This window comes from Ovis aries, chromosome 21, assembly GCF_016772045.2.
Source record: "Ovis aries strain OAR_USU_Benz2616 breed Rambouillet chromosome 21, ARS-UI_Ramb_v3.0, whole genome shotgun sequence".
NCBI lineage: Eukaryota > Metazoa > Chordata > Mammalia > Artiodactyla > Bovidae > Ovis > Ovis aries.
In genome coordinates this window covers 36,895,919-37,018,706 of record NC_056074.1, presented here as the reverse complement: position 1 = coordinate 37,018,706, position 122,788 = coordinate 36,895,919, and the positions used below count along the sequence as shown (strand labels likewise).

The window sequence follows — 122,788 nt, the reverse complement described above, 5'->3', positions numbered from 1 at the left end:
ATCTCATGATGTTCATGTGTAGAGTCTTCTCTTGTGTTGTTGGAAGAGGGTGTTTGCTATGACCAGTGCATTCTCTTTGCAGAACTCTGTTAGCCTTTGCCCTGCTTCATTCCGTACTCCAAGGCCAAATTTGCCTGTTACTCCAGGTATCTCTTGACTTCCTACTTTTGCATTCCAGTCCCCTATAATGAAAAGGACATCTCTTTTGGATGTTAGTTCTAGAAGGTCTTGTAGGTCTTCATAGAACCATTCAAATTCAGCTTCTTCAGCATTACTGATCGGGGCATAGACTTGGATTACTGTGATATTGAATGGTTTGCCTTGGAAATGAACAGAGATCATTCTGTCGTTTTGAGATTGCATCCAAGTACTGCATTTTGGGCTCTTTGGTTGACTTTGATGGCTACTCCGTTTCTTCTAAGGGATTCTTGCCCACAGTAGTAGACATAATGGTCATCTGAGTTAAATTCACCCATTCTGGTCCATTTTAGTTCACTTATTCCTAAAATGTCGATGTTCACTCTTGCCATCTGCTGTTTGACCACTTCCAATTTGCCTTTATTCATGGATCTAACATTCCAGGTTCCTATGCAATATTGCTGTTTACAGCATCAGACTTTGTTTCCATCACCAGTCACATCCACAGCTGGGTGTTGTTTTTGCTTTGGCTCCATCTCTTCAGTCTTTTTGGAGTTATTTCTCCACTGATCTCCAGTAGCATATTGGGCACTTACCGACCTGGGGAAGTCTGCTGCTGCTGCTAAGTTGCTTCAGTCGTGTCCAACTCTGTGTGACCCCATAGACAGCAGCCCACCAGGCTCCCCCTTCCCTGGGATTCTCCAGGCAAGAACACTGGAGTGGGTTGCCATTTCCTTCTCCAATGCATGAAAGTGAAAAGTGAAAGTGAAGTCGCTCAGTCATGTCCGGCTAGTAGCGACCCCATGGACTGCAGCCTACCAGGCTCCTCTGTCCATGGGATTTTCCAGGCAAGAGTACTGGAGTGGGGTGCCATTGCCTTCTCCATGGGGAAGTCTAGTTTACCTATTTTTTCTTTTGTTGCTTGTGTGTTTGGTGTCGTGTCTAAGAAACCATGGCTAAATCCAAGATTATAAAAATTTACCCTTAGGGACTTTCCTGGCAGTCCAGTAGTTAAGACTTCGTGCATCCACTGCGGAGGGTGAGGGTTCAACCCCTGGCTGGGGAAAAAAGCTGCAATCCCGCATCCCGCATACCTCATGGTTTGGCCAAAAACGAATTCAAAGGACTTCCCTGGTGTCCCAGTGCTGCAGCTACCGAGCCCAGGCACTGCGGAACTCCTGCACCACAACTAGAGACAAGCCCAGGCACTGCAGACGAAAGAGCCTGCGTACTGCAGTGAAGATGCAGTGCAACCAAAAATAAGTAAATTTTTTTCAAAAATGAAAAATATGATTTAAAAAAATAAGAAAAAGAAAGACCCCCTGTACCACAAGTAAGCCCTGACACAGCCGAATTAATTTCTTCATCTTATTAATATGGTATATTACATTGATTAATTTTCATATACTGAACCACACTTGTTTTCCTGGGATTAGTATCAGTTGGTTATTTGGGACAATGTGGGGCTAGGGGAAAAAAGGAGGTACTGTGGAATTATAAGAAACCATTAGTGTGAAAGTTTTGAAAACTGTAACACACTTTAGTATTTAAGGAATCTTTTGTTTAATTTTAAAAAAAAGAGGGAAAAATTTTTTTCTAGTATTTTGTTGAGGAGTTTTAAATCTATATTCATAAGGGATATTGGCTTATAAATTTCTTTCCTTATGAGGTCTTTGGCTTTAGTATCAAAGTAATACTGGCATAACCCAAGAAACACACTCCTTTATTTTTTTGGAAGAGTTTGAGAAGGATCGGTATTAATTCTTTTTTAAATGTTTGAGAGAATTCACCAATAAAGGAGTCTGGTCTTGTCCTTTTCTTTATTGGACTTTCTTTTTTTGGTTACTGATTTAATCTCTTGTTATAGGCTTCTTCTGATTTTTTATTTCTTCTTTATTGGACTTTCTTTTTTTGGTTACTGATTTAATCTCTTGTTATAGGCTTCTTCCAATTTTTTATTTCTTCTTGAGTCAGTATTAGTAGTTCATTTGTACCTAGGAATTTGTCCTTTTCATTTAGGTAATCTGATTTGTTGATAAACAATTATTCATAGTATTCTGTTATAATCCTTTTTATATCCATAAGGGTGATAGTAATGTACCTCCATGTATTTCTGATCTTAGTGATTTGAGCTTTTTTTTCCCCTTGCTCTAACAAAAGTTTCATCCATTTCGTTGCTCTTTTCAAAGAAGTGCTTCTGTTTTCACTGGTTCTCTCTGCTGCTTTTCTATTCTGTATTTCCTTTATTTCCACTCTAATCTTTATTATTTTCTTCCCTGGTAGTTCAGCTGGTAAAGAACCCGCCTGCAATGCAGGAGACCCCAGTTCGATTCCTGGGTCAGGAAGATCTGCTGGAGAAGGGATAGGCTACCCACTCCAGTATTCTTGGGCTTCCCTTGTGACTCAGCTGGGAAAGAATCCACCTGCAGTGCAGGAGACCTGGGTTTGATTCCCGGGTTGGGAAGATCCCCTGGAGAAGGGAAAGGCTACCCACTCCAGTATTCCAGCTTAGAGAATTCAGTGCATGGGGGTCGCAAAGAGTCGGACACGACTGAGTGACTTTCACTTTCCTTTTGCTTACTTTGGTGTTGTTTTGTTCTTCCCTTTCTAGTCCCTTAACTTGGAAATTTAGGGCTGGACTTGAGTAAGAGATATGAAGTTGGAGACTCCATAGCCATCTTGCTGCCAAGAAGGAGCACCAATCTGAGAATATAGTTAAGCCAGGATGCGGACAAGAAAGACACTAGATCTTAAGGACAGCGCTTAGCCCCTGAATCATCCACGTCTGAAGCAAGTTCTGTTGCCAGACACTCAGTTACATGATTCAGTAAATTTCCCTTGTGCTCATAAAAAAAATGTTGGAAGTTCAGATCACTGATCTGAAATCTTCTTTTTATTATAGATGTTTATTTAGAGCTATAACTTTTCCTCTGAGAACTGCTTTTACTGCAGTTCTTGTAAGTTTCGGTATGCTGAGTTTTCACTTATCCCATATAATTTCCCTTGTGATTTCATTTTTATCCATTGGGCTTTTAAGAAAGGTTTTTTAGTTTGTTTTGTGTTTTTGTTTTTTTTCTGTGCCGTGCAGCATATGAGATGTTTGATCAGGGATTGAACCCATACCCCCTGCAGTGAAAGTGTGAAGTCTTAACCGCTGGACTGCCAGGGTTGCAAAAGATATTAACAATAATTTCCACATATATTCCACAAAATTTTCAGTTTTCCTTCTCATTAATTTCTAGTTTAATTTCATTCTGGTCAAAGAAAATACTTCATAATTAGTTCAGTATTTTTAAATTTACTGAGACTTGTTTTGTTTTATAAATATGGTCTCTTTGAGGGAATGTTTCTTGTACTCTTGAAAAGAACGTGTATTCTGCTTTCTTGGGGTAGAGTTAGGTCTATTTGGTTTGTAGCATTGTTCAGATCTTCTATTTTCTTGTTTATCTTTTGTATAGTACAGTTGACCCTTGGACAATGCTAGGGTTGGGGCACCAATTCTCCATGCAGTTTGTAAATATATAGTTGGGCCTCTGTAAAAGCAGAAACATCACTTTGCCAACGAAGGTCCATATAGACAAAGCTGTAGTTTTGCCGGTAGTCATGTATAGGTGTAAGAGCTGGACCATAAAGAAGATCAGCGCTGGCTCTGAGAACTGAGGCTTTCGAACTGTGGTGCTGGAGAAGACTCTTGAGCGTCCCTGGGACTGCAAGATCAACCCTGAATATTCACTGGAAGGACTGATACCGAAGCTGAAACTCCAATATTTGGCCACCTGATGCTGAGAGCAGACTCATTAGAAAAGCCCCTGTGTTGGGAAAGATTGAAGGCAGGAGGAGAAGGTGGCGACAGAAGATGAGATGGTTGGATGGCATCAAAGACTCCATGGACATGAGTTTGAGCAAACTCTGGGAGATAGTGAAGGATAGGGAAGCCTGGTGTGCTGCAGTCCATGGAGTTGCAAAGAGCTGGAATGACTTCCAATTGAACCACAACAATTGTATCCACAGATAAAACCAACATATGCTGTGTAGTACCATAGTATGCATTTATTTAAAACAGTCCACACACAGTGGACCCATGCACTACAAACCCATATTGTTTATGGATCAACTGTAGTTCTACCCATTACTGAAAGTGAAATACTGAAGTCTTTATTATCGTTGAACTATTTCTCCCTTTAATTCTGTCAAGTTTTGCCTCAGATATTTTGGGGCTCTGAAGTTAAATGAATATATGTTTATAATTATTATATTTTTTGGTGGATTGAGCCTTCTTTTTTTATATGATGTCTCTCCTAATAATTTTGGCCTTAGAGTCTGTTTTTTTCTATTACAGTCACTTCATCTCTTTTTTTGTTGTTGTTGTTAGTCTCTGGAATATATTTTCTTTCCTTTCACTTTCAACCTACTTGAGCTAAAGAAAGTCTTATAGACAGCATATTGTTAGATTATATGTGTTTTTATTTAATTAATTAATTTATTTGGCCATACCACACAGCTTGTGGGATTTCAGTTCCCTGACCAGGGATTGAACGTGGACCCTCAGTAGTGAAAGCACAAAGTCCTATCCACTGGACCAGCAGAAAGCTGTGTGGCCTTTCTCTAGTTATGATGAACAGGGCTACTCTTCTTTGCTATGCATGGGCTTCTCATTTCGGTGGTTTCTCTCATTGTGGAACACAGGCTAGGGTGCACAGGCTTTAGTATTTGTGGAGCACGGGCTCGGTAGTTAAGGCACACAGGCTTAGTTGCCCCAAGGTATTTGTGATCTTCCTGGAGTAAGGATCGAACTCATGTCCTTTGCATTGATAGGTGGATTCTTAACCATTGAACCACTAGGGAAGTCTTGGGAATGTGTTCTTAATTCCTGAAGGATAGTTTCACAAGATACAGAATTCCTCATTAACCTTTTCACCCATCCTTCCAAAACTTATCCCACTACCTTCTGACCTCCAAGGTTCCTGATGAAAAATATGAGTCTTATTGAGATTCCCTTGCATGTGATCAGCCACTTTCTATTGCTGCTTTAAGGATTCTCTTTTTGGTTTGGGCCTTTTACCATAAATATTGCCTAATCTGTGAAACATCACCAAGAATACTAACATATGCATAATGGAAATCCCGGAAAGAGAGGTAGAAGAGAAACTGGGGAAAAGAATATTTGAAGGGAAAAATGGATGAAAATCTCAGTTCAATGCAAGATAAAATCTACACATCCAAGAAGCTCAATTAACCCCTATTATGATAAACTCCAAACAGTGTTCAGATAAAACTGATTCTGACAGTTTTGCCAGTGTATTAGCTGTTTTTGTGAAGGAATGGATTCTTGGAATTCCCTACTTCATTTTCACTGACATCCTCAGATTTTTATTTTTTTAAACACAGAATTTTTTTAACATAATAATTATTTCATATATAAACTTTGCATTTTTTCACTTAATATTATACAACAAGCATTTCTATTTGCCTCCATATTCTTCATAATTATCCATTTTAATAGTTCATTTAGCAAATATTTATTGGATACCATTTACCTGGTGGTCACTCTACAGAGACTGAGTATATAGCAATGAATAAAACAAGACTCTGGCCTTAAGGAGTTTACATTCTAGAAGGTAGAGAAATGAGAGTCACATAAATATCCATTCCTTTTTACTATTGTATAATATTCCAGCATAAGAATATAACTTTGATAGGATGAAAAATATCCCTCCTGAGATACTGAGTCCTAATTCCAGAATGTTATCTTATATGGAAATAGGGTCTTTGCAGATATGATTAAGGTAAGGATTTTGGTGTGTGGAGGTTATCAGGATTATCAGAGTGGGCCTTAAATGCAATCAAATGTGTCCTTCTAAGAGGGAGGAAGAGGGACTTCCCTGGCGGTCCAGTGGTTAAGAATCCACCTTGCAATGCAGGGGATGTGGGTTTGATCTCTGGTCGGGAGTCTAAGATCCCATCTGCCTTGGGGCAACTAAAGAAACCTCATATGATGCAACTAACACCCGACCCAGCCAAATAAATAAAGAGGGAGTAAGGGGGAATTTGACTTGTGCAGAAGAGGGAAAGGCAATGCGATAATGGAGGCAGAAATTGGAGTGAAGCCAACAAGTGCCTGCAGCCACTTCCAGAAGCTGCAAGAAGTAAGGAACAGATTCTCCTCTAGACCCTCCAGAGAAACACAGACCTAGCAACATTTTGATTTTGGCCCACTCATGCTAATTTTGGAATTTTGGCCTCCAAAATGGTGAAAAATAAATTTCTGTTGCTTAAAGCCACCTAGTTTGTGGTAATTTGTTACAGTTACCATAGAAACTAATACAGATTTCTGGAACTGAGAGTGGGGTGCTGCCTGCTGTAACAGACAACTAAACATGTGGAGATGGCCTTGGAACTGGATAATGGGTAGAGACCGGGAGAATTTTGAGAAGCATGATAGAAAAGAGCCTAGATCGCCTTGAGCAAACTGTTGGTAGAAGGATGAATGTTTGAGGCTCTGCCAGTGCGTGCTGTCACTTCGCTCATGTCCAGCTCTTTGCCACCCCAAGGACTGTAGCCCACCAGGCTCCTCTGTCCATGGGGATTCTCCAGGCAAAAATACTGGAATAGGTTTCCATGCTCTCTTCCAGGGGATCTTCCCGACCCAGGGATTGAACCCATGTCTCTTATGTCTCCTGAATTGGCAGGCGGATTCTCTACACAATGAGGGAAATGTAACTGGCAGCTGAAGGAGAGGTGATCTCTGCTATACAGTAGCAAAAGTCTAGATGAATTGTGTCTGGCAGTGGTGGAAAGCAGCACTTTTAAGTGATGAACTTGAATTTGAGCTGAGGCCATCTTGAAGCAAAACTTTAAAGATGTGGCCTGGTTTCTTTTTTCTGGTTATAGTAAAATGTGACAAGAAAAAGATATTGAGAAGAGAACTGTTATGCAAAAAGGAACCAGTACATCATGATTTTTGGAAACTTGGAGCCTATCCAGGTTACAAAAAATGCTAAAATTAGGTGATTTACTGTTAGAAAACTGCTCTAGAGAGCAGGCCATAGATATGGTTGGTCAGCTTTCTGCTAGTGTTGAGAATATTAGGTTTATGACCCATGGATCCTCTCAATAATCTCAGCAGAAGTCAGAAATAAGAGATGATATTTTCCAGGAAAGATCTGTGGGGGACCCTTATTTAATGATGTGAGTCTCTGTGACATACGAAGGAGACACAGAAGTCCTTGAAGAATGTTATACCAGCAGAAATGCTGCCAGCTTGAACTGGAAGGAACAATGAAATAAAGGAAGGCTGTTGTACTCCCTAGATTCTACTGGCAGGAAATAGGTTTACAGGGCAACTCAGTTTCAGGCATGCACTTACCATTAAGAAAAAGGAAAATGACTCAAAAAGAAGAGCCTCAGGCTGAGAAATCTGAACCAAGGATGTCCTAAGCCTTGGGAAAAACGAATGAAATTTGCCCTTTGTCTCTTCCATTTCCTCTCTTTGGGACTAGGAATGCCTATAGCTGTTATACTGTACCTGGCCCACTACTGTACTTTGGGAACAGACAACTTATTTCTAGTTTCATATTTTCAGAGATGGAGAGGAATTTTCTCCCCACAATAGATCATACCCAGAGACTCACCGGTGCCTGGTTTAGATGATGAGATTAGGGATTTTGAACTGATTATATATCTAGAATTTGGACTTGAGTTGATATTTTGATGGGTTAAGACTTTTGAAGATGTTGAGATGGGGTAAATGTAATTTGCTTGTGTAAAACAAGAATCTTTTGGGGCCAGAGGGCAGATTCTGCAAGGGTCATAAATGCCTCCCTTTCCCCAAAGATTCCAATTCCTGAAACTTATTAGTGTTACATTATGTGAAGTAACATATAATGAGTCTTTACAAATGTGATTCAGTTAAGGATCTTGAGAGGTGAAGATTATCTTGGGTTATCAAGGTGAGCTCTAAATGCAATCATGTGTGTCATAAGAGGGAGGAAGAAGGAGGCTTGACACAGACAAGAGAAGGCAATGAGAAGATGATGGAGAAATGGTGAGGTCACAAGAGAAGAAATGCCAGCCACGCCCATAAACTTTCAAATTGTGGAGCTAGAGAAAACTCTTGTGAGCCCCTTGGACAGCAAGGAGATCAAACCAGTCGATCCTAAAGGAAATCAACACTGAATATTCATTGCAAGGACTAAAACTCCAATACTTTGGCCACCTCATGCAAAGAGCAGACTCATTGGAAAAGACCTTGATGCTGGGAAAGATGGAGGGCAGGAGGAGAAGAGGGCAACAGAGGATGAGATGGTTGGATGGCATCACCGGCTCAATGGACATGAGTCTGAGCAAATTCCAGGAGATGGTGAAGGACAGAGGAGCCTGGGGTGCTGCAGTCCATGGGGTTGCAGAGTTGGACACGACTGAGCAACTCAACAACAACAGCCAGAAGCCAGAGAAAGCAAGGAGCAAGTTCTCCCCTACAACCTCCAGAGGAAGCATAGACCTACTGCCACCTTGATTTTGGTCCAGATCTACTAATTTTGGGCTTCCTGCATCCAGAATGGTGGAAGAACAAATTTCTGTTATTTTAAGCCTCTGGAGCCTGTTATAGTTGCTATAGGATGCTAATATGATAACACAATGCGTTTATCCAGCCTCTGCTCATTGGGCATTTGGATTGCTATCATGAACAATCTTGTATTGATACATGTTTCCTGGTGCAAATGTGTTTAAGTGGTACCAGTGTACACTCCTATAAACACTATAGTTTCTGTGGATTCACATTTTGTTCATCATTTGGTAGGATTAGATTTCTTCATTGTTACCAATCCTATTGAGTATAAGGTAGTGCTTCATCGTGATTTTATTTGAATTTCCCTGATTACTGATGATTTGGCTTGAGTATCTTTTCAAAGTCTTATTGGTCATTTGTACCTCTTCCTTGAAAGGCACGTTCATGTCTTTCTTATTTTTCTAAGAAATGATTTTATGTATTGTCTTTTTACTAGCCGTTACTTCTGGAATTTACATATTTTCATACTGCTAAATAACATGCGTATCCTGACAGCTTTTTCTTAATTGTTTAATCTTTTGACTTCTTATTTAATAGTGCTTGGTGTGTGCCTGCTCAGCCGTGTCTGACTCTTTGCAGCCCCATGGACTGTAGACCGCCAGGCTGCTCTGTCCATGGGATTCTCCAGGAAAGAACACTGAAGTATGTTGACATTTCCTCTTACAGGGGATCTTCCCGACCCAGGATGGAAACCACGTCTCCCGCATCTTCTATATTGGCTGGCGGATTCTTTACCACTAAGCCACCTGAGAAGCCCCCTTATTTAATACAGAAGAATTTAATTCTTTGATATCACCATGGGTTAAAAAAATAGTATTTAGATGAAGATTTGGCATTAATATTTTTATGCCTACTCAAATATTATTCATAGCTGAGCACTAAAACAATTATATTTAGTGCTGTTAGTTTTCCCTAAAGTTAGTAGTTGTCATTTAAAAACTTTTTTCAGATTTCTGTGTAGCTATTGCTAATTCTTCCTACACCTTTCAGTATTTTCAATCACATCAGTTTATCCATTCCAATGATTTTTCCCTGGAGACGTTATTCCTAGTGACCGTTTTTCAGCTCTTCCTAGGCTGGTTACTCTCCATATTGCCCCATAGCCGTTGTCCTGGGACCTTGCTGTTGTCCTTGGAATAGTCTTACGCATTCTCCTGGTTGGAGTCCTTGTTTTCCTGTATCCTCTGTATTTCCTTCTTATGGTTTTACTCTTCTGTTTTAATGGCACATACCCCGTAAGAGTTCTTGAGTTCAAAGTGGTGAGACAGTGGCAGAAGGCATGTAATGACTACTTTTAACATACCAGTTTGGGATCTTCTTTCTTCCAGTTTGGTCTGATTGCCATCTTTGCTTTCACAAGATCCCCGCATCTGTCCTCAAGATCACCTGAAGATTCTCTTCCCTTCAGCCCTGTGCTGGCTTTCCGGTCTCCTGACCTATAGGGCTTTTTTCTTGGTTTCCCCTTCATTTTATTGGAGTGCATCCTTCAGTGGTCTTTTCTTTTTTTAAAAAATATTTGTTTGGCTGTGCCGGGTCTTCAGCACACAAGATGTTCAACCTTTCTTGCAGTATGTGGGCTCAGTTCCCTGATCAGGGATTGAACCTGGGCCCCCTGCATTGGGAGTGTGGAGTGTTAGCCACTGGACCACCAGGGAAGTCCCCTTCAGTGGTTCTTGAGAAAGAGTAAGTGAACGTTAAATTTTTTGAGACCTTGTATATGCGGAATGATAATTTAGTTGGCATAGAATTCTAAGTTGGAAGTAATATTCCTTCAGACTTTTGAGGGCTTCCCTGGTGGCTCAGATGATAAAGAATCGGCCTGCAATGTGGAGACCTGGGTTCAATTCCTGGGTTGGGAAGATCTCCTGGAGGAGGGAATGGCAACCCATTCCAATATTCGTGCCTGGAGAGTCCCCAAGGACAGAGGAACCTGGCAGGCTACAGTCCGTAGGGTCGCAAACAGCCAGACACGACTGAGCGACTAAGCACGCATAGACTTTTGAAGGCATTTTTCTCCCTTGTTTCCTTGCTTCTGGTATTGCCATTGAGAAGTCAAAATCCATTCTGAGTCTAGGTTCTTTGTTGGGATTATTTTTGTGTTTCTGGAAATTTGTAAGGTTTTCTTTTTGTCCTCAGTTTCCTGAAAATGTACACTGATGTATCTTAGTGTTTTCATTGACTCTACTAAGCACAATGTGGGCCTTTTTGAAAAATCATATACTTCAGTTTGGGAAATGATTTTAAATTATTCATTTCATTCTTTATCTCCATTTTCTTCTATTCTTTCTTTTTGGAATCCTCATAATGCAGACGCTGAGCTTCCTAAACGTCTCCCTGAATTTTCTAATATTTTTAACTTCTTTATTATTCAACTATTCTTCAGAATTTTTAATTTCTGCCATCGTATTTTTAAAACACTATTAATTTCCAAGATTTCTTTTTGTTCTCTCAATGCTCATTTCTATAAATTTGTGTTCTTGTCTCACGAATGCAATACCTTTTTCTTTCTCTGAGGGATATTAATAAGGGGGTTTGTTTTCCTTCTCAGAATCTCTGTTTCTTGCAAGTGCTTTTTTTTTTTTGCTTATCAGGTTTGATTTCCTTCATGTTGGAGGTTCTCCTTCATTGTCTAAGAGTTTTTGGCTGTCTGCTCACTGTTAAGAATGAGAGCTTAAACATTGATGGGAAGCTCTAAGCATGTTGACTTTGACCTTTCCAGTATGGTGTTCTGATGCGGCAGTTCATGGATAACAACTAATCTTAGGGTCTTTAGTCCTCTTTTAGGTTGGCCTGAGTTCCCAGGGGAGGCTTATCCAACCTGCTGCCTGGAGGGTAAAAATCTGACTGCCAGGTTCTGCCAGGTAAGGGAAGAGGATTGGGGAGGTGTGGGGGGTGGAGTGTCAGTTTTCAACTTCTATGCAGTCACTTAATCCCATCAGTCAGTTACTCACACAGTGTCTCTGTTTTATCCTCTCTAGAAAACAAATCTCCAGTCTTAGCTAGACGTAGTAAGGAGAATTTGCCCAGTGGCATGACGTAAGGGAGGGGATACAGCCACCTAATTGCTTCTCAATCAGCTTTGTTCTAGAGCTTCATGTTTTAGCCTTTACTACCAACGCTAGGGGGCTTCCCAGGCGGTGCTAGTGGTAAAGAAACCTGCCTGCCAACGCAGGAAACTAAGAGAAGTGGGTTTGATTCCTGTGTGGGGAATATTCCCTGGAGGAAGGCATGGCAACCCACTCCAGTATTCTTGCCTGGAGAATCCCATGGACAGAGGAGCCTGGTGGGCTATAGTTCATAGGGTTGCAAACAAGTCAGACATGATCCAAGCGACTTAGTATGCCCGCATATATATCTAGACTTCCTCTCGTCATTCAAAAATCTGTTTAGTTCTCTGATGATCTCTTGCGGGGGGGCCCTCCGCAGAAAGAGAGAGGCAGTGGAGCTTCCCTCAGCAAAGCCCAGGAGTCCCGAGGAGAGGTGAGCCTGCAGTCCGCAAACCCATCCCCTCGGCGAGCAAGAGACAATCAAACCCAACACGGTTCCGCCGAAGCAGTTCCGCTTTACCGCCACAAACTCTTGGTTTATATAGGCAAGCAAGGGGTTTTTTTTCAAGGGTTGGACCAATCACATTAAAGGTCAAATTGTAATATGCCATAGTTGCACCAATCATGTTAAAGGTCAAATCTTAATATACCATAGTTGCGCCAATCACATTAAAGGTCAAGTCTTCATGCACTTCATTGTAACAAGAGTCTATGGTGATCACGCGCTGTCCACGTGCACTGAAATCAAGAGAGCCAATCAAAAGTTTTGACAAACAACTTACACCACGCCCTCATCTCGTCTGCCAGGCGCCATCTTAGCTCTAAACAGCAAAGCTAGCCCTTCAGTTTTCAAGGTTTCCAATTTAGGGCCCCACAATCTCTTGTTTATCTGAGGTTCATACACAGCCTTTCTATACTGTATGTAAGACCTCAATATCTGGAGTTCCATAGTATCTGACTCTGTTGCGTTGTTTCTTCTGATTCTCACTCTTAGCACTAGCCTCCTTCTGTGCTGGTGATCGCTGATCCTGAGCTCATTGCTTGATATTAACCAATGGATCCTTCATACTTAAAACTGGACACTTTCCTCCGAAGGGGATTTGCGTCTGCTTCTGCCAGGAGCCAGAGGGTGCCACCAACTTCAGTCCTCTTTGTCTGGGATCCAGCTCCCCTGACTCTCCCAGGCCTCCTTACTTTAACTTTCTTTTGGGGTCAGGGAGTGGATTTTGGAGATCGTGGAAGAGAACTGGGCCTCAAGGAATCATGGCCTCTCTTTGCGGAATATTCTCCTGTAGCAAGAAAGTTCCTCGCTGCTCTAAGTCCACCGTATGAGAAGAAGCAGAAATCCTCCAATCCATTCCACACAAATCCATAGGAGCCATCTTTTGGACTTGTAGATCTGATCACATCACACTCTTGCTTAAATCCTTTGATGACTCCCTTCTTTCCTGAAGTATAAAGCTTGAACTCCTTAGGAATTCCTTGGTGGTCTAGTGATTAGGACTTGGTGCTTTCACTGCCAGGGCCTGGGTTCAGTCCTTGGTCAGGGAACTAAAATAACACAAGCTCCTTGGTGAGGTCAAAAAAACCCCACAGAGTTTGAACTCCTTGCCCAGCTTACAAGGCCCTGTGTGATCTGGCCTCTGACTGCCTTACCAGATTCATCTCTTTTAATAGCCCTCACTCCCATTTGTAAACTCTTTCCCAAGCTCGAAGTCTAGGAGTTCTTCAATGTACTTCCCGTCCTTGTACCTGTCACATAGTGTCTAAAAAACTGAGATATATGAATCACCCTACACACCCTCCCCAAACTGTACACTCTGCATGAGTGCAGAAACTTTATACATCCACTAGTATCTCCCCAGTATCCAGCAGAAGTGCTCATTAAATATTTGTTGAAGTGGATGAACACATTTACCGGGTTCCCAGTGATTTTCTTTACTTTTTTTTCGGATGTAGACAGTTTTTAAACTTAAAAAGTTTATTTATTTTTTTTGGCTGCGCTGGGTCTTCGTTGCTTTGTGCGAGCTTTCTCAGTTGAAGCGAGTAGGGGCTACTCTTTGCTGCTGTGCTGGGGCTTCTCATTGCGGTGGCTTCTCTTGCCACGGAGCACAGCCTCTAGAGTGCGTGGGTTTCAGGAGTTGTGTCATGCAGACTCAGCAGTTGCGACCCATGCACTTAGTTGCTGTACAGTGTGGACAGTTTTTACAGTCTTTATGGAATTTGCTACAATATTGCTTCTGTTTTATGTTTTGGTTTGGTTTGGTTTTTTGGTTGCAAGGCATATGGGATCTTAGATCCCCGACAAGCGACCCTGTGCCCAATACGTGGGGAGCTCAGAGTCTTAACCATTGGACCACCAGGGAAGTCTCAGATCATGAGCTTTTGGAATCAGACAAATTTGGATGAAAACCCTAGCTCCTTCCCTTGTTCACTATGGCCAAACCCTTTCACCTTTCCAGATCTTGGGTCCTCATCTTTAAAATGTGAAAGTTGCTCAGTCACATGCAACTCTTTGCAACCCCATGGACTGTAGCCCACCAGGCTCCTCTGTTCATGGGATCTCCAGGCAAGAATACTGGAGTGGGTTGCCATTTCCTTCTCCAGGATCTTCTTCTTCCCCACCCAGGGCTCAAACCTGGCTCTCCAGCATTGCAGGAAGATTCTTTACCGTCTGAGCCACCAGGGAGTGCTCTTTAAAATGCAGAGAGAATGCAATGAAAGGACTGCAAGGGTGGCTGCCAGGATGAGCTAAGTCTGATATCATGAAGTCAAAGACCCAAGCATAGCCCCCATCTTCAGTTCAGTTCAGTCGCTCAGTCATGTCCGACTCTTTGCGACCCCATGAATCGCAGCACGCCAGGCCTCCCTGTCCATCACCAACTCCCAGAGTTCACTCAGACCCGCTTCCATTGAGTCAGTGATGCCATCCAGCCATCTCATCCTCTGTTGTCCCCTTCTTCTCCTGCCCCTAATCCCTCCCAGCATCAAACTCTTTTCCAATGAGTCAACTCTTCGCATGAGGTGGCCAAAGTTTTGGAGTTTCAGTTTTAGCATCATTCCTTCCAAAGAAATCCCAGGGTTGATCTCCTTTAGAATGGACTGGTTGGATCTCCTTGCAGTCCAAGGGACTCTCAAGAGTCTTCTCCAACACCACAGTTCAAAAGCATCAATTCTTCAATGCTCAGCCTTCTTCACAGTCCAACTCTCACATCCATACATGACCACAGGAAAAACCATAGCCTTGACTAGACGGACCTTTGTTGGCAAAGTAATGTCTCTGCTTTTGAATATGCTGTCTAGGTTGGTCATAACTTTTCTTCCAAGGAGTAAGCGTCTTTTAATTTCATGGCTGCAATCACCATCTGCAGTGATTTTGGAGCCCCCCAAAATAAAGTCTGACACTGTTTCCACTGTTTCCCATCTATTTCCCATGGAGTGATGGGACCGGATGCCATAATCTTCGTTTTCTGAATGTTGAGGTTTCAGCCAACTTTTTCACTCTCCTCTTTTACTTTCATCAAGAGGCTTTTTAGTTCCTCTTCACTTTCTGCCATAAGGGTGGTGTCATCTGCATATCTGAGATTATTGATATTTCTCCTGGCAATCTTGATTCCAGCTTGTGCTTCTTCCAGTTCAGCATGTCTCATGATGTACTCTGCATAGAAGTTAAACAAGCAGGGTGACAATATACAGCCTTGATGTACTCCTTTCCTGATTTGGAACCAGTCTGTTGTTCCATGTCCAGCTCCTACTGTTGCTTCCTGACCTGCATACAGGTTTCTCAAGAGGCAGGTCAGGCGGTCTGGTATTCCCATCTCTTTCAGAATTTTCCACAGTTCATTGTGATCCACACAGTCAAAGGCTTTGGCATAGTCAATAAAGCAGAAATAGATGTTTTTCTGGAACTCTCTTGCTTTTTCCATGATCCAGCAGATGTTGGCAATTTGGTCTCTGGTTCCTCTGCCTTTTCTAAAACCAGCTTGTCCCCATCTTACATGCAGCCATTTCAGAAGGGAGTCACCAGCTGCCCTGGGGTGATACTCTCTCCCGATCATATTTGTCCATCAAGTTTGGTAGTAGTGGTGGTGATTTAGTTGCTGAGTTGTGTCTGACCCTTGCAACCCCTGGACTGTAGCCCGCCAGGCACCTCTGTCCAAGGGATTTCCCAGCAAGAATACCGGAATGGGTTGCCATTCCCTTCTCCAGGGGATCTTCCCAACCCAAGGATCAAACCAGCATCTCCTGCATCGATTGCACCTGGATTCTTTACCGCTGAGCCAGCGGGGAAGCCCTCAAGGTTTGGCTGGTTTTAATTCCATTAGGTAGCCTGAGCTTTCCTGCTCTGGAGCATGGAGTGGGCAAACAGGTTCCACCTCAAGTAATCCAGCTCAGGCCTCCAGGCACTTTGGTAGGACTTGTGAATTTCAGTGGCTTTATCCCTGGGAAATGTTTAAGTCTCCAAAGAGACCCTCCCAGTGCACGCTGCCCCTCACCATCAGCACCTGAGATGATGCTGGGTCAAGCAGAGCAAGGGCAATCCTCCTAATTTTAAGGTGGGTAAACTGGCTCAGACGGTAAAGCGTCTGTCTACAATTTGAGAGACCTGGGTTTGATCCCTGGGTTGGGAAGATTCCCTGGAGGAGGAAATGGCAACCCACTCCAGTACTCTTGCCTTGAAAATCCCATGGACGGAGGAGCTTGGTGCAGGCTATTATCCATGGGGTCACAAAGAGCCGGGCTCGACTGAGCGACTGAGCGACTTCACTTTCACTTTCAAACTGAGGCTCAGACTATCTTCCAGACAGTTGGGTCTAGAACTTGTGTGTCTTCTCAAGGGGCTCTGGGAGACTGGGCAGCTGCGGTGGGAGACCTGGGAGGAGCTCTAGCCCCAGAGCAGGAGGCGGCCCAGGAACCCTGGCTCTCAAGGCCTCCACCCCTTGTTCACAATGGGTTAGTGCCACTCTCGGCTGATGGGGAGCTCTGTGTATTCTTCGTGAACGTACAGGACTGTGCTCTAGTAGGTAATTTTGCCTGTGGTGTTTGGGGAGAGCAAGGACGACAATTCACTGGCTGGGGGGTGTGTGTGTGCTGGGGGCTGGGGGTGAGGTTGGGGATAATCTGGACAGTGAGAAGAGCAAGCTCAGGGTCAGGAGCCCTGGGTTCCAGCCCAGTTCTGTACCCAGCATGTTGAGTCCCTTGGGACGAGCGCCTCCCGCTTTGGGCCCCAACTGTTCTGTTAAGTGAGAGTGTTGGTAGACGGACTGATCGCAGTCGTGGGGCCAAAACGCTGTCCTGGCCCGGCCACTCCCTAAGCCCAGACTGTCCCCTGGGCCTGACTTCACCCAACTGGCCCCAGCAAACCTCTGACACCATTCTGCTCCCTCCACCCTCTGTCCTGTCCTTCCCCCAGGGGCCTGACTCTAGCTCACCACCACACAGGGGGCTGGGCGGGCGGCGGTATTGGTCAGGCCTGGGCGGGGGGCCTCCAAGCCCACAAATGGCCTCTTGAGCCTCTTTCTGAAGCCAGCATCCTCTCTTTCCCCTCCTCTTGAAATCTGAGCTCAGAGATCCAGGGAGGACTCTCCCTGCCAAATATTCCATCCAGTTGTCCAAACACTCTGCACAGCTGGCGGAGGGAGGGGCCAGAGCCCGGCTCTCAGGGAGCCCTTGGGCGGTTGTTTTCATGGAAATGGCTGCATTCTCACTTGGAGGGCCAGCCTGTGGGTTGTTTTAAGGGGGTTCACCAGGACCAAGAGGATCAAGAGCCCCCAACATGCTCTCCTGCTACACTGGAAGGAAGAAGTCAGGCAACGGTCTTCCTCTGGTGGGGAGGGTCCAGGTGCGTGTGGCCACCTCACCCCGGGAGGTGGCAGCGGGTGCTGGCAGCCTCGTGAGCGTCCCCTCGTGACTGGGCTTGGCGAGGCCGCTGGGGGAAGGGCAGGCGGTAATGACACCGAGAGCTGACTTTGGACAACAGCTTTTCCGGGCAAGCAGCCGCAGACCTGGCTGCCTTGTGTGTCTGACCCACCAGTGACCCGGGACGAGTCTCCGAGCCTCAGTTTCCTCACTTCCAACAGGAGAGGCTTCGGGGCTTCTTCTGCCTCTGATTTTCCTAAGTCACAGCCAAGGACAAAGTCCTCATAGCTCCTCCCTGCAGTGCCAGCTGTGCCTACAAGTCCAGAAAGTGGCAAGACTTTTCTCGACAATCCCCAGAACAACTCTGACTCAGTTTCCCCTCAGAGAGGATGGCAGAGCGGGACCATCGCCTGTACACTCTGTCACCAGCCAGGCTCAGCCCCTTCGTCCCCTGCCAGGTCAGGGTGATGGAGAGGCAACCCCCTCCCCTTCCTTCACACATCCTGTTTTTCATTAATTGTTTCCAGGTGGGCCCAGAGGTTGCCCTGCAGAGGAAGGTGGAGGCACAGGAGAATTTAGCAGGGGGATCAGTGAGGAGCGAAAACAGGAAGGGGTTGGGAGCAGGCCATGGAAAATTCATTGCCAGGAAAGAAAGGCCAGCATCTGGTTTGCATTAAGCTGAGAGAGCTTCGAAGCCCAGAGCCTGAGTGGGAGATATTGTTATCCATCCACAGGGCAGGCGGGGTGTGACTGCTAGTCAGGAACTGGCAGCTTCTCCCCGCAGGAACTCAGGGGCTAACAGGAAAGAAGAGGGAAAGCAAGGAAGAAGGCAACAGGAAACTCAGTCTCCACTGTGGCTGCCATCTCATGAATGTTATCTTCTTCTTTTTCTTGGCTGCACCATACAGCATGCAGTATCTTAGTTCCCCCACCAGGGATTGAACCCCCACCCCCACCCCCGTAGTGGAAGCTTGATGTCTTAGCCACTGGACCACCAGGGAAGTTATCTGAATGTTATCTTATTTGATACTCACAACTTCACAGGGGAGAATTGTCCTCATTTTATAGCTATGAGAACTGAGTCCCAGAGAGGTTAAGTGACTTGCCCAAGGTCACACAGCCAGGGAATGGCAGAACTCCAGATTAGAATTCAGGCCAAATGAGATAAGATGGAACATTCACACCATCACACGGGTGGATTGAGGCTGACTGTGTGCCAGGCAAGAGGCCACTGAGGATTTAGTGATGAGTGCAGCCCAGCCTCTGCCCATGGGGTCACTCAGCTCGTGTGGGGGCGTCTGATGGTGCTTTGGGACACTCGTTAGGACACCAGGCGGACCATGTAACTGAGGGCTCCAGTCCAGTGCCTGCAGAGGAAAAAGCAATCCAGAGGGGAAGGCTTCCTGGAGGAGGGGATATGAGCAAAAGAAAGAAGTTTATCAGAGAGCAGTGTGATGGCGTGGAGGCTGCAGAGAAGGGGATACTGTGAGGATAGTGGGAAGGAGGGGCATACGGGCCATGTCTAGGCAATAGCAGCTGGCCTGGTGTGCCTTAGAGGGCGATGGTTCATTTCATAGTTGGGGAAACAGAGGCACCGTGAGGCTACAGTGCCCAAACGTCTGGCAGTGGTTGAATCCCACCTGTCTGACTCTAGGTCTGTCTTCCTCCTAACTGCTACATTGACTGGTCCCTTTTGTTGGTGGTTAAATCTGCCCACAATGCAGATGACACCACATTTATGGTAGAAAGCGAAGCAGAACTAAAGAGCCTCTTGATGAAAGTGGAAGAGGAGAGTGAAAAAGTTGGCTTAAAACTCAGCATTCAACAAACGAAGAACATGGCATCATCCGGTCCCATCACTTCATGGCAAATAGACAGGGAAACAATGAAAACACTGGCAGACTTTATCTTGGGGGGTCCAAAATCACTGCAGATGGTGACTGCAGCCATGAAATGAAAAGACGCTTGCTCCTTGGAAGAAAAGCTATGACCAACCCAGACAGCATATTGAAAAACAGAGACATTACTTTGCTGACAAAGGTCCGTCTAGTCAAAGCTATGGTTTTTCCAATAGTCATGTATGGATGTGAGAGTTGGACTATAAAGAAAGCTGAGCATCAAACAACTGATGCTTTTGAACTGTGGTGTTGGAGAAGACTCTTGAGAGTGCCTTGGACTGCAAGGAGATCCAACCAGTCCATCCTAAAGGAGATCAGTCCTGTATATTCACTGGAAGGACCGATGCTGAAGCTGAAACTCCAATACTTTCGCCACCTGATGCGAAGAACTGACTCACTGGAAAAGACCCTGATGCTGGGAAAGATTGAAGGCGGGAGGAGAAGGGGATGACACAGGATAAGATGGTTGGATGGCATCACTGACTTGATGGACATGAGTTTGAACAAGCTTCAGGAGACAGTGAAGGACAGGGAGGTCTGGCATGCTGCAGTCCATGGGGTCACAAAAAGTTGGACACGACTGAGAGAATGAACTGAACTGAACTGAACTGAATGCAGTAATCCTAGGTTTGATCTCTGGGTTGGGAAGATCCCCTGGAGAAGGGAATGGCAACCCACTCCAGTATTCTCACCTGGAGTATCCCAGGGACTGAGGAGCCTGGTGGGCAACAGTCCACGTGGTCACAACTGAGTGACTAACACACAAAAGTTTTAAGGGGATATTGAGGGCAGGGACCACAGGGAGGCCGGGGTGGCAGTGGTGTTACATGAGGCCACAGAGCCAGCCAGTGACAGGGCCAGGGCTGGACAAGCTCTTTCCAACTTGCCAACCTGGGCAGGGAGGGGACAGACTGCCCTAACTATGGGCCTTGGAAAAGCCTGAGGCCTTGGGCACGCTAGAGCGAGGCTCCCGCCTCCCTTTGAGGTATCTCACCTTCCCTGGGAGGAGAGCCCGGCATCATCTGCTGCCCGCTGAGCCATGGGAGTTAATAATTACTGGGTTTAAGGAGATAGAGGCCTGTCGGAGAGGCGCCTCCCTCACAGGCCGCTGCTCCTCAGAGATAGCAAAGGTTAGTGTGAGCCTCAGCCTGGGGGTGGGGAGAAGGCTCTTGCCACCTCCCTGCCTGGCTGACTCCAGAGGGACCCTGGGTCTGGCCCTCCAGCCATGGACCCCGCAGAGAAGCCTGCTGAGTGCCCAGCCCGAGGAAAATGTCCTGTGTTCCTGGCAGTGAGCTCAGGGACTGTCCGCTATGCTCCATCAGGTCTGGGCCCTGCACTCGAGGGGAACTTAGGAGAGCAGCCTTTGGACACAGACAGGTGAGCTAGAGACCTGGGGAAGGGGGAGTCTCACCACTCAGCAGGGGCCTTGGGGGAGGGGGAGAGGCGGGGCTCCAGACCGGGGCTGCTGCTAAGCCGCTTCAGTTGTGTCTGACTCTTTGCGACACTATAGACTGTAGCCCGCCAGGCTCCTCTGTCCATGGGATTTTCCAGGCAAGAATACTGGAGTGGGTTGCCACGCCCTCCTCCAGGGGATCTTCCCGACCTGACCGGGGAATGAACCCCCGTCTCTTACACTGGCAGCCGGGCTCTTTACCACTAGTGCCACCTGGGAAGCACAGAACTAGGAGGAATTTCAGGAGCCTTCTACAAGGTCAGCCACCAGGGAGGGCCCTGATTTGTCTCCTCCGACTTGGTGGTTGTACAGATGTAGCATCTGAGGCTCAGAGAGGGCAAGACACTCATCTTTGGTCACACAGTGAACGGAAGTCTAGATCCAGGGCCTAGGTCATCCGGGCTGGCAAGTCTCTCCCAGATGGGGTCTGTGGCCAGGGCTGCCAAGCTGGGGATGGCAGGGGTGAGAGGGGGCGTTTGGGGAAGGCGGTGACTTGGGGGTCAGAGGACATACCTTTTATTTTCCTTCTCCACTAGCTGCCAGGCATCTAATGGGCTCCCCTCATTGCCCGACAGCATGGAGCTGCTGCTTCCAGAGAGCCCTCTGGTTTTCGGGCTGTCTTTTCAGGAAATTGGCCTAAGAGGCCACAGCCCTTCCTTCCCTGGCTATGTGACATCCAGAAGGTTCCTTAACTTCTCTGAGCCCATGGTTTGCAACCGAGGAGCATTTGTGGGAGGAGCTAGTGAGGACTTGGGAGTCCTAAGCAGCTGCGTAGATCATGGGATATTTTTGGTTAGTAATTAGGGTGGTGACAGTGACTCCTCACTTGTCCTTCAAAACCTCGCTCAAGGGTCTCCCCGGCTGAAGACTCTTCCCCTGGGGCTGTAGCCCTGGGCTGACACCCCTTCCACCCGTTATCTCCCACCAGTCTGGGTTACCAGGACTCGGACCAGGTCTTATCTCCTGCTGGGGCTTGTGAAGACTTGGAGGGTAAGCTCCCTGTCCTGAGCTCCTTTTGTGTCATTCTTCCCGCTCCCCCAAAGAGTGAGCAGAGCAAGGTCCAGGAAGACAGCAGTTGCTCGACTTATTTGGTGAAGGATTTGTCAACAAACATAATGACAACTGCTTTGGGCGAGACCCTGGGCTGGACTGCAGTGGGTGGAGAAACACAGACCCAAGGAGGTCGCTGCCCTTGGGAAACCACAGTTGTGGAAACAAATGCCTTACAGAGTGAAGGAGAGAGATCTGGGCAGGATGAAAAGAAAGTCATGGAGGACTGCACAAGTCAGGTTCACTGCACGAGGTGCCAGGGGGCATGAGAGCAAGGCATCAAGTCTGGTTTGCCCTCCACTCACCAAGTCCTGTTCCTGTTCCTTCCTAGTCCTGCCCACCTAGGAAAGGAAGACAGCTCTCTCTCTCTCTCTCTCTCTCTCTCTCTCTCTCTCTCTCTCTCTCTCTCTTTTTTTTTTTTTTTTCATTTTGGCCCAGCCAGACAACATGCAGGATCCTAGTTCCCTGACCAGGGATGGAACCCATGACCCCTGCAGTGGAAGTACAGCATCTTAACCACTGGTCCATCGTTCTCTATTTTGAAGTAAGACACTATCCACTTTGCAAGGTGTGCCCTGGGAGTGGAGGTCCCCCCTATCTATCTTGCCACAATCCTGGAGCCCCGGGAGAACAGAGCCTGTGTCTATGCAGCTTCCTTTTGGATCCCCGGCCCATGGTTTGTGTTCAGAAGGGGTGGCTGAACGCATTGTCGTCGTTCAGTCGCAAAGTAGTGTCCAACTCTGTGACTCTGTGAACTGCCGCACACCATTCTTCCCTGTCCCTCACTGTCTCCCGGCGTTTACTCAAACTCATGTCCGTGGAGTCAGTGATGCCATCCATCTCATCCTCTGTTGTGCCCTTCTCCTCTTGCCCTCAATCTATCTCAGCATCAGGGTCTTTTCCACTGAGTCCAATGAGTTGAATGCATGCATGAACAACATGTGTCCCCAGATGAAGACCCAACAAAACTCAAGCCTGCGGCCCCGGGTCTAAGGGTAGTGCCCCCAAGTTCTAGCAATAGGAAAGAGAAATAGGTCCTCCCAGTCTCCCAGGCCTCCTCTAGACAAGGAGGGTGGGAGCCACAGTCCCTGGCAGGAGAAGTGGGGTTATGCTCTCACTGAATCAGCCCCAGGCTGGAGTCGAGGCCGACGATCAGGGCTCCAGATAAGCGACAGACGGACAGAGGGGTTGAGGGACAGGACAGACCAGTGTTTAGGGAATTTGCAGCTGTGGGTCCTGACAGGTGTGTGTGTTGGGGGAGGGGTGGGTGGGTGCAAGTCCCCCAGAAAGTAGGTGGTGGGCAAAGGCAGGGGTGGGTAGAATCTGTTCAGAACAAGAAGGGAGGGCCCCTAGTTTGTGGGGGGGGTCGTGCAGAGGTGGTTGGGGACTTGGACCAAAGGTGAAGCCCCCCTCAGAAGAAGCACTCAATAGGAGGGAGAAAACTGGTTTTGGGGTGAGCCCCCTTTCTCACCAGGAAGGATGTTGCTGCAGAGCAGTAGCCCAGGGAAGGAGAGATGGCCAGAGCGCCAGGTGAGAGGGAGGGGGTGGGAGGGCGTCCTCTAAGAAACCAGGAGCTGAAAGCTTGGAGCCATGGTAGGTGCTTGAGCAAGGGTGGTCTTGCGAGGGTGCTGCGGGGCGCTGGACGGAGCGGAGTCAGTTGGGAGCATCCGAGAGCCGCGCGGGCCGCGGGGTGCTGTCAGTCCGGGGCGGGCGGCCCGAGCCGGGCTGGGCCGGGAGCGCGCGCGAGTTCTCCGCATCGGCCGCCAGAGGGGCGGGGCCGGGCACGTGTCCTCGGGCCACCCCTCGGCCACGTGACCGCCGAGGGCAGGGTCGCGGCGGGACCCGGGGCCGGGGCCGCGCAGACCCACAGGCAGCGGGCAGGACTGACAGGCGGCGGGGCAGCCCGGCGGGCCCCGGGCGGAGTCGGCGGCGGGCGGGGACTGCGCGCGGAGCTAGCGGGGAGATCGCCGCAGCGGCGCAGGGAACCGACGCCCGGCGGGCCCCCAGGCGCCGGGATGTGGAGCGGGTAGGTCCCCGCTGGGTTGGGCCGCGGCTGCCTCCGGGGATGGGACAGTGCGGGGGGGAGGCGTCCCTGCCTTGTGTGCACCCTGACCGGGAGGTGCTCTGCGCCCCATCCCTGCCCGCGACTGGGGATGGAAGGACACCCGGCCCAGAGCGATCAGGGGGTTTCTCTGCGGGGCAGGGAGTGTGAAGGGTGGGCTGCAGACCGTCCTGAAGTGACAGCATCAACTCCTCAGAGCTTGTCGGGAGCGCAAGTGAGATTGGGGGAAGGGTGTGGGCGGCGGAATGCACGCCGGAGGAAGCCTGGGAAAAGACCTAGGAAGGACGCCCCCCTCAGGCTGGGTGAACCCTTGAAACAGTGCATTTGGGAAGCGGGGGACTGAGTCTGTGTTAAGTTGGCTTGCAAGCTGGTGAACCTCCGTCTGGGGCTCCCAGAGCGTGCTGGGCTCAGAGGTGTGGGGTGGGACCTGCCTGCAGGCTGGCAGCCCGCAGCACGGACTCTGGGCCCTAGGCAGTGGCTCTGGTACCCATATCTGTTCACTGATGCTTAAGGGTCCCTGGGTGACCTGATGTGGGATCCCTTCCCTGTATGTGCAGAAAGGCTGCTGTCTTCTCACCATGTGGGGTAAACACTTCTTCTTCCTCATGAGCCTGGAGAGACCGGGTCCTGGCCGAGATGTGGCCAGAGAGGGGTGGGGGTGGGTGGGCGGTATTCCTGGGTGGAACCAGCCAGATGGGTGGTCCCAGGACAGGGCTTCTCCTAGCTGCAGCTGGGGAGTGAGGGAAGCCCCAGAGGAGAGGCTGGCGGGCTGGGAGTTTGATGCAGGCCGGATCCACTTTACTCCATGGCACCTAGCAAAGCTGAAGCTGAGATGCTAGGGGAGGAATGGGGGACGGGGGTAGTCATTTCCAGCAAGGGGCTCCGAGAGAATGGGCTCCGAGTAGGGGTGAGGTGTCGAGAGGCGTGAGAACCCTTAAAGGGAGAGAATTAGGCAGAGCGTGGATTCTTTTGGAATTGTGCCTGGGGGAAGGAGACTGAGTTTAGGGAGAAGGAGGCTGAGGTGGGCTGGTGACAGCTGGAGAGGTTAGAGTGATCCTGCCGGGGTTTAACCGTGTTTGAAGAGCTTGGGTGGAGCTCATGACCCCTTGCGTTGGGTACACCCAGGCACACACACAGCCACCAAGTCGTTGTGTGATCCTGAGCATATGGCCTCACTTCTCTGAGCCTCTAGGTTGTGTGGTGGGACTAATCCAGGTGTGTGTCCTTTCCCGCAGGCATCCAGGCTGGGCCTGCCAAACAAGTCTGGGACCTCTCAGTAGATGGATGCCCATTTTAAAGACAGAATCAGAGTCCCAGGACCCTCTGGATGGACCAGGCTTTTCCAGCTGATCCTCACTTGATGCTCAGTGTGGCTCACTTGGATTCCCCAGGGCTTAGCTGGGAGCAGAGCACATACTGGATGATTCATAAATGAAGACGGAAAGCATGAGACAGAATGAGGCATTTGGGGATCAGGAGGCAGAGTTTGGGTGTCACCGTGAGCACTGCCTTCTCATGGACCCTTCACTCGGGCATTGGAGGCAAGGACTAAAGGATCAGGAGCCAAGCTACCAGCACCCACTGGGGGCCTGCTGTCCTGGGAGATCACAGACCCCGGCAGCAGTGGGGAGGGGTACTGCTCGGGCCATGCTTGCCTGGGTAACTGATAGGGATGCTGTGACAATTCTGGGCAAGTACCTGGGATCCTTCCTCCTAGACTAGGGGGGTGGTGAGGAGTTGATGACACTGACTAAGCCACTGATGTCTCTGGGGCTTGGTTCCCCCAATCTTGAAGATAACTGAGATGCATGTCTTGGGTGACTGCTCTGTTAATGGCCAGGTCATGGTGCCAGTTCACCGTCTTGGCCCTGGACCCAGGACTGCTCCCTCAGGGTGGGTGGCAGTGACAGGACTTTACAGGAGCTCGAGTGGACCCTCTTCCTGAGGACTCCTTGAGTGTGGGCCCTGAACTCAGAACTCAGAGGTGGCTCCCCTGAAACAGCTGCTGTCCCCCTCCCCCACAGAGTCCCATGCCCATAGTCTTGGATGCCTAGCCAGCTCCGAGGTGGTGGGGTGAGGATGGTGACTGGGGCACTTCTGCTGCTAACACAGCGCTAGGCACTTGAGACTTGGTCATCAGAGGCCAGAGTTCAGGTTCTGGGCTAGTTTCCTGCCACTAAGTGGCCACATGGGTGTAGCCCCTCAGTTTCCCCATCTGCCAGATGAGGGTAATCATACCCATCCCTGGGGGAGGACAGGCTCTGATGCACTGCCCAGGGATGAGAGAGACCACCCCAGCCTCCCAGGGATGGAGGACCGTGTCTTTGCTGCAGGCCTACAGATGGGCTGTGTGATCTTGGGAAAGTCACCTAACTGCTCTGGGGCTTGGCTGCCCTAAGGGGATTGGATCTGTGAGGTTCTGCTTTAAGGTGTCACAGGGAGCTCCGGGCTCTGAAGTGGCATCAGGGGATCCAGGAGTAAGCCTGGATGGCCTAGGGGATCCAGGGTCGAGAGCAGGTGGAAAGGGTACAACCGTCTCTGTCACCTCCTTCTGGAAGCCCTCCATGATTTACCTACCTCCACCTTCAACAGGTGGAGATAGCTTTCCTGCCATTAATCAGCCCACACTGGTCCGTGGGGCTCAGACGCTCAAGAGAGTCCTGCTTGTCCTAGACTGTCCTCACATCTGCAAGGGATTTGTGCCCAACAGGGTGGGGGAAGGGAAGCAAAATGAATTCAGCTGTGATGAGACGGGGGTGTGGTGATGTTGTTGCCAGAATCTGTGCCGATTGCATGAGGGCAGGCTGGTGGCGTGCCCAGCACACAATAGGCTCTCTTATATATGCGTCGCGTCTTTGAGGTCTTGGGGTATCCGTTTCTTCTAGGACCAGACAGGCAAGTGTGCGGCACGTGCTGTGTGCCCTGCTCTGCCCCAGTCGTTGAGGGAGCCCTCCATCCTCTCAGTCCTTTGCCGGCTCCCAGTGGAGACATCCAGGCTGGGCTGGGCGGGCAGTCCTAGAGCTGTGGCTGGGAGAGGCTTGGCCTGGCCCACCTGCCTCAGGTGTTCTGAGCTCCCTGCTGACCATCCCGAAGCTGTCCCTGCCCTCCTCCTCCTCCTCCCTGCTCCCTGCCAAGTACACACCTGCCTCCCCCTTCCCAGAGTGGTGCTGGCCCACCCCCTCCTACCCCAGGGTCCCTCTTGCCTCAGCTCTCTGCCTTCCTCTGTCCCATCTATGACACTTCTCACTTCTTTTGCAGCCCTCCCGTCCTGGCCCTCAGCTCCTCTGCCACTCATCCCCTCACCCAGGCTCAGGGCTGCAGCTGCTTCCTCTGCGCTGGTGCCGCCCCTCAGCCACCACTTCCCAAATGCCTCAGCTCCCCCCTTTCCTTCCCTGAAAGACCCCCTCCCAGTTCCTCTTTCCCGTCCTGGGCACCCCTGTTGTCATTCACCTCGTCCTTGGTGTTTAATTATATTAATTACTGTTAATTTTTTTGTCCCCCTCTCCAGCCCCTGGGCCTCCACTGATCTCCTCCCCACTGCCCAGAAGTCTTTCATCTCTGAGTGTCCCCTTTGCGTGTCCCCTCCTAGCCTGCAGCCTGCCTGGCTAGAACAGCAGCCTTGGGTGGAACCCCCCCACCACTACCACCATCTCCAGCACCACTCAGGCACTGGTTCCAACTTCCTCAAAACCTGACTGCATCCCGCCTCACTTCTCCGAAACCACCATTCATCCCCTTTCCTCCCGTCCTGACTCTTCTGGGTGACAGTTCACATGACTCACTGGTGCCTGGGCTCTGGGTTCAGTACCCCCGTTGCCGCTTCCTTGCTGTGTGTGTCCAGCCAGCTCACCGTCCCTCTCTGAGCCTCGGGTACCTCGTCGTTCACCCGAACTGGGGAGAGCCTCTCGCCGTGGCAGCATCGTAAGTTCACACATGGAGACACAGAATAGTGGGCTGGCATGGACGTGAGCAGGAGCTTGGGAATCTGATCTGGGTCTGGAGCTGAAGACTTGGCCAACACATGAGACCTTTCCTGGGACCCCCTGGGCCCCTGGACGGGAGTCCCTTGGCTGTCAGCCTTAGTGTCCTCAGAGCAGGGTTCCTAACTGGGCCACTCTTCCCTGGGTCGGGATTCCTGCAGACCAGAGATGCTGCAGCCACGCTGGATCCTGGGCTTGGGGGTCCCAGACAGAAGGCAAGGGTCCCAACTCTCTCCCTCCCCTGGTTTTCAGCGCTTCCCTCGCTGACTCCTCCCCTGCTTGTTTAAATGAACCCACTGTGCCCTGTTAGTTTTTAACTCACAGAGGTGACCTGGGCACTGGTGGGCAGAGAGAGGGAGGGCAGAAGGACCGCATGGCGGGCCGGCCCGGTGGGGCTTGCTGGGTGACTGGGACCATAGCCTCTAGGGTTGCTCCTCATGTGGCCATTTTTTTTTCCTGGTTGGGGATGAAAGCCCTGCTGGCCCCCTAGGGGTGGCCTGGGGGCTGAGGATTGCAGTTACTGCTCCCCCTTCCCGCCTCTATTGCCTGTACGCTTCCTGGGGAAGTGACCCAGCGGGGCCTTTCCTGTATGAACTCCCTGGTCTCTAGGCTGCGGAGCTGGCGTGGGGATGGGGGATGTTGGCTGCCCCTACCTACCCCGACCTTGACTCATTATCTCCCTTCCCAGTGGCCCTTGCGGCGTGTCCTGGACACTGAATTCTGTTTCTGCAGGAATGGGGGCTGAGAAGGTTTGAGAAGGCCGTGGGCCTGGACTGGGGGCAGAGAGGCGGGGCAGACGGACTGAAGTGGTAACCTGTGCTGTCCAAGGAGTGAGCTCCCCACCCCCACAGGGGCTCGCACCTGAGCTTTTGGCCTTCCCGTGCCGAAGTGTATGGATGATAGCGGATTCTGGCTTGGGTAGACCTGAGGGGTTTGGGGTCCCTCCTTCATCTGAACTTTGAGTCACAGGAGCTGGCCCCCGGCCCCAAGTGTGAGGGGGAGGGTCTGCAGACTCCAGTGCAGAGTGGACCCCTCTCCCCTGCTGCTCCTGCACCCCTGGCCCAGGCGCAGGGAAGTTGGTGGCCATGGCGTGGTCCTGCTATCCCCACGCTTTCTGCCATGAGGATTTGCTCGTGGGCTTTTCCACTGGGGAGAGTGGGGTGGGTATCACAGATGCTCTGTCTCAGGCCTCCCTGAGACACTTTCCTCTGGCTGCAAAATAAGGGTCCATCCCCCCAGCAGCAGGGCAAGTGAACTCTTTAGGAAAATGCTGGGGGAGGGGGGCTTCTGGACACATCCCCAGCCCGTGGCCGGAGACCCAGACCACACTGGTGGATGAAGTTCAGGCCTCGTGGGAGAGGCTAGCGGCCTGTGTCCCCTCAATCTCCATTGTGCGTTCTCAGTTCTTTCTGACTCTGTGACCCCGTAGGTTATAGCCCACCAGGCTCCTCTGATTGCCCAGGCAAGAATACTGGAGTGGGTTGCCATTTCCTTCTCTTTGTCCCCCAGGCAGGGGGTATGGGTGTGGCAGGGTGATCCTTGCTGTGGGGCTAGGTGTCTTGAGACCTGAGATCATGCCCTGTGCCCTGTGCCGTCCCTACAAGTCACCCCCTGCCCTTGGCCTATCGTTCTTGCTCATTCTAGTGTAGTGGGCAGCCCTGAGGTGGGGTCCCCAGGCAAGCCTGAGTGATTATGGCCATCCTCTCAACTGAGGAAGTGGGGCTGGGCCCCAGGTCTCCAGGCTCCCCGCCACGGGTGCATCCTCAGGGTCTGGGGTTCCAGGTGCAGGACACAGCCTGGGCAGGGATGGTGAGGGCAGTGGGGTGCCTGACAAACGTGGGTGCAGACAGCCCCACTGTTTCCCTGGGAACATGGCCAGTGACTTCCTCACTAGATTCTCGGTGAGCCCCCTGCAGGTTTTATCCCCATCCCACAGGCAAGGAAGCAGGTTGAAAGAATTTCAGTGACTTTCCCAGGGGCTCGTGTGGACCCCAGGTCAGAGCCTGGCGTGGACCCGGCCATGCCCAACCACCCTATGCGCTCAGCCACAGCTCCCCAAGTCCTGGATTCCCTTCTGGGAGGTAGTTTGGGCTAAAAATGAGTCAGCTGTCTCTGTCACAGCCAAGGTGGAGTCTCCTGGCTGCCTGGGGGCCCAGTGGCCCTTGATCCCTGAGCAGATACATGTTTGTGCCGCCCACTCCCCACCCTCCTGTCCGCTGTGGCTGGATAGCTTTGGGCCTAGGCTGAAGACCTAGCTGTCTGTCCCACGATGCCCCCGACTAGCTGTGTGACCCTGGGTAAGTCCCATCATCTCTCTGAGCATCTGTCCCACAACTATAGAATGGGGACAATACAACGAATGCTATCAAGAGTTTTAAATGAGATAACATGGGCGGAGCACCCCTTGATAAGCCCCCTGGGTGCAGCTCCCAGCCTGGGGCCTCCATAGCACTGCCACAGCCCATTTAAGCTTCCTGGACCCCCTTGCCAATGAGAACCACCCCCCCCACACACACACAAGGGTACTAGGAGAGACCCCATCTGGCATAAACACTGTTGGTGGAGTGGTGGGTGTGCATCCCCACTTTATTCATCAAAGCCCCCTGTCCCTAGAAGGCAGGACCCAGAGCCAGGAATCTTGGGGCCAGTTCCAGCATATGGCAGGCCAGCCTGGGCAGCTGGAGGAGGCCATGTGGAGGGATGGGAACGGGCTCATTGCTAGGGTCCCTGGGTGCCTGGTGTTCCTAAGGGGAAACTGAGGCTTGGGGGCTGCCTAGTAATTGTCCCAGGGTCCAGGAGACAGACCCCAGCCTTGCCTTACTTCTCTGCAGTCCTGAGTTTTTATGACCCTGGGCCTTCCTCTCTCCTGTGTGGGCCCCTCTTGGCCTCCTTCCCCTGCACTTCCCCACTGCTATCAGCAGCCCAGCCCCCCACCCTCAGCCCCGTCAGGGCCGCTCAGAAGCTGCTGGCTCAGGCACCGCCAGCTTGTGCTGAGTGAGCAAGTCCAGAGGTGCTGTCTTGGCACAAACCGCCACTGTCGGGGCCTCTCCTTCCCTTCGTCCTCAGGGTCTGCTGCGAAGGGGCAGTGTGGAAGGGAGGGGAGGGGGGCTGCAGGGGTCAGAGGCTGGTGGCCTCCACCTCCCACTGCCTCTAAGGTCTTCAGCTTCAGGGAGAGGAGGGTCCTGAGGGTGGCAGTGGGGGAGAGCAGAGGGAGGGGGCTGTTTGCCTGAGGTCACAAGGCAGACCAAGCGGAGAGCTGGGAGTGCCCTCTACACCGTCCAGAAGGCAGGAAGTGGGGCTGCCGTTCCCAAGCCATTTGCACAATCTTCCTGTCTTGGCCCTGCCTGCCCTGGCTGGGTCCTTCGTCTGTGGTCCACTCTAAATGGGACTGAATCTGCATAAAATTTGTATGAGTGCTAGCAATGAAGGCAGTTCCCACTTAAAGGTCTCGTGTGCTGGGCGGATCCATTCAGAGTGTCCCTTGGAGACTCAAGGAGATCCAGCCAGTCCATTCTGAAGGAAATCAGTCCTGAATATTCATTGGAAGGACTGATGCTGAAGCTGAAACTCCAATACTTTGGCCACCTGATGCGAAGAACTGACTCCTTGGAAAAGCCCCTGATGCTGGGAAAGATTGAAGGCAGGAGGAGAAGGGGACGACAGAGGATGAGGTGGTTGGATGGCATCACCGACTCGATGGGCATGAGTTTGAGCAAGCTCTGAGAGTTGGTGATGGACAGGGAAGCCTGGCGTGCTGTTGTCCACGGGGTCTCAAAGAGTCAGACACGACTGAGCGACTGAACTGAACTGATCCATTCAGTGCCCTTGAGGTAGGGCCACTGGGATTGTCCCAGTTTTGTAGGAGAAGCTCAGGCTGTCAACATGGATGCATTTATAGTTGTCTGCTGGGAAAACGAGTACTTGCTGTGTGCTGAGCGCTTATGTAGTCTTGGGCTGGAGGGGGTGGTTGATAAAGGTGAATAAGTCCTGTCCTTGTCCCTAGGAGACCCTATGCCTTGTCATTCTGCCCTTGTGACCACCCCAATGATGGCCCATTTTACAGATGGGGAGACTGAGGCCCAGGGTTGCAGGTGCATTGCCCACGGCTGGTCCCTGGACTCAGTTCTCCAGGCCTCAGGACCCAACCCTGTATCTGCTCTTTGCCTTGTAGCCAGCCTCACCCGGACGAGGGCCACCCACCGCCCCTTGAAGCTGTCCCAGTCCCCTGGAAGAGCGTGGGACCCTACAAAAGCCACAGGGAGTCCCTGGGAGGCCTACCGGAGACCCCTGCAGGGGAGGAGGCCCAAGGTGAGGAGGGCCCTGCAGCCACCCAGCTGGACGTGTCGCGCCTGCGCAGCTCTTCCATGGAGATCCGAGAGAAGGGCTCGGAGTTCCTGAAGGAGGAGCTGCACAAAGCCCAGAAGGTGGGCACTGAGGGCGGGGCGAGACACGAGGTGGGGGTGGGGTGGGGCACACAAGGGGGGTGGGCTGGGGTGCGGTGGGGTGGGGGGAGACAAGGGTCCGGCCTGGGAGCCGCAGGCTCTCACCCAACACCCAGAGACGTCACCCTCCTGTCAAGACCACCTGCATGCCAGGCCTGTGCTGAGTGTGAGGGAGGGCAGTGCCTGTGACTTTTAAATGACGTCCCTGAAAACTGGTCCCAAGTTCTAACAAACTGACAGCTGGGGTTCAAAGAGGAAGCAAGCTCGGGCCCCTAGGCCTGTGTGAGATGCCCCCCAGGCACGGCGCCTCGTTTCCCCAGGAGCTGAAACTCAAGGATGAGGAGTGTGAGCGGCTGTCCAAGGTGCGGGAACAGCTGGAGCAGGAGCTGGAGGAGCTGACAGCCAGTCTGTTTGAGGTGCGGGCCCAGGGCCCAGTGGGGAGTGGGTCTGCTGGGCATCCATCGCACCCCCCGACTCATGCAGAGCCTGCCCTCTTCCCAGGAAGCCCACAGGATGGTGCGAGACGCCAACATGAAGCAGGCAGCGTCAGAAAAGCAGCTGAAGGAGGCCCGGGGCAAGGTGAGGCCCTCCTCAGCCCGGACCTCCTGCCCACCTTCCCAGCCCTGCATGCGCTGGCCTTTGAGACCTAATCGGACCCTGGCGTGACCTGGGGGGCCAGCAGGGATGGGCCAGCAGAGGCCCAGCAGGGAGAGGCAGAGGTCTGAGACAATCCTGCTAAAATGTGCCAACTGGTATGGGAGCCCAGCGATCCGGGCCTCTAGTTGATCTTCCAATGGATCATGGAGACCTTCTCAGGGGCTGGGAAGATCCTGTTAGCCCGTAATTTCTTTTCCCCCCTCCCATACCCCCTTTACACAGCAGCAACATCAGCAACATCAGTCCGGCTGTTTGAGTAGCTTTATCCCTGGGACAAGTAGCTTTATCCCTTGGAACCTGTTTGCCCATCTGCAAAAGTGTAAGGGCCAGGCTTGTTTCTGACTCCTGGGGACCCATCAGTGGGAGGCCCAGCTGACTCCCAGACGTGTGCACCTCAAGAGTCCTGGTTTTGAGGACGACCTTCGCCAGACTGTATCTTCTCTTTGAGCCTCAGTTTCCCCATCGGTGGTGGCCCCGATGGTAAAGAATCTGCTTGCAACGCAGGAGACCTGGGTTCAGTCCCTGGGTCAGGAAGATGCCCTGGAGAAGGAAATGGCAACCCGCTCCAGTATTCTTTCCTGGAGAATTTCATGGACAGGGGAGCCTGGCGGGCTACAGTCCTTGGGGACATGAAGAATCAGATACGACTGTGCAACTAACACTTTCACTTTACTTTCCCTGTCTGTAAAATGGGTATCTCAGCCCCTACCTCAGAGGCTGTTCCAAGGGTCACGGGTGGCTAGGTTAGGTGCTGGTCACAGTTCTGAGCTGGGGTATTGCAGCCGGGATGGTGTCAGCCTTGAGCTAACATTACGGCCGTCTCTTCCTGGCCAGATTGACATGCTGCAGGCAGAGGTGACAGCCTTGAAGACACTGGTCATCACGTCCACACCAGCCTCTCCCAACCGCGAGCTCCACCCGCAGCTGCTCAGCCCCACCAAGGCTGGACCTCGCAAGGGCCACTTGCGCCATAAGAGCACCAGCAGCGCCCTCTGCCCCGCGGTGTGCCCCGTTGCGGGGCACATCCTCACCCCGGACAAGGAGGGCAAAGAGGTGAGGGTCATCGGGCGGGCAGTGGGTGTGGTAAAGGGAGCCAGCGCCCCCTGTCAGGCAGACAGCAGTGCCCAGTGGGGACCCGCCTGCCCCCCACCGTGGGACCAGGAGCCTGTCCTGCCCTCTCTGGGCTTCTGTGTCCTCTGGTCATGAGGGCCGAGTGAGTTCCTTGTGGTATGAGGTGTCTGACCCTCAGGAGGGCACAGGGGGTCCCTGTCCAGGCGGGACAGTGGCTGTGATGTCCTTGGTTGTGGGTCTTGGGCACCTTAGTCTCCTCGCGTAAATGCAGATTCCTGGGGCCACAGGAGCTCAGCTCCGGGCTGCACCCAGCAAACGCCCTGCATGCCCACGAGGACGGTAGTGGGATTCGGGTTCCTGGGGTCTCTGAAGCCCAGGTGGCCCCAGCTCTGTCCTGCCCCAGGCCTCTGGAGAGGAGGCCCAGGCCAAGCCTCTCCACCCACTTCTGAGCTCTCAGCTGCTGACTGGCCTCTAACGTCTCCTTCCTCTGTCTTTCTCTGTGCATCTGTCTGTCTGTCTGTCTTGCTGGCCCAGCCGGGGCTGCCTCCCCTCCTCTCCCTGCTCCTCTGCGTGGTCCCCAGCAAGGCGGCTCACCTCACCTACGAGCCGGCCTGGCAGCTCCCGCCTGGGGAGCTGCCCGTGGGCCTCACCTCTGCTACTTCCCTCTCCTTTTCCCGACAGGTAATGGCTCTGGAGAGGGGCCGGCCCCCCCCCCCCCCCCTCCCCACCCCCTCCCAGTGTCTCACTCTGCATGTGCCCCGGGGCAGCCGGCAAGTTGTGCATGTTCCGTCTGTGTGCACACACCTGTGTGTGCCGTGGGTCCCAGCTGGTCCCCACGTATACTGGTGGGTACCTGCAGGGTCACGAATCTTCAACTGTCCCTCCTCAAGGAGGCAGCGAGGGTCTTCAGGGTGAGACCCCAGAGTGAGAGAAAGTCGCTCAGTTGTGTCCGACTCTTTGCAACCCCATGCTATACAGTCCATGGAATTTTCCAGGCCAGAATCCCTGGAGTGGGTAGCCTTTCCCTTCTCCAGGGGGATCTTCCCAACCCAGGGATTGAACTCAGGTCTCCTGCAGTGCAGGTGGATTCTTTACCAGCTGAGCCACAAGGGAAGCGCAAGTCCCTGGGCCCACGTCTGGTTCTCTAGTGCCAGGAAACTAAAAACACACCTGGAAGTGAAACTTGGGAGTTCGATTCTCAATCCTGCAGTGCAAAGGGAAGGGAAGAGTTCCCTAGGACTTGGCTCCCCTGCATAGCCTCAGGCCCAGTGGGCCCTGAGCTTCATCCTCCCTGGCTTCCCACCTCCTTGGGCCCTGCCTGTCTCTGCCACGCTGGCCACCCACTCAGCGTCCTGACCCCCACCCGGCTCTCCCTGCCCCCACAGGTGGACACGACCCTGTTTGCAGAGTTCCAGGCCTGGAGGGAATCGCCTACCCTGGACAAGACCTCCCCATTTCTGGAAAGGGTGTACCGGGAGGATGTGGGCCCCTGCCTGGACTTCACCATGCAGGAGGTGAGGTGGGCAGAGGGCGGCCTGCTGGAGGGCCCGGCCCCGTGGCTGGAGGCCAGCCCCTCACTGCTTCCTTCCGCCTCCCTGCTCCGCCGCAGCTCTCGGCCCTAGTCCGGGCCGCCGTGGAGGACAACACACTCACCATCGAGCCTGTGGCTTCGCAAACCCTGCCCACAGTGAAGGTGGCTGCTGTTGACTGTGGTCACACAAAGTAAGCTTAGTGCCCTGCACCCTTCCTGCCCCCTGGGAAAGGCCCGTGTAGCTTTGGGCTGCCATCAAGGGGGTGGCCGGGGAGGGCTGAACCTCAGGGCTGCCTGCTGGGTCCTGCTGGGGGACCCCAGGATGGGCAGGGCCACCTGACCAGAGAGGGACCGTGGCTGCCCCCACATAAGGCGAGGAGGCATCTGTGGCCGAGATGCCGCCTCTAGTTCTAGAGCTGGGGTCTCCCCCTCCTGACTGGCCTGACCGGCTTCCCTCTCTACTCCCTCTCTCCTGCAGTGGGTTCCGGGCCCCGATTGACACGTAAGTGATGTCATTTGTTGACTCCACCTCCTGACAATGACCTAAGGGCCCTGGGATCTGGTCCTCCTTGCTTCTTAGCTGGCATTGGGCAGGGGCAACATCAGAGCTAAGCTGCCAGCATGGAGCGAGGGCAGGCGCTGGAGCCTGAGAGGGAGGCCCACAGTGGGAGCCTTGTCACAGAAGGGAACACTTGAGCCAGGTTTTGAAGGATGAATAAGTTTGCCAAGCAGGGAAGCGAGCTTCCCTGATGACTCCAGAGGGTTAAAGAATCTGCCTGCAATGCAGGAGATGTGGGTTCAATCCCTGGGTCAGGAAGATCCCCAGGAGAAGGAGATGGTTACCCATCTCCAGTATTCTTGCCTGGAGAATTCTGTGGACTGAGGAGCCTGGCAGGCTACGATCCATGGGTTTGCAAAGAGTCAGATATGACTGAGCGCTAAGCATGTACGCATGCAAGCAGGGAAGGGCCTTTGAGACAGAGGTAACAGAATGAGTGAAGGTATGAGAAGCTGGAATATTAATGGAAAACACCATTGGGCAGATAGTCACAGAGTCGGGGCTCAGGCCATAGAGCGCATATGGGGCCAGTGTGTGAAGGGCCTCAAATGAGGTTTGGGCTTTAACCCACTAAAGCCAGCATTTCACAGATCATCAATTAACATTGCCTGAAAAGAGGATTCCCTGTTTGGATCCTGGAGGCAACCAAGGTTCTGCTAAGTCCTGCAGCCAAGGTTCTGCTAAGTCCTGCAGCCAAGGAGCCTATTTAACTAACCTCCCTTTACTTGGGATTCTCCATAACGGTTTCCTGGGCAGTAGGGAATGGTAGGGGGCTAGATGTGGGTTTGGGCAGTAGCCCTTGGCTGTCACATGGAGAAGAAGGGCAGAGATGAGGCAGAGAGCTGTTGGAATGAGTGAAGGCATCCAGGCCAAAGGTCCTACTGGCAGGACCTAGGACTTGGTGACCTAAGTGGAAGAGAGAGAAGACTCCTGCTTAGTTGGAGGAAGGGGAGACTGGGTCTCAGGGTTCCAAGAAAGAGGGGGGTGCGCATTTTTAGGGGCTGCAGAGGATGGAGCTTTGGTATACCTGGCCTGCAGTTGACTAACCCCTCCTGTCCAACAGGGGTGAGGTGAGGGGGTCAGAGATGGGGTCCAGCTTGGCTTAAAAGTCTCATCCAGGGACTTCTGGGATTGCCCCCCTCCTTGTCTGGGCTCCAGCCTCCTCGGGAAGCTGGGGCTTGGGGAGAGGATGCCAGCCTCCACTCTGACGTGTCTGCCCGCCCTCTCCTTGTGCCTTCTCTGGCTGCTGCTGCTTCCCTGTGTGGTCTGGGTGGGCGAGCCCCAGCCATCCCCACGGCCCCCTCTGCTTCTTCACAGAACATGTGCCCTGAGTGGGCTGGCCTGCGCCTGTCGTCACCGAATCCGGCTTGGGGACTCTGAGAGCCACTACTACATCTCACCATCCTCCCGGGCCAGGGTGAGTCATCCAGTGGGAGAGTGACCTGGTTCCTTAGGGGCTCCCTGAGCTGGGCCTCTGAACCCCAGGCTGCACAACCTACAATCTACAGATCAGGGCACAGGCTCAGAGAGGTGCGGAGACTGACGGGCCACACAGCCAAGCCAGGTGTATTTGTTTGCTGCTGCTGTGTAACAAGTTACCATAAACTTAGTGGAGTATCTGTTTATTATCTCACAGACTCCCTGGGTCAGGAGTCCAGGCACAGCTTAGGGTCTCTGCTCAGGGTCTCACGGGTTGTAGGCAGTGTGTCAGCAGCTGCGTCCTTTCTAGAGATCCTGGCTTTCTTCTGAGTTCGTATGCTGTTGGCAAAAGTCAGTTCCTTGTGGTTGAAGGACTAAGGTAGCCATTTTCTTGCTTCTTGAAAAGTAATCATGGGCGTGATACCCATCACCTCTGTCATTCAATGTAACCTAATTAAGGGAGTGTGATTAGTATGATTAATCACTCTAGTGACACTAGAGTTTAGGTGAAAGTTCCATGCTCCTGACCCCTGGCTCTAGCCCCCGGCTTTGGAGAAAGAAGGTTCTGAGGCTTGTCTGACAGTCAGCCATGGGCACCGACAGGCCTCCAGGAATCCCAGCTTCTGCCCTCACCTGCCGGGTGACCCAGGATGAGGTCACTGAGCTGGGATGAGGGTGGGATTGGTGGACCCCAGATAGTGAGGAAGACTGGGAAGAACAAAAGTGTGGGAAACTCTGAAGGTTGGTGTAAAGGTGACACAGTGTGGAAGGCCCTCTTGGAGGAGCCATCTCCTTCCCTTGACCTTCTAGAGGTGCCTCCTGGGACTAAAGTAGGCTGTTTGCCATCATCGGGCAGTGGGCCACTCAGCCTAGACCTCAGATCGCCCCATCCTGGATCCGGTCTCTTTCTGCTGCAGCCTTCACCCTCTGCATCTGTGTCCAGAGTCTTGTTCAGTGGCCGTGGGCTCCCTCTGTGCTTTTTTGGCCACACCCCGTGGCTTGCAGGATCTTAGTTCCCCAACCAGGGATGGAACCCAGGCCCCCTGCAGTGGAAGCACTGTCTTAACCACTGGACCATCGGGGAAATCCCCTCTTTGTTCTTTCTGATCCCAAACCAGGAGATCCATACCAGATGCTCCCAGGCCTACAAAATTACGTCTAGAATATCGGTTCTCCCAGGCCTGTGTGTCTGCTGTGTTGGCCAGAGCTGGAGTGGGAAAGGAGAAGGGTGTGAAGTTTTAGGATGTGGTCCCCACCCTGAGGAGACCAAGGAGTGTGGAATCCATAGGAAGAAGAGAGTTCTGTCTCCAAATCACGGCCCTGGGGAGAGAGGACCACTGCTCTCCTCCCCTCCCTACTCAGGGGTCCACTGGTGGGGCCCACTGGTCACTAGGGAACTCCATGGCCTGGGATTCAAGCTCCTGTGGCCCGCCCCACCCCATCCTGTGCAGCCCTCCCAGGCAGCGCCTTGGCCACCCTGGGTTAAATCCCCTGACCTGGCCTCTCTCCCACCTCCCTGCCTTTGCCAGGGCCACCAACCCAGAGCACCGACTCTGTCCTCTTGGCAAGGGCTCTTGTGTGTCTGAGGGTCCAGCAGGAGCATCACCCCTCCCACAACTTTCTCCACTCCCCAGGTGGTGGGCCCCCCTCACCCCGACTTGATGTCCCTCCCACAAAGCACTGGATATTCAGTAGAGGCAGTTGTGAGCACAACTGCCAGCTGTCTTCCACCCTGTCTTCGGTTGGGTTCCCTAGAAGCAGAGCCCAAGATGGAGAGTGGGTGCAATTCTCAGGAGGTGAGGGAGGGAGGCAGAAGCGGGGACAGGCAAAGGTGAGGCCTCCGCTGGAGTCTGCCTTCATCGCTCTGCAGCCCAGAGTGGGTTCTACTCTGAGGCAAGGCCGTGGCCTTTTATATTCCACACACCAGTCATTGGCCCAGCTTTGTGAGGGTACTGGGGTGCAGGGGGGTATTAGCCAAAACTCTCAGCTGTGGGGAGGTGGAACCCCAGCCTGGGGGAGGGGGCCTGGGCAAGGCACCAACAGCACCCTCTCCAGGGTTTGAGTCTTTGTGACCAGGATCAGATCTGAGCCAGTCCAGGGTCCCCAGTGCCCCGCAGAGGGCCTGGCATGGAGCAGCCTTAGGCAAAGCTGGGGGTCTCAGGCCGGGATCCAGGGCAGCCAGGTGGGCAGCTTCTGATTCCTCATCTTTCCTGGCATCACGCATGGCACCTCCTAAGGACTAGATGCCCCGGGGCCTCCAGCATCCAGACCTAGCAAGCCCCTCAAGGGAGCCTGGATTCTTGGCAGCCTGCCGGGTTTCATCTTCCAGCTCAGCTGCTTCTTAGCTCCGTGGCCTCCGCAGTTGTTGTCGGGTCGTTCTCGCAGCCTCCACTCCCCCGATGTGTGGAATGGGAATGGTAGGCACGTCGGCCTCTTCGGATCCGCGCACTCGATTACACTATAGTTGCCGGCATCGTTTTTTATTAGGAGGAATAGTATTGCTCCTGTTAACTGTAACGTTAGAGCCCAGCGGTAATCTGACTCTGCCAGGACGTGGGACTTCCTAGTGTGGTCTCCGATCTCTCCTGGCTTTCGTGGCGGGCACCGAGAGGTTCACACCCTGTGCGTTCTGCCCATAGATCACGGCCGTGTGCAACTTCTTCACCTACATCCGCTACATCCAGCAAGGCCTGGTGCGGCAGGACGGTGAGCGCCCCCTAGTGGCCGATCGGGGTGGCGCCCGGGAGCGGCGGCGCGGGGCGGGGCGGGTCAGCCGTGGCCGGGGCCAACCCCAGCACTTTGCTGCCCTCCTCGGAGGGAGGAGTCAGCGAGAGGGGAAGGTTGTGAATTAGCAAAGGGCTCCTCGGAGCGTCTGTTGCTACGCCCTATGGAGAGAGGAAGAGCGGAAGGAGCTTCCTGGGAGTTGCCTCACCAGGAAAACCAGTCGGAGGCCCCTGCATACCTGGATCCCGCTGCTTTGTCCTTTGCAGAAACCTCTCCCAACCCCCGGGGCCTGAACGAACACCATCCCTGTTACTGGCCTGGCTTCCGAGACCCTACACGGTGGGGCCTCCCCTGTGAATCAGCTCCCCGCCGCGTGGCCTCCAAGTGGCGGCTGAACACAGGCTCGCCCCACCTCCCTCTATAGTCCCTCCCCCACCCTTGTCCGACAAGTCCCCTGCCCACCCGTTGTGTCCCCTGCCCCCATTCTGCCAGGCCAGGGGATAGGCCCTGCTCAGGGTGGCTGGAGAGCATTTGCAGCCTGTCTGAGTGTGTGACAGTGTGTGCGTGCATGTCCGTGTCAGGCTATGAAAGTGACCGTTGTCACCTTCAAGCCTCCCAGGTGTTCAGCACTCAACAGTTTGCAGGACCTCAGAGAAGAGCCTCTAAGAGGTCCGACCACTCACAGAGGTCATCTGTCCGGAAGGACTGGGGAGTCCTAGGGGTGCCTGCCAGCTGCTATACCCAAAACCATGGGGAAGGGCCAGGCCATCTGCCTGAGGTGACCCTGGGGGTCACTGAGCTGTTCACCTTCTCTCTTTACCTACAGCGGAGCCCATGTTCTGGGAGATCACGAGGCTGCGGAAGGAGATGTCACTGGCCAAGCTCGGCTTCTTCCCCCACGAGGCCTAGGGCATGGCCCAGGCCGGGAGGGCGGCTCTGAGCTGGAGATAACACCCGCCCCAAGATAGACTGACAGATGGGGTCCTGGAGCCAGCCCTGAGCCAGGAGCTGAATGGAGGAACAAATGGCCAGGCCTCGGAGGCAGCACTGAGCCGGCACCAAATGTCCAGCCCTGGACAGGACCTCAGGAGGTGACCTCCTCTCCTCCTCAGTAGTACTACAGCCACCAGGAGACTTTCAAGAAAGCACCAAAGACCAAGGAGCTGGGAGCCGTTACAAAGGGGCTCAGCCCTTGGCAGGGGACCCCTGCGGCAGCCAGCACCCCCTTGCTATCCCAGGAGCTGTTGCCTGCTGGTGCCTCGCTGGTCCCATCTCCAGGGTCTCTTCCTCACCCTTCCAGTTCGCAAGCCCTGGGCACCAGCACCCCCTAGTGGCCATGCTTCACCCCATTCCCAGATGGCCTCCCCACCGAAGGCCTAGTGGACCTGCCATCCCAGGTGCCCACAGGGCAGCAGAGTTAGGAGGGGCGGGCAGGGCTTCCCCGGCTGTCTTCCACTCCATCCTGTATCTGCCTGAGATGGATCGGGGCCCTCGTCCCCCTCCCTCCCTGCCGGCCGAGCCCTGTGCTGCAGGGAGCCCTGCCTCCACCCCTGCTGGGAGGATGGGGGCACTGTCTTCCCAGAGTCAAACACAAATGGGCCACAGGACACCCAGGCCTGTTTTCAGCTGTGCCTGGCCATTCAGACAACAGGGGCTGAGATCGCCCAGCCCTGCACGCAAGCCTGGGGTGGGGCGGGCAGGACCCGGGCCCCTCCTCACCCCACACGGTGCCGGGGAGCCAACCTGGACACATCCCTCACCATGTCCGATTTCCTCCTCTGAATGGAATGTAGCACGATCTATTTAATAAAGGATGGCTTTGTTGGTAGAGGCTGGGCAGCCACGCGCCTTCACTCCTGCGCCCTGGGGCTTGGGCCAAGCCTTGGGCATCTGAAGGAATGAAACAAAATCCTTTCCTTGCCCGCCCTCGTGCTTGGGATTAAACCCAAATCCTGAAGGGATTGCTGCAGGCAGCATCCCCGAAGTCCTCCCCAGTGTTCCGTGGGCCCGTGGGTTATTGGGGGTGGGGAAGGTGAGCCCAGCTCCCCCTCCCTGTGAGGAGGGGTCTGCTGTCAGGAGAACAGGGGAATCTGTCCTGGCCTCCCTAGGAATCCTGGGCAGATCCCTTCGAGGTCCCTCTGCCCGGTGTCACGTGGAAGCCTGGAACTCAGAGTCAAGGCATCAAGGCCTTCCTGGAGCACACAGGACGGAGGCAGGATTGATTGGTGATGTCTGCCAGCAGCACAGCAGGGGCTGTGGTCACTCTGGTTTTCCCCGCCCTGGTTAAAGGACAGTAGTAGTCGGAAGAAAGTAGGGGTGGCCTGGGCCTCTGAGGCTCCAAGTGGTCCTTGAGAGGTGTCTTGGGGTGCCTGGTCCCCTCCCTACTGGTAGGGATACGGGCCAAGGCCAGTGGGTGTCCTTCCTTGGCGGGGGGCATGGCAGCTTCTGGGTCAGTATTTACTGAGGCTGGTGATCCCTCGAGGGGACTTCTCTGAGACCTTGGGGCCACTCAGCTGGTAGGTCAAGGCTCCCCACTTTATCACTCATTTCAGCCAGTAGCCTTTTCCCTCTTGCTCTCCTGCCTCCCAGATTCTCCCTCCGCCGCAGACCCTCCTCTCCATTCCACTTGTGATTTAAATACCTTCTGTCTCCCAGCCCCTCTGGGATGTTCACCAGCTAGGCCTCCTGTCATAGACGGTCATTTATTCACTCAACAAACACTGGGCAACTCATACGCAGACACAGTTCCTGGTGCTGGGGGTACCTTGTTGGAGCTGAGACTCTCATGGGGAGGCTGGTAATGAAAATAACGCATGGAGAACATCCAACATGGCAGATGGAGGAAGTGAAGCGAGGAGGGCGATGGAGGGTGTCAGGGAAGGAGACATTACATGGAGTCTCCTATGTCCTCTCCTGCCTTCAGTCTCTGTGTCCTGGGTCAGTCCTGGGTCAGCTGGAGGACTAAGGAGGATGGAGGTCTGGACCCTGGAGCCGCCCCATGCCTGCCCGGAGTTTCTGTGCTTGCGGCCCTGCCATACCCACCACCAAGGAGACACCAGGCAACACTTCAGAGCCCTGGCAGAGATTCCCCACCCCAGACTCGCTCCGCCTGCACCTGCGGTAGCATTTCCTGGTGTCAGGCCCAGATGAGGCGAGGTCAGCCAACAGTACGCTAAGATACCTGGAGGCGCGTGTGACTCACACACTGTGGCCTCAGTATCTCAGTATTTATGAGCACTATTATGTCCTGGGGCGGGTTCCGAGCCCTTTCCATTGTGAAATGAAAATACCTCTTGCCATATTAATAAACAAGAAATGTCACAGCCATCAGCGATTTCTGACCTCCAAAGGTGAATGGGGATGCAATCCAGCGGTTGCTGCTACCCCTCACGGTGAGTGCTGAGGAGCTGGGGGAATACAAAAGCAAGGTGAACAGGCAAACAGGACTGGCCCCTGAGAGCTGCAGTGTGTATGCCAGGAATGAACTCAGTGATCCCCTTCCCTGGTGGCTCAGACGGTAAAGCAGTAAAGCATACGACGCGGGAGACCCGGGTTCAATCCCTGGGTCGGGAAGATCTCCCGGAAAAGGAAATGGCACCCCACTCCAGTATTCTTGCCTGGAAAATCCCATGGATGGAGGAGCCTGTTAGGCTACAGTCCGTGGGGTCGCAAAGAGTCGGACTCGACTGAGCGACTTCACTTTCATACATAGAATGCTGAATTCCTTAGCTTGATGCTGCTGCCGCTGCTGCTAAGTTGCTTCAGTTGTGTCCGACTCCGTGCGAGCCCATGGACGGCAGCCCACCAAGGCTCCTCTGTCCCTGGGATTCTCCAGGCAAGAATACTGGAGTGGGTTGCCATTTCCTTCTCCACCTTAACTTGATACCTGATCTTTAATGTTCAGACTGCTTGTACCCTTTGTTGCAAATTTGAATATAACCCGACTTCCACTCCTGCCTCCTTGGAGGCAGTTTTCTCGGAGCTACTGAGATGCTGTCTCCCTGGCTTGGAGTCCTAAGCATTCCCACCAAATAACTCTATTTTCAGGTTGTGACTGTATTTTTTAGTCGATTGCTGCTGCTGCTACTAAGTTGTTTCAGTTGTGTCTGACTCTGTGCGACCCCATGGACAGCAGCCCACCAGGCTCCCCTGTTCACGGGATCCCCCAGGCAAGAACATTGGAGTCGGTTGCCATTTCCTTTTCCGTTTAGTTGACAACATGAACAAATTCACTTAATGCTCAGGGCACCCCTGTGAGGTACTATGTACCCCCATTTTGCAGATGAGTTGACTGAGGCACCAAGAGGTCGCACAGGAAAAAGTGGCCCCAGATTAGGAATAAATGAGCCCTGTCCCAGAGCCGACGGCATCAGCCAGCCTCCTAGAAGCTTTCCTCTCACCACCTGCCGAGTTCCTGATGCTGCCTTAGGCCCTTCTGTGTTTTTCAGTTGTGCAGAATTAGGGTCAGGTGGTGGCAGATGGGGATTTTAATCTAGGTTTGTTTCTCACATTTACCTCCTGACAGCTGCACCTGCAGGCTTCTGGGGGCGGGGGCTCTCAGGGCTTTGAGAGTTAGGAGGGGAAGGCTAGCTGACATCAGCCACACAGGAGCTCTTCCTCTCAAGTGAACTTTCTAGATAACCCGCTCAGGTCTTGCTAAGTGCTGCTGGCACAGACAGCCACGTCCTAAAAGCCAGCACCAGCTACAGTCATTGAGCCTGAGCCTAGCCCCACCCTGGCCTCACACTATGTGTCAGATCTTACCATCTTCCGAGCCTCTCCTGTTTGATCTCGCCAGGGCTGAGGACCTGGGCAAGTCACTCCCCTCTGGGCCCCAGTTTTGAGTTGGGAATATCGGACTAAATGACCTTTGCAGCACTACCACCCCCCCCTTTTAAAAAATTTATTGTGGTTTAAAAAACAAACCGCAAAATGTACCATCCTAACCATTTCTCACTGGACAGTTCAGGAACATCAAGTATGTTCACATTGCCATGAAACAGATCTCCAGGATGATTTCACCTCACATATCTGAAACCGTGAACCCATTGAAGAACTCCCCTACCTCCACCCCTGGCCACCACCAGGCTATAACTACCTTAGTGATTTTCTCTAAGTGGAAAGTTTAGTCACTCAAGTCTTGTCTGACTCTTTGTGACCCCCATGAATTGTAGCCTACCAGGCTCTTCTGTCCACAGGATTCTCCAGGCAAGAGTACTGGAGTGGGTTGCCATTGCCTTCTCCAGAGGATCTTCCAGATCCAGGGATTGAACCCCAGTCTCCCACACTGTAGGCAGACACTTTACCATCTGAGCCACCAGGGAATCAGGCAGTGTTTTGTCTCTTGATGACTGGCTTATTCTACTTAGCATAATGTCCTCAAGGCTCACCTGCGTTGCAGCAGCCTGGGACAGGATTTCCATCCTTTTTAAGGCTAAATAATGCTCCATAGCGCTTCCCTTGTGGCTCAGATGGTAAAGCGTCTGTCTGCAATGCAGGAGATCCGGTTCGATCCCTGGGTTAGGAAATTCCCCCGGAAAAGGCAATGGCAACCCACTGCAGTATTCTTGCCTGGCAAATCCCATGGACGGAGGAGCCTGTTAGGCTACAGTCCATGGGATCACAAAGAGTCGGACATCACTTCACTTCAATGTTCCACTGTATGCAGAGACCACACTTTATCTCTCTGTTTAGCTCTGTTGAGATGACTTCCCTCATAGCTCAATTGGGAAAGAATCTGCCTGCGACTCAGGAGACCCGGGTTCGATTCCTGGGTTGGGAAGATCCCCTGGAGAAGGAAATGGCAATCCACTCCAGTGTTCTTGCCTGGAGAACCCCATGGACAGAGGAGCCTGGCAGGCTATAGTCCATGGGGTCGCAATGAGTCAGACACAACTTAGCGACTAAACCACCTAAGCCACCACCACATCTCTGTTGACTGCTGTCTTGAGCCGTTTCGACGTCTAGGCTAGCCATTAAATAATGGCTGCTATGAACCTGGGAGTACAGATATCTCTTTGAGATCCCGCTTTCACTTCCTTTGGACATTTACCCAGAGGTGGGACTGCTCGATGATATAGGGGTTCTGTTTTTGATTTATGTATTTTTAGCTGTGCTGGGTCTTCACTGCTACCCTGGCTTTCCTCTAGTTGCAGAGAGAGGGGGCTGCTCTCTAGCTGCAGTGCACAGACTGTGCATGGAGGTGGCTTCTTTGTCGCAGGGTTCTAGAGTGCGTGGGCTGAGTAGCTGTGGCTCCTGGGCGTTAGAGCGCAGGCTGAGTATTTGTGGCTCCTGTGCGTTAGAGCGCAGGCTCAGTACTTGTGGCTCCTGGGCGTTAGAGCGCAGGCTCAGTACTTGTGGCTCCTGGGCGTTAGAGCGCAGGCTCAGTAGCTGAGGCTCCTGAGCGTTAGAGCGCAGGCTCAGTACTTGTGGCTCCCGGGCGTTAGAACACAGGCTCAGTAGCTGTGGCTCCTGGGCGTTAGTGTGCAGGCTCAGTACTTGTGGCTCCTGGGCATTAGAGAGCAGGCTCAGTACTTACGGCGCACGGGCTTAGTTGCTCCACGGCATGTGGGATCTTCCCAAATCAGGGATCAAACTCTTGTCTCCTGCCTCGGATTCTTTACCACTGAACCACCAGGGAAGCCCTCTTATTTTTCATTTTTTTGAGGAACTTCCGTACTGTCTTCCATAGCAGAGGCAGCATTTTACAGTGTCACCAGCAGGGCACAAGGGTTCCAATATCTCCATATCCTTGCCAACACTTGCTTCATTGGTGTTTGTGATAATAGCCATCGTAATGGCTACGAAGTGATATCTCACTGTGATGTTTTCTTTCTTTTTTTTCAATTGTAGTTCAATTCCAGTATTGTGTTAATTACTGCTGTACAGCAAAGTGACTCATTGATGCATATATTTTTCATATTCTTTTCCATTATGATGTATCACAGGATACTGAATATAGTTCCCTTGCTGTTTATCCATTCTGTAAATACCAGTTTGCATCTACTGATCCCCAGCTCCCATTCCTCCCGTCTCCCCTGCCCCCCACCCTGGCAGTCACCAGTCTGTTCTCTCTGTTCCTGACTTTGCTTCTGTTTCATTTGTGCCATATTTCACATTCCACATGTAAGCGACGTCTTTCGGTATTTGTGCTTCTGACTGAGTGTGACAATCTCTAGTTGCATTCACGTTACTGCAAATAGCATCATTTCATTCTTTTCTATGGCTGAGGAATATTCGGACATTCAGATTGTTTCCATGTCTTGGCTGTTGTGAACGGTGCTGCTAGCAACATAGGGGTGCATGTATCTTTTTGAATTATAGTTTTGTCTGGACATATGCCCAGGAATGGAATTGCTGGATCATATGGTAAATCTATTTTTATTTTTCCGAGGAACTTCCACCGCTGTTTTCCACAGTGGCTACACATTCCACCAACAGTATAAGAGGGTTCCCTTTTCTCTTCTCTATACCCTCTCTGGCAATTGTTATTTGTAGACTTTTTAATGATGGCCATTCTGACCAGTATGAGGTGGTACCACACTGCAGTTTTGATATGCATTTCTCTGAGATCTTCCTGGTGGCTCAGATGGTAAAGTGTCTGCCTGCAATGTGGGAGACCTGGGTTCAGTTCCTGGGTCAGGAAGATCCCCTGGAAAAGGAAATGGCAATCCACTCCAGCACTCTCGACTGGAAAATCCCATGGACGGAGGAGCCTGATAGGCTACAGTCCATGGGGTAGCAAAGAATCGGACACGACTGAGCAACTTCACTTTCACTTTCTCTGAGATTAGTGATGTTGAGCATCTTTTCATATGCCTATTGGCCAATTGTGTACAGCCTTTTTTTTTTTTTTTTTTCACTAAGGTGTATTCTAAGGAGCTCTACTGAACCATCATAGTGATGCTTCCAGAGTCTTTCATGCTTTGTAGGGCCACAGCTCTTGAACAATGAATGATAACTCTTCACTGAGAAATTGTGTCTAGGGCCTAATAACCAAGCTCACCTTGGTGAGCTTGTGTGTGTGTGTTCAGTCACCAAGTCGTGTCTGACTGCAGCCTCGTGGACTGTAGCCCACCAGGCTCCTCTGTCCATGGAATTTCCCAGACAAGAATCCTGGAATCCCGTTGGCATTTCCTACTCCAGGGATTTCCTGACCCAGAGATCAAACCCACCTCTCCTGGGGTGCCTGCGTTAGCAGGTGTATTCCTTACCACTGAGCCACATGGGAAGCCTGTGGTGAGCTTTAACGCAAAGCCAAATTACAAACCTCTGACTTGGGTCCACTGCAGAACAAATTGCTGGGTTTGTGACTGCTCTTTCTGGGAGGCGCACAGCTTTTCTCAGAAATTTGCCTGACTGGGCCACCGCTGCCCCTCTGTGACTTGCCTGAGCCCTGCTGGCCTACACAAGCAGCACTCAGCTCCAGGACAGTGACTGGCGGCTCCTCAGGGGGATGGAGACTTCAGTGTGTCCAACAGGCCGTGAAGCAGCTCATGGAGAAGCCCAGCAGTGGCTCATGTGACACCACCCTCCCCCCCAAAAATGCCCCAGCCAGTCAGACCCTCCTTTGCCTTTTGTATACTTCCCCTCCCCCTGCCTCAACCCAAAGCCTTGACAGTAGCCCCATGGCAGCTCAGGAATGTCAAGTGGTACCTCTCTCTTTCCAAGTAGCCTGAGGCCTCACTGCCCTGATGGGAGTTTGGAGACAATGGAATCTCAAGATTCCCCAGGGCCTCCGACTCTAGGAAAGTTGCCAGATTCCCTGGTTTGAAGCCCAAAGAAGCCATGGAAGGTCCGGAGGCCCTCAGAAAAATGAAAGCTGTTGGTGGAGCTCCGGGGAGAAAGCACAGTTCAGGCTTTATAGCAATCGGCTTCCTGATGGTTCAGTGGTAAAGAATCCGCCTGCAAAGCAAGACACACTCTAGATCAGGAAGATCCCCTGGAGGAGGGCATGGCAACCGACTCCAGTACTCTTGCCTGGAGAATTCCATGGACAGAGGAGCCTGGTGGGCTACAGTCCACAGAGTTCCAAAGAGTCGGACCTGACTCAAGCGACTTAGCACGCACTCCAGGTGGTAAGAAGGTTCAGCTGCCCTTCTCCCCTTGCTGGGATGAAGTAGCTGGAGGCAGTGGCCTAGCCCTGAGCCCTGTTCTTGCTTTTTCTCCTAGCGGATCCTTTGTGGGCCTTCGTCTTCCTCACCTCTCTGGGCGCAGCTGGGGCAAGCGAAGGTTCTAACCCACTCAATCCCCTGCTACCTCACAGGAGCTGAGACCAGGCTAGGGCCCAGGGAGAGGGTCAGAGGTCAGTAACTGACCACTGATGGCCACTGAAGACAGGGTGGGGGCCACGCCTCTTCCATCCCTGCCCATGTGTGGATATGATGGGGCAGGGGCGTCAGCAGTCCTCTCCAGCTGCTGAGCTGCCAGCCACGCTCCTCCACCCCTACATGCACTCAGGGAGGGGACTCCAGGACGCCTCAGTAGAGACAGCTCAGGCAGCCCTCCACCATGGTCTCTACAAGCTCTTACTGGTTGTCCTGGTAACCGAATGCAGGTGCTCTGGGTAACAAGGAGAATTCAGAGGCCTCTTCAAACCCTTCTTTGGACCCTGGCCAATCTGGTTCCACAAATATTACTGAGTGATTTCCTACCAAGTGTTAAATGAAAATAAAATGCTAGCACATCAGAAAACTACAGTTAGAGTTCTCAAAGTGTGTTCCCCAAACCAGGACATTGGCATCAGCATCACCTAAGAACTTGTTAAAATGCAATTCTCTGCCCCCCAAACCAGACCTGCTGAGCCCTGCTGGGGGCGGAGCCCAGCAGTCTGTGCCTCAACACACCCTCTGGTGGTATTGATGTGGGCTCAGCGCTGATACCTGCTGTCCTGCAGCATAAACCTCAGCCCGATTTCATGCCTTGTCAGGTGTGAATTCTTAACTTTTAGAAACAGATATCTTTGTCTCTGGGGCTTGCCAGATGTCTCAGTGGTAAACAATCTGCCTGGCATGCAAGAGAAACAGGTTCGATTCCTGGGTCAGGAAGATCCCCTGGAGAAGGGCATGGTATCCTACCCCAGCATTCTTTCCTGGGAAATGCCACGGACAGAGGAGCCTGGTGGGCTACAGTCCTATGGGACTGAACAACAGTCGGACACGACTCAGCCACTAGACAAGGACAACAAAATCTTTTGTCTCTGACAAATGACAAAGTGTAGGGGAGCAACCTACACTCTGAAAAGGAATTTAAGTAAAAAATAGGGAAGTGTAGTATAAGCAGCAAGCAGCCACATCTGGTGAATGACAGTACCCCACTCCCCACTCTGGGGCCCCTGCTCTGCCCGGGTGGCCATCCCGCGGCCTCCCCACCTCTGAATCTCCGAAGGCAGAAGACCACTGACCTCCACAGACGGTCCCCCGAGGGGTGGGGGTGGTCAGGCCAGTAACAGCCCCGACCGAGAGACCTCGCTGAGCGGATGCTGGGGACCCCTGGTTCGAGAGCTCTTTACAGTCATCTCGAGGTAGTGTCCCTACCTCTAAGACCTCAGAATTTAACATTCCAGAGGGCGCGGCGGGAAGGCCATTCTTCGCAGACTCTTGTTCAGGGCCCCACCGGGCGCGGACCGGGCCCCCGAGGGCGCGGCGGACGCCGGCTGCCGGCTTCACCTTCCTGCGGCGCCGCCCTCCCTGCCCCGCCCGGCACGAGCGGGGTTGCGCCGGTGCCCCCCACAGGCCGGGGTGTGGTGGCCGCGGAGCCCCGCGGGCGGGGCGCGCCCGCCTCGACGCCGCCCTCCCCGCCGGCCCCGCCGGCGAGCGGCGCAACCAATGGGGGCCGAGCCGCTGCGCGGGGATTGGGGCGGCGGCGGCGGGGGCCGGGGCGCGGGGAGGGGGTGAGGCGAGCGCTGTCAGCGCGGTTATAAGGCAGGGAAAAGTTGCCCGCGGACAGCCGGGCCGGCGCACGCTCGTACGGAGGCCGCAGCGGCAGGGCGGGGCCGCGGAGCAGCGGGTGGCGGCGGAGGCAGTCTCCGATCGCTGCCTCGCTCCCCTCGGGGTCTCTGCTCGGCGAGGTCCCGGGTTCGCGAGGACTTTTGCAAGCAGCCATGGGCGGCGTCGGGGAGCCAGACTGGGAACCTGCGCAGCGAGGGGCGCCGCTGCCCACCCTCCGCTGGGAGCAGGTCCGCCGGCACAACCTGCCAGGCGACAAGTGGCTGGTGATTGAGCGTCGCGTCTACGACATCAGCCGCTGGGCACAGCGACACCCGGGAGGCAGCCGCCTCATCGGCCACCACGGCGCCGAGGACGCCACGGTAAGGCCGCCCACTGCCGGCCGGGTGGAGCCCCGGTGCTCGGCTGGGGCCTGGTCGCTGGGCACCATCCCCTGCTCCACCGCGGGTGGGAGCGGCGCGGGGTGGGAGCCGGGTGGGTGCTTAGCATCCTTCCTACTCGCGCTGACCTTTGACCTCCATGACGGGGGACCCAGAGTTGGGAGGGACTGACGGGGGCCTGATGTAGAGTGAGAAGACCGCAGCCTGGCGAAAGCAGTCCTGGGGCTGAGCTGCAGCAGATGTCTGTGGGAGGAAGGGGGGGTCTCAGAGGTGGGTGTGTCCGGGCAGAGAGCGCTGGCCCTAGGTGAGGGCGCTCCCTGGTGCTCTGGTGTTCCTCTGGTTCTGGGTCCCCCTAGAGAGGGGTCTTCATGCTGGGCGCTTGCTGGATGCCAGAGGTAGGGCGGGTTCCCTAGGGGCTGGCAAGGATGTGCCCTCAGAGGCTGGAGGCAGGGCAGCAGAGCCTGGGCAGGGCCTAGAGGTCTGTGGCTTTCCCAGGAACTGCTGTGAATGGCTCTGAGGGGCAGTGACTCACCTCTCCTGGGCTAGCAGCTGCGTGTGGGAGAATTTTGCCAGTCAGGCTGGGTGGGCCTCTTCGGAAAGCACAGTCACCCCAGGAACAGACGGGCTCCTGTGGACCCCAGCTTCCCCTCCGCAGCTATGTCAAGACATTTTGGTCAAGGAGGAATGTGGCCTGTCCAGTGGGACCATTTGGCAGAGGAGCCATCAGGGTGAGACTCCTCACCAGCCCCTTTTTCTACAGACCGCCCCCACTCCCGCCCCCAGCCAAACAATAGGACTTGGGGCCCTGATGCTCTGTCCTTGACCATCCCAAATTCTAGGTTGGTCACCCTGGGCACCAAGAAGTTCTTCAAGATTCCAGGGGATGCATCTCTAACTGGCGAGGCTTTAAATAACAAAAGAGATTGTGTCCTGTCTGAGCAGGGTCAGTGGTCCTGCTGCCAGAACCACCTTCTCTCTGCCCACTGCCTTCTCTTGTGGGTTGGGTGATCTTCCCGGGACTCTTTTAAGGAAAAAGTCTCTCTTCCTGACTTTCCCCGGAAGCTGAGAGATTAGGGATCAGACATCTCCTGAAACTCTAGAAGGTGATAGTCAAACCCTTGTGCACAGTGCCAGGGGGCCACGCAGTGGCCAGGGAGTGAGGGCTGGTGAGTATGTGACCGTCTCCAGGCCTATACATGTGTGAATGAGGCCTGTGTTTGTGTGCGTGGTTACACACACGTGCATTGCTGCCAGGGCGTTGGGGCGGGGTTCGGGGGTGGGTTAGTAAGGAGCCGCAGCTCCTCCCTGCTCCCCTGGGCTGAGCGCTGGGCACCCCTCCAGTATCCTGGAGGTGGCCACCCTGGCCTTTTATCAATCTCTGACCTGGCGGACAGGATGGAGGCTGGTGAGAGGAAGATGATGAAGAATGTTTGTGAATCACTTTTTCCCGCTTGGTGCCCAGGCCTATGCTGGGGACCCTCCCTGTGTGGGAACCCCATCATCCATTTAGCTCTACACCCTGAGACCCCACGTGACCGCTGTCTCACTGATTCCTCACCAACAGGGCCCGTTTTCCCATTTCCATTAAAAAGCATGCTGTCTGTTCCCTGGGGCCATGTACTGGCTCTGCCATTGGAGGCTCTGAGTGACCTTGAACCAGGCATGTCACTCCTGTGAGCCTCCGTTTCCTCATCTGTAAAGTGGGGACAGCGGGGACAGACAGTGAGCCAGCTGAGGGCGGAACTGTGCCTTTGCCACTCTGCGGCCCCACAGCTGCCACGAAGTTGTTCCCAGTCAGCGTGTGTTGCCGGCTGATAAGTGTGAGTGTGCCCTGCAGACTGTAGGGTGCAGTAGACAGCCATGACCTCGCCCCCTCCTTGGTTCATTCATGTCTGTAACAGGGCGAGATGTTAGGCCATCTCTTAGCTTTCCCGAGGCCCCAGACCCTGGGCTTAAGTTGCCACCAATACCTGGTCTGTTCAGGCCAAAGGGGTTATGAGGAGATTGGGGGTGGGGGACCCCAGTTTTTGTCTGTGGTGAGCCCACAGAGCAGAGTAGGGCTCAGACCACCCAGGGCCCCCGGCACCCCAGCCCCTGCCCTGGAGCATTGGTGGGGGTGGGGTAGCCGTGTCGCAGGGGCTGTGTTCCCGCAGCCACCTCTTACCAGCCCCTGCCGCCCATCAGCTGTTCTCCTGTTCAGGCCACAGAAGCCTTCCTGCCAGGAAATTCCCAGAGTTCCTGCGCCATGAAGTCAGCTTGTGGCCGTCCTGGGATACAAAACCGGGGACCCTGGGGAGAGTGCTCTGGGCCCGGAGCCAGGTTTGTCTAAGAGTCATAGGCGGTCTGAGACTACAGGAGCCAGCCAGGGAGCGGCAAGGCCCAGCCACTGCTGGTCATAAGTTGACCAGGGCTGTGTGCTGAGCACCTACTATGTGCCAGGCTCCGAATTCAGCGCTTGATTTATAGACAGTCCCTCTTTGAATCCTCATGATACCTCTATGGGACAGGTACTGTTATTATTTCCATTTTACAGATGCGAAAACAGACTCAGAGGGGCAAAATGACTTGAAATTAAGTGATGGGTCTCGGATTTGGATTCACAGCCCATGCTCTTAACCACCTGCTCCACTGCCCCTTAGCTGCTTATTTCATTCATTCATTCATTCTTCAATTATTGACTCACTAGATTCAACAGCAGATACCAGCAAGCATATCCCATGTGCGAAACCTTGACCTAACCTCTGAAGATACAGCTATGAACAGAAAATCTGCAGGGAGGGACTTCCCTGACAGTCCAGTGGTTAAGGCTGCACGCTTCCACTGCAGGGGGCACGGGTCTGATCCCTAGTTGGGGAACTCTCATCCCTCGTGCTGCATGAGGCAGCAGAAAGAAGATCTGCTAGGAGGGTGTTCCTTGGCAGAGGGACCAGCTAGGGCGAAGGCTCAGAGGTGGGGCCATACTCTGTGCGTTCAGGGAATAGCAAGACCATCGGTATTGCCGGAGCCAAGCAGTGAGAAGGGCCAGCAATGAGGACCGGTGGTAGCAGGGAAATCAGGACTTTGGTTTTATTCTAAGGGGAGAATGCAGGGCAGAACAGAGAAGACAGGGGAATCTGACATATCGATACATTTTTAAAGGATCCCTAGTGAGGAAGGGGAAGGCAGAGCCTCCCAGGAGAAGAGGGAGGGGTTAACAGATGATAGGGACCTCCCCGCCAGCCCTGCCAGGGGAAGCCACTTGGAAGAGGTGGCCATTCACCTGGGCCCTGAGGTGCAGGTGTGTCCAGGGGAGAGGGCAGGTGATGCTGGGCTCAGGGGCACCAATGGGAACCATTAGGATCTAACTCCGGGTGGTATTCAGACAACAAACTTCAGAGGTGATCCCAGTGTTAGTCCATTTTGCAGATGAGGAGACTGAGGCTGAATATGGGTGATTTAAAGGGACCTTCTTGGAACCCTCAAAGGGCAGGACCTTTGTCCTTGGGCTTGGAAGTTGGGGTTTGTGTCTGGGAGTTGAGTAGGGGCAGGTCTGAGCAGATCTGAGGCTCTGGAGTGAGAGTGGGGCCGGAGAGAGGGGCTGGCCGGGGACTCAGATGACCTGGTCCTGGCGCCCACGCTCTGCTTCCTCTACCACGCTGACTGCCTTGAAAGCTGCCTAATGGCCACTGCCTGTGAAGCTCGCCCTCTCTGGGCTCTGTAGACGTTTTCTGCCGTGTCCCCACCCGCCCAGGCCCCTGGTGGAGCTGGGCGGTGGGGGGATGGGGGGTCACAGTGCCTTGGGGAGGTGTCAGGATTGTGCGGTGCTGGGCAGGAATGTGGGGATGCTAGCAGCCTAAGCACCCTGGGAGCCTGTCTACATTTCCTCTAAGGATGCCCAAGCGGCAGCCATGGGTTTCTCAGGAAACAGCAGCGGGAGAGAACCAGAACTCAGTGGTGGAGAGAGGACCCAGGGGTCCACTTCATGTCACAGCTGGGTCAGTGGCACCTGTGAGGCCAAGGGTGCTGGGTGGAGGAGACTGCCCCCTCCCAGGCCACCACACTCATCACCAGGGACACCAGGGGTGCTGGGGGGGATATGGGCAACTTCCTGGGGGCATCTGCCGTTGAGCAAGACACTGCTGCTTGGGCAGGAGTTGGATACTCATGTCCAGAGCTGTGTGCCCTTTGGCCTCAGTTTCCTCATCTATAAAATGGGGATACTGATAGTGCCTCCCCATTGACTGGAAGGAGCATCTGGCCACTGGGAGTGAGATCCGGCTCTCCTTTCGAATCTTCCCACTCGAAAGGGAGGGAGGGAGACACGAATTCCTGAGTGTGTCCTCCCCCATCCTCACAAGCCACTGGAGCCTCCTGAGCTGAGGTTAAGAGGAGCAGACCCAGGCCACCTGAGCCCCCAGCTGCTCCACCCCTTTCCTGATCTGGAACATTCCAGATTCTTTGAAGAAGTAATCAGAAATGCTCCCCGCCTCCACCTTATCTTTGGGGTGGAAGGTGTCCTGCTTCCTTGCCTCAGGCTGCCCAGAACGTGACCAGCAGGGCGCACCTCCGCCCTCCTGCCTCCTGCCTGCGGGCCTGGATCTCTGGGTGGACCTAGGTGAAAGGCAGCTGAGGCCACGGGGACTGGACGCCGGGCCCCTTCCCAGTGCTTTACCTGCACTGACTCAGTCCTCCGGCAGCCCCACGAGATGGGCACGAGTGATTCCTGATTTACTGACGACAAAGTACAGGCTGGAGAAGGGGTGTGATCTTGTCTGTGGTTCCACGGCTTGGCGTGGCTCATAAATGACTTGGCTCCTACCCTCTGCAGGCTGCCTCCTGAGTCTCCCCATGCCTGCCCTTAACCAGCTGCTCCCTGGAGTTCAAGGTGGGGCTGGGGGCCTGGGCAGGGGGCCACTCTGAGGCTTCCAGGGACTGAGGCAGGGCTGGGTGGGAGCTGTGCCCTGGGAGGACGTGGACCTCACAGGAGATCCCTGGATTTGAATCCCTGCTCTGCCACTGCAGACTCTGGGGAGGTGGGCCCACCACTCGGAGCCTCTGTTCCCTCCCCAGCAAATGGTTCAGACCCCCGTCTGGTGGGCTGTGGGGGTCGGCTCTTGGCCACACATTCACACCTGCCATCCTGCGCCTGCTCTGTGCAGGGCTCTGAGGCCACCGCTGTGAACAGGGCCTGTCCCTGCCACCTGCAGTCTATGTTTAGAGACACCATTTTAATTCTAGAAGTTTCACCCAAGTCTGTTCCAAGAACTAGTGAGAGGCCTCAATTGCCACCTCCTTGGGGGAAAGTCACAGGGTTTGCACCCATGCCTCTGAGAAGATGTTTCCAGATGCACTGGGGGCGGGGGGTGGGGAGGCGCAGTGTAAGGCTGGGACCTCCTGCAGTGCCCTGAGATTTGGTCAGTGCAGCCCCAGAAATGCCAGGACCACCTTCCTGACCCCCACACCCTGGCCTCTGAGCAGCCAGATCCTTGGTTACTCAGGATGGTGACCAGCCTCATGATGAGGACCCCCTGCCCCCACCTAGAAGACCCACTGCCTCCCCTCTGACCGGGGAGTGGCCACAAGCACCATTTTACAGGCAGACCAAGTTCTGGCCCAGCCTTCATCAGATGGAGCTGTGTGACCTTGGGTAAGTGGCTCAACCTCTCTGAGTCTTTTGCCCATTGAGATTCTTGAATGTTTAAACAGAGGCCAAAGAGGACTGGGTCACACGGCCCCAGCCAATAGTGCAGGAAAAACAAAAAACAAAAAACTGTTTGCCGAGGTTTGGGTCTGAAGCCAGGGACCTACTGTGTTGATACTCAGACTGCAAGAAGTGTAGGCTCTGGAGTGCCCAACCCAGCCCCAGGAACCTGAGCTGCTTTCCCAGGACCTACCGCAGCGCTCCCTTCCCACCCATCAGGTGGAGACTTGTCTGTGAGCTCCGGGATATTCCCACCTGGACCTGAGGGGGCTCACCCCTTCCCTACTCACTGTAAGGGACACACTTGGCTGGAGGTCTTCTGGGTGGGCCTGGCTGTGGCCTCTTCCTCGGGGCATCTCCAAGCCAGGCTTGGGTACACCCGAGCGAGGGGAAAGGAGTCGGGGAGGTGACCTGCTGCCCCAGCGGCTCAGCTCAAGAGCGTGGCCCCAGAGCATCTGGGGTCTGCCAGGTGCTAGGGTGGCCCCAGAACAGACTCAGAGGTCAGGAGAGAGCAGGGCTGGGAGGGTGGACATCCTGAGGCTGGAGCCACAGGACACACGTCTGCTGTGTGTGTGTGCCAGGCTGTGTCTCTCTGGGTGTCCGAGTGACTGCCTGTGCGCATTGTTCCCGAGCGTGGCTGTGAGCCTTCGTGGGTTGGTGGTGGTGTCTGCTTGTGTAGAGACACACACTCGTGGCACTGAATTTCTGTGACACCTGTGAGCCTCGGTGGTTACACCCTTTGTGAGCGTGCCGCGTGCCTGTTTGTATGTGGGCTCCGTGCACCACCACGGGGGTTTCAGAGGAAATGAGAATCAGAGTCAACGCTCATTCAGGCTTAAAACAGAAGGAAGTTCTGACATGCTACACATGGATGAACCTTGAAGACATTATGCTAAATGACAAGTCAGTGACACAGACTATATGATTCCTCTTCTAAGTGTCAATTCTTTCTCTTTTTTTCCCCTCTGGCCGAGCTGCATGACTTGCAGGACTTTAGTTTCCTGACCAGGGATTGAACCTGTGCCCTGTGCAGTGGAAGCATAAAGTCCTAACCACTGAACCACCAGGGAATTCACAGAGCAGTACCTATGGTTTTTGGAGGCTGTGAAGTGAGTCACTCAGTTGTGGCTGACTCTTTGCAACCCCATGGAGTGTACAGTCCGTGGAAATTCTCCAGGCCAGGATTCTGGAGTGGGTAGCCTTTCCTTTCTCCAGGGGATCTTCCCAACCCAGGGATCAAACCCAGGTCTCCCACATTGCAGGCGGATTCTTTACCAGCTGAGCCACAAGGGAAGCCCAAGAAAACCGGAGTGGGTAGCTTATCCCTTCTCCAGCAGGTCTTCCTGACCTAGGAATCGATCTGGGGTCTCCTGCACTGCCGGCGCATTCTTAATCAACTGAGCTCTGAGGGCTGGGAGAGGTAGAAATTGGGAGGTAGTGTTTCATGGGGACAGACTTCCAGCCGAGGTAGGTGAAGAAGTTTTGGAGATGGATGGCGGGGATGGTTGCCCAACAAGTGAATACATTAAATGCCACTGAACTGTACACTTCGAAATGGTGAAAATGGTCAATTTTATGTATGTTTGACTATAATTAAAAAGAAAAAAAAAGTTAATGCTCTTGGTTCTAGAGCCAGAAAGGTCTGGAGTCTCATCCCTTGGATTTGCCCCCTGGATTTGCCTAGTTCCAGGCAGGAGAACAGACTCGTTCGGGGTCACTGTAAGCAGGGTCAGCCAAGCACAGGAGCAATCTTCCTCTTAGCTCCCCGGCCAACACTGGTCCCCAGGTAACCAGGGCCCTGGCAGCTTCCTGGGGGGCCAAGTCTCCCCTCGACCCCCTGTCTCCCAGGGGTGCTGCCCCCCCCCCCATCAGAGCTTTTCCCTGGAGACAGATCTATACCAATACAGCCCCGTCCCCTACGTGAGCTCCAAGGAGGGGCCCCAAGCCAGCCTTTCCAAGGACCTAGGTTATTCCAGAAGCTACACCCTCGGAGCCCCCAGGTCCTCAGGCTGCTCTGGGCCAGGAGGGGAGAATAGCTAACAAGGATTCACCCTCAGGTGAGTCCTGCAGGTGCAGCCTCTAGGTGGGGGCTGAAGGGGCCTGAGGTTCTTCTGAGCCCGGCATAGGATGGTGTGGAGGCTGTTGTGCAGTAACTGCAAGGGGCCTGCCTGGCTGTTGGAACACCCACCAGGTGCTGCTAGGCTCATTAGCAAGAGGACAATAGCAGCCAGCAGTCACCTTCCTGGGGACATCCCCATCCCAACTGGCCCCAGACACTGCTTCTACCGTCCAGGCTGCTGGTCAGCTGGGGCTGGCTCACTCAGAGAGCCTCTGCAAGTCCAAGGATAAAAACCCGTTTGTGAACGACAATGAGCCAAGGACATGAGGGCTAGATCAGGAAGTCTGAGCCGCAGGTGTGACGTTCAAGTTTACTCACAGTTCAGCGCTGCCAAGCATTAGCAGTGGGGGTCACTTCCTGACCAGTCCCTCTCCTCTTTATCTTTATCCCTCGGCCCTTTATCTTGCTTGAGGTCTCTCTCTTCCTCTAACCCCTTCTGCTTTGCATCCTGTTCCCACCCCCCGCCACCATTAGAGAGAATAACAGGAATGTTAGATTGTTTATTAAACTTATGTATTTTTTAAAAAAAAACTTATTTTGCCCTCCTGCTTTTCAAATTAGATAAGTTTAACTGTTCGAGCATCTTCAGGCTGTGTGGTCTTCGGTGGATTTTTTTTTTTCTCCTGGTGGCCCAGTGGTCATCAATTGCCAGTTTCCTCACTCCCACGTTACTCACTGCTTATGTTTGTAAAAGCTGGTAGATCTGACATTTGTGACCCAGTAGAAAAGCTTGTGACTTCAAGAAAGCTTTCCCGCAATCTTTTTTGGAAAAGTCAAACCCTTTCATGAACGGAAGCAGAGTGTTCCAGGGAAAACTTTCTGTAAATCCAGATTTTAAAACACCCAACCAAGTTTGGGGAAAGGCCCCATGGCAGAGTGAAGCAGCTGGAGCCCAGTAGGCGAGGGGTACGAAAGCAGGGCACCCAGGGCCTGGGCAGGACCAGGGAGGACTCATGGGCAAGGCTGACCGTCGTTCAGTTGTAACTAATGAACAACTAGCTGCCTGCCTGCCTGCCTGCCTATTCTGCCCTTCCATCAGCAGCCCTTGTGCTTTGCTTCTGCCTGCTGCCTCTGGGTGTTGCCCCAGCTGTCTGTCTGTCTGTCTACCTGACTCCCTGCTCTCCTTCAGGATGCCTTCCACGCCTTCCACCAGGACCTCAGTTTTGTGCGCAAGTTCCTGCAGCCTCTCCTGATTGGAGAGCTGGCCCCAGAGGAGCCCAGCCAGGATGGACCCCAGAATGTGAGCAGGGCCCTGGTGGAGGCTAAGCCCCTCGTGTGGGGCTGGAAGAATGGGGGCATTGCTGGTAACAGCTTCATGGTTTGCCAGCCCTCCTGAGCGGACAGTTGCTGTAGGGACGCCTGCACCAGCATTTCCTGGGAGACTCCAGGCAGACCCCCTTCCTTGCTCTGGGCCCTGCATCCCCATCTGTGATGAGGATTTAGATGAACTGAGCTCTAAGGGTTTTCCTTGCTTCCCAGGCTCCCCACACCTTTTGTGGGGATGGGGGAACCCCAAGCTGGGCACTCCATCCCCTTTGGCCACACCCCTTGGACCCTAGGAGGAGTGGCTATGGAGGGCTGCCCGGAAGACGAGGGTTGGGGGGATGGAGGGTGGGAATGGGGGGCCTCCCTCGCTTCCTCAGCTGATCAGCTGTTCCGCCCCGGCAGACCCAGCTGATCGAGGACTTCCGAGCCCTGCGCCAAGCGGTTGAGGACATGAAGCTGTTTGAAGCCAAGCCCGCCTTCTTTGGTCTCCTGCTGGGCCACATCCTGGCCATGGAGGTGCTCGCCTGGCTCATGATCTACCTGCTCGGCCCCGGCTGGCTGCCCAGCACCCTGGCCGCCCTCATCCTGGCCGTCTCCCAGGTGACCCAGTGCTGTCTTGCAGACACCTAGACTGACAACAGCCGTGGCCTGGCACACGCGGGCACTTGGGAAATGTCTGCTGAAAGCACACATTGACCAGCAAACAAGAAACACTGCAGCAAACAAAACATTTGTTTCTTTCTTTGTCTGCAAACAAAGAATGACCAGCCAGAGGCCCTATAAGTCCAGCTTCATTTTAAATGAACTAAGGAAGCTCTTTACTTAGTACCTCGCAGGGAGCCCAGGGTCCAGAGCTGGAAGGCTGCTGCCTGCAGCTCCATGACAGTCTTGCAGCCCCTGGACCTCCCAAGCTCAGCTGTCCTTGTCTCTTAAAAGAGGACTCTGGGGACTTCCCCGGCAGTCCAGTGGTTAAGACTCGGCACTTCCAATGCAGGGGGGTGCAGGTTCAATCCCTGGTAGAGGACCTAAGATTCCATATGCCATGCCAGGCAGCCAGAAAATAAAAACCAAATTAAAAAAAAACAAAAGAGGCTGGCCCACTAGGGTCTAGAGTGGGACGCCAGCTGTGGGGGTGCCCTGTGAGCTGGGAGGGCTGGCTGGCCAGGGCTCCGGGCTGGACCCCCGGCAGCTCCCGGCCACAGCCCCGGACCCTGCGTCTCCCCAGGCCCAGAGCTGGTGTCTGCAGCACGACCTGGGCCACACGTCCATCTTCAGGAATTCCCGATGGAACCACTTGGCCCAGCAGTTTGTGATGGGGCAGCTGAAGGTGAGGGTGGGGGCGGATGGTGGGCCACAGGGGCGAGTGGGGGCGGGGCTGCATGGGAGGTGGGCGTGGCCGCGTGGGGAGGTGGGCGTGACCCGGCCCCACCCCTGAGAGCCCACTCCCCCGCAGGGCTTCTCTGCGCACTGGTGGAACTTCCGCCACTTCCAGCACCACGCGAAGCCCAACATCTTCCACAAGGACCCGGACGTGACTGTGGCGCCTGTCTTCCTTTTGGGGGAATCGTCCATCGAGGTGTGTGGGGGGACACGCTCAGGCCGGGCCTGCAGCGGAAACCTGGTGGCCCCAGACCCCCCCAGCCCCGCGGTCGCCCCACCCCCTACTCTATCTAGTTCTAGGCAGAGCCCCTGTCCCCAGAGTGCCCCCTCCCCACCTCCCAGTGGCTAGAATCCAGAGTTGCCTTGGCCTCTTGGCCCAGCCAGCCCCCTGGCGCTGCCAGGGCCAAGGAGGGCCTGGAGAGCCGCCCTCCCCAACAGGCCGCCTGTATCCCCACAGTACGGCAAGAAGAAGCGCAGATACTTGCCCTACAACCACCAGCACCTGTACTTTTTCCTGAGTGAGTGTACCCTTGTCCTCCTGGGGGTGGGAGCACGGATGGGGTGGGGACTACGCCGGGGCCTGCCTTGTCCACTGCACGTCTCTGGTTGCCCCAGCCTGCAGCCCATGCGGCCTTCCTCTGCCCTAGCCCTTCCCTCCACTGGGGTGCCTTCTGGTCAGAGGCGGTCACAGCCCTGGCTGCGGCTTTCAGAGTTCCTTCCCGCCCTCGGTCAGGGCATCCCAAGCCCTAGGGCAGGTGGGGTTATATCAGGCTGGTGCCAACTTGCAGAAAGGGCATGGGGGAGGCGGTGAGGCAAGGACCAGCCTTGAAAGGCTCAGATACCGAGGGCCTGAGTGAGGACGAGGCCTTGTGGGTGATGCAGGCTCATCCCAGCTGGGTGGGACCAGCCTCCAGGCCCCCTGGAGGAACAGAGCCCCCTCCCCCTCCCTCTGGCTGGCCTACTCTGCACCCCCAACCTGCCCCTGAGCCCCCCTCATGCCCCTCCTTGCAGTCGGCCCGCCGCTGCTCACGCTGGTGAACTTCGAAGTGGAAAATCTGGCCTACATGCTGGTGTGCATGCAGTGGACGGTGAGCGGGGGCCCTGCCGGCTCCCCCGGGCATACAGCTGTGGTGGAGGAAGGTGGGGTGTCGGGGACACCACTGCAAACAGGTGTGCGTGTAGTGATGTGGAACACGTGTGCTCGAGAGCAGGGGGAGTGAGTGTGTGCGTGTGTGGTTGCCAGGTCAGCGTGTGCACAGGGTGTGGTGTGCGTCTCTCACAGTGAGAGATGAGGGCGGGGCCCCTCTGGACCCCCTCTGCCGGGTATTTGTCTTCTGGGCAAGGCTTCCTTCATCCCACACCCTTGCACATCATCCATGGTCAGCCCTGTGAGGCTGGCAGGGCGAGGACTTGTCCCCTTACCTGGCCGAGAAACCCAGGCCCAGAGAAGGGGTGGTGATGTGCCCGTCCGAGGTACATCGAGCCGAAAGGATGGGGATGACCCCAGCTCCCCCTCCCGGCTGCCTTGCGGCCTCCCCCTCCTCCTCCCTCCTCTACAGGACTTGCTCTGGGCCGCCAGCTTCTACGCCCGCTTCCTCTTGTCCTACGTCCCCTTCTATGGCATTCCTGGGGCGCTGCTCCTCTTTGTGGCTGTCAGGTATGGCCAGGTTCGGCATGACAAGCAGCAGAGCACCCTGACCACAGCCCTCAGTGTTTCCATCTGCAGAATGGGGACAGCAGTACTGTCTCCCTGGGCTGTTGAGTGGCAGCATCCATGGGGTGGCGGGTCTCAGGGAAGCTGTCTGGGGTGTCCACCCTCTTGAGTAGGGCTGCTTGGGGCTCAGCCTGGCATGGCCTCCACACCACTTGACTGCTTGAAACACCAGTGGGGAGGAGTTGCAATCCTGTAGTACAGATGGGAAAGCTGAGGCCCACAGTACAGATGGGGAAGCCTGAGTGGTCAGCAGGATGTGTGGCAGTGCCTTGAACCTCCTCTCACAGGGTCCTGGAGAGCCACTGGTTCGTGTGGATCACACAGATGAACCATATCCCCAGGGAGATTGGCCATGAGAAGCACCGGGACTGGGCCAGCTCTCAGGTGGGCAGCCGGGGTGGGGCCCATCCAGGGGGTAGGGGTGGGGTCCCCAGCTGGGAGGAATGGGGGGCTGATGGGGCTGCCGTGGGGTTGGCACTCTGTGCCAGCCCCTTCACCCATGCCCCGCCTGCTCCTGGCAGCTGGCAGCCACCTGCAACGTGGAGCCCTCACTCTTCATCGACTGGTTCAGCGGACACCTCAACTTCCAGATTGAGCATCAGTGAGCGCAGACCCTGGGGCGGGGTGGGGGGCGCCATGGGGGTGGGAGTGAGGCCTGAGTCCCCATGTCCCATCTACTCCGGGGGAGGCCAAGACACCTGTCCTGGACTTCCCGGAGGGCCTGGGAGAGGTGGTGCACGGGTCCGGGGGTACCAAGGCACTGTTTTCTCCAGTCTCTTCCCCACGATGCCGAGGCACAACTATCGCAGGGTGGCCCCGCTGGTCAAGGCCCTGTGCGCCAAGCACGGCCTCAGCTACGAGGTGAAGCCCTTCCTCACTGCCCTGGTGGACATTGTCAGGTAAGGGCCCTCCGCTCATGGTGGCTCCCCGGGGCCCCACCCCTGGGGCCCGTCAGCCACTCCCTGAGCACCCACCTGGCTCTCTTGAGTTCTTGCAGGTTCCTCTCTGGGAGCTGGCATTCAGGGCCTTTCCCATCAGCCTCTCTGCCCTTGGCTGTGACCCCACCCCCGTCCTTCCCAATGTCCACTCACACACAGGCCCAGGCCCGGTCCTCATCAGTGAGCAGAACTTCCCAACATCCCTGCCTTCCTGGAGCTGACATCCAAGCAGGGGGAAACGGAAAACAAGCAGTTAATTACAGAAAATAAGTAAATGACAAAATGCGAGAAAGGGAGAAGTGCTTCAACAAAAAACAAAGCAAAACCACAAAACCTTTGGGTGGGTACAGGAGAGGAAATGGGGGGTACCAGGCAGAGATGCAATTTTTAGTTGGGTGGCAGGGTGGGTGGTAAGAAGGCAACATGTTAGCAGAGACAAGGAGGAAGGGAGAGGGCTGGCCGAAGAGACATCTGGGGGCAGCATGTCTGGGGCCGGGGAATAACCGTGCAAAGGCCCTGAGGCAAGAGTATGCTAGATGGTGGGAGAGCCACTGAGGGGAGGAGGGGTACACAGGACTTGGATTTTGGAAGGATGCTCTGACTGCGGGAACATACTGATGGGGCAGGAAGAGCAGAGTGGTGTTCCTGCAGCTGTTCAGGGGTGACCGGGCTCGGCCCTGGTGGTAGCCTTGACGGGAACAGAGGCCAGAGTCTCAGCCAGAGCTCTTCCACCTGCGTGCCTTAGCACAGGCTGTTCCCTTTACTTTGAGGCCCTTCCTTCTCTACTGGTGTTTGAATTCCTCCTTCATCACCCTTCCCAGCCTGATCCTCGAAGCCCCTGCCTCTTGGCCTGGCCCCTTTCAAACACCTGGCGCAGGGTTTTTCTAGCAAGTTATTGATGCTTCTGGTTCCCCCCAACCTGAATCAGGCTGGTGGTGGGCACATTCCATGCCTTACAAATCTCTGGGTCACAGGGCTCAGCAGGAGGAAGTGACAGAGAGAGCCAGGAGAGGGGGGACAGACCCACCTGGTTCCTGGCTGGACGTGGCCTGGGCCCTTTCCCCTCCCACCCAAGGTCTAGGTTCCACTGCAGTTAATGAGAGTGTAGCTGCCTCTCCCAGTCCTCCCCTGCAGCCCCACCCCAGCTGCCTGCCCATCTCCGCTCACACTCATCATCGTGGGGGGGGGGGGGGAGAGGTTAATATCTTGCAGTTGAGTCCCTCATATCTTCCCTACCCCCACCACCCAGGTCCCTGAAGAAGTCTGGCAATGTGTGGCTGGAAGCCTACCTCCACCAGTGATGACCGCAGCGCCCGGGGCCCCAGCAGCCACCAAGCCACCCAGACAGGCTTCCTCACCTGCCCCACCTCGCCCTGCCTCAGGCTGGAGGCCCTGTTTGTTCTCTTGGGGCCCCTCTCGGTCTGCTCCACAGCCCTGCGACCATGGCTCTAGACCCACTAGGACCAGGGCCAGGGGCATAGTGTATAAAGACACAGTGAGCGTGACGTGTTTTCCTAGAGCAAAAATTTAGGGGGAAAATGTTATTTTTATATAAAAACAAACCCAGGTATGTTACGGAGTAGATATTTGCATGGATTTTGGGACTGGAGTTCAGGTCCTTGGGCCATCAGGGTGTTGGGAGGTGAGAGGGGGTGGTGGTGGATGGTGGCTTTCCGAGTTGACCTCTGCTCTGGGTCAGGGAGCTGGCATCTGCCCCGGGCTCAGATGCCCTGAGGGCCTGGTCCCTTCCTGTTCTTCACCCAGTCACCAGCAACCTTGGTAGTTCACTCCAGGCTCATCCCACTTTACTCCTTTGCATAGCTGGATAGGGAGGCTTCCCTGGCGGCTCCGTGGTGAAGAACCCGCCTGCCAGTGCAGGAGACACAGGTTCAATCCCTGGGTCGAGAAGATTTCTTGGAGAAGGAATTGGCAAGCCACTGCAGTATTCTTGCTTGGGAAATCCCCCGGACAGAGGAGCCTGGTGGGATAGGGTTGCAGAAACAGACTAGACGTAGTGATTAAACAAGAGACTGGCGACAGACGGGGGCCGAGGGCCATGTATGCGGGCACCCCCAGATCGCAGGAGGCACCCCTGTCCGGCATCTGCATTGGCCTGATGGCCGAGGGGCCTTAGAGGGCCACTGGCAGGGGTCTGCTGCTGAGCTCAGAAGTATGCCTGGCATCACAGCAGTGAGCGGGTCCACAGGAGGTGATCGGGATCTCCCCTGCCCCATGTCTGCCCGGGACCTGGTGCTGGTTTCCAGCTGCTGCAGTGAACCATTCAAGCAGGACCCCTGTGTGTGTGTGTATTAATTTTGCTTCAGTTGTATCTGTCTCTGTGACCCTATGGACTGTAGCCCACCAGGCTTCTCTGTCCATGGGATCCTCCAGGCAAAAATACTGGAATGGGTAGCCGTTCTCTTCCCTAGGGGTTCTTTCTGGCCCAGGGATTGAACCCAGGTTTCAATTGCAGGCAGATTCTTTACTGTCTGAGACACCTGGAAGCCCAAAGACCCCTGGAATGGGCTCTTTCTGTCCCTGGAGTCTGAGAACAAGGCGTGGTCCTTCACTGAGCCTTGGGCTCCTCATCTGGAAAATGGGTGTTGGCCTGGGCCTGTGGTGTCTGGACACTTTTGGGGGGGGATTCCTGAAGGTGGGAGGGAGGGAGAGCCAGGCTGCTGGACCCCTCTGCTCAGCAGCTCCAAACCGAGTGGAAGATTTCATTAGAAGAAGTGTCAGCAGATTGAGAAAAAAAAGGAAACGCTGAGCTAGGATTCTCTGAGGGACTTCCTGGCCCAGGGGCTGGAGTCTCCCCACCAGCTGCAGGATTGCCCCCCACTGTTTGTCCCCAGGGCCCCAGACTGGGTTCCCAACAGGAAGTGGAAGGGGGCAGGTTCTTGTTCAGTCTTTCCCTGGACCTCCAGTCTCACCCTGACGCACTCCACACTGTGTCCAGCTTTTCTCTTGAGTGGGCAGCCAGGAGGGAAAGTCCTGGACTCCAGGCTGTGACCTTGGGGAAGTTATGCAGTCTCTTGGAATGGTAGTGTGACCTCCTAGGGTGACAGAAGAGATACCTGTGGAAGGCTTTTTGCTGAGAGCCTGCAGCAACAGGGCGGAGCCATTTATCTTAAAAATGTGTACAATCCGTGGCCCTGGGGCCATCACAAGCTCTCACCTGGGACAAGCCTCCCAGCCTGTTTTGTCCTTGAAAATAAGTCCCACTTTCAGGGCCCCTGCCCAGGCTGTTTGTTCTCCGGCTGACTCCTGATGCCCTGTGGCCCTGGGATGGTAGCCCCCCAGGGCAGATGGCCAGTGCCTTTCCTATAGCGACCCTGATGCCCTTATCAGGGAAATACTAGCACATGGATGGAGGAGCCCGGTAGGCTACAGTCCGTGGGGTCGCACAGAGTAGGACACGACTGAAGCGACTTAGCAGCAGCAGCAGCAGCAGACTCAGGGTGAGCACGCGCCCCTGCACGCGCCCCGCCCCCAGCAGGAACGCTGATCCTGCAGCTCCACCCAGGGGCACCTGGAATAGCTGCACCAATGTGGAGCAGGTCGTGCTCCGTGCTGCCCCTGGTGGTGGCCGAGGGCATTGCGCTCTCACGCCTGCAAATGGGTAGTTCCCTAGGAATAACTTGTTTAAAGGACCAAGTGATTTTGGGTTCCAGAATCACTGCGAACAGTGACTGCAGCCACGAAATTAAAAGATGCTTGCTCTTTAGAAGAAAATCTATGACAAACCTAGATGTGTTAAAAAGCATAGACATCACCTTGCTGACAAAGGTCCATAGTCGAAGCTATGGTTTTTCCAGTAGTCATGTATGCGTGTGAGAGTTGGAACATAAAGAAAGCTGAGTGCCAAAGAAATGATGCTTTCGAACTGTGGTGCTGCAGAAGACTCTTGAGAGTCCCTTGGACTGCAAAGAGGTCAAACCAGTAGATCCTGAAGGAAATCAGTCCTGAATATTCGTTGGAAGGACTGATGCTGAAGCTGAAGCTCCAGTACTTTGGTCACCTGATTCGAAGAGCCGACTCTTTGGAAAAGACCCTGATGCTGGGAAAGATTAAGGGCAGGAGGAGATGGGGCGACAGGATGAGATGGTTGGATGGCATCATTGACTGAATGGATGTGAATTTGGGCAAACCCCTGGAGATGATGAAAGACTGGTAATCCTGATGTGTTCATGGGGGTTGCCAAGAGTCAGACACAACTTAGTGACTGGACAACAACAAAAGGACCACTGGGGAAGCCCCCTGGCCTCAGTTAGCTATCCCATTGCCTACTGCCTGGAATCCTTCACTGGTGGGTCACCTTTGCCCTTGTTCCTCCCTGTCCCTTATGCTAGAATCCCTGGGGCCAAGTCATCCACGCTTCTCCCTAGCTGAGTTTCCCCTTTGTCTATAGGTTTCTTTTGCAGTCTCAGGGCCTGGGCCCAGTCTGTGCAAAGGAGGGAAGGGCCTTGGTAGAGCCACTAAGAAAAGCAGTGTCCCTACTTTATGATCTGCACAGTCTTGGGCCCAGAAGAAAAGCAAAAGTCTTTAGGGAAGCCTTGTTCATTTGCCCCTTCAGTCGGCCAGCATTTATTTACTTGGAGTCTTCCATGAGATGGATGGCCTGGGCAGATTGGGGAAATGGAAATTCACAAGAACCAGCCCATGCCTATAATGTTGGGAGTGGCTGGTAGGTCACATGCCTGAGCAGAGGGCAATAGAGATATGATCTTTTAAGTCCTGGCACGGTAGGCGTTCGCTTGTTCTGTTTATGATGGGCTAGTTCTGGTCCTGGGGCCCACCTCCACCCTCCAGGCCCTGGTTCCTTCACAGATGGGTGTAGGTACCCCCCCGGATCCATAGCTAATCATTTCCACTTCAGACTCGGACCAACCACGGGGCTCTTTGAGAAGCTGCGTCCTGTCCAGAGGGGCACACCTCTCCAGGGATGGCACAGCTGGGACAACTGAGCTTTGATTGCCCCAAGGCTCTGTATCATGAGCAGTGGCCTGTCACTCCCGGGGCAGCCCATGCCCAGTCCAGGTGGCTGCCATCTCCGCCCTGCCCTGCCTGGCTCACCAAAGGCCTCCTCTTGACTCCCAATGGGCCAAGAGGGTCTGAGTGTCCCTTCCCACTGGAAGCCTGGGAACTTTCCAGGCCAGTGACCACCGCTGGGGCTCTAGGTCCACACCGAGCCCGGACTGCCCTGCAAGCCCCTCCTCTGGGCCCGGTGCCTAGCACATGCCCATGCCACCTGCAACGCTGAGGTACACTGTTATCACGGTAGACACCTTGCCATGGTGAGCTCTTATCCCCTCTGCAGGGACTAACTCCCCTCGTCTCCAGCCACTCCACCCAGCCCCTCGCTCCTCTGGGGAGCCATGTGACACTGCTGTGGAACAGAAGAGCCCAGGCTCTGGGAAATGGCCCTTTCCTTGTGGGGCGCCCCGCTGGGGAAGGGGAGGATGAGGGGCTGGAGTTCAGCTGCCCAGTCCTTTCCTTTGTCCTTCAGCCTCCTCCCCTGTGAATCGAGGTTTGCTTCTGTGACCACCCGGGGGGCTATGAGTTTGGCAAAGGGTGGGGATGAGAAGCCCATGATTCCGTGCTGGGCAAGAGCCTCAGCAGAGTATGGGGAAGGGGGGGGCAGTTAGGCAGAGAGCAGGAGTGAGTCTCCCCAGTCCCCGGCCCCAAGGGTGGACAAGGCTGGGAGTGTGGGGGCAGAGGTCACAGAAGGTCCAGGCCCCCATCAGCCTGGGCCAGGATTTACCCGACGCCCTCAGAGTGGCAGCAGAATCCTTCCCCCTACTCTCCCCCTGCTGGGATTCTGGTTGTCACTGGTGATGGACGCTGCACCTACAGCTGGCTGGGTGTGTTTCTATTACTGTACCATCCTGAGCGTCACAGTGCTGGGCCCAGCCCAGGTAGGAGAGAGAAGACAGGCACAGGTAAGGGGGGCGGAGGCATGTTCCCCAAGATCCCCCAGACTCCAGGGCCTCTAATGGGTGTCAGGGCAGGGCAAGGCCAAAGGCTCACAGGCTGTTGAGAGATGACCTGTGCCCACCGGGGAATAACACACATGCTAGCCGGATCAGCTGAGTGTCCCTGCCAGCTACACTGAGGTCACAGGTGAAGGAGTGGAGAGGACAGGGGTCCTCTCGAGCCCTCCCCGCCCCCGCTGGGAGCAGACACAAGGCCAGGTGGGGAGCTTCTGAGGTCCTGGCTCCCGGAAACCTCTTGGCACTTCCCTGGCACTCCCAGCTTGACCTGCCAAGCTGAGCCAGCCCAGAGGGGAGGGCATAGAGAGCAGTGTAGGGGCCACTAGGAGGCTCACTGCCCTGGCGTGTTCCTTGGGAATTTTTCCAGGCTTGTGGGACCCAATGAGCCCCTGCATGGGCACAGGGGCCACAAGACACCTGATCTCCAGGGCTCCCCCCGCCCTTTCTGAGACTCTGCCCCTAGGGCTTGGCACACTGACCAGGAAGGGGTAGGGCCGAGGTTGGCAGAAGCAAGTGACCTGGGGCCTGCGGGTGGTCCCTCAAGAGGGGGTAACGAATGAGGATGTCAAGGAGGTGGCCTGTGCCCCCCAGAGACCTTTAGAAAGCCTCACTCCAGAGAGTCCCCAGGAAGAAGGAGGGCTCACTAATCTGAGCCATTTGCCCCAAACTCCTGGCCTGATGTGCATTTTAGGGAAGGGGAAAGGAAGTTCTCTTTGAGCAAAGGTGTGGAGGTGGGGTGGGGGGGGATGGACAGAGGAGAGTGCTCCCAGCGCAAAGCAGACCCCCTTTCTCCATACTCCACTGACACCCCACCCAGCATCAGCAAACAGGAAGTGGAGGAGAATCAGGCCACCGCTGAACAAGGAAGTCAGAATAAAATCACTTCATTTATTTCCAAAAGTGTAGAGGTGGGGAAGCAACACAATAAAAATTAAGGTCAGTTCCCTATGGATCCATTCTGCCTCAGGGGAGGGGGAGTGGCTCTTTGGGCCGGCCTGTTCTCAGTGGGAGGGCTTCAGGCAGTCTGATCCCCCCGTTGCCATAGCAACCCTCAGGTCCATCACCAGTCAGAGCTGGTCCCTCCTGCCCCACCCTCCCCTGGAGCTATCTATGGGTTAGTGGGTTAATTTCCAGATGCAGCCGCTCTGAACCCTCCCAGTGGCCGCCAGTTTCCCCACCCTCTCACTTTCCTGTCCCCTCAGCTGTCTGGCCTTCGGCCCCAACCCCTCTTTGTCCCATTGGGTACCCCCACCCCTACCAAGTCCCCGGCTTCTCTGGGTCACCCTCCTCTGGGACTCCTTCCCTCTGCCTCCTGACAGTCAGGGCCACGGAGGCCTCAGTAAGTGAGCCCAGCCCAGCCCACTGTGGGGCCTGGGAAGGCTGCAGAGGGGCTGGGGGGTGGGAACAGGCAGATCGTCCCAAGGCTCAGTCCCACTGCCACCCCCGGCAGAACGCATCCTGTAGCAAAAGGTTAAAAAACTTCTAAAAGACACAAGAGCGTGATGGACCGGGAAGGAGCATGTCCACGTGGGCAGCCCCAACGTGGGGAGGCGCTGTGATGAGCTTCTGGGCTCCAGTGCCCACTCGCAACCTGGAGGGCCTAAGTCCGCACCAGCCAAGTGGCCAGGGACTGGCTGGCACTGCCTGGCAGTAACGGAGCACTCTGGGGGGACAATCCGATTGCTCCAGAATCTTGGGTCTCCCAACCAGAACAAACATCTGAGCCTACAGGCCGGCTCACCCCTGACCTGGCCATTGCTTCTGCTGAGCTCTTCTGTGGCCCTGCCCCCCTGGACCCGAGGTCACAGGCTCTGGACTTGGGAGGCGGCAGGATGGAACTGCTGAGCCCTGGGTCAGAGGGCTCTGGTGGGGCCAGGACGTTTCCCTGGGTCTGGAGGCCTGAGCTGGCTGCAACACGGGCGAAGGGAGCCTGGCATCAGGGCCAGGGCCCTGGACATCTGAAGAGAAAGTGGGGCCTGCAGGGGCGCCGCCAGTACGACCCAGCAGTGGGAGGGAGACCCGGGGAATCCAGCACACCATCACCCCACAGAAGGGCAGAGGGTGGGTGGCTGTCCGAGGCGGTGGGGCCATCCTGCAGGCTCAGGGAGCCGTCCCACCTGCCAGCTGGGACCCAGCCCTGCGGATCTCAAGAGCAGGGAGAAAAGAAGATGGTGTGAAGCCTGGAGGCCAGGCTGCAGGGGCTAACAGGCCGCACCTGTGCGAGTCTGGTCTGGCTGATGCTTCAGGACAGAGGGTGGAGGCGGGGCAGGACCCAGGAGGGAGGGTGTCAGAGGGAGGCGTGAACGCCTCGAAACCAGACAGCGAGAGAGGAAAGGCCGAGCCTCAAGTCTGTGGGCCACGCACCACAGCTCCTGACGCCCCTCTGAACAGAACCCCGCCCTCCCCTTCAGCCACCACCCCCGCCTGCTCCCCCCACCGTCCCCGTGGGCACCCCGAGGGCTGCAGCTTCATTTGTGGAGGTAGGCGTCCAGCCACAGCTGCCCAGACTTTCTCAGGGACCTGGGAAGAGGAGGAAACGGACAGTCAGGGAGCAGGTCGATGGGGCCGAGGGGCCAGGGAGCCCAGGGAGTCAGGGTCTGCCCGCGTGGGGGCCTCCTCTCAGCTCTTCATCAGGAGCCCAGGGACCCCCGGGGAGGGACCTTGTCCAACCCAGACAGAGGCCAGGCAGTCCCTAGTGACAGAGGGGCCAGGTGGGGGCACCCATGCCAGCAGGGCCCCTCTGGTCTCCACCTCGGGCGGTCCCACGACCACGTGCCTCCCAATCCTCTCCCTGTCCCCTGGGGACCTGGGGGGTCCCCGACCCCTGTGCCCGCCCGCCTTACCCGATGATGTCTTGCAGGGCCCGAAGCAGTGGCTTCTCCTGGTACTCAATGCCGTGCTTGGCGCACAGGGACCTCACCAGGGGGGCGATCTTGTGCAGGTTGTGCCGGGGCATGGTGGGGAAAAGGCTGGGGAGAGCACGGGGGCAGGCGTGAGGGCTGGCCCACCGTCTCCACCGCCCAGACGGAGGCTGGCCAGGCCCGGGAGACCCTGTCTGCCTCTCCCTGCGTGCCCGCAGGGTGGCTGGCCTGCAGCAGGAAAGGGCTGGGCCTCGGGCTTCCTGTCAATAAAGGGACCAGTCGCCCATCCTGCCAGGCTCACGGGATCTAGGAGGATGCCAGGCCCCATGTGCAGGGGTGGGTGCCTCTGTGATCATGTGGCCCGGGGAACAAGAACCCAGGCCTCAAGGGGGCTGGCGGGTGGTGGTGGGGGGGAGATACAGTCTAGGGTCGTTGGGGGAAAGACAGACAGAAGGAGCCCCCACCTGCTGCCCTCTGCCAGGTGAAGCTGGTGGTAACTTGCCTCCACTGCATGCCCTCCACCCTCCACCCTTCCCTGCCCACGCCTGTGCTCACTGGTGCTCGATCTGGAAGTTGAGGTGCCCACTGAACCAGTCATTGAAGAAGGACTGCTCCACGTTGCAGGTGGCTGCCAGCTGTTGGGGAGAAGCGGGGTGAGTGGCTGGGAGCAGAAGCACAAAGGGACCCCTCTCCTTTCTGCAAGGCCCAGCCTTCCCTGGGTCTCATCACCCTGCCCCGATTCCCACTGGTCCCTCCAGAAGCTCCCGGCCACCCTCTCCTGCCTGGCCCTGGCCCTCCCAGTGGAAGGACACTGGCAGCCCCAGGGAAGGGCAGGACAGCGCAGGGCCTAGGGGGCAGCCACGCTCCTGGGGACGTGGACCTCGGCTCCATGGGGCCCCCCTGGCAGCCAGCACTGGCCGCCCTCACCTGGCTGCTGAACCAGTCGCGGTAGGGCTCTCGGTCAATCTCCATGACGATGTGATTCATCTGTGTGACCCACACAAACCAGTGGCTCTCCAGGAATCTGGAAGGGGGCTCGGCTCAGTGTGCAGCCTGGCAGCTCAGGCTCCACGGGGTCCGGGGAATCGGTGGGAACCGAGTGTGTCTCCCAACCCCAAACGGGGCAAGGTGGGTACAAGTGGAGGGGGTTGAGTGAAGCCCCTTGATGAGGGGCCCAGGCAGAAAGTGGGACCTCTGAGGCTTTCCTCGGCCGGGAGGGGCCTTACATCAAACCCCCATCAGCACCAGTGCTTGGGGGCCGAGGGGCTAGTAGCCAGCAAAACTCAGGCACCTGATGAAGTTGAGGAAAAGGATGGATCCCAGGACACCATAGAAAGGGATGTAGGTGATGAAGAAACGGGTGTAGTAGCTGATGGCCCAGGCCAAGTCCTGCGGAGAGAAACACAGTTAGACGTGGGAGTGTCTTGCCCTCCTGGGCATGGGGTCCCAACCATAGGTGTGTACACAGCAAGCCCAGCTCACCGCTGAGTGAAGGCAGCCGAGAAACCCTACGGGCCTCCAGAAAGCTGGACACTGGGTCCAGCTAAGGATCCGAGGCCTGCCAGAGGAGGGTGTATACGACAGTCTTTATGTCTAGGAGAAGGCTGAGAGGCTTTAGCAACATGGAGGGGCTACCGGCTCTGCGTCTAGGGAAACCTGCAGGGATGGGGACTAGCACCCTGGTCCTGGGGATTCTGGAGGCATACCACAACGTGCACACGCCCCCGATACCTGCAGGCTCACAGACTGCTCGTTGGCACCCGGGGGTCCTTACTCCAGCACGGCAAAGGCCAGGACGCCGTCCATCACCCACCTCAGGACCCTCCCAGCAGCCTGACAGTGCTGGCCCTCTCCCCACACCCACGTCTCCTCCCAGCCCCTCTTCCATTCTGCTGTCTCTTCCTGGGCAAGCCCCCCCCCCCCCCCCCCCCCCGCCACTCCCCCAACTGCCTCCACGGCCCTGCAACCGTGGCAACCAGAGTGAACTGTCTTAGCTCCAAGCCCACTCTGTCCACCCCTGCTAAGCCCTCCCATTCCACCCAGAGTAGCCACAGGGACTGGCGACCACTCTGCTCAGCCACCCTGCCCCAGCTTGTTCCCACCTCAGGGCCTTTGCACTGACTGTTTCTACCCCCACATCACTTCTCCCCCTCGGCAGGATAGCGATGAGAGGACAGGCTACGCCCTGTTCTCTGCGTGCGCTAAGTCTCTTCAGTCATGTCCAGCTCTTTGCAACCCTATAGACTGAATAGCCCACCAGGCTCCTCTGTCCATAGGATTCTCCAGGCAAGAATACCTGCATGGATTGCCACGCCCTCCTCCAGGGGATCTTCAGGACCCCAGGATCAAACCCCTGTCTGTCTCCTGCATTCTTCACCACTAGTGCCCCTTGTGGCTATTCTGTGTAGCTTGTAAGTAATTTTCTGAGCTGTGCCTCTGATCCTCCGTCTTCAGTATGGGAAAAGAATATCCCCCCGAGGTTCTACAGGCCTGAAGGTGTGGCAACAATAAGCAGAGCTTTGGTCCCGGCACCAGTTTGCTGCCATAGAGACCTTCGACATGCAAGCTGGATCATACCACTGCCACCCCAAAGCCATCACGAGCCTCCTGCCCTGTCGGGGGATAAAGGACAAAATCCAGCCTCCCAGTAGGATGCACGGGTCCCTCACATGCCTGTCCACCGTCCTGGCCTTGCCTGCAGCCTGTCACGTCTCCCACACAGCCATGCCGTGCTGTGTCTAGCTGGATCTGCCCGGAGGCTCCTCCCCTTATCTGCTCAGCAAACGTCCTTCATCGGAGCTCTGTTCGGTTATCTCCACAAGCATTCAGTGAACACCTTCCCTGTGTCAGGGGCTGAGTTAGGTGCTGGAGGCAAAAGGGAGTGCTTGAGAACCCCTTGTCTGGAAGGACAGACTTTAGACAGAGATCCCTTCCATAGCATATGGAAGGGGACACATAGTTACAGGGGTGATGGCAGCATGGCATACGGTCCCAACCCTGTCCTGATTTAGAAAGACTCCCATCAGGAGGTGGTGCCCGAGCCAGGCTGGGATATAGTGAAGGTTGGCCAAGCAAAGAACAGGAGGATGGATGTTTGCAGAAATGACAATGCGAAGAGAAGTCCGGAGAGGCGAGCAGGCAGGGGCTGTGTTTACATGTAGATTACATGCTCCATATACTCCAGCCCAAGCGCTCCAGGTGGGGGCAAGAGGCGGTGGCCAGGTCACATCCGCCTGGGGGAGACTGGCCTCTATTTTGGCGGCAAGGGAGAAGACCCACTGTGCTTTAAACGACAAGAATGTGGTTCCATTCCAATCATAAAAATAGGTCCCTGCCAACTGACGGTGAAGAGGTTTGGTTATTCCAGGAGCTCAGGGATGAAATGAGGGAGGCCCAATCCAGGACCCCCGGCCCCGCCGAGAGGGCAACAGTCTCCAGGACTGTAGGAGGCGGGGGCAGTGCTGTGCAGAGACTGCTTGGTCATGGTAAACCCAGGCTGGTCCCCAGTGTCGGTGTCATCAGCTGGGGAGGGAAGGAGTGGGAAGAGTGGCTGGGGAGGGGACTGAAGGGCCAGCAGTGGGCAGACGGCAAGACCTCAGGACTGAGGTGCTCTTTAAGGGTATGTGTGTGACTAAGAAGTCGCTCAGTCATGTCCAACTCTTTTCGACTCCATGGACTATAGCCCACCAGGCTCCTCTGTCCATGGGATTCTCCAGGCAAGAATACTGGAGTGGGTTGCCATGCCCTTCTCCGTGGGATCTTCCTGACCCGGGGATCGAACCTGAGTCTCCCGCATGGCAAGCAGATCCTTTACCATCTGAGCCACCAGGGGAGCCTTAAGGGGGTGGGGGAAGCCAGTACTTTAAGTTCTGTTTCTACTTTTCATCACATTCATTTTATTTCCTTTTCTGTGTGTCTGCAGTGCAGCAGTATGTACACATATATTAATGGAGGTGTGTGCTTATTAACTGTGGTGCAAAACGGTACAGGACCATGGGCCACTGGTGTCAGGGGTGAAGGGGCAAAGGAGGTGCAGGGAGACAGAGGTGGAGGAGAACCAGTAGAGGCTGGACTTGGAAGCTGACAGGAGAATTTCAAGGAGTGGATAGTGGGATCAGATGCAACGGACCTCCAGGAAGTTGAGGCCTGGGGACAGCCCCAAGATGTAGCCACTGGCAATGCTGGTTGGCCTTTGGAGCTGGACAGTTCTCAGCAGTGTGGGGGGTAGGGGCTGGGGGAGCTGTCCCAGGCATGGCATGGTGCCCACGAGGGGGCAGGTACACTCCATCCTCCCTGAGTTGTGACAATCAAAAATGTCTCCCTGGACTTCCCTGGCGGCTTAAGTGGTTAAGACTCTGTGCTTCCAATGGCAGTGGGCCCGGGTTTGATCCCTCATCAGGAAACTAAGATCCTGCATGCTATGAGGTGCGGCCAAAAAAATCCCCAAATTCTTCCCGATGCTGCCAGTGGCTCAACAGAATTGCTCCCACTGAGGACCACCACCCCAGGTCACAGCTGCACGTGGCACCTAAGCTCACAGTTACCATGAATCAGAAAACCACAGCACGGGGCAGGCCTCTGCCATGCGGGCCTCTGAGGGGTGCACTTTCGTCTGGCGCTAAGCCTGGTACAGTCAGCTACTGCTGTGCAGTAGAAGCCCAAGCTTGAACCCTACTCCCTGGCAAGAGAGCCCTGCCCCCAAGGGCCTGATCAAATGTCCCAGGCTGGGCCACCTGAGCCGGTTCAGGTATAAAGTCTGATTCCCTTTCCCACTGTGCCTATTCCATGCTTTGTCCTTCAGGGAACACACACAGTGAAAATTTTTTAAAAAGGGATTAAATATTCATGTCAGGCATCTGCCATGAAAGCAGATTAGAGTGTCCCGAGCAGCCAGGGCTCAACAGTTACCACAGGGGCAGGAGAGCTGGGTTCCAACTCCCACCCCCTCACTGACCCAGAAACTCCTTCCCTCCAGCCCAGATGCGCCTTAATGGCCAGACACGGCCGCCCTGATAGCTCAGCTGGTAAAGAATCCGCCTGCAATGCAGGAAACCCCGGGTCGATTCCTGGGTCAGGAAGATCCCCTGGAGAAGGGATAGGCTACCCACTCCAGTATTCTTGGGCTTCCCTTGTGGCTCAGCTGGTAAAGAATCCGCCTGCAATGCGGGAGACCTGGGTTCGATCCCTGGGTTGGGAAGATCCCTTGGAGAAGGGAAAGGCTACCTACTCCAGTATGCAAAAAGTCGGACACAACTGAATGACTTTCACCGTGGGTGGCAGTGCCTAACTGTCCCTGGAGCACAGTGGGTACTGATAAAAAGCATTGCCCTACAAGCATGTAGTACAGGTTTTACCAGCACAGGGCTGGCAAGGACTTCCAAATCCCTCCTCTTCCCCGAACAACCCCAACCTGCTCCCGAGTTCCAGGCTGGCCCTCTTAGCAGAATCAACAGGCACCTCTGCCAATAACACCAAGGGAAGCGTGTAAGACAAAGTACTTCGAAGTCCTTCAATTGCTATACAAACACGAGGGCCTGTTATTGAGAGAGCAGTGTCTAGGGTGTGGGAGGGGGGTGAGTCCAGGCAGTGGCACTGGGAGGTCCTCATGCCTGCTCCACCCCTTGGTGTCACCTTGGGCAAGCCCCAAACTCTCAGAGTTTCAGTATCTTACGAAACTGGGTTTTATAAAACAAAAAAAGACCAGCGATACCGACTAAGTGTCCGCTTGGTCTGGAAGGCACGGGTCTTGTCCCTGTCCCTATCCCAGTCCCAGTAAACCCTGTTCTGCCAAAAGTAGGTTCTGCCCAGGGCAACCACCTCCCCTAGGGCCTCCCATCACGAGCATATTGTCCTCTTCCGAGAACCACACCTGGGTGTCTACATCAAGCCAAGGACCGTCCCTCTCCAGGGTCCCCTTCTCTCTCTGGAGTGATGGGCGGGATCGTGTCCCCTAAAATGACTCTTCATCCCCGGGACCTCACAGTGGGACCTTATTTGGAGACAGTGTCATTAGTGAAGATGCGGTCGCTAGGGAGGGCCCTAATCCATGACTGGTGTCCTAAGACAGAGGGGACACCCGGAGGCAGAAACACCCACAGAGAAGACGTTGGCCGTCCATGTGTCAGAGACAGAGGCCGGCCCAAACCATTTCTCACAGCCCTCCGAAGGGCCAAGCCTGCAGACTCCTTGATCTTGGACTCTAGTCTCCAGAGCTGCGAGACAATGTGATCCTGTTGTTTAACAGAAGTGCCTGTGGCACGTTCTCACGCAGATTTAGCAAACTAAGTGCCAGGCTGCTCTCCATTTACCAACCGGAGAGCAGTGTGACCTGGTCCACTGGCTCTTAGGGGCCTCACGGGGACTCAGGAGGGTGCTGGCTGGAGCCTTGGATGGGTAGACTGCGTGTGACTCATCACTCGGCCTTCAGGAAGTTTCTGAAGGGCTCTGCCAAGGCAGGGGCTCTCCCAGTGGACGCCCTGCATGGCGGGATCTTTCGGGCTGGGGTGCTATGGCCTCGCTGGCTCCTGCTGGCCTCAGAACAAGTCCCTTCCTGAGAGTGCAAGGCAGTCACCCCGGGAGGAGATGCCCAGGGATGTGGGCCGATCCAGGGTCTAGTCGCCCTCCTCCCCACACTCCTGGGTCCCCTGGACTCACCACCCAGTCCTTGCGAACGATCATGGTCATGATGATCTGGTACTGGAAGTACAAAGGGATGAGCAGCGGCGGCCCAACTGCAAGAGAGAGAGACAGGAGAGGGGCTTGGAGCGGCCTGTCCCACCCGGCGGGGCTGGAAGATGCGGAGGAACCAGGGGGCAGAAGCCAGGATGTGGTGCCAGCTCTGTAGCTCCCGGGCAGAGGAGACCGGAACCCTGGCGCCCTGAGAAGGGGGCTGGGAGTGCCCGCTGGCACCCTGCCCAGGAAGCCCGAGCGTGGCATCTGGGTGTCTGGGCCGGTGTCCCTTCTGTGTATCACGGGCCATGATGGGTTTGTGGCTGTTGTTGCTCTGACAGCTTTGGTATCACTTTCTGGGTCTGGAAGGGTGTCAGGTGGGAGCGGGGATGGATGGCCACATTGGGGTGGGAAGGAGGTCAGGGTTGTGGGGTGCCCCGGCACTCACTCAGGAAGAAGTACTCATGCTGGTGATTGTAAGGCAGGTATTTCAGCTTCTTCTTGCCGTACTGAGGAGAGAAGCAGAAACTGTGAGCCCTCAGCACCCCTCGGACCCCCGCCTCCCATGCTCTCCTCCACCTGCTCTGCAGTCCCTGTTCCTTCCTCCTGCCCAGGGGAGCTTTCGGTTCCTCTGCACCCTGGGCCCCTCTCGGCTCCCGATTGCTCTGGCCAACACTTCCTCAGCCCTCGCTGGGTGCACCAATCCCAAGCTGGCCTCTCAGCTCAGGCGCTCCTCTATGACCTGGTGCTTCCAAAGCTGAAGCTCAGGGTCAAGTCACTGCCCACGGCCACACAAGAAGTGGGCTGGCCGGGATTTGAATCCAAGAAAGCGGACTCAGAGCCCATGAGACAGGCAGCAGATCAATGTTTGTTGAATGAATGAACCATGGAACAAGGAACTAGGGGTGGGGGGGTGTGTAGAGGCACTCGGAGCTCCCTGGCCAGCTTGTACCCCTTTGGAGAGAGAAAAGCTCCTGGGTCCTCCTGAGGAGCTCCCTGGAGCCCTCAGTGGCTGGGAGAACCCAGGTAAGGACTTGGGAAATTGTTACCAGCCACCAGGTCAAGCATCTAGTCCCTCAAGCCGCCTGCAAACTGAGACTTAACACTTGAGGTTCCAGGCCAGGGGAAGTCACCACACGGACTCTTCAGGACACGCCTGGCCACCTGGCCTTACCCCGGGCACTCTGACGCCCAGGTATGCCACCCAGGAGGGCTGAGAGGTCTGGCTGGGGTGTGGACATCCTCACTGTACAAAGCGAGTGTGAGCCCGGGTTGGGGTGGGGAGACCTACGGCCCCACAGGGTTCCTGCAAGCCCCTTACTTCCAAAGTCCAGCCCCCCGAGGACCAGCCCACCCTGTTTCTTGGGGAATGAGACCAAAAGATGCCGCTCACAGAGGGGGACCTGCTCTTGCCTGCAATGCTGGGGGCCTGCTCTGCCTCTCACCAGCTGAGACCCTGCACAGGTCACTTAGCCTGCCTGAGCCCTGCTTGGCGTCCAAATCACTGACAGCTAAGAGGAGTCAATGAGAACACAGGCATGAATGCCAGGGGCTGACCCCTGGGACACGGCTCTTCCCCTACCCCCTACCTCCCGCCCCCAGCTCTGAAGGTCGGTGCCACCCTCATCGCATGACATCCACTCTTGCTTATTGCAGTCAGGAGATCAAAGCATGTTACAGGGGGAGGAACCCTGGATGTCCTCTGGACCAATGCTCCCATTCTCCAGGTGAGAACACAGAGGTGGAGTGAGCGCCAGCATCACAGGGAGGGCCCACGGAGGAGCCCTGGCTGAGAGCAGGGCCAAGTCTGGCCCCGGGGCATTCACCTTGGCACCAGTGACCACGGGGCTGGCACACCCGCTGAAGCACCATCAGAATCTATCTGTTTGGTCCGTGTGGCCTCCTGTGCCTTGACAGAGGTCTCACCCAATCCCCAGAATGCACAAATCCTTTGCATGAAGGCTGTCGTTAAGACTGAGGCTGGTGGTCCAGTGGTTACGAATCCACCTGCCAACGCAGGAGATGTGGGTTCGATCCCTGGTCGGGGAACTGAGATCCCACATGCATCAGGGCAACTAAGCCCGTGTGCCACAACTTCTGAAGCCCGTGTGCCTAGAGTCCTCAAGCAGGAACAAGAGAAGTCACCGCAATGAGAAGCCCTTGCATCCTAAACAGAGAGTAGCCCCTGCTCACTGCAATGAGAGAAAGCCCGTGCATAGCAATGAAGACCCAGCCCCGCCAAATATAAATAAACAAAATTTAAAAGCTCCAGCGTACTGATTGTCAGTCGGGAGGAGTCAGCCTTTGGACAGGAGTCTGCACTCTGCACCCCACCCCCTAGGCCAGCCTCTGAAATAAAAGGAACTTTTCTTTCTACCAATCTTGCCTCTTATATATATTAAAAAAGAAAAAAAAAAAAAGATTGAGGCAGGGCTTGGAGAGATCCCAGTCAGGGCACCCCAGACACAGTCCTGGACAATGTTGCAGGGGAGGGAGGGATTAGAGGCACCCCCCTAAGTGAGTGGTCTGGTGGTCTGGGTTCTGGGGAGCGTGTGCTTCACAGAACAGTCCCCTCGCTCCCCCTGGGGTCCTGTTCTTCCTCCTAGAAGCCAGGAAACAGGCCCAGACTTTGCAGGCTTCTCCGGCCCTGACAGGTGCCCTCCTCACCACCCCTCTGCCCGACAGGTTGTCCCAAGGGACAGCCCCAGGCCCAGAGGAACCTCAGGCTGGCTCAGCTCTATTCTGGGAGTGAGCACTAGGGGCAGGATAGGCTGGCAGAGGGTCACAGAGGGACTTGGGAGTGGGCACATCTGGGGAGCTGGTTTGAAGCTGCGTTTGCACAGCAAGCACCCTGTCTGCACTGATCCGTGGTGCCCTGTAGGGGGTGACAGGAGATGACCGGGCTATTGCTCCCTGGCTAATGCTCCCTGGCAGGTCAGCACTGCCAGCTCCTGCGTACATCCCTTCAAGGCCCTAGACTGCCCTGTGGGAGCTGCCAGGTCCCTGCCCCCAGGCAGTGGCTGGCCCCTCTGCCCACCCCTGAGAGCACTGGCTTTGGGGTGGGGGGCTCCAGATTTGGAAGCAGTTTGTTATTTGAGCAGCCCCCCTCCCCTGCCATGAGATTTGGGTTCGTTATGGGTACTCCTTAGAGCTGTTGAGGGCCGGTGGATGACGGGCGACAAAAGCCCTTCAGAAGGCAGGTCACGGATACACAGGCGCCTGTGTGCCGCGACACACGGACCATCACAGGGCGTCTGATCCCATCCTGATGACCTCAGTCAGGGGGATTGCAAGACCGCCTGTCAGCGTGAGGCTGACCCAGGGCGCTAGCTTCCCCTCTGAAAACCAGCAAGCACAGCGGAGATTCGGGGATGCCAAGGGAGGCGTGGGCCCAATCTGGTTTCTTGACTTTCCCACGCTCAGCTCTCTGCAGCCCTCGGTTATCTGCCATGGGTGCAGGGAAGGGAGGGGAGAAGTGTCTTAGGATAAGAAGCCCTCGGAGGAGGGGCTCTTGGCTTCTTAATACATTAGGAAGCTGAAGGATCCAAGAAACACAGGCCCCTAGTGTCCAGCAGGTGGTGGCCCCGGGCAGGGCCCTGCAGGACCGGGAAGCCCTGGCTGGGAGTCATTCAGCCAGGGTTTGGATGGTGGCACTGCCTTTTCTAGCTGTAGCCTTGAGCCAATTATTTCACCTCTCTCAGCCTCAGCTGTCCCATCTATAAAGTGGGCTTGATGAGAGACCCTGCCTCCTGGTTAAGCAAGGATTAAGTGATGCCCCACATGTGGTACTCAGCACAGTGCTGGGCCCAGGGACTAAGCAAGAGTCAGCCTTCCTGCCCACAGGGGCCTGCAGGCTCGGGGTTGGGAGGTGGGGCGCTGCACTCCTTTCCCCTGCAGAAGAGTCCTCATCCCGATACACAGGAAGATACACATGGGTTCTGGGGTGGTCACAGGGGAAAGGCAGACTCGAGCTGCGGGCGAGGCTCCGGGTGGTTTGCCGTGTCCAGACCCTGAGGTGCGGCGGCACATGCAGGACCCATTTTGACGTGTCCTCAAGCTGAGGCTGCGGTGAAGGCAGCGGCGCCCCACTTCAGTGCTCTTGCCTGGAAAGTCCCATGGACGGAGGAGCCTGGTGGGCTGCAGTCCATGGGGTTGCGAAGAGTCGGACACGACTGAGCGACTTCACTTTCACTTTTCACTTTCATGCATTGGAGAAGGAAATGGCAACCCACTCCAGTGTTCTTGCCTGCAGAATCTCAGGGACAGAGGAGCCTGGTGGGCTGCCGTCTATGGGGTCGCACAGAGTTGGACACGACTGAAGCGACTTAGCAGCAGCACCAGCAGCAGCAAGCTGAGGCTGAAAGGGACGCAGGTCAGAGGCAGAGGCAGGGGGAGCCCTGGCGGCCTGGCTGCCCGGAGGCCCACGACCCTGGGGCCCCGGCCAGCTGACACCCCGGTGCTCCGCCTCCCCCGGACCACAAGGCCCGGCTTGGATTACGGGCTGAGGGGGTGCCAGGGGCATGTACAGGGGACTTTTCAGCCTTGGAACAAAATGTCTGAGCACCGACAAGGGCCTGCCTTGTCCATTCAGGGTTGGGGGAGGGGGGCAGCTGGAGAGCCTTGCCTGCCTCTGGGAAAGTGCAGACTCACAGGCAGAGAAATGAAGAGCCGGCCACGGCAGGCATGCAAGGAATGGCAAGACTCCAGCCCAAGGGCCCCCCGGCTGCTCCAAGGGAATACTTGGCCTGTTTGCAAAGGTAGTCTGGAGGGTCAGCTGCTGACAGGCCATGGGGCAGGGAGAGCCTCCCATGGGGTCAGAAAAGCAGGTTCTTAGGCCCAGAGGCGGGTGAAAACACTCCTGGCTTCTAAGAATCCATTTACAGAGCTCCAGGGCTGATGGCCTCATGGTTCTCCTCCACAATACAGCAAAAAAAAAAAAAAGAGTGGGCGGTGGGGGGAAAAACAAGACCACTCCCGACATCACCACTATCCAACTCTGTCCTGAAGTTCCACTAACGTCATAAAGCCCAAGCCAGAAATAAGAGTGCAGAGCTATTAGAAAGTGTCTAAATTTTCACTATTTTCCAAAAAATATGATTGTCTACCCAGGAAACTCAAAAGAATCAACTGAAAAACAACTAGAATCACAAGCAGACATCAGTGGACCCTAGTTGGACATAAGATAACTCGTCAAATGGCAACAGTTTTCCTGAATACCACAGAAATCCCTATCGTCATGACAAAACATAGACGTTATCTAGGATTCAGCTGAAAGAAATATGGCCACAAGACATATAAAGAAGAGGAAACCCTTTCTAAGAGGTATAAAAAAGAGACTCAAGTGTAAATGGAGAAAGATGTTATATTTCTGGATGGAAAGACAGAATGTAAAGATGTAAAGTTTTTTCTGGAAGGGGCAAGTCAGTCCATGGCAAGCTCTCAGGGAGCTATAAGGAGCCATGGATGCCCAAGTCACCCAGACAGTGTCCTGCACTGACACTCAGTCCAGACCAGGCGCTGGGCTTCAGGAGAGGAGCCAGGAAGGGGAAACCAGGAAACCTGGCTGACTCCTGCAAGTTATGGAGGTAGACCATCATCTTAGCCAAGCCTCACGTGGCCAAAGTCAAGCATTCCAAAGTGAACCTAAGGACTTTCCTGGTGGTCCATCCCACCTGCCACAGGGCCCCCCCAAAACGAAACCATAAAGCACTGAAAATATATGAAGAACTTTCTACGCATAAAAGAAAGGTTTGGGGACTTGCCTGGTGGTCCAGTGGTTAACACTTCGCCTTTTAATGCAGGGGGTGTGGGCTTGATTCCTGGTCACGGAACTAAGATCCCACAGGCCTCATGGCCAAAAAAACAAGAAACAGAAGCAATACTTTTAAAGACTTTAAAAAACGGTCCACGTTCTTAAAAAAAAAAAGAGAAATCTTTAAAAAGAAAAGTGAAACCATAAAACACTAAAGATCTGTTGAAACACTTTCTAAGCATAAAATAAAGATTCCTTCCAAGGAGCATGGTCCTGGCGACACTAGGAATCCAGGAACAACTGGCCTCTTCCCGAGTACGTGACAGAGGGTTTCATGGAGCGCTGCGGTCACGGCCTTAAGTCAATGGCAACGGGATAGCCAGATCCCCCAAACCTCCACTGCACCTCCCAAGTCAGCACTTGAGAGGCGTCCAGGGAGAGATGTTGGAAGGAGTTTCACAGCCACCACACAGAAAGAGACGCCTTGGCCGCATCGCTGGTGAGACTAGGTTTTATTGTCAGGGAACACAGAGAGCTTGTCAAGCCAGCCAACAGCTCTACAACACGAAGCCTCCCCACCTAGAAAGGGAAGCCTTTGTCTTTTTATCACTTAATGATAAATACATAAGTGGACTGACTCCACTTAATCAGTCCTACTATCTAGACACCTCAAATCAAAGCAAGCAAACTCATTGCAAGAAGGAAAATGCAAACATGTATTTTGGCAAAGAAAATCCTCGCACTTGAGAAAACTCATGCGAGTCCCTTGAACTGCAAGATCAAACCAGTCAATCCTAAAGGAAATCAACCCTAAATATTCATTGGAAGGACTGATGCTGAAGCTCCAGTACTGATGTGAAGCCACCTGATGTGAAGGGCTGACTCATTGGAAAAGACTCTGATACTGAGAAAGATTGAAGACAAAAGGAGAAGGGGGATAGCAGAAGATGAGATGGTTAGATAGCATCACTGACTCAATGGACACGAGCCTGAGCAGACTCCAGGAGATAGTGAAGGACAGGGAAGCCTGGTGCGCTGCACTCCATGGGGTTGCAAATAGCGGGACACAACTTAGCAACTGAACAACAGCATCAAAGTCCTTGGCCAGCCAGAGAGGCTCCACACACCCAAAGAACCAAATTTTGGCTAATTTCCTCTGAACTGACAATGTCACAGGAAACTTAGGTTTCTGCTCAAATATTCTGTTGAGCAGATATGAGACGGGAGGAGTCGGGTACCAACCAGAGTTGAGGGAGAAGTCTCCCTCCTCTTCCTCTTTGAAGTCTTGGATGCCAACATTTCTGGGAATACAAGCAGTTCAAGACACTGCTCCTCATGGAGGGTAAACGTGCCTCTCTTGGCAAATGCTTGAAGTGAAGTGAAGTGAAGTGAAGTCACTCAGTCGTGTCTGACTCTTTGTGACCCCGTGGACTGTAGCCCGCCAGGCTCCTCTGTCCATGGGATTCTCCAGGCAAGAATACTGGAGTGGGTTGCCATGCCCTTCTCCAGGGGATCTTCCCAACCCAGGGATTGAACCCGGGTCTCCTGCATTGCAGGCAGACACTCTCTGAGCCACCAGGGAAGCGATCTGTGCACAGTTTGGTCACACTTAAGATCTACATAAAAGCAACAGGGATCTTCTACACTTTGGTTTACATCATCAATGTATTTCAGACAAGTAAAGCTTCTATAACTTTTTTTTTTTCACCTAGAAGCACTACTTAAAAAAAGAAAAATGAGGAGAGTCTTTAAATTCTTTAAATGCCTTGGGCATGGCTTTATTCAAAGACTCAGCAACACCAAATTTTCCTGTCTTAGAAACACAACAGAAGACTGGACAGCCCCAGATGAGGCCAGCGCACCTGGACTCCAGCAAAGAGGCCCACATTTGCTGAAGCAGCCAGTTGCAAGAAAACGATCTAAGTTTGGATTTCTGTTTTTAAAAAAGATATGTGTGTCTATGTTTCTTCACACATAGAAAATACCTGGTAGGATTAGAGACTGCTGTCAACAGGGGTCACCAATGTTGACACCAACAGTTGTCATCAATGGCAGGGGCATGACAACTGGAGGCACAGCAGGGATGGGGGAGATAACAGGCGACTCGCTTCTCAGTCTGGTCAATTACTGTTATTACTTAAATACTTACAACAGGTATGTCTATACTTTTAATAAAAAATCAACTAATATTAAAAACAAGGCAGGGGCTTTCCTGGTGTCCAGGGATTGGGAACCCAGCTGCCAGTGCAAGGGACATGGGTTTGATCCCTGGCCTGGGAAGGGACCCACATGCCACGGAGCGACTGAACCCACATGCTCAAACTATTGAAGCCTGCGCTCTACAGCCCATGCTCCCCAAGAGAAGCCACCACACTGAGAAGCCCTTGTTCCACAACTAGAGAGAGAATAAGCCCCCAGCACCGGAACTAGAGAGAACCAGTGTGCACCAACAAACACCCAACACAACCAAAAATTAAAAAAAAAAAAGACTTTGCCTTCCAGTGTAGGGGGTGAAGTTTTGATCCCTGGTCCAGGAGCTAAGATTCCAGATGCTTTGTGGCCAAAAAACCAAAACATAAAAAACAGAAACGATATTCTAACAAATAAAGGCTTTAAAAATGGCCCACATTAAAATATATATATATTAAATTAGTTAATTAAATAAATAAAGACAAGGCAGTGTGATGGAGTGGAAGGAAATGGCTCAGTTGTCAGATCCGGAGCCTCATCCTAGAACAGCCACTAAACAATGTAAGCCTGACCACATGCTCTTCTCCTGCTGAGCCTCACTTCGCGTCTGTGGTGAAGCAGGTGGAACCAGACCCTGTGGAGGTTCCTCCAGCATCGGGGACTGTGACTCTCCAAGTAAGGTTTCCTGGAGCTGGTCTTTGAGAACCAAGTGTGAGCCTTGGAGTTGTGCCTTCCTGCCAAACTGGAAGGAATAAGCTAGGAAAGGCTCTTCCCGAGGCCGTGGGCATCAGGGAGGTATCTAACACTCTGATAAGGAGCTGCCTTCGTTATTTAACCAGGAGGCCATTCCATAGAAACTCCAGCTGGAATTACTCAGGGTGTCCACGAAAGGTTTCTGTGTAAATATCAGACACAGACATGTGTGTCTGACTCTCCACCCTGCAGTCCCTCCCTATTCCTGCGTGAGCCAACACTCCCGGGCCCACCCCGTCCCCTTCATCGTACCTCAATGGGTTGCCACTCGCCCAGGACAAACACATGCAGCATGTTCACATCCGGGTCCTTGTGGAAGATGTTGGGTTTGGCGTGGTGCTGGAAGTGGCGATGGTTCCACCAGTTGGCAGAGGCACCCTGTCAGGGGAGGAACAGGGATGAGCAGGGCAATCCTGGCAGAGGGGGTGTGGGGGGGTGCCCATGACCAGTTCTTGGGACCAGTTCCTAGCAGGTCCAATACTCAGGTCCCAACAGTCAGAAGTTGACTCTACCAATGCTAAGTCCAGAGTGCTGGGCAGCCCCTTGGCCAGGACTTCTGCATGGAGCCAGCTCACTCCACCCTTCCAGGCCTGTCTCCCTGATCATAAGACAGTGCTGGCGATAGATGGAGAGGAAAGTGCTTCAGCACACGTGGGGGCCTCAGCTGTCTGCCAGTCCCGGGGTGAGGCTAACACCCCTCATCTTCTGCTTGTCTCTCATTTGCGCCTGTTGTGCAGAGGGGAACAATTCCATTTGGGGAACAGTAAGAAGTGGTCCTTACCATATGGACCCAGCACTGTACCCTTAGGTATGTGTACCCGGAAGAAATGAAAAATTGGCCACACAAAAACCTGTACATTCCCAGCAGCATTATTTAAAATAACCAAAAAGCACAAACAACTCAGAGGTCCATGCACTGAAGAGTGGATAAACACTGTGTGGAAGATCCAAGTGGACTCTTGTTTGGCCATAAAAAGTTGTGACGTGCTGACACGCACTCCAGCATGGATGAACCTGGAAAGCATGATGCCAAGCGAAAGAAACCAGCCTCAAAGGAGTCTATTAACAGTGTCCTGCGATTCCATTTATATGAAATGTCCTGCACTGGAGAAATCCATGGACAGAAAGATGAGTGGTTACCCAGTTCCAGGGTTGGGATGAGGGGTTTGGAAGTGATGGCTAAGTGGTATGGGGTTTCTTTTAGGGGTGATGAAGATGTTCTGAAACTGATTGTGATGGAGGGTGCACAAATCTGTGAATATACAAGTCATTGATTTGTACACGTAGATGGGCACACTGTAGAGTTTGTAAATTAGATCAAGAAAGCTTTAAAAAAAAAAAAAAGAAATGAAGACCACAAATGGCTCCTGCTCTCAGAGGGCCCAGAGAGTAGCTGGCAAGACAGCCCCACAGCCAGGTAACCGCTGAGTCATGTGGGTGAGTCACACCATAGCAAAAAGCTTGGGGGAGCTTAAAAACAGTCACCAACACAAGCAGGTAAGTGCTTTCTGGTTCTAACAGGCAAATGATAATCCCAGGGAATTCCCTGGCAGTCCAGTTTTCACTGCCGAGGGCCCAGCTTCAGTCCCTGGTCAGGGAACTAAGATCCCATAAGCCGCACAATGTCGCCAAAAATAACGAAAAACTGTAATAAAAGTCATAATAAAATTATGACTCTAGGAGACAAGAAGCATTACATGAGTATTTCTTTCAAGGCCATGAATTTCTGTCTCACCAGCTCCAACTCTGGATGTATTTTGAGGGCATGTCCCTCCATGGAGTCACCCAGTCACACAAAGAAGGAAACAAAACTCCTCTGACTTGTCAGCATGAGGGTTTCACGGGTGAACAGCTGCTGGATCAATCAATGTTTTGGCCTAGGGTCCGGCCATCTACAAAAAGGCCTAATTGCAAAAACAAACATTTCACTTGGAAGATGTTTGGGTACAAACACAGTCTCTGGACCCTAAGGGCCGTGGGTGGGAACAGCTCTGAGCAGCTGTGGCCTTTGCGATGACCTCAGGTCCCTGGGCCTCCAAACCCAACAGAGCAAAAATAAAAAATAACAGCAAATGAGAGCTTAGAGGATTGGGAAATGAGATGATACACTGGTCTTTCTAGCCAAAAGGAGCCAAGTTCCTGGGAAAAGCACAATGGAGTCCCTGGCAAGGTAAGTGAAACATGAGGTTTAGAATACACCAACCAAGAAATGTTTGTTGAATGAATAACTAGAGGAAAGAAAGGCGGGCTGTGAGCACCATGAGGATGAGATGTGGCAAGGTGGGGCCACCCCCGAACTTGGCATGGGGTGTAATGATGAAATAGCTTTTGATGGTGCTCTTCTCTGCTGATTCTCTTCCATTCTTCTTCACTAGGCCCAACTTTACATACCATTCCTGGGACAGGGCAGCCCTGCCTGCCTTGGAGCAATGATTCAATGGTGCCTGTCCTGGGGATGGAACAGGGAAGGAGGCCAGCCACTGTCTACCAAGGGAGAGTAGGGCCTCCCTCCACACTGGAGTAGGGGGGCCTCACTCCACATGGGTAGGGGGCCTCACTCCACACCGAGAGGGGCTTCACCCCACACTGGGGTTGAGGGGGTCTCCACTCCACATGGGTTGAGGGGTCTCACTCCACACTGGGATGCGCTGACAGGGCTGTAACAGCTTTGGGAGGCCACTCAGAAGGTCTGCCCTTGGGCAGCATACTGGCTAGGAGGGGCAGACAGAGCGAGGGTCCCTTTTCTGACAGAGGCCGGGTGATGGCCTTGGGGGAAGGGGAGCGTGGGCTATCACAGAAGCGGAGAGAAAGCCTCCTTGGTTGGCGCCAGCAGTTCTGGGAGAGCCGTAGTAGAGCCTCATTAACAATATTTTCAAAAATCTATCACCCTTTTGCTCATCTTGTTTTGAAATGAGAGAACTGCCAAGTTTGACAATCTCTCTCAACCAAGCGACAGTCAAGTAATTTTTAATTAAACTGAAGTAAAATAATAATAAATTTGGTTTCAGTATAAATAATAAACTTAAACTTCATCTTGGGACTTTTTATATACCACCTGTCCAAATCTGAAGTAGCTTTCAACTACTTTAATGCTCTGGTGAATGAAATTCAACCAGTTAAAAAAAAGAGAGAGAGCAAACACATAAAAACATGTATGTAAGATACAAGTTGTCCTTCAGTTTCATATTCCAATATGTCTCAAAGTCCTAATCTTTATTTAAAATGTTGGTATTTTGTTGCTTGTGGATTTTTTTTAAATTTTGCATTAATTTTACTTAAAAAAAAAAATTGCATGGCAGCCTGGATAGGAGGGGAACTCTGGGGAAGAATGGATACATGTATATGTATGGCCGAGTCCCTTTGCTGTCCACCTGAGACTATCACAACATTGTTAACCAGCTTATACCCCAAAATAAAATTCAAAAGCTTTTAAAATATTGCATTAAAATGCTACTTATTTCATTCCTGATTCTTTTTGTCATTGCTTAAATTTTGCGTTCCTGGCACACACTTGTGTGCTCACTTGCCTCGCCCTAGTCCCAGCCCTAGTGGCCCCAGATAAGGCTGAGGAAAGACTCTAGGTTCCAAAGATTTCCATCTCCAGATGCAGTCTAGATGGTGCCAGGCCTAGCGGTTTGCATTTCATCCTGGGTGCAATGCCAAACAGAGGCTCACCCTCACAGAACCATGTCTGTACAAGGTTAACCCCAGGAAGAAATGGCCACCGGAAGTGACATGGGAAGAAATGGCCACCGGAAGTGATGGGGACCAAAGGAAAAGGCATAGACGGGAGGTGGAGGTCTCGCCTGGGGAATCCCACGGCAGCACGGGCTGGCGTTAAGAAGCGGGTCCCAGCATCCTGAAGCTCCCGGCGCCCCGTTCAGTACCCTCAGTGGGCTGAGCTAAGACATCTGAGTTGGTGGGGTCCTTGAAGACCTTCCCCAGCCAGTTCCTTTCCATCCCAGCAAAGGGACCAGAGGAACAGCTGGACCTACAGGCTTGTCTGCAGCCATGTGCCCACCACGTGCCACAGCGATGCTGTGAAGCCCGGGATGCTCCTCGCTCTGGGGCTCCCCTGACTGAGCTGCCCAGTTATAATACTGGCTTGGACACAGCACAGACACAGCTAGCAGGGAGCTAGCAAGCCATCAACAGAACCCGGGCCCTGACCTCCTAGAGCCTCCCAGCCCGAGTACTCCGTCACTCCAGATTTCACAAATCAATGTTCTAAAAGAAGGCCAATCCCCTTTCCCAACCTCATCTTCTGACACAAGAGCTGTGTCCCAGAGCCCTTCAAGGACACACGGATACCAGGAGGGACAGGCCCTCCCGGCTCCCACCCAGAATCTGGAAACAGGACAAAGTCCATCTTTGTTAAGTGTGTAAGGATAACCTGGGTCTGGAGTGAAATGTTACTTTCAACACCGAGGAGGGTTTTCTCCAACAGAAAAAGGCATAAAATGAAACAAAGTGCTTTACTATGTGCATCCTTCACCCCTGAAATTCTGGAAAGAAACCAGGTTCTCAGACAGCTTCAGACTCAGGGCCAGGCAAACTGCGTGCTAAGGAACTGGTTACCAGTTCAGTGGTAATTCACTCCCAACCAGATCCAGAGCCGACAAGTGGAAGACTGGATGTTGTCAGGTTGCAGGGGTTGACATTTTAACCCAGACACATAGCTTTTCCCAAGCTAAGGTAGGGAGGGATGGGAGTCTTTGCAGCTGGATGCTGCTGGGGTAGGACTGGGCAGGAGGATGAGAATCTGTTTCGAAGGGAGACTTGGCAAGGATTTATTTCCAAAACCAGAGACAACGCCTATCACATGAGCACAAGGTCGCTGGCAAGTCCAGTTCGTCTTTGTACAAACTTGCCAAACTACAAGGCTGTTGCAGGTCTGCCTCCTGATCTGTACGGCGATGAGGCAGCTATCTGCCCTTCTGGGTTTTACACAACTCTTGCCCTTTGGCTCAGTACACTGTTTGAAGTCCCTTATCTAAAGACTTAAGAGAAACACGATGTCTCAGATATAAAACATCATCTGATGCAGGAAGCATACCGATGTATCAAGAGAGAGTGTTTCTTCAGGTGCAAGCTATTACATATGGAACGAATAAACAGCAAGGACCTACTGTGTAGCACAGGGCACTGTATTCATTATCCATAATGGAAAATAATTTGAAAAAGGAATGAAGGGATGTATATATGCTTGCATACTAAGTTGCTTCAGTCATGCCCGACTCTTTGCGACCCTGTAGACTATAGCCTGCCAGGCTTCTCCCTCTGTCCATGAGATTCTCCAGGCAAGAATGCTGGAGTGTGTTGCCTTTTCCTTCTTCAGGGAATCTTCCTGAGCCAGGGATCGAACTCTCTTCTCTTACATCTCCTGCATTGACAGGCGGGTTCTTTACCACTAGTGTCACCAGGGAAGCCCACCAGAAGCCCATATATAACTAAATCACTTTGCTGTACAGCAGAGATTAACAGAACCTTGTAAACCAACTCTGCTTTAATTAAAAAAAAAAAAAAGAGTGAGAGAGACTGCTTCTTTACTGGCCCCAAACTAAAAGGAATTTATCAGTAAGCCCTTAGGTAAGGAAACAAATGTAATCAACTAAGAAGCAAGTGCCTGTTTTTACAACCAACACCCTGGTTTTGTGTGTCTAGTCTGGTGAGGAGACAGGCCTTGGAAGCTCAGAGAAGCAGAGGGTTAGCAGGTCCTGCAGCTCAGCCAGGACACTGACCGGAGAGGTGACCTGCTCCGAGGGAAGCGAGATGGCACTGTGCCCACCACTAGCTGATGGAATGGATCCCCAGGATGGCCGACATTTACCTTTAAGTGACCGATGATGAACTTGTGGACGATGTGGTTCCACATGGACTTCTTGTAAACAGAGAGGTGGCCGTAATCGTGTTGCAGCCATCCAGCCTGGGCCTGGGGAAAGAGGGCCATGGAGGCTTTCAGAGCGTCGGCACCTAGGCACCAGGCCTCTGCCAGCTGGGGGAGGCAGGGGGCAGGGGCTTCAAGTGACAGGTGAGGGTGTCACACCTCACCTGAGAGGTAGCAAGGACGAAGGCCGTAATGATGGTTGGAATCCAGCCGTTGCCAAAGTAGAAGATAGTGAACCAGGCGATGCTCTCCATGGCGATGATGTGGGCCAGGTGGAGAAGGAAGAAGAGCTGGTTACTCTTGAACAGGTTCATGTCCTCAGCAGTCTTCCTCAGGGCCCGGAAGTCCTCGGTGATCTGGGACTGTTGAGCCAGAGCACGAGGAAGGAGTCAACCGCCCAGCTGCTCCAGGGGGTACCAATCCACACACTCAAGCTCCGGAGGAGCCCAGCTGCTATGCACTATAGCAGCTCCTGTTGCTCTATACCTGCCTGGAGCTGGCACAGCCTTGGAACTATGTGTTCGGCCACAGCCAGTTCAGTGGCAAAGAAAGGATTTCACTCAAAATGCTGTCCATTTCGGGTAGCAGCATTATTCAAAATAGGTCAAAGACAGAAACAACCCAAATTCTATTAACGGGCTGAATAAAACGTGGTGCATGCATACAATGGAATATTCCACAGTCTTCAAAAGGGAGGGAAGTGATGACACACGCTGCTAATGAGCAAACCCTGAACACATTAAGCTAAGCGAAATTGAGCCAGACATGAAGAGACAAATACTTATGAGTCCCCTTCTATGAGGAACCTAGAAGAGATTCTTCAATAGAAAGAACAGTGTTTACCAGGAGCTGTTGGGAGGGACAGATGGGTAGTTAATGTTTAACTGAAACAGAGTCTCAGTGTGGGGTGATGACAAAGTTCTACAGACAGATGGTGGTGATGGTTGCACAACAATGTGAATGTACTCAAAGCCACTGAACTGTGTATTTCCAGATAGTTAAAATGGGGAATTCCCTGGTTGCCTAGTGCTTGGGATTCCATCCTTTCACTGCTAAGGGCCCCGATTCAATCTCTGGTAAAGGAAGTGAGATCCTTGCAAGCTGCCCAGCACAGCCAAAATAAAATAAATATTTTATTTAAGAAAGGTTAAAATGGTTTTGTTATGTCTAATTTATACCTTTTTTTTTTTTTTTTTTTTAAAGCTTAGGGACTTCCCTGGAGGTCCACTGGTTAAGACCAAGCTTCTACTGCTGGGGACGTGAGTTTGATCCCTGGTCAGAGAACCTAAGATCCCACATGTGGTGTGGCCAAATACATGAACTAAATTAAATTATTAAAAAGCTTATGTTTTCTACTACCTGACATGCACCCTTTGCTCTGAACTCTCTATCAGACAGGAGAAGGCTCAGTGCGCTGGGCACATGGGAGGCAGAGTCAGGGGTGGGTCTGGAAAAGAGGGTATCACGGGGAGAAAGAGGGAAGCTAGGAGGCAGGGGCAGGGCATGAGGGAGAAGAAAGCCCAGATATAAGGGCAAGAGATTGGGCAAGAGGGAAACCTTCTGTGCCCAGCCTGGCACCACTGAGGCCCCACAGGTGGAGAGGCTAGGAATGAATTACTCCAAGGGCGGGCATGGGAGGCAAGCCCAAGCTGGCACAGGAGGAGGCGGGCTCACTAGGGCCAGGGGAGTCCTCCCTGACCTCAGGTGACGAGCAATGGTTCTCCCTGGACGGGCACAACGGCTCCTACCTGGCACCCTACACTCACCATTTTGGGGTGATCCCTTTCCTGCCACCCCAGCCCTCCCCTCCTTCCTCATCCGGTCAGACTCACATTCTTGCCACGGTCCTGGCTGGGCTCGTCAGGGGCCAGCTCGCCAATTAACAGGGGCTTCATGAACTTGCGCACAAAATCAAGGTTGCGGTGGAAGGCCAGGAAGGCGTCCTGGAGAGCAGGGGGCAGGTGGTGAGTACAAGGGCCTCTACTGCAGCTCCGAACAGCGCCTCCCCCCCAGGGAGGGCAGGAGAAGCTCTGTGCCACTAGGACCCCAGGACACCAAACGGGGCATCCGTCATCCGACCCCAAGTGTTCTCTGAGCCTCCTCTTGGCAGGTCCCTCGGCGCCGGATTCCCATGGAGATGCCACATGGAGCTGCACCCTGATGAGGGGCCGCTGAGCTCGCCAAGGATGTTTACCAAAAAACGTGCCCCTCCAGGGATGCAGGCTGGGCAAGGCTGGGAACCAAATTCTCTGAGGGCTACTCTGCCAGCTGCCTGGTTCCCAGCAAACTATGCCACCCACCACGCGGTGCACACAGCTGTCAACAAAGAACAAGCCTGGAGCCTACCACAGGCATGTAAAATGTGCTTAGATGATGCTATACCCAAAACAAATACATGATTACATAAAAGCATTGGTGAGAGGAGCTTTTTCATATTTCTAAAAGGTATGAAAATAATTACAAAGATTATGAAAGCTCTTTCACGCAGATCTCTAAACTGTTATGTGTTGAGCCTGTGGCATCAGGCCTTGCTTTATCTGCAAACTTTTCAAACTCTAATACTGCTGCATTGCTTTTAAAATTAAAAGAATGAATGCTGTGCCTTTTAATCTTTTTTTTTCCCAATTATTAAGCAATGTGGATGATTTTGGCAAATTCACAAAATGTACAGAAGAATAAAGAGGAAAATAATACCACTCAGAGAATGACCACCACTGCTAATATATCAGGATATTTTTTCCCCAGTTTTTCTCCTATACATGTTATGTAAGTTACATGAAACAGATATAGCATTTCTTTTAGAGATGAGCTGACAACAGAGTCCCCCACCCCCATGGTGGACATAGTGATACACAATGTTCATCTTGCATCAAACTGAGCTTCACGGTGCACCTGAAACTAACCTAATACTGTGTGTGCCTGCACGGTCATAAGTCATGTCTGACTCTGTGCGACCCCAGGGACTATAGCCCACCAGGCTCCTCTGTCTGTGGGATTCTGCAGGCAAGAATACTGGAGTGAGTTGCCATGCCCTCCTCCAGGGGATCTTCCTGACCCAGGGATCAAACCCATGTCTCCTCCATCTCATGCATCTCCTGCAGAGGCAGGCAGATTATTCACCACTGAGCCACCTGAGAAGCCAACGTAATACTGGACATCAACTATAGTTTAACTTAAAATTAAAAAAAAAATCAAGTCTTGCGACTTCGCTTGGAGAGAAGAACAAATCAAATGTCGCCATGAGAAACAACTGGGAAAGATCAATGTAGCCGTAGAAAAGTGAGGATGCCTCTGTGTGTGTAGGAGGTGTGGGGAAGCAGGGGCCCTAGGTTAAAAGAGGCAGAAAAAGATATAACAAAAGGCTATAAACACTGCAGTATTTGATTTGAAAGGCTCCTGTTTGGGGTGGGGGGAACCCAGCAGTTCTCCAAGACATTCTGGGGTGGAATGAGAAATTTTGAATATGGACAAGATATCTGGTCATGTTAAAAGAATCAGTGCTGAATTTCCCTGATGGTCCAGAGGTTAAGAATACGCCTGCCAGTGCAGGGGACACGGGTTTGATCCCTGGCCTGGGAAGATTCCATATGTTGTTGGGCGACTAAGCCCACAGGCCCTAGAGTTTGCTCTGCAACAAAAGAAACCACTGCAATGAGAAGCCCACACCGCAAAACTAGAGAAAAGCTGGCAAGCAGCAACAAAGACCCAGCACAGTCGTAAGTAAATTATATTAAAAATTAATAAAGCATCCGTATTCATTTTCTTAAATGTAACCAAAGTATTGTGATTATGTTAGAGAATGTCCCTATTCTTAGAGGATGCTGAAATGGCTTAATAATGATGCATTTTATTTTCATATTATTTTCATATGATTCAGCGAAAAACATGCAGATATGCATAAAGAGGAATGTGAATGTGGTAAAATGCTGAGATTAGTGAATCTTGGTTAAGGATACACAAGTGTTCAGTTCTTTCAACTTTTCTGTATATTTGGAAATTTTCAAAAATTAAGAAAAAATAAGGAAGAAATGAGGAAGATGCTGACAACTCATAAACGTGTGTTCAGCCCCCCTGCCCAAGTATCTCACAAGGGTAATTGCCAGTCTTCGTCCGTTTCCTGGCATCAAGCCCTTTTGCCTGGTCTTTATTCTATTTGTGTCTAGAACAGACTGACAAAGCAACACTCTGTGCAGAGGAAAACTGGGCCTGGAGCCTTTTAAAAATGTCTGCACCCCTACCTTGCTGAACCAAAAGGGGTAGCAGCAGAGGATCAGAGCAAGTACCCCTTCAGAGAAGAGATGGGCTGCTATTGCAGGGGCCCAGATCAGGCAGCGAGGAGCCTCGGGTCAGCAGCCACCTCCACCCCACCCCCGCCTCCATCTCCTCTGCATGTGAGGACCCTCCCCCCCCACAGTTCCAAGGGCCTGAGAAAGGGCTCATCTGCCCCCACTGGCCTTGGTGGTAAGGCAGTGAGTGTGCGGGCGTGCTAAGTCGCTTCAGTCAGGTCCGACTCTTTGCGACCCCATGGACTGCAGCCCACCAGGCTCCTCTGTCCATGGGATTCTCCAGGCAAGAATACTGGAGTGGGTTGCCATGCCTTCCTCCAGGGATCTTCCCAACCCAGGGATCGAACCTGCATCCTGGGCAGCTCCTGAATTGCAGGCGGATGCTTTACCGCTGAGACACTGGGAAGCCGGCCTGCAGTGAGCACAGCCTTCCAAAGTCAGAGCTGAGAAAGACCCAGTCACTGCTTCACCTCGAATGACACCACAGCTTTTGAGAAGCAAAGGGGAAGTTCTCGGTATGGCAGTTTCCTAACGAACAACGGCTGATAATAATGAAACAATCTCTACTCTGCCAGGCCATCGCCTCTCACCCAGCGCCCATTGCCTCCCCCCACCAGGTCCAAGTCACATCTCCCAGCCTCTGCCTGGACTGAGGAACCTGGTAGAGTGGGTAAGACTCCTGTCCTGACTGAGGCCACCCCTGGGCCATCTCCAGCGGCCAAGGGAGAGGAAGGGCCACAGCGTGCCAGGTGGGGAGAAAGGAAAGTGGTCTCCATTACCTCCCTGGAGCCTCAAGCCCCACTTTACAGACCAAGGCACTGGAGCCTGGGAAGGTGACATTCAAGTGGCAGTTGCTGTTTACTCGCTCAGTCTTGCCTGATCCTTTTGCGACCCTGTAGACTGCAGCCTGACAGGCTCCTCTGTCCATGGGATTCCCTAGGCAGGCATCCTGGAGCGGGTTGCCATTTCCTCCTCCAGGCAAGCTTCCTGACCCAAGGACGGAACCTGGATAGGATCCTGCATTGCAGGCAGATTCTTAACCATCTGAGCCACCAGGGAAGCCCTGTTCGTACAAAGGCCTCAATCAAAATGAGCTTCTTCCTCCTGAAAGTTGACCACTTTTTGTGGTCCCCCTTGCAAGCGTCACAGGGGCCCCTCACAAGGTTGCAGGGGGCTCCCAGTAGCTGCTCGGTTAAAGCATCTGGCTCACATAAGGTAGGCCAAGGGGCAAGGTAGTACAGGCCAATCCACATGTTGACTTTGGAACAAGAACTCGAAGCAGGCTTTATCCTCATCTGACAGGGAGATTGGAACCAAAGACTTTCCAGGAAGGCCAGGGACGCAGGTGAAGGGGAGGGAGTGGCCAGCAGCTGGGCGGCAGGGGAGGCAGACCCTCCCCCAGGAGGGCAGATGTGTGTATTAGATGCTAGGGAGGTTACACTGTAGATAAAGGACCAGGACACCCAGATTCCCAGATGAAAGACCTTCACCAGTTCCTGCTTCCACCATCTCCCGGCTCCCATGCCAGCCCCTTCTGCACGGAGGTCCTCCCTGTCCAGCCCCCATGTGCTGAGCAGAACTCACGGCTGCTCCTGCTCGGACCCTCGGGGGTCACGTCTTATTTCTGGCCGTGTCCACCTCTGCGGCGTGCTGTGTGTGTGCTCAGTGGTATCTAACTCTTTGCAAGACTATAGACAGTAGCCCGCCAGGCTTGTCTTCTGTCCATGGGGTTCTTCCAGGCAAGAATACTGGAGTGCGTTGCCATTTCCTACTCCCAGGGATCTTCCAGACTCAGATCTCGAACCTGTGTCTCTTACGTCTCCTGCACTGGCCGGCAAATTTTCGGAAGCCTCCCACCTCTGCAGAGCAAGGTGAATCTCTAATCCAGCTCCCTACTTCTGGGCACATGGCCAGGGACTGGGGAAGCTCAGGAGAAGCAAACCCAGGGCAGACAACGCTGCAGGCAGCAGCCCCAGGCGCAGGGATCCTGAAGAACAAGGGGTTACAGAGGGAGATGCCAAGGAGGGACCCTTTGTTCTCAGCTGGATCCAAGGATGCTGACTTCCTTTCCACAGTGGGGAGAGTTAAGCAGGATGAGGGCAGGGTGGGAAGCCCCTGTGCCATGTCCCCTCCAAGGGAAAGAAGCAATGGAGGCTGGGGTGGGGGTGGGGTGGGGTTCTGTGGCCAGAGGGCTCCTGACGAGAGAGTCCCTGATGATGCACAGGCAACCCAGGATGAAGGGATTACAGCAAGGAAACACAACTCAGTAAAATGCAGAACATAGCAGCAATGCTGGGGCTGGGTACACGACCTCCCGGAGGCTGCAGCTGGCAGGAAGTGGACTGCTCCCACAGAGATCTAGCTGAGAGGGTGGAGCTGCCCTCCAGGCAAAGACACAGAGGGGTTTCACGTAAATATCTTTTACCTTTGGCAACAAAGAGGTCACCAAGTTTCCTCTGCTTCCAGCTTGTTCTTTTCTGGTTTACTGAACTCCCTACTATGCAGACTGGTTCCAAACTGGGAAATGAGTACATCAAGGCTGTATGTTGTCACCTTGCTTATTCAACTTACATGCAGAGTACATCATACGAAATGCCGGGCTGGATGAAGCACAGTCAAGGCTGTATGTTGTCACCCTGCTTATTCAACTTACATGCAAAGTACATCATATGAAATGCCAGGCTGAATGAAGCACAAGCTAGAATCAAGATTGCTGAGAGAACTATCAGTAACCTCAGTTATGCAGATGACAACCACTCTTATGTCAGAAAGCAAAGAGGAACTTAAGAGCCTCTTGATAAAAGTGAAAGAGCAAATAGATGGGGAAATGATGGAAAGAGTGACAAGACTTTATTTTCTTGGCGCTCCAAAATCACTGCAGATGGTGACTGCAGCCATGAAATGAAAAGGCACTTGCTCCTTGGAAGAAAAGCTATGGCAAACCTAGTAGTAGCAGTAGTGTAGTGAAAGTCACTCAGTCGTGTCCGACTCTTTGCGATCCTGTGGACTATACAGTCCATGGAATTCTCTAGGCCACAATACTGGAGTGGGTAGCCTCTCCCTTCTCCAGGGGATCTTCCCAACCTAGGGATCAAACCCAGGTCTCCTGCATTGCATCTGGTCCCATCACTTCATGGGAAATAGATGGGGAAACAGTGGAAACAGCGTCAGACTTTATTTGGGGGGGCTCCAAAATCACTGCAGATGGTGATTGCAGCCATGAAATTAAAAGACACTTACTCCTTGGAAGAAAAGTTATGACCAACCTAGATAGCATATTCAAAAGCAGAGACATTACTTTGCCAACAAAGGTCCGAGTCTAGTCAAGGCTATGGTTTTTCCAGTAGTCATGTATGGATGTGAGAGTTGGACTGTGAAGAAAGCTGAGCGCCGAAGAATTGATGCTTTTGAACTGTGGTGTTGGAGAAGGCTCTTGAGAGTCCCTTGGACTGCAAGGAGATCCAACCAGTCCACCCTAAAGGAGATCAGCCCTGGGATTTCTTTGGAAGGAATGATGCTAAAGCTGAAACTCCAGTACTTTGGCCACCTCATGCAAAGAGTTGATTCATTGGAAAAGACTCTGATGCAGGGAGGGATTGGGGGCAGGAGGAGAAGGGGACGACAGAGGGTGAGATGGCTGGATGGCATCACCAACTTGATGGACATGAGTTTGAGTGAACTTTGGGAGTTGGTGATAGACAGGGAGGCCTGGTGTGCTGGGATTCATGGGGTCACAAGGAGTCAGACACGACTGAGCGATTGAACTGAACTGAACTCCCACATTGCAGGTGGATTCTTTTTACCAACTGAGCCACGAGGGAAGCCCATGACAAACCTAGACAGCATATTAAAAAGTAGATACATTACTTTACTGACAAAGGTCCGTATAGTCAAAGCTATGGTTTTTCCAGTGATCGTGTATGGATGTGAGAGTTGGACCATAAGGAAAACTGAGAGCCAAAGAATTGATGCTTTTCAACTGTGGTGTTGGAGAAGACTCTTGAGAGCCCCTTGGACAGCAAGGAGATCACACCAGTCAATCCTAAAGGAAATCAGTTCTGAATATTCATTGGAAGGACGGATGCTGAAGCTAAAACTCCAATACTTTGGCCACCTGATGCAAAGAACTGACTCATTGGAAAAGATCCTATTGCTGAGAAAGATTCAAGGGAGGAGGAGAAGGGGATGATAGAGGATGAGATGGTTGTGTAACAGGAGGGAAAGGGGCAGGGCACAACTTTTAAAAGAATGACACAGCCCAAGGACACAACATAAACCAATTAGAATCAAATGGGACCAAAGTGGCAGAGAAGACTAGGTCTTAATCCTCAGTCAACAGTGAAATGACATACCCAGAGGTGCCATGACTGTTCCACAGCACTGTTAAGACCAAGGAGTGGGCGGTGGCCCAAATCCTGGAAATCTACACCCCTTCCCCCAAAATAGCTGGAATAATCCTCCCACTCATTAGCATATGAAATTACCCAGCCTATAACAACTAACCACATCAAATTTTGAGGCCGCATTCGCCCTCTGTGATGGCCCACACTCTGTCTGTGGAGCGTGCTTCTCTCTATATCTGAGTAAATCCACTTCTTACCTATCACTTTCTCTCTCACTGAATTCTTTCTGTGATGAGACATCAAGAACCTGAGCTTCATTATGTCCTGAAACCAGGTACCATGGGTTTTGGCTGTTTCAAGTCCCAAACTGGGTTTTGGCAGGGTCTGAGTCCCAGCCATGTGGGTTCGAGTCCCAATCTGAGGTAAACGGTTTCAGTTGGATGGTATCACCAACTCGCTGGACGTGAGTTTGAGCAAGCTCTGGGAGTTGGTGATGGAGAGGGAAGCCTGATGTGCTGCAGTCCATGGGGTTGCAAAGAGTTGGACACAACTGAGTGACTGAACTGAACTATTATGCATGCTGGGAACCTGTATACCCGTGTGCAAGAGGCTAAGGGTCCCACACTAATGACCCTGCACACCAGTAGAGTGTTCTGAAATTTAAAGAATGACCCACCCACAGCCACTGTGAGCCTGATAATAAATAACCTTCCCATTTCATAGACCTGGAAAGTGAAGTTCAGGGTTAAGTGCCTTGCCTAGGATTCCTAAAGCCAGGACTCAAACCCAGGTCCTCTGCCTTTCAAACCTGCAGCCTCCTGACTCGAGGAGGCCAGAGATTCATTCCATTTTCAACCTGTCGCCTTTTCCCAAGAACAGCCTAGGAGAAGTGAAAAGAGGAATGAATCTTGACCTCTGCTCACCTTCCCTGGGTTCCCAGAGGCGACGGATGCAGACAGGGCAGGAAAAGTCCCTGTGACAATGCAGAGAGGTGGGGCAGCTGGGGTCTAGAGGGAAAAGTTCCAGATTCAAGTCTCAGTTTGAAAGGAGAGAAGCAAATCCAGCAGGTGCATTCACTACCTTTTCGATATTCACCTTTGTGCCCAGGACCAACTTGGGGCTACAGAGATGCTGGGGAAAATGTGTGATGAGTAACTGTAATAGCATGCTTAGATTCTTCACCCCATGGACTGCAGCCCACCAGGTTCCTCTGTCCGTGGGATTTTCCAGGCAAGAATACTGGAGTGGGTTGCATTTCCTCCTCCAGGGGATCTTCCTGACCTGGGGACTGAACTCACACCTCCTGCATTGCAGGCAGATTCTTTACCTGCTGAGCCATCAGGGAAGCCTGAAAATGTATGATGAGTCTTTGTTAAACATGAAAAGTTCTGGATGGAGGGTGGGAAGGAGGTTTGAGATGAATTGAGAGTTTGGGATTAACACATACTCACTATTATATATAAAACAGATAAACAACGAGGACATTACTGTATACCACAGGGAGCCATATGCGATATCTTGTAATAGAATCTGAAAAAGAGTCTGAAATCTGTAGGTATGCATATAACTGAATCACTTTGCGGTACATTTGAAACTGACACAACACTGTAAATTAACTATACTTCAACTGAAAAATAGAAAAAAAAAAGTTCTGTAGCGGTGGGACTCTGCTTCTGAAAGAGGACCCTGGGACACAGGCAAGGGCTCCCTTTGCCCACAGCAAGGCAAAGACCGGAGAAGAGCCAGAGGACTAGAGGGGAAGAAACCCAAGGTGAAAACGGGAAGGAAGTAGAGGAGGCAGGAAGGGAAGATGGGCTAGGAGGTCTCCCTGATGGTAAATCCTGATAGTGGTCTGAGTGTTGCCAAGAGGGGCTTCCCTGGTGGCTCAGATGGTAAAGCGTCTGTCTGCAATGAGGGAGACCCAGGTTCGATCCCTGGGCTGGGAAGATCCCCTGGAAAAGGAAATGGCAGCCCACTGCAGTACTCTTGCCTGGAAAATCCCATGGGCGTAGCAGCCTGGTAGGCTGCAGTCCACGGGGTCGCAAAGAGTTGGACACGACTGAGTGACTTCACTTTGCCAAGAGGGGCTTCCCAGGTGGTGCTAGTGGTAAAGAACTTGCCTCCCAGTGCAAGAGACGTTAAGAGATGTGGGTTTGATCCCCAGGTTGGAAAGATCTCCTAGAGAAGGGCATGGCAACCCACTCCAGTATCCTTGCCTGGAGGATCCCATGGACAGAGGAGTCTGGCGAGCTCCATAGGGTCACAAAGAGTCAGACACAACTGAAGCGACTTAGCAGGCACGCTGCCAAGAGAGCAAGGTTTTTAAACCCAAGATCAATGAGAGCTACTCACTACAGGCCTGATCTGTACAATTGTGCCTTGTGAGCTGTAAAAATTTAGTTTCATTTTTTATGCTTGAAAGCAGAAGGACCAAATGACAACTGCTTGTTCTTGCTCTTCGGTAACAGGAAAATCCCCTGTTGAGGCCCCAGATTATCTGGCTTGCTTGACTGCCAGCCTCCAGTGAGGTTTCTACTGCATCTAGACTGGCTCAGAACGGTGCACTCGAGTGCTCCCAGGAGGCTGACCTTTATCTACCCATCAGCCCTTCCCAAACTTTACAGGACTGTAAATACTCTCACTGCCCCCACTCTGAGGAAGTCCACGCCCAAGGGCAAAGCCACTTGTTCAACAACCAGAAAGTAGTCTCTCCATTCCCAGCCTGTTCCTGTGTCCCTGGAGTCCCCTCTCCAGAGACACCAGACTTCCTGTGTGGTCTTTTTCAATTGTGGTCCCAAGCGAAAGAGAGAGAGAGAGATGCGGAGGGAGAGAGAGAGAGAGATGGCCCAAGCGAAAGAGAGAGAGATGGGGAGAGAGGGAGAGAGGAAATCCAGTTGCTCACTCCACCATTATTCAACAAGATTAATGCATTTCATGCCCCAAAAGTTTTATCTCACAAGGCAGTAAGCTCTGGGCATAGAGATTCTTTCTCTCTCTTGCTACACCAAATGGACCTGGCATAGATTTTTAAAAGTTTCCTCCGAATTCCTCTTTGTTTACTTTACATTCCAGCTGTTACATAATCCTCACTCCGACACTCACTTCTCTGATAACGTAATATGGAAGAACCTTGTCTGTAGTCTATTACAAGTTAATCACTAAAGGGATGTTTGCCTATTAACTTAAATTATACATAATGGCTCATTTCTGGGAACCCTGCTTCCCAGGTAATGAACATTGAGCTAAAATATTAATACCTTTGTGTAGCTCCCAGAAAACCTCCTGACCAAACCTGTGAATGACTGTAGGGAGGAAGACACTAACACATTCCCTCACGAGGCTAATGGAAACCAGAAGTGTTCGACTTTACTCCTTCCCCTTTCAGTATAAAAGGATCCTGAATTCTAACTCAGGCAAGATGGGTCTTTGGGGCAGGAGTCCACTGTCTTCTCAGTTTGGTGGCCTTAGGTATAAAGTCCTTATTCCTTGCAGTAACAACTGTCTCTTGACTACTTGCCTGTCATACAGTGAGCAGTACAAGCTTAGACTTAGTATGTTGCAGCAAATAATACTCCATTGCATTTATCTAATGCTTGCAGTTTATGAAATGCCTTGCCACCTAAGAAAATATATTTATTTAACACTACGGAATAAATGGGCTTCCCTCTCCCTGGTGGCTCAGACAGTAAAGAATCTGCCTGTGATGCGGGAGACCCGGGTTCGATCCCTGGGTGGGGAAGATCCCCTGGTGAAGGACATGGCAACCCACTCCAGTATTTTTGCCTGGAGAATTTCATGGACAGAGGAGCCTGGCGGGCTACAGTCCATGGGGTTGCAGAAGAGTTGGACACAACTGAGCAACTAAAGAACAACAACGGAACAAACAGACCAATCTATCAGACCAATCCACAGGCTTTTGACTTTTCCTTCTAGGAAACTTTTCAATGAAGGCTCAACCATGGGCAGGAACCTTCAGAACTTATTAATGAAGTCATGGCAAGACTCCAACCAAGAGACAAGTCTTTACTTGGGAACTCCTCTTACGCCACCTCCTCACAGGGTTGTATAAAGGTCCCAATGAAATAATAAATTGATGGTGCTTAAAAATTTTATGCCCACTTAAGTCACCATCACTTTCACAGCCCCAAGGGCTTAAGCCAAGTTCACAAGCAGGTAAAATGGCATGGGGGCAAAAGCTATCACTGACCCTCTGCTGGTCAAAGCAAGGAGCCAAGTAACAGCTTAGATTACAGTTGTCTGACCTGCCCCCATCCTTTGCCTCCCCCTGTTCCAAAGAGATAGAAGAGGTAGGGAGACGTAGAACTCCACTCACTGACTGGCCCATAGAGCTTGAACAGCAAAAGCCCAAACAGGTCAGCATGCCAGACCTCCAGGTGGGATGAACTATGTCAAGTTGACCCCTCCCTAGTCACCTCTCCCAAGTTCTCCGCGCTGTCAGACTTCTCTGCTTCCGGCTCACTGCCACCAAGAGTGGTCCCTTTCTTTCCTCCCTGCCTCTCTCAGAGTTCAGGGAGAGGTGGGGGAGGAGGGAGCGTGATGGGGGTGCTGTGCAGTCACAGAGTTGCAGGTTTGGTGCCTAAAGTTGACACTGAGATGGGCAGCCCTGACTCCGGGAAGATCCTAGGGCGCCCCTACCTCTCCCAGGGCAGGATGAAGGAAGGGCATTCTTGGCAGGATTTAGGAACAGAGGATCATTGAGCTGAAGTCCCAGAGTAACCTCGGGTGCAGCCGGACCTGTTGCCCAAGCCAGCCTAGTGCTGCTCCTGTCCCAAGGCTCCTCTCCACCTGGGCTTTGCAAACTCCAGCCCTTTTTCTTTCTACCAGTTTCCATCAGCACCGCCTCCTCCCTCCCCTTCAAGAACGCCCTCTGCGGCGGGGGTGGGTGCGGGGAGGAGGGGGTCTCGGTAGTTTCTGAAAGCGTGGGAACAGCAGCTACCAGGCGGGGTCTCCGAGGCAGCCATTGCGGACAGTCTGAGACTGGAATTCCAGCAGGAGCGAGCCCTGGCCGAGGACGACCTTTCCTTCCCCGCCCCCTCGTCTGGCCGGAGAGTGGGGGACGCGCGCCGAGTCCTACACCTGGCTCCTCTCCCGTTCCTCTCCGCGGGGCCCAGGGGCGGCCATCTTCCACGCTGGGGGCGCCAAAGTCCCAGGGTCCCGGCGCCCCGCTTTGGGGGAGTCTCGGGCTCCGGATGAACTCGGAGGAAGGAACGGACGCAAGGGTCCAAGCGCGCGCGATAGATCCTGCACGGATCTCCACCGCTCGGATCTGCCTCCGGGCTCCAAAATCCGACCCCCCGGCACGCTGACCCAGCTGTGCCCCGGGACCAGGATTCGGAGCGGGAGGTGAGCGCCGTAGACACTTTTCCTTCCCTCCGGGACGGCCCCCCCCCGCCAAGCTCCATTCGGCGCTGGAGGTCTTGTCTGACGCCCTGGGACCACGGCTCCTGCCTCCCTCCTGCAGCGGAGAAGGGTGGCGGGAGAGGCCCCAGGCCCTTACCGTAGCATCTTCCCCGGCGTAGTGCCCGATGACCCGCTGGCCCCCGGGGTGCCGGCTGGACCATTTGGTGATGTTGTAGACCTTGCGATCGATGACCAGCCACTTGTCGGTGCGCAGGTTGTGCTTCTGAATCTCCTCCCAGCGGAAGGTAGGCATCGGCGCCTCAAGCTCGGTGGCCCCCTTGCCCTGGTTCCCCCCCTTCCCCATGCTGCCTGCTGACCGGGTGGCCCAGTGCACTGCGGTCCGGGCCCTTCTCGCTTTCGGCTTTTGTCTTCTTCTCCTCCTCCTCCCACGACGTCCCCTCCCCCAGCCTCCTCGCCTTGGCTCTCGAGTATCCCTGCCTTTCCTCTCCGCTTCCAAGTGCCCCCAAGCGGTCCCCTCCCTCCGGCCCTCCCCCCCCCCCCCCCGCCCCCCTCCCCCAGCTCGCAGTGGACTTTTGCCTCCAGAGAAAACTCCTGGGTTGCTCAGGGCCTCGAAGCCTCCTCTGCCCGCCCCTCCGGCTCCCCCCGCCCGGGGCTCCGCATCCTCCCGCGTTCCCCTCCGCCTGGGTTTCCACAGTGATCAGCAGAGCGCCTGCACCAATCCGGGCGCGTCGCCCCTCCTGCCATTGGCCCAGGAGGATCTTTCGAAGGCCAGCGGGCTGGGGCAGCGGTTCCCAGCTCCCCCGCCTGCCCGGCCACGCGGAGTTCAGAGGGGCCGGGAGGCCGGTTACGTGTCCGAACTCCTCCCTCTCCCCACTCCAGCCCGGGGCGCCCGAGGAGATCCCAGGGGAGCCTGGCGGGCAAGAGGGGGCGGCGGCTGGGGTTCCGGACGCTTACGCGCACGCCGGCGACCCGCGCTCCCGGGTGTGCACCTGATGCCCGCCCAAAGAGGGCTGCGCGGCTCCGCGCGCTTTGCGGTGGGGACCGGCCCGAGGCCGGGCTGGCGGGCGCGCAGGCGCGGCCAAGCCGCCGGGCTGGCTATTTCCACTGGGACCAGCCTGGTTAGGTGACGCCTTCCCCTACCCGCCGGAATCGGGACGCCAGTATCTCCACATTGTGCTCGCTGTCCACACTGGCGCCCTCCTGCAGCCTCCCTGGGGGAACCCCAGCCTGCGGCTCCTCAGGGCTCCAAAGCCTGTAATCAGTGGATCTTAGAAAAGAATTGTGGAACCTCTGATGTGCTTCCTTGTGTTCGGCGCCATGGTGGGGAGAGGACGGAGGGGGACGCCGCGGTGGGGAGAGTGGGGACGCCGCGGTGGGGAGAGTGGGGACGCGAGGACTTGGTTCTGGCCCTGAACTCAGAAATCTCGCAATTGGGAAGAAATACTATGGAAACAATACAGGACCTCATACGATGAACTGTTCAGTGCTGTTATACAGACTCCGGGAGATAAAGATGGGGATATCAAAAGAATGGTCCTGTGCAGGCCCCCAGCGCCAGTGGACCAAGCTGCTTGGGATTAGTGCCCTAGGGAAAGGATTGCCTGGCTTAGAAAGCTAAATTCCTCTACCCTCCCAGGTTTTTGCTTAGTCTAATAACTAAAATGATATAAGATAATATCAGGAGAAAAACAAGCATTTAATAATATGTATACCTCCTGTAGGGCTTGCCTGAAGGCTCAGATGATAAAGAATCTGCCTGCAATGCAGGAGACCCAGTTCTGATCCTTGGGTCCGGCGAGATCCCCTGGAGAAAGGAATGGCAACCCACTCCAGTATTATTGCCTAGAGAATTCCATGGACTGAGGAGTCTGGTGGGCTACAGTCCATGGGTCACAAAGAGTCAGACAGGACTGAAGGACTAACACTTTCACTTTTTCATACCTCCTGTATACATGTGAGATACTCAGAAAAACTGAGTAACTCCCTGAAAATTGCATGGTGGAAACTCTTCACCCTGAATACCATCTTCAGTAAAAAAAAAAAAAAAAAAAAAAAGATGTGGGACTTCCCTGGTGGTCCAGTGGTTAAGAATCCACCTGCCAATGCAGAGAACGCTAGTTCGATTCCTGGTTGGGGAAGATCCTGCATGCCTCAGAGCGGCTAAGCCCGTGCGCCGCAAGTACTGAAACCCTTGTGCCCAGGGCAGGTGCTCTGCAACAAGAGAAGGCGCTGCAGTGAGAAGCTGGCACACTAGAAGGAGGAGTGGCCCCCACTTGCCGCAACTAGAGAAAGCTCATGAGTAACAACCAAAGAGCCAGTGCAGCCAAAAGTAAATACATATATATTTAAAGCAGAAGATGTAGGATTTCCCTGGTGGTCCAGTGGCTAAGACTCCGCTCTTCCATGAAGGAAGCTAGATTCCATCCCTGGTCTGGATCCCACGTGCCAAAGCTGAGTTCACATGCCACAGCTAAGTCCCTGCCAGCCAAATAAATAAATAAAAATAAATATTTAAAACAACAAACAAAAGATGTTGGGGGTGGAGACCTATGGAAGGTCACCAGGAAAAGCACAGTAAACAAGGTTAGGTTTTGTGTGGATTTGAGGCTTTATCTTCTGCACTGGACATGAGTTTGAGTAAACTTCGGGAGTTGTTGATAGACAGGCAGGCCTGGTGTGCTGCAGTCCATGCAGCTGCAAAGAGTCGGACACGACTGAGCGACTGAACTGAACTGAACTCTTGCACTGGTAAGTGTTTCTAGAAATAAGGTCATCTTTCTCTTCCAGATACACTGAAGGAGATACCCTTAACAGATGGAGATTTCCCCTGTACATGTGAATGCCTCTTACAAAAGGGTAACTTCTACTCAGTTTTCAGAGCTTCTCATGGTCTGCAGTTTCTTAAAAGTAATCAGCCTGAAATAGCCCTATGCCAAAGAGTTAAATTCTGTGGTGGCAAATTTTGTTCCCGTATAGCAGAAAATTCCTTTGAAAATTTTCCAAGGTGTCTCACAGCCCAGTAACTATTGGTCCGTACCACGTTGAAACAGTTTCCAACGGTGAGAATAGGTCAGTTCAGTTAGAGTTATATATCTCATTTCAGGAGGTAAGTGATGCAACTGGGTCCCCAAAGTTAGCCCTATATTGTGCAGGAAATCAGGTATTTAATAAGAGGAATTTCTTTTTCTTTTTTAACTTTTAATTTTGTATTGGGGTATAGATGATTAACAATGTTGTGATGGTTTCAAGTGAGGGACTCAGCCATACACATATATGTATCCATTCTCCCCAAAATCCTCTCCCATCTAGGCTGCCACATAACACTGAGTAGAATCCATGTACTATGCAGGAGGTTCTTGCTGGTTATCCAGTTTAAATCCAGCATCGTGTACAAGCAACCATACATTCATTCTCCAAGTTTGTGAGTCTTAATAAGAGGAATTTCTAAGGAAACAAAGTGAATGATTGGAGCAAGTTATAACCCAATGTCTGAGTCCTGAGAACCGCCAGTGAGAGCTGACATCAGTTCTAGATGTCAGGCTGAAAGCATCTTCAGATGGAGGGCAAGTGGTGGCAATCAGATTCTCCTGATTCACAGTTTGAATGTCTGATGATAATCATGGCCCATCGAATTTTTCTGAATGGCCCAGACAACAACAAACACAAAGAAGATTGCCTAAACATGAGCTATTGTGGCCATTTCTCTGAAGTTTATATCAAGTCATTCAGTCTGTAGGGTTTCAAGGAAAAGAGCAGCTTTTGTTCTTAGTGATTCCAAGTCAGAAGGGTGAGAGAAAATTGGAAAGTTTAGTTTGGAGCATCATAACCAGATATTGAAGGAAACTAGTAGAATTCAGGATCCAGTTCAGTTCACAAGTAAGTAACAAAATCTCAAAGACAATGAACAGCACTAGAGTCTGATATCTACAAAGGTGTGCTGTTGAAACAATTTTTCTCTTTAAAATCGCCCTGTTCAGTTACTAAGCTGTGTCCGACTCTTTGCAACCCCTTAGACTGTAGCACACCAGGCTTCCTTGTCCTTCACCATCTCCTGGAGTTTGTTCAAACCCATATCCATTGAGTCTGTGATGCCATCCAATCATCTCATCCTCTGTTGCCCCCTTCTGTTCTCAATCTTTCCCAGCATCAGGGTCTTTTCCAATGAGTCAGCCCCTCGCATCAGGTGGCCAAAGTATTGGAGCTTCAGCATCAGTCTTTCCAATGAATATTCAAGGTTGATTTCCTTTAGAATTGACTCGTTTGATCTCTGCTGTCCAAGGGACTCTCAAGAGTCTTCTCTAGCACCACAGTTCAAAAGCATCAATTCTTTGGCACTCAGCCTTCTTTATGGTCCTACTCTCACATCCATACAAGACTACTGGAAAAACCATAGTTATACGGACCTTTGTCGGCAAAGTAATGTCTCTCCTTTTTAAGATGATGTGTAGGTTTGACATTGCTTTTTTTTCCAAGGAGCAATTGTCTTTTAATTTCATGGTTGCAGTCACCATCCACAGTGATTTTGTAGCCCCCCAAAATAAAAGCTGTCACTGTTATTGCTTTTTCCTCATTCATCTTCCATGAAGTGAGGGGACTGGATGCCATGATCTTAGTTTTTGGAATGTTGGGTTTTAAGCCATCTTAAAATCATCTTAATTTCTACCAAAGATAGACAAATTAAGGCCAGTTTGTTTGCAAAGGAAATATAGCCTCATCAGACTTGGCCAGATTATCTACATAAGTGCAGCAAGAATAGTGATTGATCATGTAGGCTGTCTAAAACCTGGTTTGAGGGAACTTTACATAAGGAATCTTCAGAGGGAAATTTTCACAGCTCCTTGAGGTGAAGAAGCCAAGCCAAGGACCAGCCATTGTGAAAATTAATTAACAGAAACCTCATTTAAGATGGAGTTGGGAGGTCAGAAGAGGGAGCTCTCATGCTCTACCGTTCAATGTCAATTGCAAACCCGATATAAAGCACTTTGACTGTATGTATAGTCCATGGGGTCGCCGAGTCAGACACGACTGAGTGACTTGCACTTTGCATCTCCAGTGGAAAAAGGTTACTACTTGGCACCCAGCAGGAGGAAGGAAGAACGTCTCCTTGCCCTGCAACAGCCCAGCCAACGAGAGACTGCCAACTCGGCCAATGAAAAGCCACCACATTTCAAACTTCCTGTTTCTTTCAATGGACTCTGTTTATATCAGCCCCTCCCAGCTTCCCTTTCTTTTCTATCAAAGAATGATTTTGAAACTGCTAGGTGGCATTCAGCAAGAGGCAAAGTGATAGCTAAGAAGTGATTTATCAGATTAGGACACTTGTGGTGCTTACAAGTAGGTAGGAGAGAGGATGCTGTGCCCCGAGAACTTAGTGGGCTACAGTTTTATAATCAAAGGAAAAGTGTGTGTGTGTGTGTGTGTGTGTGTGTGTGTGTGTGTGTGTGTGTGTGTGTAGGAAGGGAGACCACTTTATTCCTCATTCTTGAGTAGACGTCACGATTCCATCATCAGCTCCTCCTCCACGTTGGACAGTGGAGTTTTCATATCCCTACATGGTCAAGCCGGGACTGTCGTGGCACTTTGGAAAAGTAATTTCAGGTCTCAGTACAATGAGGAGCTTTCACTTTGAAGTGTCACCTTTCTAGAAATTATTGTTTTTTATGTGTGCAGAGAGCATGACCTGGAGGTCATTAACTCACTGAGCTCACTGGGCAGAGTGTGGGTCTCATGCCATTATTGTTTTATTGTTTTGAGGCATGTCTCATGCCTCTGTTTCATGGTTTTATGGTTGAGCAAACCTGCTTTCTTGAGTGATCATTAACTTACTGAGGTCTCCCAAAGCCCCCTAAAGTTCCCTCTATAATTGCCTAATGGGATTTCTGAGCTAACTATTTGATTATCCTACTCTGTCCCTATCGGTTCTCCGCTTTGTTCTTCACATTTGCTTGTGATTTGCCATAGGTTGTATGTACCAAATTGCAGTTCTTTGCTGTTCCCATATACACCCATTTTGCTGGTAAAATAACTGACTGTTTTGTTTTAGGTCAACACCATCAGACTCTCCTGAAATCCCTATAGCTTTGAGCGAGTCCTCTATTTTTTGAGGTTCCCCCAAATACCATGAGATTCCTGCCCCTGCCAGGAAGTGGCAGATGAAGGCCTTATTCATCCGATAAACTTGCTGGTAATCTTGTAAGTAAGCTGCCAGGCCAGCTCTGTGAAGAGGCTTTATTGGCTCCATAAAGTCAATCTGAGTTCTTTAAAGCTGCCTGGTCAAATCTGAGTCTCTGCACATCTCTCAAATATGGCATTCCAGTCAAAGGTTTGGTAATATAACCAATGTTTCTCATTGTGTCCTGTTATAAGGAGAACAGATTCTTAGAAACTAAGAGTTTCTGAATTCTGGAGGGATCTTGTAGAGAGAAGACATAAATGTTTCATCTTTGTTCACAAGATATATTTTCCTAAGTTACTGTAAGCTTAAGAGAAAGAAGTTTCCTTAAGTGTGGAGAGAGTGAATTTGTGTGCATGCATGCTCAGTCGTGCCCAAATCTTTGCACCCCAGGCAGGCAGATTCTTTACCACTGCACCACCTGGGATGACTGAGTGTGAAAAGACAAAACCTTAAAGAACCTTAAAGCAATAAAACAAAGTCACAAAAATTATAGTCGTTCTTATCAGTTTATTCAATTCCATATTATTAATTCTTGATCTTTTGTTAGCAATTTTATGAATCCAGTTTTTCCTTAGGGTTCTGTTAATTCTTACCCAGTTCAGTTTTATGGTCTTAAGGTTATCAGAAATGTGTATTTGTCAGAATTCTTTTCCTTGAATCTCCTTGATTCTGCATACATTGGAGTGTTTTCCTTTTCCTCTGGCTCCATTTAGTTTAGGAAAAATTCCTGCTGGATCTGAATATCAGCTGTAATGAGTTCAGCCAGACTGGTGGCCTCTCACCTTATTTTCTTTCTGTTTGTTATCGAACCGTTAATCTCAGGAGGTAATCCACAAAAACTTTTGAGAATCCTTCCTGCATTTAAGGCATTCTTTAACTATGGCCCTTAGCTTGGCCTTTGACCGAGAAGTGAAAGGTATCTAAGACTGTCTGCAACCTCAAGTGGTTTTATTTTCAAAAATAATTGTCTAATAGTCTCTTCAGAGTGGAAAGGTAATTCAAGCAAAGGATTACTAGGATAAGCACTCAAAGGAGGACAGAGAGGAGCAGTAGGAGTTAAGTTAATCTCATGCTTGGTTTTTTTTTCCTTCTGTAAATTATCTTTTAGTTTAAATTTCTTACGTTTGTTTGTTTGTTTTAATTTATTTAGTTGTTTTAGTTTTGGTTGTTCTGGGTCTTCATTGCTGCACGTGGATTTTCTCTAGCTGCGGCTAGCAGGGGCTACTCTTCATTGCAGAGTGCGAGCTTCTCACTGCAGCGGCTTCTCTCGTTGCAGAGCACGGGCTCCAGCAGCTGCAGCACGCAGGCTCCGTCTCTCTGCAGCATGTGGAATCGTCCTGGACCTGGGATCAAACCCATGTCCCCTGCATTGCCCGGCGGACTCCAATCCACTGTGCCACCGGGGAAGTCCTAACCTTTTGTTGGGATACTTCTTGTATCTTTATTTTTCATTAGCCTTTTACAATAAATCTTTCAAGAGGCTATTTTGGAACCTTTGGGAGGCTTCCACATACCAATTAAAATAGGTATCCCTCTAACTGATTTCAGAAGCCCTTGCTTGTAAGTGTACTTCCTAAATGGTCTTATCTAATCAGAATATTTCCCACTTTGGTCATGGTAGTTCTAGGCTGTAATTAGGGCTGGCAGCAACTGGGTCGGAACCTAGCCACAAATGAAATGTAACCCACATTTTCTGTCTAGCCAGGTGTGCTAAGTCACTTCAGTCACGTCGGACTTTGTGACCCCATGGACTGTAGCCCACCATGCTCCTCTGTCCATGGGGATTTTCCAGACAAGAATATGGGAGTGGGTTACCATGCCCTCCTCCAGGGGATCATCCTAGGGATAGAACCCACACCTCTTATGTCTCCTGCATTGGCAGGCGGGTTTTTACCACTAGCGCCACCTGGGAAGCCCTAATCAGCTTTACCTCGATACAAAAGGAAAAGTTAAAAAAAAAAAAAAAAAGAAATGATTAAATATACAAACTAAAAAAAAAGAGGGCTGTGGCCCAATTCTCGGAAATCCCCAACACTTCCCCCAAAGAGTTGGAATAATCCTCCCACCCTTTAGCTTAGGAAATTACCCATCCTCATAAAGAGTGACAACGCTGTGCCCTGATGCCTGTCTCGCCTTCTGAGATGGGCCTCACTCTGTCTAGAGTGTATCTCCCTCAGCGAACCTTCTTTCACTCTACCATGACTTGCTCTTGAATTGTTTCTTGTGCAAAGCCAAGAACCCACACTTGGCAGCCATCCCAGGGACTTGCCTGAGACCTGGGACCTGACCATCTTCTCGAGCCTTCCTTTCTTTCCTGCAAGAGGCGTCCCCAAGAGAGTGAAAAACATCCAGCCATCACATGATCCAGAAAGTTCACTCTCAAAGACAGCCTAAGAAGTAAAACCCTTTGTTGATACAGGCGGTAAGACTGATGGCTGTGAAAATGTATCTCCAGTTTCCCAATAACGAGCCAGGTGCCTTCGGTTATGGAACTGATAATCTTTGACACCTGGCAGGTGCTCCCGGCATGGATTTTTTTTTTTTTTTAAGCACTAACAAAGTAACAGAAGTTGACAAGACAAAGGCCTCTTATGGACAAGGACACCTTATGACAAAGTCGCTTAAGAGCTGGCAAGGATGAACAGAGATTGCGGAGAGCCCAGTTGTAAGCCCAGGTCATTACCTGAGCATCTGACTAACTGGCTGATTGGATCCATAGCTTATATGGTGTCCATTAGATGCACACTGGGACGTGCACCTCCCTGCTGGCAAGAGACTGGACAGGACATTCTCACTGGGCATAAAGTCCAGCGCGCAGGACGTGGATGACAGAGACAAAAGAGTAATCCTCCCTGGAAAGAAAGGGGTCAACAGAAAATTCATAACATTCTTAGCAAAATCCAGGAGTGCCAAGGAACTAATTGCACGGATATTTTCTCCTGCTAATCTAAATTAACACAAAGAAAAGGACTCATCTCTCTTATTTCCATCAGATCCTGCAGGCAGAGATCCAGGAGACTGATGTGATAAGAATTCTTAATTTCTGCCAGCTTTTGCCTGAGGCCCCAGGTTCTCTCAGCTGCAGCAGCCGATTACACAGATTAAACTACCGGGGAGGCATTTTTTTCTTTTACCCTTCTAGGGTCTTGGACTAGTCTAATAATTTAACTGATGTAGGACAGATTACCCTGGTGGGTCAGATAGTAAAGAACCTGCCTGCCAATACAGGAGACCTGGGTTCAATCACTGGGTCAGGAAGATTCCCTGGAGAAGGAAATGGCAACCCACTCCAGTATTCTTGCCTGGAGAATTCGACGGACAGAGGAACCTGGCAGGCTACAGTTCATTGGGTCGCAAACAGTTGGACATGACTGAGTGATGAACACACACCAAGACAGATTAACGGGCTTCCCAGGTGATGCTAGTGGTAAAGAACTCAGCTGCCAATGCAGGAGACATAAAATAAGTGGATTTGATTCCTGGGTTGGGAAGATCCCCTAGAGGAGGGCATGGCAACCCATTCCAGTATTCTTGCCTGGAGAATCCATGGACAGAGGAGCCAGGCGGGCTACAGTTCATAGGGTTGCAAAGAGTCGCACACAACTGAAGTGACTTAGCATGCAAGCACGCAAGACAGATTAACAGGAGAAAAGCAAACCAAAAACAGCTTAAGAACATGTATACCTCCTGTGTGGGGCTTCCCTGGCCGCTCACTGGTAAAGAATCAGCCTGTCAATGCAGGAGATGTGAATTCAGTTCCTGGGTTGGGAAGATCCCCTGAAGAAGGAAATGGTGACTTACACCAGTATTTTTGTCTGGAAACCCCATGGACAGGGGAACCTGGCAGGCTACAGTCCCTGGGGTCACAAAGAGTCGGACATGACTTAGTAACTAAAAAACAGCAACACCTCTTTTATACATGGAAGATCCCCTGGAAAAATAAGTAACTCCCCAAAATGGCAGAAATCCTCATCTTAAACATCATCTTCAGCTGAAGACAAAAGGGGTTGGGGGAAAAAGAATTTGAAAAAGATAATTCCCAGGAGACCCAGTGGTTAAGACTGTGCCTCCACTGCAAGGGGAATGTTCGATCCCTGGTCTGGGTACTAAGATCCTTCTTGCCCTGGGTGGCAGCTAAGACCAAAAAAAAAAAAAAATAGAGGTGTTGGTGGTGAAGAATCAGTTTGGGAGGTCACCAGGAAAAGCACAGTGAACAAAGGTTAGATTTTTCAGCAGATTGAATTCTCCTCTTCTGCACTGATAAGAATTTCTAGAGGTAAGGTCATCGTCCTCTTCCCAGAACACAGAGGGAGATACCCTTATAAATGGAGATTTCCCTTATACACATGAATGTCTCTTATCAAAGGGTAACTTCTACTCAGTTTTCAGAGCTTCTCCTATGTCTGCAATTTCTTAAAATAATCAGCCAAAGAGACATATTTTGGGGTGGCAACTTTTGCTCCCCCATAGTAGCAAGAATGGGGAAGAAGGGAAGACAGCTTAGGGACTGAGTTAGGAGTAAGTGGTCCTCATATTTCAGTGGGGTGATTTCGAGGTCCCTGAGTTGTGGTACCTTCAGATGGTAAAGAATCTGCCTGCCAATGCAGGAGACCTGGGTTCAATCCCTGGGTCAGGAATGTTCCCTGGAGAAGGAAATGGCAACCCACTCCAGTATTGACAGAGGAACCTGGCAGGCTACAGTCCATGGGGTCGCAAAGAGTCAGACATGACTGACTAACACACACACACACACACACTCATTAGCATCTCCTCCCAACCCTGTAAGGTGGTCAGGATCCACCCTGTTATAGCTACTTAAACATGGAGGGACTGCAGTTGAAGAAAGACAAAAAGTGGCATGGACCTCACACTGCCTCTCTCCTAATGGGCTGTGGGAGGAGCCACTGTAGAAACTGCTGGGTGCAGCCTGATGCAGTGAGAGGCTATGAAGGTGACTGGACAACAGGTGGGAGGGCGGGGCAATGGGGGAGCCGCAGTGGGTCCTTTGCATGCCATCCCTGCAGTGGTCAGCCTCCTCTAGCAATGTCATGTCATGCTGGTCTCAGTCCCAGATGGTGAGAATGGACTTCTCTGGCATTGAAGACTGGGCATAGACATTCATGCCTAAAGCCTTGGTCACAAGGTAAGAGAGGATGAGGCAAACACTTGGGAGGAGTACACTGACTTTTATGCCTGTGCAAAGAAATAGAGGAAAAGAACAGAATGGGAAAGACTAGAGATCTCTTCAAGAAAATTAGAGATACCAAGGGAACATTTTATGCAAAGATGGGCTCGATAAAGGACAGAAATGGTATGGACCTAACAGAAGCAGAAGATATTAACAAGAGGTGGCAAGAATACACAGAAGAACTGCACAAAAAAGATCTTCACGACCCAGATAATCATGATGGTGTGATCTCTAATCTAGAGCCAGACATCCTGGAATGTGAAGTCAAGTGGGCCTTAGAAAGCATCACTATGAACAAAGCTAGTGGAGGTGATGGAATTCCAGTTGAGCTATTTCAAATCCTGAAAGATGATGCTGTGAAAGTGCTGCACTCAATATGCCAGCAAATTTGGAAAACTCAGCAGTGGCCACAGGACTGGAAAAGGTCAGTTTTCATTCCAATTCCAAAGAAAGGCAATGCCAAAGAATGCTCAAACTACCGCACAATTGCAGTCATCTCACATGCTAGTAAAGTAATGCTCAAAAATCTCCAAGCCAGGCTTCAGCAATACGTGAACCATGAACTTCCTGATGTTCAGGCTGGTTTTAGAAAAGGCAGAGGAACCAGAGACCAAATTGCCAACATCTGCTGGATCATGGAAAAAGCAAGAGAGTTCCAGGAAAACATCTATTTCTGCTTTATTGACTATGCCAAAGCCTTTGACAGTGTGGATCACAATAAACTGTGGAAAATTCTGAAAGATGGGAATACCAGACCACCTGACCTGCCTCTTGAGAAATCTGTATGCAGGTCAGGAAGCAACAGTTAGAACTGGACATGGAACAACAGACTGGTTCCAAATAGGAAAAGGAGTACATCAAGGCTGTATATTGTCACCCTGCTTATTTAACTTCTATGCAGAGTACATCATGAGAAACGCTGGACTGGAAGAAGCACAAGCTGGAATCAAGATTGCCGGGAGAAATATCAATAACCTCAGATATGCAGATGACACCACCCTTATGGCAGAAAGTGAAGAGGAACTAAAAGCCTCTTGATGAAAGTGAAAGAGGAGAGTGAAAAAGTTGGCTTAAAGCTCAACATTCAGAAAACAAAGATCATGGCATCCAGTCCCATCACTTCATGGGAAATAGATGGGGAAATAGTGGAAATAGTGTCAGACTTCATTTTTGGGGGGCTCCCAAATCACTGCAGATGGTGATTGCAGCCATGAAATTAAAAGACGCTTACTCCTTGGAAGAAAAGTTATGACCAACCTAGACAGTATATTCAAAAGCAGAGACATTACTTTGCCGACTAAGGTCCGTCTAGTCAAGGCTATGGTTTTTCCTGTGGTCATGTATGGATGTGAGAGTTGGACTGTGAAGAAGGCTGAGCACCGAAGAATTGATGCTTTTGAACTGTGGTGTTGGAGAAGACTCTTGAGAGTGCCTTGGACTGCAAGGAGATCCAACCAGTCCATTCTGATGGAGATCAGCCCTGGGATTTCTTTGGAAGGAATGGTGCTAAAGCTGAAACTCCAGTACTTTGGCCACCTGACGCGAAGAGTTGACTCCTTGGAAAAGACTCTGATGCAGGGAGGGATTGGGGGCAGGAGGAGAAGGGGACAACAGAGGATGAGAAGGCTGGATGGCATCACGGACTCGATGGACGTGAGTCTGAGTGAACTCTGGGAGTTGGTCATGGACAGGGAGGCCTGGAGTGCTGTGATTCATGGGGTCGCAAAGAGTCGGACACGACTGAGCGACTGAACTGAACTGAACTGAAAGATTTGCTGGGACTTCCCTGGTGGTCCAGTGGTTAAGAATCCAGCTGCCAGTGCAGGGGATGTAGGTTCAATCCCTGGTTGGGAAGATCCCACATGCCGTGGAGCAGCTACACCCAAGCACCATAGAGTCCATATACAGCAATGAAAGATCCCAAGTGCTGCAAATCAGCCAAACAAACAGATTAATTTTAAAATATATTTTTTAAAAAGTTTACTGATAACCAATACAGTATTGTAAAGTAAAATAAAGTAAAAATAAAAATTTTAAAATAAATAAATAAAGCCTGAAAGAAAAAAAATAAAATAAAAAAAATAAAAAAATAAAAAGTTTACTGAAACAGTAACCAATATTGCTGATTTTTGAAAGGGGGATTAACACAATACATGGGGAAGATGAATGAAAATGTTAAAAAGGTCCTGGAGCTCAGAGGAAGGAGTGCTAAATGAAGACCCAGGGTCATCTCATGGGGGAGCTTCACAGGCTGAGAAAGGGGCATATGAGAAGGTGCTGAAGCCCTAAAAGGCAGCCAGCACGTTTGGGGTGAGCAAGAAGGATGGATCGGCCAGGGGCTGGGGCTCCCAGCAGATTCCTGGGAACCACTACCCAGAGTAGACCCTGAAAATCATCTGATGAAGACACGAATGAATGAATGAATATAAG

The 122,788-nt window shown here is 52.8% G+C and overlaps 3 protein-coding genes and 1 long non-coding RNA gene across 11 annotated transcripts; 2 read left to right on the top strand and 2 right to left on the bottom strand.

Annotated features, from left to right (window-relative positions):
* Positions 1–16,077: 16,077 nt before the first annotated feature.
* On the top strand, positions 16,078–42,287 carry RAB3IL1 (RAB3A interacting protein like 1). 7 transcript variants are annotated; one of them, XM_060404304.1, is made up of 11 exons: positions 16,078–16,310; positions 32,228–32,480; positions 32,819–32,914; positions 33,000–33,077; positions 33,990–34,208; positions 35,612–35,740; positions 35,836–35,948; positions 36,236–36,259; positions 37,634–37,733; positions 40,375–40,441; positions 41,286–42,287. In XM_060404304.1, exons 2-11 carry the CDS (start codon positions 32,421–32,423, stop codon positions 41,366–41,368), a joined length of 969 nt encoding a protein of 322 aa, XP_060260287.1. In that variant the 5' UTR covers positions 16,078–16,310; positions 32,228–32,420; the 3' UTR covers positions 41,369–42,287. The 7 variants fall into 7 exon arrangements, with proteins under 7 accessions (XP_060260287.1, XP_042093639.1, XP_042093640.1 ...); XM_042237705.2 differs by lacking the exon at positions 16,078–16,310 and adding an exon at positions 20,671–20,888; XM_015103143.4 differs by lacking the exon at positions 16,078–16,310 and adding an exon at positions 23,873–24,040.
* On the bottom strand, positions 41,992–51,144 carry LOC132658371 (uncharacterized). Its single transcript, XR_009597943.1, has 2 exons — positions 50,862–51,144; positions 41,992–49,363 (listed from the first exon to the last, which is right to left on the bottom strand). It is a non-coding gene; the product is annotated as an uncharacterized LOC132658371 (long non-coding RNA).
* Positions 51,145–51,404: 260 nt separating this feature from the next.
* Positions 51,405–67,173, top strand: FADS3 (fatty acid desaturase 3). Of its 2 annotated transcripts, XM_027959463.2 has the most exons (12): positions 51,405–51,767; positions 60,714–60,824; positions 61,253–61,450; positions 62,076–62,177; positions 62,304–62,426; positions 62,688–62,748; positions 63,242–63,318; positions 63,790–63,887; positions 64,232–64,328; positions 64,466–64,545; positions 64,718–64,843; positions 66,132–67,173. In XM_027959463.2, the coding sequence occupies exons 1-12, from the start codon at positions 51,561–51,563 to the stop codon at positions 66,181–66,183; spliced, it is 1,332 nt and encodes a 443-aa protein (XP_027815264.1). In that variant the 5' UTR covers positions 51,405–51,560; the 3' UTR covers positions 66,184–67,173. The 2 variants fall into 2 exon arrangements, with proteins under 2 accessions (XP_027815264.1, XP_027815265.1); XM_027959464.2 differs by lacking the exon at positions 60,714–60,824.
* A 4,567-nt stretch (positions 67,174–71,740) lies between these two features.
* On the bottom strand, positions 71,741–109,371 carry FADS2 (fatty acid desaturase 2). Its single transcript, XM_015103138.4, has 12 exons — positions 109,132–109,371; positions 96,817–96,927; positions 95,149–95,346; positions 94,928–95,029; positions 89,350–89,475; positions 80,851–80,911; positions 80,388–80,464; positions 75,025–75,122; positions 74,661–74,757; positions 74,289–74,368; positions 73,716–73,841; positions 71,741–73,392 (listed from the first exon to the last, which is right to left on the bottom strand). The coding sequence occupies exons 1-12, from the start codon at positions 109,336–109,338 to the stop codon at positions 73,341–73,343; spliced, it is 1,335 nt and encodes a 444-aa protein (XP_014958624.2). The 5' UTR covers positions 109,339–109,371; the 3' UTR covers positions 71,741–73,340.
* Between the last annotated feature and the right edge of the window lie 13,417 nt (positions 109,372–122,788).

Coding starts and splice junctions, on each gene's coding strand:
- RAB3IL1 (XM_042237705.2), top strand. CDS start 20,737: ATGGACCCCGCAGAGAAGCCTGCTGAGTGCCCAGCCCGAGGAAAATGT. Junction 37,734..40,374: donor CACCATCCTCCCGGGCCAGG/GTGAGTCATCCA, acceptor TTCTGCCCATAG/ATCACGGCCGTGTGCAACTT. Junction 40,442..41,285: donor AGGCCTGGTGCGGCAGGACG/GTGAGCGCCCCC, acceptor CTTTACCTACAG/CGGAGCCCATGTTCTGGGAG.
- FADS3 (XM_027959463.2), top strand. CDS start 51,561: ATGGGCGGCGTCGGGGAGCCAGACTGGGAACCTGCGCAGCGAGGGGCG. Junction 61,451..62,075: donor TCATCCTGGCCGTCTCCCAG/GTGACCCAGTGC, acceptor GCGTCTCCCCAG/GCCCAGAGCTGGTGTCTGCA. Junction 64,329..64,465: donor GGGACTGGGCCAGCTCTCAG/GTGGGCAGCCGG, acceptor TGCTCCTGGCAG/CTGGCAGCCACCTGCAACGT.
- FADS2 (XM_015103138.4), bottom strand. CDS start 109,338: ATGGGGAAGGGGGGGAACCAGGGCAAGGGGGCCACCGAGCTTGAGGCG. Junction 80,912..89,349: donor GCGAGTGGCAACCCATTGAG/GTACGATGAAGG, acceptor TTCTCTCCTCAG/TACGGCAAGAAGAAGCTGAA. Junction 80,465..80,850: donor GCATGAGTACTTCTTCCTGA/GTGAGTGCCGGG, acceptor TCTCTCTTGCAG/TTGGGCCGCCGCTGCTCATC.